The sequence below is a fragment of the Sorex fumeus genome, unplaced genomic scaffold (assembly GCF_029834395.1).
Source record: "Sorex fumeus unplaced genomic scaffold, SorFum_2.1 ptg000046l, whole genome shotgun sequence".
NCBI classification, from domain to species: domain Eukaryota; kingdom Metazoa; phylum Chordata; class Mammalia; order Eulipotyphla; family Soricidae; genus Sorex; species Sorex fumeus.
This window is the reverse complement of record NW_026606103.1, coordinates 7,890,933-8,035,111: the sequence shown is the minus strand read 5'-3', so window position 1 is coordinate 8,035,111 and position 144,179 is coordinate 7,890,933. Positions and strand designations below refer to the sequence as shown.

General features: G+C 40.6%; 1 protein-coding gene across 1 annotated transcript; it reads left to right on the top strand.

Moving 5' to 3' along the window:
• The first annotated feature begins 40,281 nt into the window (after positions 1 to 40,281).
• On the top strand, positions 40,282 to 40,761 carry LOC130031267 (40S ribosomal protein S25-like). Its single transcript, XM_056122531.1, has one exon. It carries the CDS (start codon positions 40,334 to 40,336, stop codon positions 40,706 to 40,708), a length of 375 nt encoding a protein of 124 aa, XP_055978506.1. The 5' UTR covers positions 40,282 to 40,333; the 3' UTR covers positions 40,709 to 40,761.
• Positions 40,762 to 144,179: the final 103,418 nt, after the last annotated feature.

Sequence of the window (144,179 nt, the reverse complement as noted above, 5' to 3'; positions counted from 1 at the left end):
CTTCATTCTATGATTTCAGTCACTTGAAAATTAAGAACTTCAGAAAACTTCTAATATAGTGCTTCTTTCTCAGTTAAAATTATTACCAGAAATAATATTTTCATATTTATAAAATATATTAGAAACTTGCTATTGCACCATGTGGTCCTCTGCATCTAGGACAGGGTGTAAAATCCTCATATCACTTACCCCAGGTTGATACTTCAGTAATGTCTGTCTATTCTCTGAGCTATTATGTCAGCAATCACGTGACCTAGCCCCTCAAGAAACTCATGTGAAAAATTATTGCAATGACATAACCAGGCACTTTATTTAATTTGGGGGAGTTTGGGGACCTACCAGGCAGTGCTCAGGGCTTACTTCTGGCTCTGCACTCAGGGATCACTCCTACTTGCCTAGAGGATCAGATGGAGTGCTGGGCAAGGCATGTAAGGCAAATGCCCTACCTGCTGTACCCTGAAAAGGCACTTTAAACTCCAATTTTGAGTCATCATGTCTCAGTAAATAGTACATATCTTAGAACTGGATGAAGTCCCTAAGAATTCTTAATGAGGGACACTGTTCAATATCAATCCTGACTGAACCTCTTTGAGCTCTGGTTTTAGCTAGAAATTCTTCCAGTTTAATACTTCTCAGTCCTACTCCGAATTATTTGACTTCATTCTTAGAAATTCTTCCAGTTTAATACTTCTCAGTCCTACTCCGAATTATTTGACTTCATTCTTACTGCAGTGAGATTGAAGGGCTTCCTTTTAGTGACAACCTTGCTGATGATCAGTCTGATTCTGGTTCACACACACAGATATGGTGCTCTGTACAAAAGCAAAGAAAGAACATTTAATCATCATCCTATCATAGTACAACCTAATCATGCTTTGAATGAACAGAAAATATTCAAAAGCAAACCCACATCTGAACTTCCTGGTCCAAAAGGTCTTAATAATGTTCTGAAATAACTGCTCCCTCACTAACACATGCTCCTGAATCCCAGGAGCAGCCTATGCATCTTAGTTTCAAAAAAAGGGGTTATCTGTTGTTGATTCACTGAGTACATGGTTGATTTTCAGTGACACAAGTAGGTATTGGCAAAATTTTATTGTTTAACACTAAGGGTCTCAAAAACAAAAAGTTCAATTCTTTATGTTACTTTATTAATCTATATTTATTGTATATCAGTGTTTTGGTCATTGTCTACCATGAATGAGAAATTCTTTTAGTTAACCAGGCAAACAGTTTCTGTGTTTGTGGAGTCTCTGTGCTTCTGGAGTCTCTGTGTTTCTAGGAATCACAGTAAAGACAGACATAGAAAGCGACGACCTTACACAGATGAACATACACCATGACGTTAATATGCAAAGGAAAAATAACAGTGCCATGAAAAATCATGTGCACTATTGCCTAGGGATTGAAAGTCCCCTGAGGTAGAGAGAAGTGATGAAGATAAAAAGGAGAATGAAGATAAGATGTAAATGCCATAATAGTATTTGACAGAACCAGGTAGAGAAAAGGATATCTGAGATTGCCCAGGGAAAAGGAGAATGAATAGTGAGCTTATCTTGAGTTAAGAAACATACTTTTCAAAAACACTTACGCACATTGATTAGAGCTAACTGTGATGGTGAAGGGCAGAATACCAACTGTAAACAGCAAATATTGTGCACAGGAAACTCTTGGAGTAGGAATGCAGTTGGTTGATTTGTTTCTTCCATCTCTCAGGAAACTTTAATAGTGACACACGATGACAAAATAATGATTTCTTTCAAATAGCTTATGTGTATAAAATATTCAGTACTCCTATAGTGATCTAGTGATTATCTTTCTAAAATAAGGAAACTTGTATTACTTATTCAAAACAATTTCAGAAATGACAAATAGGTGTGACAAAGATGGACAAGATAAACACTAATATTCCAGCTGCATTACTTTTTAAAGCACCAAACTAACCCAAAAAGGGGGGTTATATTTTCAATTTCAAGTGAGTCTAGGAAGCTAGTATTAAAGTCAATTACTGTGGTCTTAGCAATAGTGACGCAGGTAGGGCACTTGCATTGCACTCAGCTGATCCAGGTTCAATTCTCAACACCCCATATGATGCCTGAGTATGACATGGAGTGATACCTGAGTTCAGAGCTAGGAGTAATTTCTGAACACTGCCAGCCTTTTCTCCCTACCACACACACAAAAGAGATGTCAATTTCACTGTGATCACTTGATCACTTGACATCCCATTACTCATTGATTTGCTTGTGCGGGTGCCAGTAACATCTCCATTCATCCCTATTGCATGATAGTGTAACCCAATGACATCTGCTCACTCCAGGAAAATGAAGGACCTCAAACCATTCGTTCAGGGTCTTAATGAAGAAGTCTGACCATCTAGTAGGTTGGGGGCCATGCGATCCTTTGACATCCCATGGAATCCAGTTGGTAACAGCTCTGGTCCAGCAGTTGTCTCCAAATCGCATTATGTGTCCAGCCCATCTAATTTTCGATGCCTTGACAAACGAGACAGCATCTCTGATTCTTGATCGTCAACGAAGGTCAGAACTCCAGATTCCCTCTCTCACTTGAGTGAAGCGTGATACTCCAAGCATAGCTCTTTCGATTCCTCTTTGGAAGACCTGAATACTGTTCTCGTCCTGTTTTCATAGGGCCCATGTCTCTGAGGCATATGTTAATGCAGAAAGAATGGTGGAGTGGACAAGATGTGCCCAGAGCCAGAGGTTCTTCATCCTCTTAGCTAATTATTTGACGCCGTTGAAGGCATTGCATGCTGCTCTCTTTCTCCTGCGCAATTCAGGTAACAAGTCATTCGTTATGTTGAGTTCGTGCTGAATTCTTTTTGGAAGCCGGCTTGCTTGCATATTTATCCTTCACCTAGAGTTCTGCTAATCCTATTCAGGATGACTCATGTGAACAGCTTGTAGATGACAGAAAACAGACAGATCAGGCGATAGTTGCCAATGTTGTGGATGTCTCCCTTCTTTTACTACAGAACAGTCCTGGGACAGGACTGTTTCCACTGGGACAGAACCATGCTTTCAGACAGGAAGCATATGAAGAGCTGAGCCAGTGTATTGATGAGTACCGATGGCAGGTTCTTCAGGTGTTCAGTTCTGACTTTATCTGGGCTGGGTTCTGTTTGCTTCTTTACAGATGAAATGTCTTGTCGGATTTCAGAAGGGAGAAGGTTGGGAATGACATATTCATTCTGCGGAATTTGGTATGTGGGCAGGTGTATGTGGCTATATAAGATATCCAAATAGAAGTCATGGATAATCTTCTCCATTGCCCTTTTGGAAGATGTGATTAGATCCATCAGGACATCAGAGGACAGTCATCTTGGTCTTGTAGTTGGCGAAGGACAGGTGGGTCATTTTAGTCCTTCGTTTGGGCAGCCTAGTTCAGTCCTCTGATTTTATCAGCCTCTTCTTATTCTTCTTAACGCTGCCATATTGGGGGCTCTTTCAGGGTCTAGGAATGAGACCCATTGTTTTTACTGTTTTGGGCATATCAAATATGCCACAGATAGCTTGCCAGACTCTGCCATCCGAGCGGGATACTTACTCTCGCTAGATTGCCAGGCTCTCCGAGAGGGATAGAGGCTTCTGCTGCATTAGCCAACACTGCTGCTCCTCTCTCTTTAAGGTCTTCCTTTATCTCTTCTCTGCACTGCTTTGTGAGCTCCAACATTAGCTTGTGGTTGCCTGAGACTCCCGCTCAGCCATGTTGACGAATGAGCTCGAGAGTTTTCAAAGACAGGTATCTTTTTGTAGTTTTCTCTCCCTCAACATTCCTCGCATAATCATGGAGGTGCTGAACCAGTTGTTCATATTCTTCATTAATGTTACCAATGTCGGCATCTTCCCATGTTGCCACAATAGTGCCAAAGAGTTTCTAGTTGGTGTTTGTTCTGGGAGTTCTCTTCTTAAACTTTGCAGCCCTTTCTCCCTGTTCTGTGAAGTAGAATTTTTAACAAAGGAAACAGTAGAAGGAGATTCGTTTTGGAATTTTGGGACAACAGCGATGTCAATCAAGCAAAACCGTACTCCATAACCCACCCGCCATCACAATCCAGGCCACTTTATGGACCACTCGGGCCAAGCCTCACACATGAGAAAAGCCACACAGAACCAGGGAAACCAGAATTTTGTGACCTTGGTCTCCAGACTCAATGGGACAGGGAAACAAAGATCCTCTGCCTGCTTCCACCAATCTCCAGCAACCCAGGGATCACACCCAGAAGACCCACCCTGCTGGAGCCAGATAAATTCATCGGCCAACCTCCACTACCTCCAATACCCAGCCATTACCATGCTCCAGGCTGCTTTCCAGACTGGTTGGGCCAAGTATCACGCATGAGTGAAGCCCCACAGAATCAGGTAAAATAGAACTTTGTGATCTTGGACTCCAGACTCAATTGGACCCGGAAACTAAGATCCTCTGCCTGCTTCCACATTATAAGACACTTATTACCCATTGTTCATTTATTACTGCACCATATTTGATGGGGTTTAAATATGGTTTGAACCATGGGAATACCTGCAAGTGCAATTAGAGGCTGCCCTAAAGCCACTATCCCTCTCGGAGAGCCTGGTAATCTACCGAGAGTATCCCACTCGCATGGCAGAGCCTGACAAGCTATCTGTGGCATATTTGATATGCCAAAAACAGTAAATACAATGGGTCTCATTCCTAGACCCTGAAAGAGCCCCCAATATGGCAGCATTAAGAAGAATGAGAAAGAAGAGGCTGATAAAATCACAGGTCTGAACTAGGCTGCCAAAACGAAGGACTAAAATGACTGTCTGTACTTTCAATGCAAGTAAGCTGGCATTGGAAGCATCCATTGAGGACCTGATGGTGCAAGCACAGAAGATCAAGTACAACATCATTGGTCTGACTGAGAAGAGAAGGCATAAACCACATCATGCCATTTTCAACACTGGAGAAGAACTGGTACTTGGAACATGCTACAAAAGAGGCATTGGTGGTGTCGGTGTCCTTGTCAACATGAACTTGGCCATGAGCATTGATTCATTCAAATGCCTAATAACCCAAACCGGATGATTACACTTGAAAAGATGTGGCTCACTGCCAGCAGTTTCTATCTTCATTGTCTAACATCCAAATACAATGCAGAAGAAATTGAGAAGTTTTGCATGGAGCTGGAGAAGTTCTATAAAGAAGACCACACCTTCTACAAGATCATTGTCAGTTTTATGCCAAGATAAGACCAAGAATATTGGCCAAAGAACTCCACATCAGGGCCCATGGCCTAGAATGGAATTAACAGGGTGAGAGACTGTCTGAGTTCATCATGTTGACCAAGACCATCCATGGTAACTCACAATTCCAGAAGGCTGAAACTAATTGTTGGACATGGGAGTCTTCTGGAGAACAGTTCTACAACAAAATTTACCAAATCATATTCAATCAACGGTTTTGCCTGAGATTCACTGTGATATGCCAATAGAAATATATTGAACATAGAGGGCAATTATTCAGTTCTATAATAAAATAATAATTCCACACTTTTTTGGACAGATATATGTTCTTGAAATGAAGAGACAAATAATACTTTAGTTTAAATTGTTTTATTGTATTTCTACTAAACCATTTCAATAAGTATAAAATTAACAGTATTCTTTACGTTTATTATATTTTTATTTATTTAATTTTTTAAATTGTATTGAGGAAACATGATTTATAAAATTATTTATAATTGAGTTCCAGATATACATTTTCCCAACACCGTCATCCCATCACAAATGTCAACTTCCTTCCACCATTGTCCCCAGTTCTCATTAATACTTAACTTTGACACACATAATGGTAAAATAAAATGACCCTTCTAAATTGCCTTTCCACTTTGAAAATTATTTTAAATACATCACTTTATTAAACTTGGTATTAAATGATCTGACTTTTCTTTCAGTGGCAATGAAATTAGACTATGTCTTTCATTTACATTGGTGATACATATACCATGTACTCTGTTTTAAGTTTGATTGTGAACCCTATTCCATCACGTATGCCTATAAAAAGGTAGAAAGAGGTCCAGGATGGTATGTAAAGCATATTTCTCTCAATAGCAAGCATTGGAAGCTGGCATCAGGTCCTCAATGGATGCTTCCAATGCCAGCTTACAATAGAATGCAGTCAGACACAGTATGTATGTAATCTAAATTATTAATTTAATTTTTACACATAAAGCAAACCTAGTAAAGGTTTCAGGACTATTCATACTAATATTCCTTATCTGTAGAGAATCTATTCTAGGACCACCAGTAGATTTCTAAAACAAAAAATTACACTAAATTCTATATGTTGATATATATATATATATATATATATATATATATTTCCATGGGAGTCTTCCGGTGGACAGTTCCACAACAAAATTGACCACATCATATTCGATCAATGGTTTTGCCTGACCCATGTTACTGTTGTCCCAAAATGCCAATGGGATTGGATGACTGTCTCCTTCATGCAAAATTCTACTTCACGGAGCAGGGAGAAAGGGCTGAAAAAATTAAGAAATGAATTCCCAGAACGACCACCAACTGGGAGCTCTTTGGCACCTATTGTGGCAACATGGGAAGATACCGTTGTTGACAACATCGATCAGAATATGATTGACTGGTTCAGCACCTCCATGACTGCACAAGGAATGCTGATAGTGGGAAAGCCACTAACAGACACCTGTCTTTGGAAACTCTCGAGCTCATTAACCAGTGTGATTCAGCATAAGTCTGAGGCACTTACAAGCTAACATCCAAGCTTGCAAAGCTGTGAGGAGAAGTGATAAAGAAAGACCTCAAACAGAGAAGAGCAGCAGTGTTGGCCAGTGCTGCAGAAGCAGGGAAGAGCATTCGCAATGCACGCCTGTCCTTTGCCACCTGCAAGATCAAGATGACTGCCTTCCCACATCCTGATGGATCTATCACATCATCCAGAAGGGCAATGGAGAAGATTATACATGACTTCTATTCAGATCTCTTCGATAGCCACGTCCACCAAATTCTGCAGGATGGATATGTCATTCCCAGTGTTCTCTCTTCCGAAATCCAACACGCTATTTCACTGGTAAGGATGCATACAGTACCCAGTCCAGACAAGGACAAACTCGAACACCTGAATAATCTGCCGCCAGTACTTGTCAATACAGTGGCCCAGCTCTTCACATGCTACCTGTCTGAATACAAGGTTCCATCTCAATGGAAAACCAGCAGGAACGTTCTGTTGTACAAGAAGGGAGACATCCATGACATCAGCAACAATCGCCTGATTTGCCTGTTGTCTGTTGTCTACAAGTTGTTCACTCGAGTCATCCTAAATAGTATAGGCAGAACACTAAATGAAAGACAGCCATGTGAGCAAGCCAGGTTCTGAAAAGAATCAGCATGATGGACCATGTCCACAAGGTGACCAAGCTAATTAAGGTTTTGCAGGAGTTCAACTTGCCGCTCTGTCTAATGTTCATTGATTTAAAGAAGGCCTTTGATTCTGTTGAGACTGAAGCAGTCATTGAAGCCTAGCCAAATAGGGCATTCAAACTCAGTACATCAGAATCCTCGGTGAGCTGTTATGGATTCACCACCAATATCTCACCATTCTACAAGGAAACGATCATCGATGTCAAGAGAGGGGTATAGCAGGGGATACCATTTCACCAAAACTCTTCAGTGCGATCCTCAAGAATGTCATGCGATGATTGGGAACAAATGGGAGTGAAGATAGATAATCCACAACTACACCACCTCCGCTTCGCTGATGACATTGTTTTAATAACACCAAACATTAGCCAAGTGACATAAATGCTGGCCATCTTCAACCATGAGTGTGGAAAGCTCAGACTACAGAAGAATCTCACCAAGACAATGATCATGAAAAACGAACTAGTCTCTGACGTTCCATTTGCTCTCAACAGAATGAACGTCCCTGAATGCAGCAGCTATTTGTACCTGGGTCCAGAATTCAACATGAGGAATGACTTGGCACCAGAACTGCAGAAGAAAGCAGCGAGGAATGCCTTCAGGAGCATCAAAGAAGTTGTTAAGAGGACAAAGAACCTCCGGCTTTGGGCACATCTTTTTGACTCTACTGTTCTTCCTGCACTAACATACGCCAGAGACCTTGGTCATATGAACACAGGACGAGAATGCTACTTGGATCACCCAAAGAGGAATCAAAAACGCTATGCTTGGAATATCATGCTGGGTTCTGAAAGTTCTCAGGTGAGAGAAGGAATTCGGAATTCTGACCTCCGTCAATAATTGAAGATCAGGGATGCTGCCTCATTTGCCAAGGTGTCAAAAATCAGATGGGCTGGACATGTAATGCGATTTGGAGATGACCACTGGACTAGAGCCATTTCCTAAGGGATTCCACAGGATGTCAAAAGAACACCTGGTCTCCCACCTATGAGATGGTCGAACTTCTTCATCAAGATCTTGAACAAATGGTTTAATGTTCTTCGTGTTCCTGGAGTGAGCAAACACCATTGGGCTACATTAGCAAGAGACAGGGTTGAATGGAGATGTTACTGCGCCCACTCAAGCAAATCGAAAAAACAACAGGATGACAATTGATTACAAGAGATTTCAATAAAAATAAGAACATTTACAAGTATGAATATCGATTATAGTGCTAAGACATTTGATCCCTGCCAATCGTGATACCTAAGCACAGAGACAAGAGTAATTCCTGAGAGCCATTGATGTGACACATCCTTCTCCTTAAAAAAGAACAATTATAATATGAAGCTATAATAATTTTTTTGTAAATGAGACAATAAAATAATAAACTCTCTAGTACCTTATTTTCCTACACTTACCTTTCTTGTGTTGATATGATACAACTAATTTCCAGTGTGATTAGGTTGAAGTTAATGACACAGTCATAGTATGAAATAAATGGAAATAAATTGAAATAAATAGCTTGATTGTGCTTGTGAAAGGGATTATTCCCAGAACTGGTAAGAAGAGATTTTATTGTACTATTCCAAAAGCATTCAATTTAAAGCTGGGGTTTGTTTTCTTCTGGAAGATGTTATTCAATGTTTTACATCACAGGTGATTGTATCTGAAATTATAAAAAATAAAACAGTAGTTAGGGGGGGACTCCTGTACAACATTTATTTCATTGAAGGAAAAGCTGGATAACACTTTCAACTTAATATGAATCTTTTATTGTATGTTGAGACTCACAAAAAAGGCATTATTTGTATGCAACAGTCTACAGTGTCTTTTACTTCCAGCATAACTAAGATCTTTCCTGAAAAATCACCAGGAGCATGCAACAAGCAATGCTCTACAGGCCATTTACTTCTCCTCACCCTAAATTTTTATCAGGTCTTGGGTTCAGGGTAGAGTGCGTGCTTTCCCTCAGTTTCCAAATATCACTGCTCTGATAGATTCTTGTCTGCTTATACCTAAAACAAAAGCACAGAAATTTACTCTATTAATTTTCTAGAACTGATATAATGACATACCACAAACTGAGGGATGTAAAACACAGAAATGTATTTTTCCACAGCACTGGAGGTTAAAGATCTCAGAACAAAATGCTGTAAGAATTGGTTCCTTCTTCAGACTGTGAGGGAATCTCTTCCAGGCCTGCCCCCTGACTCCTAGTGTTCAGCAATCTTGTTATTCCTGGGCTTATAAAGCACATGCCAGTCTCTGGCTACATTTTTACCTGGAAATCTTCATGTATATGAATCTCTGTATATGAAATCATGTATATGAAATCTTCATGTATATGAATCTGCCAAAATTCTCATTTTTATAAGCAAACTACCCTACTCTAGCATGAGCTCATATTAATTAAATCTCTAGATACCCTAATTTATATAAGGTAACTTTCTTAGATATGGTACTAGGACTTCCTCATCAAAAAGAAAGTTTAGGCTTCTGTTTCTGGGAGTTATATAGATTACAGAGAAAATAAATTATAGATTAATATAAAGTAAAAAATAATAAAAGGGTGTTTAAACTCAGTATAACAGGATGCTTCGTGAGCTGTATTTTGGATTCTCTACCAGAATCTCACCATTATACAAGGAAGTGATCATCCATGTCAAGAGAGGGATTTGGCAGGGTGATACCATTTCACCGAAACTCTTCAATGCCACCCTTGAGATCATCATGTAACGACTGGGATGGGAAGGAATGGGAGTGAAGATAGATGGTCGGCAACTACACCACCTCCGCTTAGCTGATGACATCGTTCTAATAACACCAAACATTAGCCAAGTGGCACAAATGCGGGCCGACTTTGACTGTGAGTGTGGAAAGTTCAAACTACAACTGAATCTCATGAAGACAATTTTTATGAGAAGCAGTCTTGTTCCTGACGTTCCATTTGCTCAGTTATGTGTTCCTAGGTCCAGAAGTCAACATGATGAATAACCTGGCACCTGAGTTGCGCAGGAGGAAGAGAGCGGCATGGAATGCCTTCAAGAGTATTGAAGAAATAGCTAAGAGGATGAAGAACCTCTGGCTCTGGGTACATCTCTTTGACTCCACTGTTCTTCCTGCATTAACATGCACCTCAGAGACCTGGACCCTATGAAAACAGGATGAGAACGCTGTTCAGGTCTCCCAAAGAGGAATCGAAAGAGCTGTGCTTGGGGTATCATGCTTCACTCAAGTGAAAGAAGGAATCCAGAGTTCTGACCTCTGTAGATGATCAAGAATCAGGGATGCTGTCTTGTTTGCCAAGGTGTCGAAAATCAGATGGGCTGGACACATAATGCAGTTTGGAGACAACCTCTGGATTAGAGCCATTACTGATTGGATTCCAGGGAATGTGAAAAGATCACGTGGCTGCCCACCTACAAGATGGTCAGACTTCTTCATCAAGACCCCGAACGATTGGTTTGAGGCTCTTTGTGTTCCTGGAGCAGATGCCATTGGGCTACCCTAGCATGCGACACAGATGAATGGAGACTTTACTGGTGCCCTATCAAGCAAATCAATGAGTAATGGGATGTCAAGTGATCAATATGTTAATTGTAATGTACAATGAATCTTTCAATTACTTTCTTATAAATACTTAATTAGCACTATTCTCCCAACTCTCCCCCACCCCTCACCATTAGCTATGAATGTATAGAATAGTTTGCCAAAACCACTTATTAATAACTCAATTTTATTACTTTATTATGCTTTATTAGATTTTTAAAATGTATATATGAATGTATATTTTAGGATTATTCTCTTTCATTGATCTGATTTTTGCATTGCTGCCATAAGTAATAATTGCTTTGTATTATTAGAGTTTTAAAATATTCTCTGATGCGTGTTAATTTTTCCAAATTGTTGTATATGGGTGGTAACAGTGGGGGTGGTGTTGATGGTTGTATCAGTAGTTAACAGTTACTGAATGCCAACTATATGTCAGGTGCTGATTCATTTAAATCCCAGAAATACTATGAATATGTTTCTGTTTTTAGAGAGGAGATGGTGGCATAGAGCAGAATGTAACTTTCCTACAGACACAACTTTTAAGTATCATTTCTGGGATGAATTTTAGAATTGAGCCTTGATTATATTTTATTAAAAATTCTGATAAGGATGGAGCTAAGAAAAGAGTACACTGGATAGGACACTTGTCTTGTATGTGGCCAAACTGGATTTGATCCATGGTGCCCCATATGGTACCCCGAGCACCACCAGGGAGTAATTCCTTAATGCAGAATCAGGAGTAACCCTTGAGCATCACTGGGTGTGTCCCCAAAACAACAGCAACGAAAGTTCAAAAATTCTCATAAACAAGGAATGGAGGTGTACAAAACTGATTGTTTTGTTTGGGGGGCTACACTTAACTGTACTCAGGACTTACTCCTGGTTATGTGCTCAGGAATCACTCCAGGTGGTGCTCAGAGGGCAATATAAGGTACTAGGGATTGAAGTATGCATATACCTTACCCCTATATCATTTCTCTGGCCTAAGCCAATAATTATTTTGATATAGAGAATACCATAATTTTTCAGATAATTTATTCTCCAAGCCTAAAACTAAAGCATTTTCCTTTTTCTTTATTTAAAAAAATTGGTCATATTACTTATAATTTTTTATACTTTTTGATACTACTGATACTACTGTAATTAGGGGCTGAGCGATAGCACAGCTAGTAGGACGTTTTTCTTGCACGCAGCTGACCTGGGTTTAATTCCTCCGCCCCTCTTGGAGAGCCCGGCAAGCTACCGAGGGTATATCGCTCGCCCAGCAAAGCCTGGCAAGCTCCCCATGATGTATTCGATATGCCAAAAACAGTAACACAAGTAACAACAAGTTTTACAATGGAGTCTCACAATGCTACAGTGCTACAAAGTAAAATTTATAGAATGATACACATAAAATCATTGATCTGACTTTCTCTGCTAGTGAGGTTGAGGTAGGCAGAGATAAGAGAGAAAATCAAGGAAATTTTATTTTCCCAGTAATGTCTTTATGTTTTACAACGAAAGTGTGCATTATAGCACTGTAGCACTGTCCTCCCATTGTTCATCTATTTGCTTGAGTGGGCACCAATAATGTCTCCATTTTAAGACTTGTTGTTACTGTTTTTGGCAATATCAAATACGCCACGAGAAGCTTGCCAGTCTCTGCCATGTGGGCGGGATACTCTCGGTAGCTTGCCGGGCTCTCTGAGAAGGACAGAGGAATCAAACCCCGGTCAGCTACATGGAAGGCAAACCCTTACCCGCTGTGCTATTGCTCCAGCCTACTAGGAGTAGAGAAATGTCTGCCTGGTATGAACCAGTACTCCCTAGTAGACGGCTTTATACGGAGAATGGAAGTATTTTAAGGGGATGTTGATAGGAATTAAAAATGTAATTTGAGGGACCAGAGTGATAGTACAGCAAGTAGGTCACTTGCCTTACACATGACTGACTGAAATTTTATCCTCAGCATCCCCTGAGCACTGCCAGAAATAATTTCTGAATGCAGAGCCAGGAGTAATTCCTGAGCATCTAGTGGTGGGTGACTCAAAAGCAAAAACAAAAACCAATAGTGCAGTTTGAGAAATTTGGCAGTAAGAGACTATGATTCTTAAGAGCTCCTAATTCAATTGGGTATTGTTTCTTACATGGAAAGTTAGAGGGTTCTTTAGAAAGAATTTAATTGAGGCAGCTATGAGTGCTTGTCCTGGTAATCCATCAACCCAGATTTAAGCTCAAAAATAGAGAAATTGGAAAGGGTAAGTTTGAGATGCTGAGAAGTAAAAGGCATAAATCTTGAGAAGGTAAAGAAGTCCAAGTTTGCCTGACTCTTATTCTGGCCAAGATATTCCTACCCAGAGTGGGAAAGGGCATTCTGTGGCAACCAGAAATGAATGTGAGAACTTAAAAATCTTGCCATAAAATTTAAAATTTTAAAATTTTAAAATTTTTTTAAAAACTTAAAAATAGGTCAGAGATTATGTAAAAGGTTTAGTATTGAATTTATGCATAATCCCTGCAGTGCCGCAGGATGGTATTCTATTCTCCAGCCCTATACCCCAAGGCAAGATCTTCCCAACATCTCGCCAGGACCCACACCCTCATGCCAGCCGCCAGCCCTCCAGCAACGTACATCAATTATCCATCACTTGTGTTGAACCCTAGCATTTCCCCCTCCCAGATCTACTCACATGACATACCTTTTAAATCCCCAACTTCAAAACTGTGAGGGCATGGTAGCACTTCTGCATGAAGTTATTTTGTCTGTACCCGATATTTGAGGTACTAGTTAACCAAGCACTCACGTATACCTATCAATAAGTCACAGCAACACACAAACATAGCCCAATTAGAGGGCAAAACATACAGTAGCATTAGAAAAAAACTCCAAAACGCAAAGGTGAATATGGTAAAACAACGCAGAAACTCTCCAACCATAATGACTAGTCTAGGTGAATCAAACGGTAACAATGAACTCTATAGCCTCTCAGATAAGAAATTTAAAATGAAGCTTTAAGAATGTATAAGGAACTCAAAGAAGCAATTGGCCACACTGCTGATAAAATACAAGATGATATGAAAGCAAACAAAATGCAAACAAAATACAAGCAGGAATGACAGACCTAAAAAGCTTGGTAGGTGAAATGAAAAATTCAGTGGAAGGCCTCAGCAGCAGAGTAATTGCTGCTGAGGACAGAATCAGTGAGCTCCAAGATGAGGTCGAGAGACTCTCCAGACAACAGCAGAAAATGGAAAAGAGCCTCAAAATATACCAACAGATGTCAATAGAAAATTTGGAGGAAGCCAGAGAATAACGTAAGAATCACTGGAGTCCCAGAGGGACAGAAAGAAAACCCTGACTAAGAAACTGTCAAAGACATCATTGCTAAGACATTCCCAGAGCTGAAGAGCACATGCAATCAGATTCAGGAGGCCCGAAGGGTACCAGCTAGAAGAAATCCTGTCACTGTCACTGTCTTCCCATTGTTCATCCATTCATTCGAGCGGGCCCAGTAATGTCTCCATTGTGAGATTTGTTTTTACTGTTTTTGGCATATCAAATATGCCATGGGGAGCTTGTCAGGCTTTGCTGTGCAGGCGAGATACTCTTGGTAGTTTGCCGGGCTCTTCGAGAGGGGTGGAGGAATCGAACTTGCGTCAACCATGTTGGCCACTTGCAAGGCAAATGCCCTTCCCACTGTGCTATCACTCCAGCCAGTCGAGCTGAGTTCAATTCTTCTGCCCCTCTCGGAGAGCCCAGCAAGCTACCGAGAGTATTCAATATGCCAAACACGGTAACAAGAACTCTCACAATGGAGACATTACTTGGCCCACTCGAGCAAATCAGAAGAAATCCAAATAAAAATATTCCAAGACACATTCTGATCAGAAAGACGAAAACCATAGACAGAGATAAAATTTTGAAAACAGCAAGATCAGAGAAAGAAACTGCCTATAAAGGAGCATACTTAAGATTCACAGCCAACTATCCATTGAAATCTCAGGGCCCGAAGACAGTAGTGGGATATAATGAACAAACTCAATAAAATAAATGCCTCACCAAAAATACTTTACCTAGCTAGACTCTCATTCATATCAGAAGGAACAACCCACAGTTTCACAAACAACTCAGGAATTACATAGACTCAAAACCATGGCTACAAGAACAACTAAATGGGCTACTTTAAGACAAAACAAGCCCTTCAAATACACCAAACTTTGGCAGAAAGATGTGGGGGGGAACCCATAACAATGACCTCTCAATATCAATGAGATAAATTCACCAATTAAAAGACACAGAGTGGGACTGGAGTACTAGCACAGCGGGTAGGGTGTTTGCCTTGCACGCGGCCAACCCGGGTTCGATTCCCATCATCCCATATGGTCCTCCGAGCACCGCCAGGAGTGACTCCTGAGTTCAGAGCCAGGAGTAACCCCTGAGCATAGCTGGGTGGAACCCAGAAAGCAAAATAATAATAATAATAATAATAAAAGACACTGAGTGAAGGCTGGATCCAAAAATTGAACCCAACATTCAATGCCTTCAAGAAACACATCTGAACACTCAGAGCAAACACAGACTCAAAGTGAAAGGATAGAAAACAATTCTACAGGCAAACAACTCCCTCAAAAAAGATGGAGGGAACATGTTGGGACCGTCTGTGCACCCCCGTCCTGCCAGAGTTCCGCTGCTGCACACACAACCAACCTAGCATCGGCCTTTCTTCTGTACAGGTGGGACCTTCTGTGCATCCCCCACCCCATCCCACCCTTCCCTGCTACCTGATCGCCTGCCACCTGAGGGTACTCCCCAGAGTTTTGCCGCTGGCGTGTGTGTGCCCACCTAGCCCCCACCTTTCTTCTTCTGCACAAGCCCATGGACCCAGATACCAGCATCCAGACAGGCTGGGGGTGTAGTCTCCACATTAGAAGGCATGGCCTCCTCAAAAGTGGTTGTGGCCTTCTTGCGGCCGCAATATTTTTCCCTATTCCCAGCATTCTAAACTCATATCCTAACCTATATCACCTAATTCTGTGCAAAACGTCCTGGCCGCCTCAAACACAATACAACAACAATCCACTGGTCTACACCAACTCCATCAAAAGACCAGTGTATGCAAAAAGCTGTACAAAGCCCTATATAAAAGAGCACATCCTCCAGTCCTTCACTAAATGCTTATCATAAGTCACAGAATAAGAGGAAGGACGTATTCTAGAAGGGGAGAAGGGTGACCACCATTGACTTAGCTCATTCAGAACTCTTTCCCCCACTAAGAGGGAACAGTACTAGTGAACTTGAAAGTTTTACCTCTATACAACTACAACAACATGAAGAAACAGGGCAAATCTCCACTACAAGGAGAGGACGAAGAAAAGAGTCCCAAATCCTCAACAGGGGTTACCCACAAGTACAATCTCTCCGATAAAGAATTCTGAAATCAAATACTGAGGACGTTCAAGGAACTCACCCATCAACTGACGTGTAATTCCATAAACAGCCAGTCAGAGACTATAAAACCAAGCTCCCGGAAGAGAACAAGGCAGAGTCTCCTGCCCCCGTGCCTGGCTGTCCTCACCGGAGCCCTTAGAGGAGGGCAGGTTGAGTTTCCCTCTCCGCCCCGAGCAGAGCCCCGACAGCTGAAGACCTCTGAGACCCAGCCAAAGCCATGCTGAGACCTCTCTCCACATGCTTGGATAAGGAACCAGCAGAGGAGACCAGGTGTGCCAGACCCTGGGCTGAGATCTCCAAGCCTGCTCAGTTCGGGACTGGGCCTCCTCCACCCAGCTCCCCCACCTTCCAGTAGCTAGACAGTTACACCCAGCAACTGCCATGTAACCCCATCAACAGCTATCCAGAGACTATAAAACCAAGCTCCCAGAAGTGTGCGGCCACATTAGCAGCCGTGCGACCTCTTATTCTCTAGTTCTCACTCTCAGAGAACCCGGCAGGCTACTAAGAGTATCATACCCGCCTATATGCCTGGCTAGGAACACCTGTAAAGGTGATTAGAGGCTGCCCCAAAAGTCTCCATCCATCTCGGAGAGGGGGGCAAGCTACCGAGAGTATCCCGCCTGCACGGCAGAGCCTGACAAGCTACCCGTAGCATACTTGATATGTCAAAAACAGTAACAATGAATGATCCTCATTCCCCGACCCTGACGGAGCCCCCAATACGTCATCGGGCTACATTTGCACTTGACAGGGATGAATGGAGATGTTACTGGGCCCACTTGAGTGAATTGAAGAACAACGGGGTGAGAGTGAGAGTGATAGTATAGTTCAAGGAACTCAAAGAATCAATGGATCAGGCATCCAGAAAATTAAAAGAAGAAATGAAAGAAACAGTGAATCATATAGTCAAGAAAATATAGGAAGAAATGAGAGCAGAAATTAAAAAGCTACAAAAAGAAATGTCACAAATAAAGGATTCAGTAAGTGAAATTAAAAACTCAGTGGGTGCCCTCAATGGTAGAATGACTACAGTCAAAGACAGGATTAGTGAGCTTGAATTTGAGCAGCAGAAATTGTATAGGCAACAACAAAAATGGGAAAAAACCTCAAAATAGCATTAAGGCAAATCAGAGATGTAAGGGATAATGCCAAGAAAAATAACATTAGAATCATCGGAGTACCAGAAGGACAGGGAGGCAAACCCAGTGAAAAAGTCACATACATCTCCAGGACATATTCCCAGAAGTGGTATTGCTGCGTCATATGGCAACTCAATTTCTATTTTTTATGCAATTCCCATATTGTTTTCCAAAAAGGTTATACTGGTCAGCATTCCCATCAACAATGAATATGTGCCTGTCTCTGTGGTGTTAGATGAATTGTTAGATGAACTGTTTTGTTCTTATTGATAATGTGCCAGTCTCTGTGGTGTTAGATGATACCTCATTGTTGTTTTGATTTGCATATCCCTGATGTTAGATTGTTGATACAATTTCTATCCTCTTAATTTTACGGAGCTATGTTTTGTGGCTCAGTGTGTGGTCTATCTTGGAAAATTTCCCACATACACTTGAGAAGAATGTGTATTCAGATATTGGGGTATTAAGTGACATTTATATGTATATACATACAACTTTGTCTTCAATGTACCTTATGGTTTCTGGTCTGATGTTGAGGTCTTTAATCCATTTTGATCTTACTTTTGTACATGGTGTTAGGCAGAGTTCTAAGCCCATTTTTTTGCATGTAGCCATCCAGTTTTGCCAGCACAATTTGTTAAAGAGGATTTCCTTACTCCACTTCACATTTCTTGCACCTTTATCAAATATTAGATGATCATATGATTGAGGGTAGATGTCAGTGTATTCAACCCTGTTCCATTGGTCTGCAGCTCTGCATTTGTTCCAGTACCATCCTGTTTTAATTATTACTGCTTTGTAGTAGAGCTTGAAGTAAGGGAGATTGATTCCTCCCATTTTCTTTTTTCCAAGAATTGCTTTAGCTATTCGTGGGGACTTATTGTTCCATATAAATTTTAGGAGTGTTTGCTCCATTTCTTTGAAGCATGCCATGGGTATCGTACTAGGGATCACATTGAATTTGTACAATGCTTTGGGAAGTATTGCCATTTTGACAATGTTAAGTCTCCCGACCCATGAGCAGGGGATATCTTTCCATTTCCTCATGTACTCTTTTATTTTCTGAAGTAGCGTTTTGTAGTTTTCTTTGTACAGGTCCTTTACTTCCTTAGTTAAGCTGATTCCTAGGTACTTGATTTTCTGGGGCACAATTGTGAACGGGATTGTTTTTTTCATGTCGCTTTCTTCTCTCTCACTGTTTGCATATAGGAAAGCCATGGACCTTTGAGTATTGATTTTATAGCCTGCAACTTTACTATACAAGTCTATTGTTTCTAGGAATTTCTTGGTGGAGGTTATAGGGGTCTCTAAGTATAGTATCATATCATCTGTGAATAGTGAGAGCTTGATTTCTTCCTTTCCTACCTGAATGCCTTTAATATCTTTTTCTTGCCTAATTGCTATTGCAAGTACAACTTTGTTTATCTTTTTAAAGAAACATCGCTTGGTTTCATTGATCTTTTGGATAGTTTTTTGAGAATTCAGCTTGTTGGTTTCTGTTCTAAGTTTTATTATTTCTTTCCTCCTGCCTGGTTTGGGCTCCTTTTGTTGGTCTTTTCTAAGATCTTAAGCTGTGAAGTCAAGTTACATACGTGGACCCTTTCTTCCTTCCTGAGAATTGCTTGAAAAGCTAAAAATTTTCATCTTAACTCTGCTTTAGCTGTGTCTCACAAGTTCCGGTAGATCATGTCTTTATTCTCATTTGTTTTAGGAATCTTTTGATTTTTTTCCTTGATTTCCTCAATGACCCCCTCATTGTTTAACGTTGAGTCGTTTAATTTCTAGGTGTTTGATGTGATTCTCCATTTCTCTGTGTGATTAACTTCTATCTACTTGAATCGTGTCCTAAAAAGATAGTTGATACAATTTCTATCTTCCTGATTCTATGGAGGTATATTTTGTGACCGGGCACATGGTCTATCTTAGAAAATGTTCCAATGGCACTGGAAAAGAATGCATATTCTATTTGGGGGGATGAAAAACCTTGCATACATCTATTAGCCCTCTCTCTTTCATTTCTTTGTCCAGAGCCAGTACTTCCTTGCTGAATTTTAGTTTTGTGGATCTATCAATGGCTGGAGTGATAGCACAGTGGTAGGGCGTTTACTTTGCACGTGGCCAACCTGGCTGACCCAATTTCAATTCCTCTGCCCCTCTCGGAGAGCCCAGTGAGCTACTGAGAGCATCTCGACTGCACGGCAAAGCCTGGAAAGCTACCTGTGATGTAGCTTTGATTTGCCAAAATACAGTAACAAGAAGTCTCATAATGGAGATGTTACTGGGCCCACTTAAGCAAATTGATGAACAATGGGTGGACAGTGCTACAATGCTACAGTGGATCTATCAAGAGATAATAGATAAGTGTTGAAGTCTCTGACTACTTTTGTGTTGCTATTAATGTCCTTCTTGAAGTCTATTAGCAATTGTTTTAAGTATTTTGCTGGCCCCTCATTAACTGTGTATATGTTTAGGAGTGTGATATTTTTCCTGAGTTGCATATCCCTTGATTAATGAAAAATGGCCTTTGCTGTCCTTTCTAATATTTTTCAGCCTGAAATCTATGCTTTCAGATACTAGTATGGCCACCCAGGCTTTTTTGAAGAAGTTGTTTGCTTGAAGGATTGTTTTCCATCCTTTGACTTTGAGTCTGTGTTTGTTCTGACTGCTCAGATGTGTTTCTGGTAGGCAGTAGAAAGTTGGGTTTAGTTTTATAATCCATTTTGCCATTCTATGTCTCTTAATTGCTGCATTTAGACTATTGACATAGAGAGTGATTATTGCCATGTTTTTAATTGAGTCACCGTGAGATATAATTATGAAGCTGTCATGTTTGAGTTTCAGTCATACTGAACATGATTGAACACACATCCCTTCACCAGTGCACATTTTTATCACCAATGTCCCCAGTATGTCCCCTCCACCACCTCATTCTACCCCTCCACCTGTCTTGATGGAAGACAATGTCCCCCATACTCTCTCTCTACTTTGGGGAATTATGGGGTTTTGTGCCATATTTTTGTATAGGTTATTTTTGTATAGGTTTGTTGTGCTTGTAGGATTTTGTTTTGTCTTACAGTAGCCGCTTCAGTCCTTTTAAGTTTGGTTTTGAGTCAATGAAGTTCCTAAGCTGTTGTTTATCCATGAAATGCTGTATCATTCCTTCGAGTTTGAGTGAGAGCTTAGCAAGATATTCTTGGTGAGGTGTTCATTTCACTGAGTTTTTTTCACTTTATTCCACCACTGTCTTCGAGCTTGAATAGTTTCCTCTGATAGGTCTGCCGTAAATCTTTGTATGTGATTTCTTTCTTTAACCTTGCTGCTTCCAATATTGTGTACAGATCTGTGGTATTCATTATCCTGATTATTATATATCTTGGAGATTTTATTAGGGTCTCTTTTAGCTAGTATCCTTTGAGCTTCTTGCATCTGGATGCCTGCATTCTCCAGTTCTGGGAACTTCTCAGCAATGATATCTTTAACTGTTGCTACTTCATTGGGGTTGCCTCTCTTTCCTTATGGTTCTCCAATGATTCTTATGTTGTTCCTCTTGGATTCATCCCTCAGATCTCTTATTTGCCCTTGCACTATCTTGAGGTCTTTTTCTATTATATGTTGTTCCCTGTATACTTTCTGCAGCTCATCTTTAAGCTCACTAATTCTGTCTTCATCTCTTGTCATTCAACTGTTGAGGGTAGCCACCGAATTTTTAATTTCCTCTACTTTCGTCTTTATTAGTGACACTTCTATTTGCAGGTTTCTTATCTCTACTCTCATTTCTTCCTGTATTTTATTGACTGTCTGTTCCATTGCTTCTTTCATGTCCTCCTTTAATTTAAAGGATGTCTGTTCCACCATTTCCTTGACCTCATCCTCAATACTTCATCTCTGAATTCTTCATCAGAGAGATTGTATTTGTGGGCATTCCCTGTTGACACTTCTGGGATATTTTCTTCATCCACTCCTCATGGTGGGGATCTGCATTGTTTTTTCATGTTGCTGTGATAGTATGAAGGTGGATCCCTCTAGATTACTATCAGTGTCCCCCTCTTGCTGCAAGGGAGGATTCTGGATGGTTCAGTCAAACGTGTTCTCCTCTTTTCCCTTTAAGAATACTAACTTCCTCCTTGGTGCTCCTCTATGCCTTATGTGAGGCTCGAGTATAACTTCAGGGGACGTGATCTTTTATGTTAGGCTTGTTCAGATTCTTGTGTTAATCATTATTTTGGTGACTTTGGGGAATATTTTTATTGGAATAGGCTAGTGGACTATTGGCCAGGCTGTCCTCATCAAAATTAGGTAATGGAGATTGATCCAAAGCACTGGGAAAGGGAAAAGAGAAAACAATTGCAGGAAAATGAGTGCCCAAGATCATATGACTGGTTAAAGAAACTTGGTACATCTATACAATGGAATACTATGCAGCTCTTAGAAGAAAATAAAATCATGAAAATTGCATATAAGTGGATGGTCATGGAGAGTATCATGCTAAGTGAAATGAGTCAGAAAGAGAGGGACATACATAGAATAACTGCACTCATTTGTGGAATATAAAGTAACATAGTATGAGACTAATACCTAAGGACAGTAGAGGTGAGGGCCAGGAGGATCATTCCATGGTTCAAAAGCCAGCCTCACATGCTGGGGGAAAATGCAGTTGGGATGAAAAAGGGATGGTTGGAAGGATCGCCCGGGATGAGAGATGCATGCTAAAAGTAGATGAACAACCAAACATGATGGCCTCTTAGTATCTGTATTGTAAATCATAGCACTCAAAATTAGAGAGAGAGTAAGAAGGAAAATACCTGCCACAGAGGCAGGGGGTGGCATGTGGTGCAGGTAATGGGAGGGATACGGGAACAATGGTGGTGGAAAATGTGCACTGCTGGGGGGATCGATCATTATATGACTGCAACATAATCATGAAAGTTTGTTACTGTATCTCCTGGTAATCCAATAACATTTATTTAAAAAAAGAAAAAATTAAACTAATATGACTATCATCTTTCAGGTTGATAAGAAAAGTTATGTAAATGGCCAACAGGCATATGAAAAAGTACTCATTATCACTTTAAATCAGGAAAATTCAAATTGTAACAGCATTGAGACATCATCTCATAATAGTGAGAATGGCATACATCAACAAGTCTGGAAATAGCTTGTGTCAGCAAAGGAACTCTCACTCACCAGTAGTGGGAATGTTATTTGTGTCAACCCCTAGGAAAACCAATATAAAGATCTCCAGAGATCTCTCAAAAAATAAGAATAGATCTTACATATGATAGAGTGAAACCACTTCTTGATTTCTATCCCCAACACGCCAAAACATTAATTCAAAAAGATATGTGAAGGAGCAATGGTACAATAGATAGGGTGCTTGCCTTGCATGTGAGCAACCCATGTTCAGTTCCTGGCACTGCATCTGGTCCTCCAAGTCTTCCAGGGGTAATCCCTAGACAATTAGCCAGGAATAAACGCTGAAGATTTCTAGATGGGGCCCATAATTTTTTTTTAATTTTAAGGTTATATGTACACCTATGCTAATTGCAGTATAATAGCTAGGATATGGAAACCACTCAAATGCCCAACCATGGATAAATGGATTAAGGATTTGTATAAAATCTACTGATGAGTAAATAAAAATATAAATTGAAGGAGGAGAATGCTCAGTTCAATGTAGCCCCAGGCACCTGTGAGGCCAGAGTGTGAGGTCTATAAACCTGAAAGTTCGGACTCCTGGCAAAGTGAATTTGCAGTCAAATTACACAGGTCTAATGGCCCAGGTGATCACCTGGGGTTTTGTTGTTGTTCGTATCTCAGGATTCTTGTGTTGGCTAAGAGATTCTGAATTATCTGAACACACAACCTGGGTTGTGTGATTGTGTGAACATTGGAAATTGAGAGAAGCATAAGATAGGAGAAGGAGAGCCCATACCAAGACTGCCCACGAGTCCTGAAAGGCTTACAAAAGAGAAAGGCAGTACAGAGATTTGGCACTGTTAACTTTATCCCCCTGCCTAGTTTAAATTTGTCAAGATACAAAGTAACAAATAGCAACAGAAGAAACTCTGTATGACTTGTGTCACTTTTTTGTCTGTTACACAACCAGCACTGATTACCATATTTACTTATACTATATATTTGCAATATACACACTGGTCTTCCTCCCTCCTTTTTCTACCTAACCATTCTGTACAGTGGAAAACATTGCTGCCATGATTGGGCATTGCTAAGCCCAGATGTCATAATGGTCTATGGAAAAATTTTACTTGAATTCTCCTTAAATTTCTCAAGGCTCATCATTCTCTAGAAGGCATAGACATTATCTTTACCTGTTAAGAGGTGGATACTACAGTCAGAGAATAATTTTCAAAAGAGAATTGGAGACCTGTCACTAGTATGACAGGCAATCCTTCCTCCACCCAATTTTGGACAAAATTATATTAAAATGTATTGGGAAGTAAAATTCTTAAATATTCCATTTTGTCCAAATTCAGGAGAACTCTTAGAATCACATTCACATGTCCTGTGTTCTACACCAGCTGGGTAAGGACATCATCCTCTTAGAAACACTCCTTCTGGCTATATACCATGTTCCATTTGCCTGCAGTACTAGACACCATGGGATAGGAGTTCTGTCACTGAGGACATATCTGTGCTCACATAAACACTTTCACTAGCAGCCACATTCCCCAACACTGACACAGTTATCAGCCATTCAGGAGAAATTGATGGATGCTATCTGCTGCAAAGCATCAACCATTCACCTACGCAGGAAATGGACTCCAGATGTGTTCTCAGCAGAGCCTGTGAGGAGTTATCAGTTGGTCTCTAGTCATGGTCTCTAGCCCTTATCAATCACTCCAGACAATGGGTGAGGGGAAGTGAAAGCAAGAATAGTTCCTTATGGTGTACAGTTTCGGCCAAAAGATGACAACATATTCTGCCTTTCCAAGTCCTGGGTTTTTGTTTTGTATTTTTAAATGTAACATTGTATTTGTGTACGGGTGTGTGTATAAGAAAGGGGAACAAAGAATATAAAGGATGAGAAAGAAGACATTATAATTATATAAAGACTATTTGAAATCAAGTAAAATGTTACTGCAATGTCATGAAAATCCAATAAATTCAATTCAATAACAATATCATATATGTTATTACTCAATTCTATTTCATCTTTACTTTGAAAAATAGACAATCTAGAATAGCAGAAACAGAGCATATAACTTTTAAATTGTTACAGTAAGTAAATAATCAATTAAAAATATTTTCTTCTAAATAGCCACATTTTATAAGTTGTGAAACCTATTGAATCTTTATGCTATGATAACTTGATTTCTTAATTCACAGAAATAATGGTTTCAAAAATAACACTTAAGAGTAATTTTAATTGGCACAAGATCAAGAAAAATAAACATTAAGTCACTTTCAGATCCTTTATAAGGACACAATTTTAGCTGGGATCTCTGGATTTAAATAATCCCTTTTGGAAATTGATCATTCACCAGCTAATGCAGTGGACTCTAAATAAATTCCTCTGAAAATCAGTGCCAAGGAGTGCCTATGTTTGGAGAAAGAATGCAATCTGTGCTGAGATTCTGACCCTTTGTACCTCATGGAAGTTAGAATCTTCCTAACTTTCATGAACATTAACTTTCACTGCCAAGGTCACTCAGAGAAGTGTATAGATACTAAAAACCTCTGTATTGCTTTTTTAAAGGCTATTCTATAAAAATTAGTTTTGGACCTACTTCATGACGCATGTGATATTTATTGTCTCAAATAGATACCAAGAAAAGACATTTTTGAGTCAAATATATGTGGAACTTTAACCAATCATCTGTTTTCGGGCACTATGACAAAATAGTTGATAATGATCACTCTGGATTAGAACTGTGTGTTGAAAACAGGTAAAGAAACAAACATGATAAACTCTCAGCATTTATATTGCAAACCCCAAATTGGGGGGGAGAGAGAGACAGAGACAGAGACAGAGATAGAGACAGAGACAGAGAGTGCCTACCATAGAGACAGGCTGGTTGTGGGGGAGGGGGTGGTGGGAGGGAAATTGGGGACATTGCTGGTGGGAAATGTTCATTGGTTGGTGGAGGAATGGGCATGGGTATTGGAATATTGGTATTGTGTTACTGAAACAAAATCATGAACAGATTTTTTAAAAATTTATATTAGTGAAACACCATGAGGTCCAGTTGTAGACTTACAAATTTTTGTGCTTGGGTTTCAGTTATACAATGATCGAGTACCCATCCCTCCACAGTGCCCATTCTCCACCACCACTGATCCCAGTATCCCTCCCACCCCTTTAACTGTGTATCTTGCAGTGATTCAAACACACACACACACACACAAACACACACACACACACACGTGTGTGTATATATATATGTACATGGAACTTTAGAAAACTGCTTTAGAGAAAAGCAGCGACCAGGGTGAAAGTGTGGGGTTAAGGTGCTTGCCTTAAACACTACATCCCTGAGTCCTGGAACTGATTCTCCATGTACTAGATGAGACTCACAGGAAGGGGACCCTGAGACCCCTGAGCACTTCTCTTCCTTTGAGAGGTACAAAAGTTAAGAGTTAGTTAAAAAGACAGTATGAAATTTAGGCCTGGCCTAAACTTTAAAAAAAAAGCTAAAAGTTAAACTTAAATAAAAAGTCTAGGTCTTTTTTGAAGGAAGTTGCCTTTCCTCATCCCTCATCAACACACAATGCTATCTAATTTTGAAACATTTCCTAGATTGATAGGTGAAAAATAAGAACTCATTTTAATTTTAATTTTCTTGATTGCTGTTTATTTGCAAACGTTTGTTCGTTGTCTCTGTTTATTCTTCTGTTAATTTGCAATTTACTACTAAGTAATGATTTGCTATTCAGTGTTATTTACTGTTCAGAAACTTTTCTTGATGGGCTGTTATTTTCCTGCCAAATTATTGGCATACTTCATGTTTTATGATGGCAATATATTTCTTGCTAAACATGTGCAAACTATCTTTTCGTGGTTTGATGGCAATTATTTGACTTTGTTGACAGGTTCTTCTGGCAAAAGTAACTTATTTTTTCTTCCTTTGATAATCATTTCTGTATATATTGATACAAATATATACTCTCAGTGTTTTTTATTTCAAGCACTTCACTCATTTTAGTTCTTCCTCCTTCTGATCTTGACCTGTGTTAATCAAAATACATTGATTTAAACAAAAGACAACCTCAGGTCACCACAAAAATGGTGATTGATTAAATTCTTCAAGAAAATGTTCTAAATTTTTATGCATCAAGTAACAAAGTGCGGGGGTCACACCCACCACCTGGCCCCCTGGCGCCGTGTAATCCCATCAGCGGCCAAGACTCAGAGACTATAAAATCCAGATCCCGGACGAGAGCAGTGCAGTCTCTGCCCCCGCGCCTCGGTGTTCCTTCCCGGAGTCCCTTGGAGGGGAGCGGGTTGAGCTTTCCTCCCCGCCCTGGCCAGGGCTACGGCAGCCGGAGACCTCCAGGACCAGCCACCACCATGCTGAGACCACTCTCCGCACACCTGAAGATCCCGGACGAGAGCAGTGCAGTCTCTGCCCCCGCGCCTCGGTGTTCCTTCCCGGAGTCCCTTGGAGGGGAGCGGGTTGAGCTTTCCTCCCCGCCCCGGCCAGGGCTACGGCAGCCGGAGACCTCCAGGACCAGCCACCACCATGCTGAGACCACTCTCCGCACACCTGAAGTAGGCGGGGGTCACACCCACCACCTGGCCCCCTGGCGCCGTGTAATCCCATCAGCGGCCAAGACTCAGAGACTATAAAATCCAGATCCCGGACGAGAGCAGTGCAGTCTCTGCCCCCGCGCCTCGGTGTTCCTTCCCGGAGTCCCTTGGAGGGGAGCGGGTTGAGCTTTCCTCCCCGCCCCGGCCAGGGCTACGGCAGCCGGAGACCTCCAGGACCAGCCACCACCATGCTGAGACCACTCTCCGCACACCTGAAGATCCCGGACGAGAGCAGTGCAGTCTCTGCCCCCGCGCCTCGGTGTTCCTTCCCGGAGTCCCTTGGAGGGGAGCGGGTTGAGCTTTCCTCCCCGCCCCGGCCAGGGCTACGGCAGCCGGAGACCTCCAGGACCAGCCACCACCATGCTGAGACCACTCTCCGCACACCTGAAGGTACTGGCAGAGGGACAAAGCCACGCGGGTTCCGGGGCCGAGACCTCCAAGCCTACTTGATTTGGAGTCGAGCATCTTCCACCCAGATCCTCCAAATTCCAGTAGGCGGGGGTCACACCCACCACCTGGCCCCCTGGCGCCGTGTAATCCCATCAGCGGCCAAGACTCAGAGACTATAAAATCCAGATCCCGGACGAGAGCAGTGCAGTCTCTGCCCCCGCGCCTCGGTGTTCCTTCCCGGAGTCCCTTGGAGGGGAGCGGGTTGAGCTTTCCTCCCCGCCCCGGCCAGGGCTACGGCAGCCGGAGACCTCCAGGACCAGCCACCACCATGCTGAGACCACTCTCCGCACACCTGAAGGTACTGGCAGAGGGACAAAGCCACGCGGGTTCCGGGGCCGAGACCTCCAAGCCTACTTGATTTGGAGTCGAGCATCTTCCACCCAGATCCTCCAAATTCCAGTAGGCGGGGGTCACACCCACCACCTGGCCCCCTGGCGCCGTGTAATCCCATCAGCGGCCAAGACTCAGAGACTATAAAATCCAGATCCCGGACGAGAGCAGTGCAGTCTCTGCCCCCGCGCCTCGGTGTTCCTTCCCGGAGTCCCTTGGAGGGGAGCGGGTTGAGCTTTCCTCCCCGCCCCGGCCAGGGCTACGGCAGCCGGAGACCTCCAGGACCAGCCACCACCATGCTGAGACCACTCTCCGCACACCTGAAGGTACTGGCAGAGGGACAAAGCCACGCGGGTTCCGGGGCCGAGACCTCCAAGCCTACTTGATTTGGAGTCGAGCATCTTCCACCCAGATCCTCCAAATTCCAGTAGGCGGGGGTCACACCCACCACCTGGCCCCCTGGCGCCGTGTAATCCCATCAGCGGCCAAGACTCAGAGACTATAAAATCCAGATCCCGGACGAGAGCAGTGCAGTCTCTGCCCCCGCGCCTCGGTGTTCCTTCCCGGAGTCCCTTGGAGGGGAGCGGGTTGAGCTTTCCTCCCCGCCCCGGCCAGGGCTACGGCAGCCGGAGACCTCCAGGACCAGCCACCACCATGCTGAGACCACTCTCCGCACACCTGAAGGTACTGGCAGAGGGACAAAGCCACGCGGGTTCCGGGGCCGAGACCTCCAAGCCTACTTGATTTGGAGTCGAGCATCTTCCACCCAGATCCTCCAAATTCCAGTAGGCGGGGGTCACACCCACCACCTGGCCCCCTGGCGCCGTGTAATCCCATCAGCGGCCAAGACTCAGAGACTATAAAATCCAGATCCCGGACGAGAGCAGTGCAGTCTCTGCCCCCGCGCCTCGGTGTTCCTTCCCGGAGTCCCTTGGAGGGGAGCGGGTTGAGCTTTCCTCCCCGCCCCGGCCAGGGCTACGGCAGCCGGAGACCTCCAGGACCAGCCACCACCATGCTGAGACCACTCTCCGCACACCTGAAGGTACTGGCAGAGGGACAAAGCCACGCGGGTTCCGGGGCCGAGACCTCCAAGCCTACTTGATTTGGAGTCGAGCATCTTCCACCCAGATCCTCCAAATTCCAGTAGGCGGGGGTCACACCCACCACCTGGCCCCCTGGCGCCGTGTAATCCCATCAGCGGCCAAGACTCAGAGACTATAAAATCCAGATCCCGGAACCGCGCGGCCGCATTTGCGGCCGCGCGACATCTTCGTATCTCATTCCTACTTTGGACAAACTTGCAGGCTGTCGAATGTAGCCTGCCCACAGGGCAGAGTCTGGCAAACTCCCCGTGGCCTACCAAATATGCCAAATACCAGTAACAATGATGGGTCTCATTCTCCTAAAGAGCCCTGAATATAATCTCAGGGCTAGGATGAAAGAGACGTTACTGGGGCCTGCTCGAGGCAATCGACGATTAACAGGATGATGAAAAAATGAAGTAACAAAGTCTTATAATGCAAAGATAAGAACCTATTAAATTGAAAGGAAAAGTTTCTCTTTCTAGAATTATAGCTTTCTTTGTAGCACAGAATTGAAAGTTACTAAGTGGGAAAAGTGTACTGAAGATAAAAATTTGAAATATATGAGAAGAAAAGCAAGTGGCAAAAACATTTTTTTTGCTAAGAAAATAATGCTTTTTTGTGAGAATCAGTACAAAAAATTATTTGTTAATGGAAAAGTAAAAGAAATCAATATAGAATTTAGAGGGAAGATGCTTGAATGAAATGAGAAACCACTTTTAGGGCATATTCCCAAAAACTAAGTTCCCTAGGCTTGGCAGTTTGTGTATGTGTTGCTTTTAGTCATGAAGTGGAGTTTTTCAACACTTGAGTAGAAAAATCACTCATAATTGGGAATTTCTGACCACAGCTAGAAAGTCTTCCTTACTTCAAGGAGTTTGAGAATAAGACCTATTTGCCAGAAAGTTGTGATACTCATCAAATGCAGCACAGTCACATGATCAACAAAGTTACATACTTGTGCCTAAGAGATGTTTCAGTTAACAGATCCTGAGACTAAAATATATTTCAAAGCTGAAATGAAAGCAAGTAAATTCATAGTATAGAAACTGTCTTATGAAGAAACCCTTCATTTAAAGCCAATCTGCATATAACTTGTGGAAAGATAAAAATGCTTCATTTCTATTTCGGAGCAATAGCACAGCGGTAGGGTGTTTGCCTTGCACGCAGTCAACATGGCCGACCCAAGTTCGATTCCTCTACCCCTCTCGGAGAGCCTGGCAAGCTACCGAGAGTATCTCGCCCGCATGGCAGAGCCTGGCAAGCTCCCCATGACGTATTCGATATGCCAGACACAGTAACAACAAAGTCTCCAATGGAGACGTTACTGGGCCCGCTTGAGCAAATCGATGAACAACGGGAGGGCCTTTACCTTTTACCATCCCACACCAGAAATTTAAAAATGGTTCTTTGACATTCAGTTAGTGTCTCTAGCACCTTCCAATTCCAAATGTGTAGACTGTCCACACTCCCAAGAATTATCATCACAAGGAATTTTATTTGAGTAAAAAGACATTTAAAATGCATTTCAAGTTTTAAAAATTATTGGCAAATTTATTTGTAAATATATTTAATAAAAGAAATCGGTCATCTTAAAAAGTAATTTTTTGGTGCGATGGATATTACAGGGATAAAATTCTTGTTTTGCACATAGTAGACCCCAATTTAGTCTCTGGAATGCTATACAGTTCTGAGACCAACCAAGTGATTCCCTGAGCACACTTTTGTGTTGCCCAAAGGCCAATAAATGAATAAAAATTTTAAATAGCTTTCAAATTATAATAATTTTATTAGTGCCATCTATATTCCATAAGTGGGGTTACTGATAATTACTTATTAGGTTGTTGGGGATTATTTTACCATTATAAGTGTTTCACAAATTTGAGCTACATGATTATTAAAAGAAACTATAGAGAAATTTAGAAAAAGGTAATAAATGTAAAAATAAAAAAGATCACCAGTCCTGAAGGTGAGAAATATTTATGGTCACCTAATGCTCTGTATGGACTTTCTGGTTAAAAAAAGTTATAAGGCAAATTAGGAATTTATAAACACATACACAAGTAATTAAAAGGATATTATTACAGGTCACAATTCTAGAAGGCTTCTACACTTGTTTCGTATTTTGAGTTCACTTGTTGAATATTATTAAGACTTTTCAGAATCTTTGTTGTGATGATTTTAGCATATTAAATCATGATGAACTGAGCAACAGACTTTGAAAAGGAAAGTTCCCTAGAAAATCATTGGCATAAATCAGTGTGTAGAGAGGAGTAGTCAGGATTCACTATCACTGCCCTCCCATTGTTCATCAATTTGCTTGAGCAGGCCCAATAATGTCTCCATCGTGAGACTTGTTGTTACTGTAACTTGGCATGTGTTTGGCATACCAAGTTGTTACTATGTTTGGCATGTGTTTGGCATACCAAATACATCACGGGGAGCTTGCCAGGCTTTGGCGAGTGGGCAATATACTCTCAGTAGCTTGCTGGGCTCTCAAAGAGAGGCGGAGGAATCGAACCTGACTCAGTCAGGCCAGCTGTGCACAAGGCCACAAGGCAAACACCCTACCACTATGCTATCGCTCCAGTCAGGATACTTGGCTGTTATTTCCAGCCTATTTCTAAACAATACTGAGACTTCAGTACTTCCCTAGACCTGCAGGGGCCTCCATTACTCTATCCCAAAAATGAGATTTTGCTCTTTCCTAGGTAATCCCTATGGACTCCTCTCAAAGCAAAGCAATTATTTTTTTTAAATATCACTACTGTAGCCCTTTTTTCTACAGTAGTGGATATCCAGTATGCTGACTTAATTCTGATGCTTGTTCCCAAATAGTTTTTCTGTGGAAATTTTACTCCAACTTTGATCCATGAACTAAAACTAAATCCCTGGTTCTGTCTTAGTTTATTTATTTTTGCTTTTGGGGTCATACCCAGCAATGCTCAGGGGTTACTCCTGGCTCTGTACTCAGGAAATACTCCTGGTGATACTGGGGGGACCATATGGAATGATGGGAACTGAACCCGGGTCAGCCGCATGCAAGGCAAATGCCCTACCTGTTGTACTACCGCTCTGGCCCCTCTGTCTTAGTTTAATTATATTTCCTTGCAACATACCTTCCTCCTCCACTGTATTCCATGCTTATCATCAAGAGTTTATGAACACATACACAGGTAAATATATATATTTATCTGATCCATGTATATTATGGATCCAGAGAGGAAGAACAGCAGATAAGCGTTTGCTTGTAGGTTCCATCTGTGGCACCTCTGAGCTCTGCCAAGAGTAATTGTTCAGAACAGAGCCAGGAGTAAGTACTGATCACTGCTGGGTGTGGTCCAAAAACAAACCAAACCAAACAATTGTTATGCATCACAAATGATAAAGTAAATGCATGTGTAACAGGTACTAAATAACATATGTTATATACTAGATAATAGTTACAGGAGATATTATGATGATGTGTGTTACGACATTCATTATTTAGAAAGGTCAACTCTAACCTTCTTTAAACCAACTTCCTGGTTTAGAGAAAAGATAAAATATGTGTTCTTACAAATTGAGAAATATGAATTGACAGAGGGTGTTCATTCAAGAATGAAGTAGTGGAGGACTGTAAATGAGACATGGCCTCGCAGCCTTGCTCCCTCCCCATGCCCTGAACAGCCCCATGGCTGCTGCAGCCTGAAGTGCTCCAGCGCCCCTGCCTTGCCAGTGGAGAGCAGCAGTTGAACTCCTCAATTCTGAAGCTTCTGCTGATCAAATGTGCTGACAGGACCTGTGAACCCACATTCTCTGCCCTCCAACGCACTGGGACAGACCTCACCAGCCTCAGGGACCACACTGACACCAAGAACCACCTAAGGATGACTGTACTTATCTGCCTCACATACTCCAAGGTAGGTGGGAAACTGCAGAAACTTATTTCCATGTTAGGATACTACCATGGTGCTCTGGAGCAATAGCACAGAGGGTAGGGCGTTTGCCTTGCAGGCGACCGACCCTGCCAACCTGGGTTCGATTCCTCCACCCCTCTCAGAGAGGAGAGTATCTCACCTGCACGGCAAAGCCTGGCAAGCTATCCATGATGTATGCCAAAAATAGTAACAACAAGTCTCACAATGGAGACATTACTGGGATCACTCCAGCAAATTGATGAACCATGGGAGGACAGTGACAGTGACTGATACTACTACATGAAAGCTCCTTCAAGTTAAAGTGAGGAAGAGATCTACAGTTTCCTTTGTCACTGATGTATAGTTACATAGTAAATAAAAACAGAACAATAGAGGCAAAAGAAATAAAGTGTCAGTGTTAAGGAACAAATTAGGTCAGTAGTTAGATAATTAAGAGTCTCAAGCTCTGTAGTCAGCATCCACAAAACCAAACACAACAGAGAAACTAAGGAGTTCAGATGCAGTGGCAGGCTTGGAAAGAAGTCCATCCGAGTCTTCAAGTTCATTTAGCTCTCGAGCCTGGTCAAGGGGGACCTTAAAACCATACTACGTGCAGGGGTATGGTGCCACCAGCAGGTCAATCTGTACCTGTGAGGTGAGTGCATCAGCAGCCTGATGGCAACGTCAGACTTTCAGATACCCCAAAATCGCTGCTGTGCCTTTGGCCAGACCCCAAAAACTTGGGACAAAGTTTACCAAGAAAGTAAACAGCCAAAAGTTAGGTATGTGGGAGACACACCCACAAACCACCTCCGGTTCAGCTATATAATTGGAGGCATGGCCTCTCTGGCTACTGATCAAGCTGATTAATAGCTACGATACCGGAGACTCAGAAACAAATCTTGAAACCCAGCGGCTTTTGGCAGAAATGCATCTGGACTGCATTCAAGATGGTCGCTGCCTCAGAGCTTATTCGAAAGCCAGGTATGAGCCAGCAGTGATGGGGCAACTGCAGTCTCATAGGAAGGAGGGCAATACTGGCTCATCCTTCATGCCCTACCGAGGTCATGAGTTGCCCCCCACAAGTGGCTCTCTGGCACAGCCATGGCTCCAGAGGCAAAAGGACTTAATCCAGAACCCGGCAGCTTGTGGCAGAAAAGTGAATGGACCATGCATTAAACTACGGCGCCATGCCCAGGAGGAAAAGGGTGTTGCTCCCTTCTGCCTTTTCCCCCCTGGCAGCAAGGTGGTCACCACCTCAGAGCTTATAGGAAAGCCGGGTATGAACCGGCAGTGAAGGGGCAACTGCAATCTCATGGGAAGGGGGATGGTGCTGGCTCATCCTTCAGCCCTACTGAGTTGCCCCCCACAAGCGGCTCTCTGGCACCGCATGGCTCCAGAGGGAAAAAGGATTAGTCCAGAGCCCAGCAGCTTGCAGAAGAAAAGTGAATGGACCATGCGTTAAACTATGGCTCCATGCCTCCCCGGGAGGGAAAGGGTGTTGCTCCCTTCCGCCTTTTTCCCCTGGCAGCAAGGTGGCCGCCACCTGAGAGCTTATAGGAAAGCCAGGTACAAACCGGCGGTCACGGGACAACTGCAGTCTCATGAGAAGGTAGCGAGGTACCGGCACGTCCTTCATGCCCTACTGAGGTCATGAGTAACCCACCATGAGGGCTCTCCAGCACAGCCATAATGCCAAACACACAGAAACCAATCTCGTAATTATCTGGCACTTTGCAGAAATCCAAAATTGTGGCCACGTGACATTATATGATTCTCATAACCAGCTATAGAAAACAAAATATTTCACAATGCCTTTTCAACAATTCTGATTGTTTGGGGGAAAATTCTAAACAATAATGGTGCATCTTTTGTTGAAATAATGAATGTAATCAATGTAGAGAAGAGTTAAGTAGAAATCATATGCCTCACAGGCATTTGGGGGGGTGCGGGGGGCATACTGGGGTTCTTAGTGGTGAAAAATGAGTACTGGTGAAGGGAAAGGTGTTTGATCATTGTATGACCGAGACTTAAACCTGAAAGCTTAGTAACTTTTCCCACAGTGATTCAATAAATAAATATAAAAAGAAAAATAAATTAAAAAATTAAGGTGAATTTCATGCCCAATTCAATCAGCTAATCAGTGGCTGAATAAATAGCAGTACTCTTACAAAAAAAAATCATACTATGTGCAACAGCCACAGAAATCAAGAAATCACTTGAAAAGTAATTCACTTGATCACTTGATCACTTGACTTCCCATTAATCATTGATTTCCTTGAGCAGATGCCAGTAATTCTCCATTTGTCCCTGCCGCGTGCTAGTTTAGCCCAATGGTGTCTGTTCATTCTAGGAACACGAAGAGCCTCAAACCGATCGTTCAGGAACTTGATGAAGTCTGACAATCTGGTAGGTGGGCGGCCACGCGGTCTTTTGGTGTCCCGTGGAATCCAGTCAGTATCGGCTCTAGTCCAGAGGTCATCTCCAAATCTCATTACGTGTCCAGCCTATCTGATTTTTGACGCCTTGGCAAACAAGACAGCATCCCTGATTCTTGATCGTTGACGGAAGTCGGAATTCTGGATTCTTTCTCTCATTTGAGTGAAACGTGATACTCCAAGCATAGCTCTTTTGATTCCTCTTTGGGGGACCCGAATAGCGTATCATCCTGTTTACATAGGGCCCAGCTCTGAGGCGTATATTAATGCAGAAAGAACAGTGGAATCAAAGAGATGTGCCCGGAGCCGGAGGTTCTTCATCCTCATAGCTATTTCTTCAATGCCCTTGAAGGCGTTCCAAGCTGCTCTCTTTCTCCTGCGCAACTCAGGTGCCAGGTCATACATCATGTTGACTTCTCGACCTACGTACATGTAACTGTTGCATTCAGAGATGTTCATTCCATTGAGAGCGAATGAAGCATCAGGAACGAGGCTCTTTCTCATAAACATTGTCTTTGTAAGATTCAGCTGTCGTCCGACGTTTCCACACTCACGGTGGAAGTCAGCCAGCATTTATGCTGCTTGGCTAATGTTTGGTGTTATTAGAACAATGTCATCAGCAAAGCGCAGGTGATGTAGTTGCCGACCATCTATCTTCACTCCCATTCCTTCCTATTCCAGTCGTCACATGATGTTCTCGAGGGTGGCACTGAAGAGTTTTGATGAAATGATATCACCCTCCTGAACCCCTCTCTTGACATGGATGATTACTTCCTTGTAGAATGGTGAGATCCTGGTAGTGAATCTGTAATACAGCTCATGGAGGATCCTGATGTATTGAGTTTGAATGCCCTGATTGGGTAGGCTTCAATGACCCCTTCTGTCTCAACAGAATCAAAGGCCTTTAAATCAATGAATGTTAGACAGAGCGGCATCTTGAAATCTTGAGAAACCTCAATGAGCTTGGTTATTGTGTGGATATGGTCGATCGTGCTGAATCCTTTGCGGAACCCAGCTTACTTGCATGGTTGTCCGTCATCTCGTGTTCTGCCAATCCTATTCAGGATGACTTGAGTGAACAGCTTGTAGATGACAGACAATAGGCTGATTAGGTGATAGTTGCCAATGTCATGGATGTCTCCCTTCTTGTATAGTAGTACAGTCCTGCTGGTTTTCCATTGGCAAGAAACCTTGCATTCAGACAGGTAGCATGTGAATAGCCAAACCAGTGTATTTATTAGGTTCTTCAGGTATTCAGGTCTGACCTTACCTGAGCCAGGTGTTCTTTGTTTCTCTATCGACGAGATGGCATGTCAGATTTCCAAAGGGAGAACATTGGGAACGACATATCCATCCGGCGGAATTTGGTATGTGGGCAAGTAGATGTGGCTATTAAAGAGATCTAAGTAGAAGTCATGAATAATCTTCTCCATTGCCCTTCTGGAAGATGTGATAGATCCATCAGGATGTCGGAGGGCAGTCATCTTGGTCTTGTAGTTGGTGAAGGACAGGCAGGCATTAAGAATGCTTTCCCTGGCTTCTGCCACATCTACTAGCACTACTGCTCTTCTCTCTTTGAGATCTTCCTTGATCGCTTCTTTGCACTGCTTTGCAAGCTCGAACATTCGCTTGCTGAGGCATGCGACAAGCCACGTTGGTGAATAAGCTCAAGAGTTTTTGAAGACAGGCATTTTTTTGTGGTTATCTCTCTTGGTGTTCCTTGCACAATCATGGAGGTGCTGAACCAGTTGATCATATTCTTCATCAATGTTGTCAATGACGGCATCTTCCCATGTTGCTGCAACAGAGCCAAAGAGCTCCCAGTTGGTGCTCTTCTTAAACTTTGCATTCCTTTCTCCCCATTCTGTGAAGTAGAATTTTGCACGAAGGAGACGGTGGTCCAATCCCATTTGGAATTTTGGGATAACAGCAACATTACGCAAAACCGTCGATTGAATATGGTGTGGTCAATTTTGTTGTGGAACCATCCACTGGGATACTCCCATGTCCAACGTTTAGATTCTGCCTTCTGGAACTGTGAGTTACCATGGATGGTCTTGGTCGACATGATGAACTCAGACAGTTTGTCACCCTGTTCGTTACATTCTAGGCCATGGGTCCCGACGTGGAGTTCTTCTGCTGATCTTCTCGGTCCTATCTTGGCATTAAAATCACTTATAATGATCTTGTAGAAGGTGTGGTCTTCTTTATAAAACTTCTCCAGCTCTATGTAGAACTTCTCAATTTCTCCTTCACCATAATTGGATGTTGGTGCGTAGACAAGGAAGATAGAAACTGCTAGCATCTATTCAAGTATAATTGTTCAATTCGGATTGTTAGGCATTCGAATGAATCAATGCTCATGGCTAAGATTGTGTTGACAAGGACAACAACACCACCGACGCCTCTTTTGTCGCATGTTCCAAGGAATAGTTCTTTTCCAGTGTTGAAAATGGTGTTGAAAATGGTGTGATGTGATTGATGCCTTCTCGTCTCAGTCAGACCAATGATATCGTACTTGATCTTTCACGCTTATACCATCAGGTCCTCAATGGATGCATCAGATGCCAGCATACATGCATTGAAAGTACAGTCACTTTTGTCTTTCTTTGTTTTGGCAGCTTAGTTCAGCCTTGAGATTTTAACAGCCTCTCCTTCCACATCCTTCTCAATGCTGCCGTATTCATGGTCAGGGGAATGAGACCCATTGTATTTACTGGAAGTTAATTGATTTCAAAATAATATTTACTTCTGGGCATCCATATTTACTTGACTTGGGCTGGAGTGATAGCACAGCGGGTAAGGTGTTTGCCTTGCACGCAGCTGACCTGGGTCCAATTCCCAGCATCCCATATGGTCCCCCAAGCACTTTCAGGAGTAATTCCTGAGTGCAGGGCCAGTAGTAACCCTTGAGCATCACCAGGTGTGACCCAAAAAGCAAAAAAAAAAAATACAGCAACAACAAAACAAAACCATATTTACTTGACTTAAGCCTCAGTTGCCCTTAGTTCCTAGCACTCCAAGAGTAGGGTCCCAACAAGGGACTGATGCACCCAGGGCAAGCTGTGAGCTACCTTGGCATCAAAATGGGCCAGGCCAAGTGCCATGGTAAGTTAAGAGCATGGTCATGGACAAACTCTGTCATGACCCAAAAAGAGGTAACTGAATAAGGACCCTGCTGGGGTTAGGAAAGACTAACCTTGCCTGAGGACTATGGTCTGGAACATTAACTGAATAAGGACCCTGCTGGGGTTAGGAAGGACTAACCTGGTCTGAAGACTATGGTCTGGAACATATAACGAGATGTTCCCAAAATGAGCCAACCTTTAAGCTTGATATATCTCTTACTGCTCTCATACAAAATGACATTGCTAGAAATATTATGAGAAGTAAATTTAATATAACTGTTTAAATGGATTATTAGCTGAGGAAAGGAGAAAGTGATACATCCTGGATGGAATCCCACCCTTGGGCGGATCTCCTAGTAATCTGGAGTAATCTCTCCAGATGAGATTTTGTCCAAGAGTTAATCTCCTGAAGGAGAGGCCTTTAGCTTCCTTTGCTGTTATGACAATGTTCAACCCCACCTTTGTATCCCCACCCTACGTGATTCCCATTTAACTATGCCGTAAGGGGGGTGAGAAAGGACTGGAGGATAAAAAGTTGTGGCAACAACATGTGGTTGGCGAAGACGGGTGGCGGGCAGGAACTTGGAGGCGTAGATGGACTCTGGGAAGGAGGTGCAGGAAAGGAGACAGGGAAGATTCAACACTGAAGACTAGAAGTTGAGGACGAGAAGGTTGATGATGAAACACTGAAGATGAGAAGAACTGCGACTTTGGATACTTTGAGGTCTGTGAAGAGACTAAGATGACAGAACTCTGATGACTGTGACGATGGCCAAAATGACTCTGCCATAAAGGGACCCGGAAGACCAGTATGAGGTCGTATATGAGTAATGTATAAAGGATGTTTATGGTCTCTCAAAACTTGCTGTGAATCTTTAAATAAAAATATAAGTTCAGAGTCAAAGGCAAATCAACAGTAAGTATATGACTGACAGTCCAAGCTGTGTATTGAGAATCAGTTATAATATTAACTGGTTCAGAATAATCTTGTAGAAGAGATAATTGCAAACAATTCATTGTTTTGAACCGGATTAAATGGAGTCTGTAAAACTTTATCATTTTGCATATCAGTATAAGCAGTCTTTCCTTCTTTGCTAGCATCTGTAAAGAATGTAATGCTGATTCAATAGGTTCAGTTTTTATGATGCCAGGCCAAATCCAATTAGTAAATTTAAGAAATTGAAATATCTTTTGCTTTGGAAAGCTGTTATGGATTTTGTTCAAATAATTAGTGCAGGTAATTTGCCAATCTTCATCAAGTTTCCATAGTGGATTTGTTCATTTGTATATGGCACAATAATTTCAACAGGATCACTCACTATTGATTACCTAATTCTTTTTCTTCCTTTGAGAATTATCTGAGATATTTTATAACATAAGTGACCAATACTTTAGTGGGCTTGTTACATTAAAAACTCCATTCTACAGTATTAGTTCCTTGTGCCAGAATCTCAGTGGGAGAATGTGAAGTACACAACACTATCAGATTTAAATTTCCTAAAGAATCAATTCTATTTAGATGAGCTTTATTTACAATTTCCTCAGTTAGTTCCAATTCACATTCAACTGCCGGGCTGAGTTGCCTAGGACTATTAAGAATCACCTTCCAATGTAAGAAACAAATTTTGGCTTTTTGTCTGACATCTTAGCGTGGTTGCGGTGCTGGCTGCTGCCCTCCGAGCTTCGCGATGCCTCCCAAAGACGACAAGAAAAAGAAAGATGCTGGAAAGTCAGCCAAGAAAGACAAAGACCCCGTGAACAAATCTGGGGGCAAGGCGAAAAAGAAGTGGTCCAAAGGCAAAGTTCGGGACAAGCTCAATAACCTCCTCTTGTTTGACAAAGCCACCTACGACAAGCTCTGCAAGGAAGTCCAAATCTATAAACTTAACACCCCTGTTATTGTGTCTGAGAGGCTGAAGATTCGGGGGTCCTTGGCCAGAGCTGCCCTTCAGGAGCTCCTTAGTAAAGGACTTATTAAGCTGGTTTCAAAGCACAGAGCTCAAGTTCTTTACACCAGAAACACCAAGGGTGGGGACACCCCAGCTGCAGGGGAAGATGCGTGAGCAGGTCCCAACTGTACATTTTGAAAAATAAAAACTTTATTAAGTAAAAAAAACATTGTAGGGCATAAGTTGGAATGCCCAGAGAAGGCCATAGCCAATTTATATTTCCCAACAGTTTTTGAAAATCATTTAAAGTTTTTAACTTATGTCTCCAAATTTGAACCTTTCGAGGTGTAATCTTGCTTTCCCATATTATTTGTCCCCAAAATTCACAAGGAACCTGAAGTTGAATTTTATCCCGTGCAATTTTTGAACCCCGTGACTCTCATTCATAAGTTACAGCTTCATACACCTTCTGCAAATTGGTCTGAGGTGCAGCAGTGATTAGAATATCATCCATATAGTGAATAATTTTGACTTCAGGGTAGCACTGTAGCACTGTCCTCCCATTGTTCATTGATTTGCTCGAGCAGACCCAGTAACGTCTCTCTCCATTGTGAGACTTGTTGTTACTATGTTTGGCATGTGAGGGCAAGACACTCTCAGTAGCTTCCCAGGCTCTCCGAGAGGGGCGGGGAATCGACTTCAGGGTACTGTGCCTTTATGACATCCAATGGTTGATTAACAAACTATTGGCACATCATGGGACTATTCATCATCCCTTGTGGCAAAACAGTCCACTGATAGCTTTTAGTAAGAAGTTCATTATTTAAAGAAGGCACAGTAAAAGCAAATTTTTCTCCATCTTCTTCTCTTAAGAAACAATATTTTAAGTCAATTATAATAATATTTCAGTTTTGGGATTATGGCCAAATTAGGCAGGCCCGATTGTAAAGGGCCCATTGATTCCATATAGTCATTAACTTTTATTAGATCAGTTAACATTCTCCACTTACCCGTCTTTTTCTTAATAACAAGTACAGGTGAATTCCAAAGGCTAGAGCTAGGAACAATATGTCCCAAATCAAGCTGCTCTGTAGTCAATTCATGCAAAGCCTCAAGTTTTTCATTTGTCAAGGGCCACTGCTCAGCTCAAACAGGCTGAACCTGTTTCCATACTATTGGGAGAGCTGTTTTTCGAGCAGCGGAATTTTTGGAAAAATGCAACCAATACCCATTTGCTATGGGTCCTAGTCAAATCAAAAGAAGCATTATATTCTGTAGAGTTAGAATGTACAGTTTAACAACATCATGTCTAACTCATTTAGTTCCATGTTGAAAACTTTGATTTCCAAATTATCTAGGAACACTGTAACAGGAGTCTGGATTCTAAAACAATTCTGCAGATATAATTTAAAGATTTCTTAAGTAGCTTGCTAATCATTGCCTCATTTACCATTACTAAGTTGTACTCTGTAGTACTCTTTCAAAAGCATTACATTAGTCCTATATATCTTCAAAAAGTTTACAATGCTCATAATTAAAAATCTTATGATATAGAATTTCAACTGTAGGGAAAAAACGTATAAAAGAGGGTTAAAATGCTCACAAGATTCATAGATTTCAGTTACCTATAATATTTCTTCAGTCTTTGCCCACTTCATCACTTCCAGTGGACTGCATTTTGTGTTTTATTCTATTAAATAACTTTAACTTCTTTTTTATTTTCTCTCCAATATACAACTCAAATGGTCATATATGTAGTTTAAGATGTATTTTAAACAATTCTTGAAAATAGATAAAATAAAACACTTACAACCAATTTTATAACTCTAGAAACTCATGTTTTGAACCAAACCAGTACTTTGTGAACCTGTTTTGAGATACTTCAATTATTTCAACTCTCATTTTAACAATCCAACACAATTCACAGATCACAAATCACAGATCATCCTGTTATTCGTCGATTGCCGCGAGCAGGCCCCAGTAACGTCTCCTTCATCCTAGCCCTAAGATTATATTCAAGGCTCTTTAGGAGAATGAGACCCATCATTGTTACTGGTATTTGGCATATTGGGTATGCCACAGGGAGTTTGCCAGACTCTGCCGTGTGGGCAGGCTACATTCGGTAGCTTGCCAGTTTGTCAAAGTAGGAATGAGATGTCATAATAAGATGTCGCGTGGCCGCGCGTTCTCTTCCGTTCTCTTCCAGGAGCTGGTTTTTATAGTCTCTGAGTCTTTGACGCTGATGGGTTTACACGGCGCCAGGGGGCCAGTTGGTGGGTGTGACCCCCGCCTACTGGAATTTGGAGGACCTGGGTGGAGGATGCTCGACTCCAATCCAAGTAGGCTTGGAGTGGAGTGATAGCACAGTGGTGGAGTGGTAGCACAGTGGATAGGGCGTTTGCCTTGCACGTGGCTGACCTGGGTTCGATTCCTCCATCCCTCTCAAAGAGCCCAGCAAGCTACTGAGAGTATCCTGCCCGCATGGCAGAGCTTGGCAAGCTACCCGTGGTGTATTTGATTTTCCCAAAAACAGTAACATAATTCAGATGCAAACAAATATATACATATGTGTGTGTGTATTGACATAGCAGCAGAGGAAAAACTTGGAACCAAATTTTACGAAGCACGAGGAAAACCTCTTTGTAATTTCAATAGTTTTTACACCTTAGTTATTTCAAATCATGAACTTTCTACACCAGATATTTTAGAAATTTTTATTTTAGTTTCAGGTTCTAATTCTTCAGTTTTTCCTACATAGCAGCATATTCTAAAATTCAAAAGAATTTCAACTAGTTAATAACCATTAATGTTTTTCCAGTAAGAGATATTAGATTGATAATTTCAATTTCTCTGTAGATGCTACATTCTGATTAGTAATATTTTTTAAACCTTTGTCTAACAAGTTCCAGAAACACCTAAACTTTTCAAATTGCTGGATTGCATATCACTGACCTCTTGTGATAATGCTGCTTGCCCAGGTTTAAGGATTTTTACTTCTGTTTTTAATCTGACACTAACATTGGAGTACTCAACACAGACAGACAGACAGACAGACAGACAGACAGAAAGATAACAAACATCACATGTACATGTGCACAGACATATACTTGATTGATCAATCTGACCCTTCAAGAATGGCAGGGAAAAAACTGATGGGCTGAGAAAGGAAGGGGCAGTGCCCAGAGTAAAATTCCCCATCGGCCAATTGGGATTATTCCCCATTTCTCAGTATAAATAGCCTGTCTCCTGCTTGTTAAAATTTGGTCAAGAAAGTGCTTTTGTTACTATAACATCGGCAAAATAGATTCAGAGAGGACCCATCCTTGTGGATTCTGGACTTCTTATAGTACTCCTTTGGCTTAATTTTAAAAGTTCTTAATTACCTTAAATCATAAAATCTTCACACCAGACCCAGACACTTTAACAATTTCACGCTACAAACATGCTTTCATACACACACACACACACACACACACACACACACACACACACACACACAAAGCCATTGGTACTCACTAAACTTTTAAATAGCAGCATAGGAAAACACCTGAACTAATTTTATCTCTGCACTTTTTCACAAAGCTCTTGATTTTAACTAGGCAGGTTAAAAACCAGGAGTCCAGCTAACTACAGTCTGGCCAGGATGTCTTACCAAACAGTGTTCCATTCCCAAGGTGTCTGGGGGCAATGGGGACATCTCCCCACACTCCCCGACCAGCGCTCCTCTAGTGCACCATGCATTTTGCGGCACCATCACACTCACCACTCTCTGGGCGGGGCTGGGAATATCTATGTACTCTCTTAAGGAAGTGTCACACTATGTGTTCCTTTAAAGGCAGACCAGCTGCTTTGCCAGAATTCAGGACATCAATACAAGCATCCCGCTGAGATGTTACAGAATTACCCATCACCCTTTTTTCCCCCCTCAGGTCAGCTGAGAGGCTATGCAAGCTCAGTGCAATGTTATCCCTCTAAGTTTCTTCCATACTCAGTCCTTACCTTTGGGCATGCACTTTGGGCTCCAGATGTTGTGTGAATATTCGTTCAGTGGGAGGTGCTGAGACAAGGAATGCAAGAGAAATTATTTTTTTACAGAGAATCATGGGACTTGTTCAGGACCCTGTGACAAAGGTAGAGCATCCTGAGATCTCCTTTTATTACCATCCTACCATAAACACCTCTAAAGGACTCAACACAGTGACAACATCAATAAAGAAGTTACAAGAAAAATATTCAGGCATTAAGGCATACATTGATTCTTACGTCCCCAAGCCAGTTAGTTTCAACCCCCTGGAAAGAAACGAACAGTCAAGCATTCCTGCATGTAAGTTACAACCTAAAGCACCTAGGGTTTGCATATCAACAACAAGTTGGGTGTGGAATCTGTGAGAAGAGGATACCAACTCTTTTATTATACTAAGATTTAGGCTACTTACTGAGGGCAGATTACAGAAAGAGATGTCCAACCCTCTCCAAACCAATCTGGACACATGAGTCAAGCTTGCCCATTTTCATGAGTCCCTGTGATCCTGTCCATGTGAAGGTCAGTCTCCACCTGCTCATCCTGACGGCCTAGTTGGACCCCAACAAAGAACGAATGAAGTGATCATGTCCCAGAGCTTGGACTTGAAGTTGAGCCTTCTTACTCCCACTGACTAGAATTTTAGGTATTGATTCATTACTTCTTCTGATGTTCAAATACAAAACTGTAATCTTATGAGATGATTATTAATCTATACTCATTGTTGAAATGATACAATTCTTGGAATCTTTCTGGGAATATAAAAACATTTAAAAACTGTATTGTCATGATGATTGAACAACTCTATATTTAGTGAAAGTTGCTTAATTATGCTCTAAAGTTAAATGAATTTTACGGTGTGTAAAAAAATAGAATTAATACCTAACAAGGTGATTATAACCTTCTGAAATGGAGTTAAATATGTTTAGGGGGAAAGAAGAAATATCTTTAAATTGCACACCTGCTTATGAGGAAAATTGAAAAAATTTGCCTAGTATATTTTATGTTTCAGTTACAGAGCTAAGTTGAAAGTAGAGTTATATTGTACTTCAAATGCATAACAGTCTCTCTCTGCCAGTAATTTACTATTGTATGTTTAAAATCTATACTTATAAGTGAAGTCTGTAATATAAGCACTTGATCACTTGACTTGATCACTTAACATTCCGTTACTCTTCAATTTGCTCAAGCAGATGCCAGTAACATCTCCATTCATCCCTGTCGTGTGCTAGTGTAGCCCAATGGCATCTGCTCGTTCTAGGAATATGAAGAGCCTCAAACTGATCATTCAGGGTCTTGACAAAGAAGTCTGACCATCTCATAGGTGGGCGGCCATGCGATCTTTTGACATCCTGTGGAGTCCAGTCGGTAACTGCTCTAGTCCAGCAGTCATCTCCAAATCTCATTATGTGCCCAGCACATCTGATTTTTGACACCTTGGCAAACAAGACAGCATCCCTGATTCTTGACTGTCGATGGAGGTCGGAACTCTGGATTCTTTCTCTCATTTGAGTGAAGCGTGATACTCCAAGCACATCTCTTTCAATTCCTCTTTGGGAGACCTGAATAGCGTTCTGATCATATAAGCAGTTTCTTTAATCTAAGTAGGTATAATCTAAGCAAACTGTTCCAATTCCTATGATAATTTTGTTTGAAAATATCTACTGTAGCACTGTACTGTAGCACTGTCCTCTCGTTGTTCATCAATTTGCTCAAGCAGGCCCAGTAATGTCTCCATTGTGAGACTTGTTGCTACTGTGTTTGGCATATCGAATATGCCACAGGGAGCTTGCTAGGCTCTGCCACGTAGGCTGGATTCTCAGTAGTTTGCCAGGATCTCTGAGAGGAATGGAGGAATTGAACCCAGGTCAGCCACATATAAGGCAAATGCCCTACCCTCTGTGCTATAGCTCAGGAGTCTCAGAGCAAAAGTTTTGGATCAAAAGGACACAGAGTAGGGTTTCAGTTGTCACATCCTCCAAGGGTGCGAGAGCCTCTGACAAGGCCCTCAGCCTTCTCCCCTGGAAAATGGGCTAATGACCCGGATCAAGCACAAGACTTCATGGAACGTATAGAGGTGAGGGAAAGAGTGAGAGTCTTAAAGGGGCCACTCTGGGAGGGGGCAGGGGTTGGAGGACGGGAGTCCCACTGATCGGGATTATACCAGGCCTGCCCTCGGAATCCTCATTGCTAATGACCCAGAGAATGCTTTGACCCTTCTCTCCTTCGGCCTCAGATAGCACATCAGCAAGCACCACGGGTGAGTAGAGGAGCTGCCCAGGGAGGCCCAATCCACCTGTGGGGCCAACGCCTCCTCCCGAGGCCTGGCTCCTGCACAAAAATATCTACTATAGACATTATTTACAAACTGGATAACATTAATATTTTATGTGATGTGGTAACTACAGTTCTAGCATTTGCTATTTTCAGTGTTTTGGATTTTAGCCATTCTACTAGGTGTGTTGTATTCTGTCAGCATTGTTTGAATTGCAGTTACTCAGTGATAAATCATGCTGAATGTCGTTTCATATGCTTATTTGCCATCTATCTATTTCTTCTTGAGAAATTTCTGTTTGGATCTTTTGCCCCATTTCCTATTAATTATTTTTGTTTTGTTATTGTAGGGGCTGGAGCAATAGCACAGTGGTTAGGGCATTTGCCTTGCATATGGTTTGATTCCTCTGCCCCTCTCAGAGTATCTGGGATACTATCTCAGTATCTCAGCTACTGAGAGTATCTGGCCCGTTTGGCAAAGCCTGGCAAGCTACCCGTGACGTATCTGATATGCCAAAAACAGTAACAACAAGTCTCACAATTTGTTGTAAGATGTTACTGGTGCCCACTCGAGCAAATCGATGAACAACTGGAGGACAGTGTTACAGTGCTACAGTGATAACTATTCTGTTGTAATTGCACACTTGGAGAAATGTTTCAAGAACAGTACAAAGAACTCTAAGTGGCAGACTGAGGGTGACAGATGAGTAGAAGGAACCTAGTGGAGAGAAAAACACTGGTGGTGGGAGTGGTGTTGGAACACTTTATATTTAAAGCCCAACTAAACTTACTTTTGTGGAGCATGGCACCAGGCACCAGAGCAGATAAGATCTGTCCCTGCATAGCAGGTCAGACCTGTCCTTCCATAGCTCCCCCATAAGGAGTGTCTGGGAGCATTTTACAAGCACCATGTGTCTGACCTTGAATAACACCCAAACCCTCAAGAATTGTCACCTACGCTTATGGAGTTGTTCCTAACTGCTGCATCTAGCCCTAATTTGGATTGGGCCTGGGAAAAGGAGAGTTGGAAAAGTGATAGGTCAGTAATGCTAAACTTCATGTGACTGGACCATCCTTGTAAGCCAAGGCCCTGTATAAAATGTGTGTGTATCTGGCAATAAAGCAAGCAGTCATCAGCTGTTTCTCAGAGTGGTTTCTCTGTGCACCCATCTTCCTTCATCGCACACCTTCCTGGACCCGGTGTGCAATGTGTCTGGGCACGTTGGGTTAAAAACTATTCACCTGAACATGGGACACCTACTAAGGCAATCGGTGATGATTCAGACGGGTGAGCTCCCCTGACCAGATCCTGGGGAATAACGGACTTCTTCAGCCCCTCACTCATCTTTGCTTGTTTCATTTTCTTTCTGATTCTTTCTACCTTTCCCATGTACTCATGTACTTGCATGTAGTCCTGAGCTGTCTCTCTCTGTTCATTCACTGCTTGTGCCAGCACAAGGGCTGGAACAGCCTCTTCTCCTTCTGCCTCTGAATTCTGACCGTGTGACTGAAAGGGTGCCAAGTGAGTGATTGGAGATCAGTGAATAATGCCCCAAGGCTTCCGCTATGGGGTTTGAGTGGCCTACAACTTGCGCTTGCATGGATCCCATAATGGCTGAAGGAGACTTGCTCTGCAAGGAAGCAATCTGGCAGGGGGTTATACCTGCACTCCAATGCCAAGGGAACTTTAAGATCCTGCAAGGGGTCCTGCTGGTGAGCATCAGAGTGTTGCCCATCCCTTTCCTCCACCCCTGCTTCCCCTCTTTCTTCCTCTAACCACAATTATGGGGGCTACCATTTCCAAGGACCCTCTTATTTTAAACAACCTGTGGGAGATCTTACAACCTCACAGCATGAAACTTAGCTGGTATCAGGGTGAGGCTTTGGGGGGATATGGGTGTAAGATCACTCTCTGGATCACCAAATCCTCCTGGTCCCAAATCCAGTTCCAGGCTTCTAGGGCTCAGGTGAGAGATAATTAAGTATTTCCCCTGAAATGTTTGCCATTCTTTCAGCCCTTCGCCAGTGCCTTAGGTCTTTTGTGGAAGTGGGATCTCCACAGGAGACCTCAGATACATCCTCAGGAGGACAGACACCCCAGGCGCTCCTTTGTCCTGATCCTTTGTCCACTAATTCCCTTATTCAGCCCCTGCCATCAATTCCCACTCCCCAACCCTGTCCCCGTATCCAGTTCCTGAGCCGTCCAGTGTAAACTTTGCAGCCCTGCAGAATTCAACCTCTCTTTATCCAGTGCACATGTGGACCCCCTATTCTTCTAAGGAACTTAAGCATCTCCATATTGCCATTAAGAAGGATGTCATTAGGGCCCCTTGTACCAAATTGATCTGTATACCATTTCTCTATCGCTTAACACTCCTCATGATTGCCAGGATGTTGTGGGGTCTGTTCTGCCAGGCTCTCTTTTCCTTCAATGGGAAGCATTCCCTACAGCTCAGGCCACTGCTGAAAAGGTCATTACTCCCGCCCTAGGCTGGCACTCCTCCTACCTGGTCTGGGTTGAGTAGTGCCCTTCCCTTCAGAGAAATTTGAGGTCCTAAAAGAGCTAATTCAGGCCCAGCTTGCAGCAGGAGTCCATGGAATACTCCTATTTTTGTGATCTGAAAAAATGGAGACTGCTTCATGATTTAAGGGAAATAAACAAAACCATGATAATATGAGGAACACCTCAAAAGAGAACTTCCACTGTTAACCGCAATTCCAGTGGGTCTCCCAGTTTTGGCCATAGATATTAAGTACTGTTTCTTCTCCATTCCACTTCACCCTGATGATTACAAATGTTTTGCCTTTTCCATTCCAATTGTTAATAAGGTTCCAGCCCACAATTACATTCAAGGGGAGGGGGATTTATTTCTGTTCTACCTCAAGCCAGTTTGGGTTCCAGCTTGCTACACAGGGTTCCTCCCCTCAGATCAAGCGAAAGAGTCAACTCATGCTACAGGAATGCCACCTACTAAAGAAGAGGAAGGACATACTGAGGTGACATCACCTGGAGCAACCTCAAGTTCCCAGAAACAAAGGTGTAGCTTATTGGCCAAAAAGGCTTCCCTCCCCCTGCTATTCTCTGTCCCTAGTTTTACTCTGCCACGATTTGGCTTGCTGGCTTTATATTAACCAAAGCATTTTCTTATCCATTTTTCACAAGCAGGAAACAGGCTGGTCAGGCTGGGAAATGAGAGACAAGGTTTCTAATCTGCCAACAGGGCTAACTTTGTCCTGGGGACTGTCCCTTCCTTTCTCAGTCCATCAGTCTTTTCTCTGCCATTCTTGAAGGGTCAGATTGATCGATCAAGTATATATGTGTACACATGTACCTGTGGTGTTTGTAGTCAGTCTGTTATCCTTCTGTCTGTCTGTCTGTGTGGAACACTCAAATACTAGAGACAGGTTAAAATAAGAATTAGAAATCCTTAGACCTGGGCAATCAGTATCATCAGAAGAGGCCACAGTGATGTGCAACCCAGTGATTTAACTTTTTAGACAAGAATATTGAGATTACAGAGAAATTAAAATTCTCAATCTAAATGTCTTACTGGAAAAAACATAAAAACAGGATAATAGATAAAATAGTTTAGTTTAGAACACGATTTTCTAGAGTTACAATATTCGTTGCAAAACTTATCCTACCAGTATTTTATTTTATCTCTGAGGCTCTTGATAACTAAAATTTTTAGAGCAATTTAGCAAAGAATTGATAGTGGGTTAATCTCAGATGTCAGCCTGATTGTCTGACGCTATAACATTGTGCCCTGATAAATGCTGTAAAGATAGCAGGCTTTCCTGCTGGAATTCCAGACTAGCTTCAAAACAAAACAAAATAAAACAAAAATCGTGAGCCACTTTACAAATTCAATCAGCTGAAAAACAGCCCCTTTGACCCTATAACAGAACAGAGGCAGCTGTCCAGCCCTCCATTTTCTTTCTTTCCCTCTGCCTTTTCTCAGCTGTTCCACCTCCTTCAGTAAATCCCTGTTTTTTCCTTCCTTAACTACTATTGTCCCCCAGCTTACTCTCTACAGTTTAGGTGAACTCACCGACTCCTGGCTCCTGCCCAGACCCTGACAGAAGAGAGCAATTTTCCTGCCTCTCTGTCTGCCTTCGGACTACCTGTCCCAGTAGGACTACCCTCCAGTGCCCTCGCTGACAGTTCCTGACAGTCCAAGACTTCGCCAACCAACTTCAATGCCAGATTAATTTCCTGGCTGATGTTGTTCTTCAAAATTGGAAAGCACTGAACTTAATAACAGCAGACAAAAGAGGAGTGTCTGTGTGCTTCTTGAGAACAATTTTGTTATTTTATTAATGAACCTGGGATAGTTGAGGATAATATCAAGAATATGATCACAATTCATGATAATCTTAGGGAATGCTTCAATGACCACTCCCTCTTGTAGTCCTCTAGACTATTGCCTCTAGCCCACCTTGGATATTTGCCTTTCTTACACCTTTATTGTGGTCCTCTGTTTATTAGCCATGGCTCCTTGCTTACTTAGTCTTGTTCAAACATATCTCCGGGGAATGACTCGGGTATTGGTCCATCAATTTACAGTTCAGTAACATGAGCCCCTAAAAATCAATTTTCCTACACATGGCAACTCTCAACTGTAATATATGGGTGTCCATATATTGTTTTTCTCTTTCTCTTATGTCCTTTTGCATAGTTTACTTCAGAGCAGTGTCCTTTTGTATAGACACAGGAAGACAGTTGATGCTATGCTTTTGTGACTTGGGAGTTAATTGACTCCAGATGATATCCACTAGTGGGCATTCATTTACCTGACTTAAGCCTCCGTTGCCCTTAGTTTCTATCACCCAAAGGCAGGGTCCCGACGAAAGAAATGGATCAACCCAGGGCAAACTTCATGTACCCTGGCACTGAAATAGGAATAGTAAATTAAGAGCATGGTTATGGACGAGTTCTGTCATGACCCTAAGAGAAGTCAATGAACAAAGACCCTTAGGTTTGGGAAGGATTAATCTGGCCTGAGGACTGTGTTCTGATATAAAATGTCCCAAGAGGAGCCACCTTTAAGCTTAATATATCTCTTGCTGTGTTCAGTCAATTTAATATGATACTTTCAATAAATTACTAGCTAAGGGGATGAGGAAGTGAATGCACCTTTAATTGGGGTTAACTTTTTATGATCTCCCTATTATTAAGGCTTTGACTTTAAATAAAAAGGGCGAGATGTGAAGCATAGAAACAGGCACCAGATAAGATCTGTCCCTGCATAGCAGATAAGACCTGTCTTTGCATCTCGACCCGGCAGGGAGTTGTCTGGGCACATTTTACTAGCACCAGGTATCCAGTCTTAAGTCTCACCCAAGCCCCCAAGAATTGCCACCTATATTGTTCCTAACTGAAGCATCTAGCCCTAACTGGGATTGGGCCCCAGCAAAGCAGAGTTGGAAAGGTGATAGATCAGTAATGCTAAACTTTATGTGATTGAACCATTCTCTTAAGCCTAGACCCTCTATAAAATTTGTGTGTCTTTGGCAATAAAGTGAGCATCCATTAGCTGCCTCCCTTAGTGGTTTCTCCGTGTTTCTCTTTCATCCTTCACCCCACGTCTGTCTGGAGCTGGTACGCAACATGTCTGGGCAGGTTGGGGAAAAACTGTTCCCCAACAAACTTTGAAAATCATGGTGCTTTAATAAAACCTTTAAAAACATAAAAATTCCATAATTAATAAAATGGGTAAGTAAAATAACATTTTACCATCCCCCAAATAATGAGTTCCTGGGCCAGACAGCATAGCCAGGAGAGCGTTTGCTTTGCATGCAACTGAACTGGGTTTGATCCTCAGCATCCCACATGGTTCCCCAAGCCGACCCAGGAGTAATTCTTGAGTAATTCAAGGTATGGCAAAAAAACATAACAACAGCAACAAAAAAATATGAATGCTTAGTGCTATTAGCTAGATCTATCGCATACATTTTTTTCTATTTCATTCATCCTTTCCTCTTTGTCTATTTCTTAAATGTTTCCTTTTCAAAAACATATTTCATGTGTATTAGAAAGTTATTTATGTAAGAATAATTATGTAAATAAATTCAATTCCCCTCCATGAGAAAACTTTATTAGCATTTTAAAAAATATTCTTCATGGAATGTTTTTGAAGAGCAAATGTAATAATCTACAGTGTTTCCTTTTCCTGGTAAATGACTCAAAGATTGGGAGCACATGCTTTGAATGCTTAGTTTAGTCCTTGGTACCACTTGGTGTCTCAGCATCACAGGGAGAGACTTCTGAGCACTAAGGAAGGAGTAGAACCACTGCTAGCTGTGGTCCCAAAACAAAACATTATAATAATAAATAGAGTAGTGTTCTAAAATTTGTAAAATGCATATACAATTATTTGTATGTGACTTATTGTGAATAATTATGACTTATTGTGAATAATCAAAAGTAGTGAATTCTAGTTCCCTCTTGCAACTGAACTATATAGTGAACTCTTGTATTCATTGTATTCTCTCTCCCCATGTCCTTCTGCCTCTCTCTCCCCCAACATCTCTGTCTGTAGAGTAGCATTGCACTGTAGCACTGTGTAGTGTTCCATTGTTCATCGAATTGCTCAAGTGGGCCCAGTAATGTCTCCATTGTGAGACTTGTTGTTACTGTGTTTGGCATATGGAGTACATCATGGGTAGCTTGTCAGGCTTTGCCGTGCGGGCGAAATACTCTCAGTAGCTTGCCGGGCTCTCCAAGAGAGGCGGAGGAATCGAACCTGGCTCAGCCGGGCTGTCAGCTTGCAAGGCAAACGCCCTACCGCTGTGCTATCCCTCCAGCCCTTCTTCAGGATACAGTGTAGAGATCCATGTCCCACCATCACAGCCATGTAAGTTCATCTACCTTCCTTGTTCCAGAGAGTCATAAATAAATCTCAAAAAAAGATCAATTAGCTCCAAAAATTTATTGGATATGTGGTCCTGGCTGAGATCTAGAGGGCGATTTTGGGAAGGGTGCAAGCTAAGTTCCTGCTCAACCAAAGCTTTAGCAGCTGCACTCACACCCCAACAGCTGCCGCCAAGCCTTCAGCCTGAATGCCCAGTTAAATATTCTGGCTTTTCTAGAGGCAAACTCTACAATATTTTCATCCCAGTAGTAGCACACCAAATCGATGGAAATGTAAGAAACCAACTAATCTTGACTAACAAAAATATTAACAGAGAAGGCTTATCTTGCAACAACAGTAAGTTCCCAGACCAGGACTTAAAGTCTTCATGGTGAAATACAACAATCTTTACAAGTTTTCTTTTACTAAATTATTTTTTATCATTCCATTAGTCATTTAGTGGTAACAAGAAATATAAAATAAATTCCTGTGGGCTTTCATCAGGAGCAGGCTTGAGGGTGATTAAGAAATTAAAGACAATGGTGGAGAGAAGATGATGGTGGTGGTGGGATTGGCATTGGAATATTGATGCCTGTAAGAAATCACCATGAACTATTTTGTAAATCACGGTGGTGGAAAAATAGTATAGTATATACACTTGGATTATTTACTAGCAATTGAACTGAATGATGATTGGACATAAATAAATTCAAAAGCAAAGTAAAATATCCCAGCAGAAATTGAGAAAAGCACTCAAATAAAAGCACATGTCATCTTACAGATCCACATAAAAGAAATGAGTCAGCTTTGCTGGGTCTGTTTAGAATTTTTTTTCTGGTCACTTCTAAGCCTTTGGCATATCATCAGTTTGTGCTTGAATCACAACAGATGAAGCATGACTAAGCCAACAGTAATCAGAGATATTAGCAGAAGGAAATGCTGGCTGTAATGTTGCTGACAAGCAAGAGAGAAAAATCAAAGTAACAGAAAACCCAAAGGAGCTGCACCAACAGAGCATGCTTAAACAGTCACCTCAAGAAGGACGCTTTTTTCCATGCTGGCAATACATATCCTGGTCTTGTGGGACCTCAACAAGGATCTACAATGAGACATTATTGTTATTCAACTATTGTTTAAATTTTTCTTTAATACCTAGCCAATGGTTCACTTCTAATAACATAAAACCCAAATATTTTCCTTGTTATTTCAGAAAGAATGACCTGCCACACCAGTTAAATGAACAAGCTCAAACATGAAAAATGACTAATTTCTTTGCACATCTTCTTTTTTGATAGATAGATATTGATACATTCCTGCCTGTCCCATCTGAATTGCATCTGGGTCTTAATTGCATAAATTAAGTAACTAATTTATCAATCATCTCTCTTTTATTCATTATCTCTCATTGTTATTTTCTTTGAATTGTTTTTCCACTTGTCTTACAGAACAATACATCTGTAATTAGTAAATTGCAAACAGTTATTTTTGTAAGCTTCTACTCACCTACTGCAAACTTTCATTAAAACTTACTTTTAATGAAAGTTTACATTAAAAATTACTTTTCTCATTTCAAAGTATATGGTTTAATATTACTTTTATTGCTCAATATGTGATGCACATTTATCTCCTTCAACCACCAGTTATCTTGAGTTCTACTTTCCCCCACTCTGGGGTTGTCTTTTAGATTTGATTTGCCAGGTCTTACTTTGCTACATCATCATGGTCATAGCAAGAGTTCAGATTGGTAGAAAACCTCTAGTGTTGGCGAACTGTTATCCCCAAAACGCTTAGACATATTGCACACCGGATTTGGGCAGGATCTTGTTCGTGGGATGAAAGTGGGTGGATGCACGGAGCCGATTCATGTCACAGCTCAAATTTATTGCCAAGTACACACATTCTTATAGAGTCTTGGCTTGCAGGAGGTCCTATCACCTTAGAGTGTAACACTATTGGCCTCTCACTTTTTCTTCTTGCTTTTTCCTAGTCCAATCCCCTTCAAGGCTGTATTTTTCTTAAGGCAGACGTGATGGTTTCTGCATTTCAGTCTTAGTGACTAAGAGGTCAATTGAGGCACAAGGCCGAACACAGGATGCAAGCGCCCTGTTTTTATATCTCTTCCCCATTACTTCCCCTTGTGAGGTTTCCCTGCAGGACCATTTTGCAAGGTCGGGGTTTTCCTGCTCCAGTGCCCATCGCCCTGCTCCACACTCAAACAACGTCTTGAATAGTTGGAGGCATCATTTCCTGCTAGCAAAGCGGCCAGCATTCATGAGGAATTGGAAAGAGCCTGTGTTCCTCCAGGCACTCAGCAGAAACATATGCCTTCAGACAGCTTCAGGGAAAGTGATAAAGACAGTGGCAACATATTTCTCTTACTATAAAGACACAAGAAACTCCATAGATGCTCTTGACTAGCAGAAAATAGCTCAAACACACACTTTGAGATTACAGACCTCTGAAAACCTGGAGTCACTCAGATGTTCAAAGTCCTACACAGAGCAGAGTCCTGCACTTGGAAGAGTCTGACTTTCACACCTGCACACATACAAGTACAACAATTGAGAATTCAAAAACAGGTGTTAGCAGGATGAAACCACTCAAGTGTGTTATTTAGAGTATTGGTTGAGGACATGTGTTATTTAGAATAAGTTGATGCATTTTAAAGAAGGTGTGCCCAAATCAACCTTGGTCCCGTGGTATAGGGAGAAGGAAAGAAAGAATGGAGAGTACGGGGAGAAGAGACAGATGAGAGGAAATGGGAGGGCAGGATGGGGGAAATCAAGTACATTAGTGGTGTTAATGAAAGATTGAGCCAAAAATCCAAACCACAGAGTCAACAACACTGAAATCAAGAGACCTAAACTTTAACAACCTAACTTAGAAAAGTATCTTTTAAGATATCAGGATGAGAGGGTTGGGATATTGGAGGGAATCTGGGAACAACTGGTGGAGGAAAGCTGACACTGATGATGGGATCAGTGCTGCAATATTGTATGTCTAAAACTCAACTATGAATAACTCTGTAAATCACAATAACTCTGTAATTTAAAATTATAGAAAAAAACAGGTGTTAGGTGATTTGGTAACTACATAGGTATTAGGTATAGAAGGTATCAAAAGGGTCACTATCAAATTTACAGAATCTCCTTTCCTAGATGCTGTTTTAGAATATCTTAGAATTCTTTGCGATAAAATTTCATTGATAACTTACTTCCTTCAAAGAGTAGAATTTGTTCACATTATTTTAGTCCTAACTAACCCAAAAAGCCAGCTTGAGGATTTGCAGAAAAGATAACCTTTATAAACATGGTTTTGTTCTATTTCTGTGATAGTGTTGGGCACCCAGCCATTATCACAGTGTCTGGCTCTGTGACACTCACCTATGTTTGCAATTCAACAGCTAGAGAAAGAAGCAATGAGCCACAGGTATGTTTATTCCAGCCCCTACTAAGTGCTTGGATCACTATAAAGAGAGGAGTGAACAAAGCTAGCACCAAGTTAGGGGACCTGCTTGCTCCCTCCCCTCAGAGCATGCACATGTGCATGGCTATATACCCTACAATCCAGAGAAGGTACCTTACTATCACATGACCTCTGACTTTAGAGATGCTTCATTGATAAGTAGAATAGAGCACTGAAAACATTGCATTCGTAGGCTACAACAATAGTACACACTTCAATAACAACTAATGAAGACATCAACAACAGCTATTACCACTGTGAGACCCTTTTGCCAGGTGAAGAAGAGAAAGGCACCCCCACCCTACCCAAAGGATGTCCCCTGAAAGGGCATTATCCTTGTAGTTTTACTATTCACTACCAATAATCTTTGGGACACATTTTTGGGAGTCATGAGGACTATATACACAGCCCTTTGTACCCACCAGGGTATACACCCTTCTCTGGGAGACAGTGAACAGCTTTAAGGGCATCCTGTTCTATCATATAAGCTTTTTACAGCTTGAAAAGCTCATTGTTTCTAAACTCTAACTACTTGTGAGTAGTATTAAAGTTGGGAGCATCAACTTTACATGTATATATCCAGGACCAGAACGGAGATACATGGCCACCCAAGGTGAAGCACTCAGTCTAGCTATGGGGGAGGATTGGCCACCTGTAGCCTCTGATTACACCTACAGGTTGCTGATGCAACTGGAGAAGCTGGGGTGTGTCCTGCAAAGTAGGGGTTCAACCTATTCCTGTGCATGAGATGGTGCGCTTGTACAGGGCTTCCAGAATCAATTTTATGGTTCTGTTTCCCAGAACAAGAACAAGAACATGGAAAAGAAAACAAGAACAAGAAAAAGAAAAAGAACAAGGACAAGAAGAAGAACAAGAAAACCGAAGAGTTCTGGAAGCATTCTGATCTTTCCTAGATTCTAAAGTCCGGGCCAGAGAAAGTTATAGGGATTAAGATCTTTCCTTCAAGTTTACTGCTTGGTGTTCACCTGGTGTTGTCTCACTTAGAATTCAATACTGACTGTAAAATATAGAGACATTTTCACATACTTGTCTACATAACACAGAGAGACAGGCACACACAGTCATACACAGAGAAATAGAGCCAACAAAAGCACCATCCTTACTAATGAAGCCTGATTCCCTTGAATGAAAACAATTATTCTATTAAACAAAGTTCATACATCTGTAATTTTGTCCTTCTGTTAATGTACACCCTGTCTCTCCTGTGCAGAGTCTCAACTGCTGAAGCAGACATGTCTGTAAGAAGACCTTGGATCTGTCTGTCAACTATTACTGGGCAATCATTGTCAAGTTGCTTAACTTTTCATGGTATTTACTTTATTTTCTTGTAAAATGAATGTGCTATGCAGAGATAACGTGACAGTGGCTGTAAGTGATTTAATTGATGTAATAGTGCTATGCAGAGATAACTTAACAGTATCTGTAAGTGATTTGATTAATGTAATAAGTACAAGAAAATTAGGGTACAGGTGCCTAGGAAACACCAGTCTTATCTATGAGTAATGTTATTCTTCTTATTGTTGACCTCATAATTCAAATTACGGTAGAACTATTAATAAATACTTATATCAAGGCACAAGTTCATTGAAACTCATATGTAAATCACTATTTTTGTTTGTCCTTCATATCTAACTGTGAAATCAAAGGCTTTTTCCCCAGGTTTTATTTATTCAACAAATATTTACTGCGAATATGTAGCATCTGAGTATTATTAAATATTTCCAGTACAAAGGGGATGCACAGGAAATGGTTGATGATGAATAGGTGAATGAATGAATAACATCCCATAGACACTTTTGATTTCATAACAGCATCTACAGGAATGGAGATGCTAATCCGTCACATTCTCCCAGCTCTCACTCTCTACTCCTGCCCAGGACTACAGAGTCCTTGGGTAAGCCCTTCTGTTTCCATGCTTGGCTCCCTATCAAGAAGTCTGACAAAGAAGCAGTCACTAAAACACATCCTCTTTGTATCACTATAGCCAAAGTTATAAGAGATGTTCAAAAAAGAAGGTATCTCACATACATATGGAAAGTACTTTAACCATTTACTCATATTTCACACTGAATAACAAGATGAAGTGCTTAAAGAAAAGAAGACATTGTACAGAACTGGTCTGGACCATGATCATAGCAGGGCATCTGTGCTTCAATGGGCTCTGAGTATAGTCTAGTTGCACTTTCATTTTTCTCTGTGTAGTGGTTATCAATTGATTTGTGATTATCAATATCCAGATTCCATAGTTTGGGTGATTTGTATCATGCCACATACTCAGGAATTAGGCTTGTGTTTGTGTGGCCCCAGTTTCCAAAATGAAGTGAGTGACAAGAGCTTGAGCCTTCAAGGCACCCAGCCCACACAACCCCGGGGACAGGAAAACACATTGGTCTAATCGAAATAAATTTTGGGACCAAAATGAGTTAGACCTGGGGAAAGGGGTGACAAGGATATTCTCTCTTTCACATTTACAAGGGAAAAGTTCATCCTGGAGCTATGGAATCCAGAAGAAAATGCCTGGGAACAGAACAAGACAAAGGAAAAATAGATATAAGTCACAAGGGAAACATTGCCTGGATGATTTCATTTGCACCACCAAATCAACCCATGCTCAAGGACAAATACCCTCTGGATTGTTTTAATTCCATGAATAAATAAATTCTTTTGTCTCTGCTTAAGCCTGTCAAGGTTGGGTATTTATTTACAACCAAAAAAAAAAAGAGTTTTATGTTACCCATAGATCTTGTCACAATGCCTAAAGTTTCATGTTACTTATTCCTTTGCATTATTGCAGGAACTAAAACTGTAAAATAATCAATGTGGTTTCAGCCATTAGTGAAAAAGTGCTTTGTAGTTTGATGAGTATCATTTACTTGCTAATATTCACAATTATACTATATGTCCTCAAGGACAGAGTTCCAAATCACACTGAGCAAAAGTATGAAAGTCTCCCATGAAGTTACATAGTCTCTGTCATGGATTCTGTGAATCCCACCTTAGAGTTCTATGAACAGCAATAACATAGATATTTCAAAGTACTGAATCTTTGTACATATATGGACTTTTAATAAGCCTTGTAAATATCAGAAGATTCCTATACAAGCAGAAGAAAATGGGAATTTTTCTTTTGTTTGGCAAATCTTGTTTCCAGAAACTTCTGGAGACATCATAAAACATAGGAGAACATAAAATTTTCCTCATACTCTCTTCTAGATTGTTCATGAATCATATTTTTAATTTCTTTATCAAAATTGGCGGATCAGGGAAGAGGAAGAACTTGAGCCCATGCAGGCAATTATTCTTTAATTCACTCAATCAATATCAATTTGGGGGGTACACATCCAAATGTGCTCAGGGCTTACTCTTAGCTCTGCACTCAGGGATCAGTCCTGGCAGGTTTGAGGGCTATGGTATGCTGGGGATTGAACCAGGTTTACATTATTAAGCCAAGTGCTTTACCTGCTGTGCTATGACTCAGTCTTAAATGCCTCCAACATATCGAATCTTATACTCACTCATGGGCACGGAAGATTTAAAAATTAAGGTGCAGTTTTTTACCCCAGAGATTTTGAGTTTATGAATGATTAAGACAATTCCCCCACATCCGTAGGTAAGAGATGAACATATTATAATTATAAGGAAGAAACTTAAAACAAAGTAATTTTTAATTTTCTTTGTTTAAGTTTGTCTTGGGGCCACACTTGGTAGTGTTTAGCAGTCACTCTTGGTGGTTCTCAAGGGATCATATGAAATGCAGGGTATCAAACTAGGGTCAGTCAACTGCAAGGCCAGCATCCTTACCTCTGTACTATCTCTCTAATCCAGATAATGTGCTTTTGAGCAGCTTTTAATCAAGCATATTTTGGGAAAAGAGACATTAAAAGAAGGATCTAAGGTCGCTCCCTGATATAGAATTTTTGCTGATTAGAGATATCTTGCTCCTTATCTGAACTTCTCCAGGTCCAGGAGTTAAGAGAGCCACCAATAGCTCCTTACAAGTCCCATGCTCATCCCCCCAAACGGCCGACTTGGCTTAGAATCATTTTTCATTTTGTATAAAGTCATTTTAAACTGCCTGCTTTTAATTAGAAAGGTAATATAATAGTCCCTGCAGGGGATGGGTATGAGGCAAAAGCGAAACAGCCTTTCCTTTCAGACTACAGAGATTTCTTTCACAAATTCTTCTCCTAGGATAAGTTTTCTGAACAAGAGAAAACTCAAAACTTTATGCCTAAATTTTAGCCTCTGTGTGATTTATTTTGTTTTGCTGTTTGTGTATTTATTTTTGTCATGATAAGTAACTTTTCATAAACAGTCAAGTCTAGAAACATTGGCCCTTTTCCCACACGAGTATCTGTCACGGGTCAAATGTGCGCTAGGTGTGGCTTTGTCAACATTCAGTTTACATATGATTCTCATTAAAAGATCCCCGAGGGCTGTGAAAACATTTTCTTGAGCCGTTCCCAAATACCCACAACTTTGAGCTGGCAAATACCAATTGGAAAAGCACTATTTATTTTAAATCCACCATGGGCAGTGCCCCTACTTCCATGCCCACCCCAAGTCCATAAGCTTCATTGCTCTTCATTGCTGAATACATGTGCCTTAGATCTGCAATGTTCCTTTAGTCCTGCCATAAGTTTCCTGACTCTAAGACACAGAAGCTCCAAGAGCCCAAGAGCCTTGTGTGAGCAGGAACTGCTCTCAGGCCTTCTGATGTCTAACTTGCATTTTTTCCCTCACAGCGGTAGGACGTTTGCCTTGCACACAGCCAACATGGCCGACCTGAGTTCGATTCCTCCAGCCCTCTCAGAGAGCCCGGCAAGCTACCGAGAGTATCTCGCCCACACGGCAGAGCCTGGCCAGCCACCCATGATGTATTCGATATGCCAAACACAGTAACAACAAAATCTCCAATGGAGACGTTATTGGGCCCACTCGAGCAAATCGATGAACAATGGGAGGGCCTTTACCTTTACCTTTACCTTTAGCTCTTGCTTAAACTTGCAACATTAAGATGTTTATTTAGCATTTCAAAAATATTAAATTCCAGAAACAGCAGAGATACTTTTCTGGATTTCTGTTCCTGACTTTTTGTGATAGCTAATTTTATATTTTTTCCCATTGATCTTCAAAGTTTGTGGGTTGCTGATAATAAGTTCAGATTTTCTGAGGATCAGAGTGCTGACCAATTCATTATCTTATATTAACAGACTGATGTGTAATGCTTCTATTGCTTAGTGGTCTCAGTTCCCAAGTATTTCAGCAAAACATGGGTGGATCTAGTTCCTCTATTTTAGTTTTGAGGGCTTTTTTGGTGGTATTCTTGCCCCTAAGTTACCACAAGTCTTAGAGAGTTAGGGTGAGTGAAGTAGAGATGTTGGGTGGTCTCCTAAGATCAAATGTATGGATGGTGGTGTAGGGCCCCCAGAGGCATATGTCTACTGTGGTGAAGGGGCAATCTTAAGAAGGTGAAGTAACTAGAGAAATCCTGTGTCCCCCAGATGTACCTGCAGCAAAGTCGTGATGCCCATCTTGCCTATAGCCACTCAGGTTCCAAGGGCACAGCTACTCAGAGGTCTGAGTAGTATGGGATGACAATGGGTTGTGATAGGTCCTGTGACTTAAAGGGGGGGGGAAGTTGTTGGGATAAGCTCAGTCTTGTAGTGAGACCCCAAGTTTTTCCCAGAGATGTATGTTACTATAAGGTTGGTGGAAAATAAATGGCATTTTTGGAAAATTAGGAGAGGGTGTTCCAAAATGTCTCCAGTGAAAGCTCTGGGTCCATTTACTCACTCACATACCTAGATGGGATTTAGTGGGCTCAGTCTGGAACCAAGCTTCAGCTTGACTCCCCAGTCTCTGATACACACAGAGTACAGTGGAGAAAAAGGCCCTCCAAACTGTCTTGAAAAAACTCTTGAACTTTATGATTCTTATCTGAGATAACAAAAATAGAAGCCTTGGTGTGAAAATCAGAATATTTGGGAAGAGTTAGAATTTGAAGTCACGGATGTAAGAATTTGAACCCATTTATTGGAATTGACAGTAAGCACGGGGCTGACTGGAATTATTTTCTTGAAATGGATAAGTAATCAAGGGCTTCTAGAGACTTATCTCTGCACTCAATTGAAAATGCTGAAAGAATAGAACTGATAGACCCACCCTTAGCTAGACTGATGAGAAAAAAATAAGAAAAATTAAAAATAAATTAGATCAGAGATGAAAGGGGAGGAATCACAACAGACTCTTCAGAAATAGAAACAATCATGATATTTTATTATGAACAACTCTATGCTGTCAAGCTGAAAAACCTAGAAGAAAAGGATAAATTTCTAGAAGCATATAACCTCTGTAAACTGAGTGAAGAGAAAATAAAAAACTGGAACCAAATAATTACATGCAAAAGAATTGCTATGGCAATTAAACATATCACCAAAAACAAAATCTCTGGTCCAAATGTATTCATGTGTGTATTCCGTCAAGTCCTTAAGCTGGCCATGCTCCTCAAACTTTTTCAAAATATGAAGAAACAGGAACCCTCTCAAACAGCCTTTCTGAAGCCAATATCCAAATTAGGTAGAGATACTACCAAGGAAGAAACTTTTAGTCCAATTTCACAGATAGATAGATAGATAGATAGATGATAGAGAAATGCTCAATAGGATCTTAGCAAACTGAATCAAAAGGTTAATACACCATGATCAAGTTGTATTCACACAAGGGATGCAATGATAGTTTAACATATGCAAATGAATTAATGCAATATCAACAAAATTAAAGATAAAATGCTACAAACATAGTTGAATTAGTTGATACAGAGAAATTTTTTTTACAAAATACAACACCTGTTCATGGTTAGGAACAAACAAAAACACTCAACAAGAAAGAGATAAAGGAAAAGTTTCTCAAGAAAAAACATCCATTTATAACAAACTCACAACTAGTAGTATACTAAGTGGGGAAAAGATAAAGCCTCCTCTTTGAGATCAGGCACAAAGCAAAGATGCCCGGTTTCCCTGCTTTCAATTCACAATTTTATTGAAATACCCAGTGACTGAAATTAGTCAAGAAAAACAGATCCAAAAGATTCAACTGGGAAAGAAAGTTAAACTAGTACTATTTCAAATTACTTGATATTATCCATATAAGACTTAAAGATTCCACTAAGCCAGTACAGCAAAAGCAATAAGCCAGTACAGCAAAACAGCAAGGTACAGTACCAATACAGAAAATCATCAGAATTACTATATGAAAACAGTGATCAAGCAGAGACAAAATCAAAAACACAGCTCCATTAAGTATTAGGAATCAACAAAAGAAGTGGGACAAAATGTCTCTTTGGAAAGAAATAGGAGAGAAACGCAGGAAATTTGTATGGAACCATAAAAAATATAAAATAGCTATATGTTCAAAAATAATTGTGGTTCTCTCACCATGTGCATTTGGTGACCAACAAATGCATGAAGGAGGGAACAGGGTCACCAAGTTGGTAGGTGATCAGTTGCTGTTTGTTCCAATTTCCATCTTGTCATTTAGTTCATCCTCCCTACTAGCCTATTCCAATCTCACTGGGCGCCCCAATCCAATCTCACACTGCCCCTCATTCCTGACTCATACTTTCCCCCATTCTAGTCTCCCCATGCCTAGTCTCACAGCCTTAGTCAAGAGCCCAACCACCCAGGTTGGGGGTAGCAACTACACATAGGTCAGATAGCGCAATCAACATATGTAAAGCCCTTTCTTTAGGGGAAGCTTCTTCTAAGACAAAGATCTCATCCTGCTAGGACATCCACTTAAATGTTAAATATCATCTAAGGGCTCACTTCTCCTTCCCTTGGTCCATACCTACTTAAATGGACATCTTAAATTTACTTCTTAATAATCTTTCTAGTCATTTTGTATGGACACAGTAAGAGAGAGATTAAGCTTAAAGGGTAACTCTCCTTGGGACATCTCTCTATAGATCCCAGACTATAATCCTCAGACCAGATTAGTCCTTCCTAACCCCAGCAAGGTCCTTGTCCAGTCACTTCTCTTTGTGTCATGATAGAATTTGTCCACGATCATGATCTTAACTTTTTATAAGTTTTATGGCACTTGGCCTATCCTATTTCAATGCCAGGGTAGTTTACAGCTTGCTCTGGATCCATCCAGTTCCTTCATTGGGACCCTGCTTTTGGGGTGCTAGGAACTAAGGGTAACTGAGGCTTAAGTCAAGTAAATATGGCAGATGCACAAAAGTAAATATTACTTGGAGTCAATTGACTCCCAAGTTATAAAAGCATAGCAGTAACTGTCTTCCTGTGTCTATACATAAAGGACATTGCTTTAAAATAAATTATGCAAAGGACATAAGGGAAGGAGAGAAGCAATATTTCACTTACAAAAACAAAATTCATACTCCTTAGAAGGATCTGACTTTACAATTCACAGGGTCTGATTTGGGGATATAGGTGATTAACAGATGGGGAAGCAGAGCACAGAGAAGTTAAAGATAAACACAGAGGAATGGGAGTGCCTTGGGAGCACTGTTCTGGGCGTAATCCAATAAACCTAAGCTCCTTGAGGCAGAGGAGAAAGGGTGGAGAAGAAAGGACAAACCAATATTATTTTACTAATAGCCAAATTAGCGATAGCACAGCGGGTAGGGCGTTCGCCTTACACGCGGCCAACATGGCCGACCCGAGTTCGATTCCTCCGCCCCTCTCGGAGAGCCCGGCAAGCTACCGAGAGTATTCGATATGCCAGACACAGTAACAACAAAGTCTCCAATGGAGACGTTACTGGGCCCGCTCGAGCAAATCGACGATCAACGGGAGGGCCTTTTATTCTGAGAAATATAAAAATGGGATACTTTGAATTTCCTGAGTAGAATCTATACTATAAAGTGATAGTTATCAAAACAGCATGGTACTACAATACAGATAGGTAAAAATACAGATATATGGAGAGTTAATGTTAATTTAAAACAAAGAAATCAGATCGATGAAGTGGAGTAAGATAGCCTCTTCAAAAAATAAAGCTGAAATTGAATCTATATCTTACATCTTACATCCAGATCCCCCATCTTCCAGTAGCTAGACAGTTATACCCACCAACTGTCCCCAGTGCATGTAATCCCATCAATGGCCAACATCCAGAGACTATAAAACCAAGATTCCAGAAATGTGCAGCCACATTTGAAGCCGCACAACCTCTTATTGTCTAGTTTTCGTTCTCGGAGAACCCGGCAGGCTACCGAGTATCCTGCCCACATGGCAGAGTCTGGCAAGCTCCCTGTGGCATATTAGATATGCCAAAACCTACTAATAATGATGAGTCTCGTTCCCCTGACCCTGAAAGAGCCTCCAATGTGGTACTTGCTAAAATCTCAGGGCTAGGATGAATGGAGACATTACTGGTGCCTGCTCGAGGAAATTGATGAACAATGGGATGACAGTGATACAGTGATCTTACATAAAAGCTAATTCAAAATGGATCAAATTCATTGACTTTACACCATGTTTCATAAGCTATCTTGAGAAAACTATTGCCAGAACACTACAGAATTTAGACATCATAGATGTCTTCAAGCATATGATTCCATTGGAAAAGAAAACAGAAACAAGCAAGTGAGATGATATCAAATAAAAAAACATGTTTGCATGGCAAAAGAAGTGTGATAAAATTAAAATACTCCTACTGATTGGGAGAAAATATTTTCACATAATGTGTCAGATAAAGGATTGATATCTAAGATATACAAAGTGCTCAAAAAGATTGCCATCAATAAATTTAATAACTACATTAAAAAATGAGAAGAAGTGAATAAAAATTTTCCAGAAAAAGACAGAAAAATGGCAGTAGGCATATGAATAAATGTTAATTGTCATTTGGTATCAGGGAAACCCATATTAAGATGACCATTTGATAGCAACTCAACTCAGTAGGAAGGACATATATAAATAAGGCTAGAAACATCCTGTGTGGTGAAAAGCAACTCTCATACACTGTAGGTGGGAATACTGTGTACCCACAAGAAATGATGAAATCAAGCAAATCACTGTACCTTAGATGGAACTGAAGAATATCATGCTAACTTTAATGAATCAGAAGAAAAAGGACCAACTGGATATTCTCAGTAATGTGTTATGAGCACACACACACACACACACACACACACACACACACACTTGTGTATGTGCTTCTAGGGAATGTTTGAATTATTGGTAAAACATTGCCTCTATATAACAGTAACAAATATTCTATGGAAGAAAAGAAATGGAGGGAGAAGTAAAGAGAGCAGTCCTAGGAGTAGCATGGGGCCAAGGATCAGGGGCCTTGTATTCTCTGTGGTATAGAGGCAAGAGATCTGCTTATATTTAAATCAAGAGACCCAAACTACAATAACTAAATCTTAAAATGCATCTGCTGAGTCATTTTGTGGGTGGAGGTGTGGGGAAAGTGGTGGAGGTATGAAGACATGGTGTTGTGGGATTGGGAATGAGAACACTGTATGCCTAAAACCCATTGTAAATAACTATGTAAACCATGATGTCTTAAAAAAAACTTTTTAAAGAATATTTCCAAGCAACACCATATTATGTGGCTCTAGACTCACTCCAAACCAAGTAGAGTTAAAAAAAACATACAAATTACTCTACTGTTGTGTCTCAAGAGGATGCGAGACTGGGGGCAAAGGCAGTGAGATCAAGAAAGGACAGGTGACTACACGTCCAGCATGTAGCTCAACTGAGTTTTCTTACTCTGAATCACACATCACGATCTTACATTTTTCATGCAAAATACAGAAAGATACACACATTGGTTCAGAACTATCTTCTTTGACCTTTCCTTAGAGATCTGATTACCTTGACTGACAACCACAGGAGGTGCAAAAATGACCATGGATAACAAAAATCTCTTTTTGAAATAGATCTGTCTGCTGGATCCTGAACACTGAAACCCTGGAAAGAGAGGTCATTTATAGACCCACAGGAGGTTGCTCAATGGAGCAAGTAGGACAAAGCTTCCGGGATCAATGAGAGTTTTGTGCCCACGCTTTTCTGCACTCTATTAAAAATGTAGTGGACAGTTTCTTTACTCTGGGAGTAAACTCTTTTGTTGTTACCAAAGTATGTTCTCATCTCAGATTCAGCAAAAATATAAAAATTAAAAGCTGAAAGAAAAATATATAAAGAAGGAAAAAACAGAACCCATTTCTTTCATTATTTTTATGCCCACAATAGGATTGAGTACCTTCTCAGATACAATACACAGTACCAATCCAGTCCAGTTTCTGGTGCCAACAAGGCCCAAACATGTGAAATTCCACTTTAATTAAAATGCTAGAGTTTTATCCATGAACTCTGAGTCAGTCCTTGGCAGAGAGAGAGAGTTCTCTGCTGACTGTAAATTTCCATCTCAGATTGATCAATAGCTCAGGAAACTCTGACTTCAGAGTTAGAGCCCATGTGTAGCCCTTCCGTAGCACCAGGTCATACCATTCAAGCAGGGAAAGATGGAAGGAAGTAGACATCCAAACTCTTATCTCTAGAATTCATTCCCAGTAACCTGCCACTGCTTTAAAGATTACCACCAAAACAGAAACACATGGGCGGTGATTAAGGGAGGTATGCATCAAAATCAGCATTTGATCACTTGACATCCTGATACTCATCAATTTGCTCTAATGGGAGCCAGTAATGTCTCCATTCGTCCCTGTTGCATGCTAGTGTAGCCCTGTGGCATCTGCTCGCTCCAGGAACATGAAAAGCCTGAAACCTATCGTTCAGGGTCGTGATGAAGAAGTCTGATCATCTCATAGGTGGGTGGCCACTAGATCTTTTGACGTCCCGTGGAATCCAGTCGGTAACGGTTCTAGTCCAGCAGTCATCTCCTCTTTGGGAGACCCGAATAGCATTGTCATCCTGTTTTCATAGGGCCCAGGTCTCTGAGGCATAAGTTAATGCAGAAAGAACAGTGGAATCAAAGAGATGTGCCCGGAGGCAGAGGTTCTTCGTCCTCTTAACTATTTCTTGGAAGCTCTAGTAGGCGTTCCAAGCTGCTCTCTTCCTCCTGCGCAACTCAGGTCATTCATCATGTTGACTTTTCGACCTAGGTACACATAACTGTTGCATTCAGAGATGTTTGTTCCATAGAGAACAAATGGAATGTCAGGAACGAGTCCGTCTCTCATAAACATTGTCTTCATGAGATTCAGGTGTATTCTGACCTTTTGACACTCATGGTCAAAGTTGTCTAGCATTTGTGCCTCTCGGCTAATGTTTGGTGTTATTAGAATGATGTCATCAGTGAAGCGGAGGTGGTATAGTTGCTGACCGTCTATCTTCACTCCCATTTCTTCCCATTCCAGTCGTTGAATGATGTTCTCAAGGGTGACACTGAAAAGTTTCGTTGAAATGATATCACCCTGCTGAACCCCTCTTTTGGCATCCATGATCACTTCCTTGTAGAATGGTAGAATGGTGAGATCCTGGTGGTGAACCCATAATACAGCTCACTGAGGATCCTGATGTATTGAGTTTAAATATCCTGTTTGGCTCAGGCTTCGATGACCAATTCAGTCTTAACAGAAGCAAAGGCCTTCCTTAAATCCATGAATGTTAGACAGAGTGGCATCTTGAACTCCCAAGAAACCTCAATGAGGTTGGTTACTGTGTGGATATGGTCAACCATGCTCAATCCTTTTTGGAACCCGGTTTGCTCTGGTTGTCCTTTATCTAGTGTTCTGCCAATCTTGTTCATGATGACTCGAGTGAACAGCTTGTAGACACAGACAACAGGCAGATCGGGTAATAGTTGCCAATGTCGTGGATGTCTTTCTTCTTGTACAATTGAACAGTCCTGCTGGTTTTCGATTGGCATGGAAACTTGCATTCAGACAGGTAGCGTGTGAAGAGCCGAGCCAGTGTATTCATAAGTACTGATGGCAGGTTCTTCAGGTGTTCGGGTCTGACCTTGTCTGAGTCGGGTGCTGTTCACTTCTTTACAGACAAAATGGTGTGTGTGTTGGATTTTGGAAGAGAGAACGTTGGGAATGACATATCCATCCTGTGGAATTTGGTATGTGGGCAGGTGGATGTGGCTATTGAAGAGATTTGAGTAGAAGTCATGGATAATCTCCATTTCCTTTCTGGAAGATGTGATAGATCCATCAGGATGTCAGAGGGCAGTCATCTTGGTCTTGTAGTTGGCAAAGGATAGGCGGCCATTACAAATGCTTTTCCTGGCTTCTGCTGCATTGGCCAGCACTGCTGCTCTTCTCTCTTTGACGTGTTCTTTTTTTGCTTCTCTTTACTGCTTTATGAGTTTGGATGTTTGCGTGCAGTTGCTTGAGGCTCGTACCCAGCCATGTTGGCAAATGAGCTCGAGAGTTTTCGAAGACAGTTGTCATTTTGTGGCTATCTCTCTCTCTCGGCGTTCCTCACACAATCATGGAACTGCTGAACCAGTCAGTCTTATTCTTCATCAATGTTGTCAACAATGGCATCTTCCCATGTTACCTCAATAGTGCCAAAGAGCTCCCACTTGGTGGTCATTCTGGGAATTCTCTTAAACTTTGCAGCCCTTTCTCCCTGCTCTGTGAAGTGGAATTTTGCATGAAGGAGACGGTGGTTCTATCCTATTTGGAATTTTGGGACAACAATGACATTGGTCAGGCAAAACTGTCGATTAAATATGATGGGATCAATTTCATTGTAGAACCGTCCACTGGTAGACTCCTATGTTCAGCGTTTAGATTTGGCCTTCTTGAACTGTGAGTTACCATGGATGGTCTTGGTCGACATGATGAACTCAGACAGTCTCTCACCCTGTTTATTCTAGTCTGGGCCATGGGTCCTGATGTGGAGTTCTTCGGGTTACCTTCTTGGTCCTATCTTGGCATTAAAATCACTGACAATGTTCTTGTAGAAGGGGTGGTCTTCTTTATAGAACTTCTCCAGCTCCATGTAGAACTTCTCAATTTCTTCTTCATCGCAATTGGATGTTGGTGTGTAGACAACGAAGATAGAAACTACTGGCAGTGATCCACATCTATTCAAATGTAAATGTCTGATTCGGGTTGTTAGGCATTCGAATGAATCAATGCTCATGGCCAAGTTTGTGTTGACAAGGACACCGACACCACTGACACCTCTATTATCACATGTTCCGAGGAACAGTTCTTCTCCAGTGTTGAAAATGGTGTGATGTGGTTTATACCATCTTGTCTTGGTCAGACCAATGATGTGTACTTGATCTTCTGTGCTTGCACCATCAGGTCCTCAAAGGATGCATCTTTTGCCAGCATACGTGCACATTCAATTTAGTCCTTCTTTGTTTTGGCAGCCTAGTTCAGCCTTGAGATTTTATCAACCTCTCCTTCCTCATCCTTCTTAATGCTGCCTCCACTACCTCCACTACTCAGCCAATGCCATACTCCAGGCCGCTTTCTGGATGCTCCGACCAAGACTCACGCAGGAGCGAAGCCCCAGAGAAACAGGTAAGCAGAACTTTGTGACCTTGTACTCCAGGGTCAACAGGACCTGGAAATAGAGATCCTCTGTCTGCTCCCACAAATCTCCAGTGACCCAGGGATCACACCCAGAAGCCCCACCCTATTGGTACCAGATAAATACATCATCAGCAGACATCCACTACCTCCACTATCAAGCCACCGCCACACTCCAGGCTGCTCTCTAGACCACGAGGCTGTAAAGCGGCCATGCAACACATCATAAGACACTTAATACCCATCTTCCAAGATTACCACATCATATTTGATGGGGTTCATATATGGTTCGAACCATGGGAACACCTGCAAAGACAATTATAAGCCTCCCTAAAAGCCTCAATCCTTCTTGGAGAGCCTGGAAAGCTACCCAGAGTATCCTACCCTCATGGCAGAGCCTGGCAAGCTATCTGTGGCGTATTCAATATGCCGAAAAGAGTAATTACAATCTGTCTCATTCCCCTGACCCTGAAAGAGCCACCAATATGGCAGCATTATCAAAACCATAACTGCCAGTAATTATCTGATTTGCAACAGACATCAGCTAACTATGGATGACAGACCAAATCAAATGCACCATTTGTTTTTTCACAAATAAAGTTTTATTAGAACACAGCCACACTTAGTCATTCATGTATTATCTACAATTGATTTGCTGTTGCAAAACAGATTTCAGTTGTGGTTATGGGGGCCTTATATTCAATAATACTGGAAATATTTACCTGCCGATTTTTACAGAAAAAGTGATTGATACCTGATCTGGTATTTTCCACCAAAATCAGCATGTGACAGGGTCGAATGGAGATGTTACTGGCACCTGCTCAAGCAAATCAATGAATAACAGCATGACAAGTGATTGCCACTGAACACAGAGCATAACACACACACACACACACACACAAAGTGGGATTCATCCCAGGGATGAAAGTTTTATTTAATATATGCAAATCAATCAGTGCTACACACCATATCACTACAATGGAAGATAAAAATCATATGAAAATATAATAAATTGAAAAGTAAACTTACATAGCCTTAGGTGCAGATAAATCCTTTGAAAAAGCCAACACTCTTATGATTAAAACTCCCCACAAAGTGGGAATAGAAAAAACTACTCAATATAGTGAAATCCATTTACCACAAACCTATACACAGTGAAGAAAATATTATATCCTAGTTCGGCCTTGAGATTTTATCGACCTCTCCTTTCTCTTTCTCTTTTAGAGATGACTAAAAGTATATTAAAAGGTATTTCTCACACTTATCATTAGAGAAATGCAAATCTAAGTAATGAGATAATCACCTCACACCAGTGAGTCTGGCAGACAACAAAATGAGTAGAAACAGTCAGTGCTCTCAAAAGTGTAGGGAAAATAGAAACCTCATCCCCTGTACTAAGAGATGAAATCATTCAATTTGCTGCAATATGGATCAAATTTGAAAATCTCGAAGAAGAGGAAAAAGAAGAAGGAGGAGGAGGAGGAGGAGGAGGAGCAGCAGCAGGAGGAGGAGCAGCAGCAGCAGCAGCAGAAGCGGAAGAAGAAGAAGAAGAAGAAGAAGAAGAAGAAGAAGAAGAAGAAGAAGAAGAAGAAGAAGAAGAAGAAGAAGAAGAAGAAGAAGAAGAAGAAGAAGGAGCAGGAGGAGGAGGAGGAGGAGGAGGAGGAGGAGGAGGACGAGGAGGAGGAGGAGGAGGAAGAGGAGGAGGAGGAGGAGGAGGAAGAGGAGAAGGAGAAGGAGAAGGAGAAGGAGAAGAAGAAGAAGAAGAAGAAGAAGAAGAAGAAGAAGAAGAAGAAGAAGAAGAAGAAGAAGAAGAAGAAGAAGAAGAAGGCCTGCAAAATATGGCAGGCAGGGGCAGAGGTGAGGGATGATGGGAGGGAACCTGAGGACACATACACTGTGCTGAGAAACGTACATTGGTGGAGGGATGGGTATTGGAGTACTCTATGTACTGTATAACTGAAATACAATCATGAACAGTTTTGTAAGGTATATATTACAGTGATTCAATAAAAATGTTTAAAATATAAAGATAATCTCATTTATTTCTGGGCTGGAGCGATAGCACAGCAGTAGGGCATTTGCCTTGAACACAGCCAACATGGTCGACCCGAGTTCAATTCCTCTGCCCCTCTCAGAGAACCCTGCAAGCTACCAAGAGTATCTTGCCCACACGGCAAAGCCTGGCAAGCTACCCGTGATGTATTTGATATGCCAAACACAGTAACAAGTCTCACAATGTTACTGGGCCTGCTCAAGCAAATCGATGAACAACGGGAGGACAGTGACAGTGACATTTATCTCCAGATAGCAGTATAGAGACTTCTAAAAATGATAAGAATTGAGATTCTATACATTTCATTTCTTAGCATCTACCCCCCAAAAAATTTCAAAAAGACATGTGCACTTTTATGTTTATTGAAATGTTATTTCTTGGCATCTACCCCCCCAAAAATTTTCAAAAAGACATTTGCACTTTTATGTTTATTGAAATATTATTCACATAGCCAAGATATGGAAATAATTGGAGTGTTCAATTTAATGAGTCACTGTTACTGTCACTGTCCTCCCATTGTTCATCGATTTTCTCGAGTGGTCCCAGTAATGTCTCCATTGTGAGACTTTGTTGTTACTGTGTTTGGCATATCAAATACATCACGGTTAGCTTGCCAGGCTTTGCCATGTGGGCGAGATACTCTCGGTAGCTTGCAGGACTCTCTGAGAGGGGCGGAGGAATCGAACTCAGGTCGGCCATATTGGCTGCGTGCAAGGCAAATGCCCTACCCCTGTGCTATCACTCCAGCCCAATTTAATGAGTAAATTTTTGAAAACTTTGGTATATATGTAGCACTGTACTCCCGTTGTTCATCAATTTGCTCGACACCAGTAATGTCTCCACTATGAGACTTGTTGTCATTGTTTTTGGCATATCAAATATGCCATGGGGAGCTTGCCAGGCTTTGCCATGAGGGCAGGATACTCTCAGTAGCCTGTCTGGCTCTCTGAGAGGGACAGAGGAATCAAGCCCATGTCTTCCATAAGGTAAAGGTAAAGGCCCTCCCGTTGATCGTCGATTTGCTCTAGCGGGCCCAGTAACGTCTCCATTGGAGACTGTTGTTACTGTGTCTGGCATATCGAATACTCTCAGTAGCTTGCCGGGCTCTCCGAGAGGGGCGGAGGAATCAAACTCGGGTCGGCCATGTTGGCCGCTTGTAAGGCGAACGCCCTACCCGCTGTGCTATCGCTCCAACCTTTTGATATATATACACAATAAAATACTACTCAACTGTACTGAGATGAAATCATTAAATCAACTGCAACATGGATTTGAGGATCTCATGCTGTGTGAGATCTCCCCAAGTGAGAAAGACAAATATAGAATGATCTTTGCCATATTGTGAAGATGAAGAAACATTATAAGGGATATTGGACAGTGGTAATAGACTTTGAGAACTAAACTACAGTATATACTGAGCAGTGGATGTGTTGGGAGTGCTAAGAGGGCCTTGAGGAATTAGCTGAGGGATGGATGTGGTGACTGGTGTGGTCTTGGAATATTGTATACCTGAAATTTTATTAACAGTCTTATAAATAATGGTGTTTTTTTCCAATCCTGTTATTCCAGATCTTAAGATGCAGTATTTGAAGCCAAAAATAGAGCTCAAAGGGTTTTGATCCCGAGCACAACAAGACTTGAGCATTCAGTGGTCTTTCCTAGTGGAAAGAGCAAAGGTGGGAATGAACCCCAGACCTCCTGAACATTGTTGTGAGTTTATAATAAAGACACCATGGTATGCAATGTGACAAATAAAAGAACAATAGAAAATTATGAAAAAATGTCTTACAGGTTTATTAAGGGTCTCAGTAATTTGTTATATCTTAGAAATTAAGTTTAAATAAAAAAATACAAGAATCCTATGGATTTTTCATATAACTCTGCTTGTTTTACTTCTGGCTCCATCATCTAGTAGTCACTATTTTAGCATGACTTAAAATGAATTAGAAAAGATCACTCTGGCTATTAATCAGTCTGGAGCGCATGTGTGAAACCCTATCTCTGGATGCTGTCCCACATCTGGGAAAGCAATCAGGGGAAATTTAAACCACCGAGGACAAGCTGGCGCTGTGCACGCAGAGAAGGGAGGCAAGCTCTCCCTAGAGGCTGTGACTCAGAGGGAGGGGGCCTGTCCCGTCTCTGTCCCACACTCTCCATGCACACTCGACCTTGGAGTGGCTGGGCCAGTGGCTCTTCTTCCCTGCATGTGTCTTGAGGATGTGTGTGGGTGTAGATGTGTTCTCTTCTCTGCTCACTACATCAAATGCTGTGCCCGAGATTTCTGGCCTTTGTGGTTTAGAATGTCAGAGACACTTCCCTGGATAAGTCCCAGGAAAGGAAGGAAGCAAAACTAAAGTTTTGTCTCAGTGAAGTGACCTAATTCTTCAAAGTGACCATTTCCAAGCTATCCCATAACTGCCCCTACTAGGGCCTGGAGCAAATTCACAAAAGCAGCAGAGGCCTGCTCAGTGTCTGTTACTGTTCTAGAACATTCTGTCCTGGTTACCTTCTATTTTTCAAAGTAGTCTCTCAGGATTCTTATGTCTGCTATTCCCATTGACTGGAACACAATCTCCCAGTTTTCTATCAGTACCTTTTAAGTCTGTGCACAGCTTAGTGAAATGTGGTCTCAGAGACACACTTCAATTCTGTGCTCAAGTATCAAAGGACTCCTGCAAAATGCTCTCAGTTGCATCATCCAAAGAATTTGCTACATAACACCTGTCACTATCTAAACATCTTTTTCATTTTACTCATTTCTGCTTAGCTTCTCATATTTAATGTGGGCAAACAGTTCTGTTTTCCCTAGAGCCTTCCAGGTAGAAAGTACAAGCAGTACACTTGGTTGTCACCTATTGTCAACACTTAATACATGCTGGATGCATAGCAGGAACCCAGGAAACACAAGTGGACTAAATAAGAAAATAATTCATGTCTTTTTCTTTAAAAATATAAATATTTCAATCCAGTTTCAAGAGATCAACTATTCCTCTCATTTCTAACTTTAAAAACAGAGAGAACAATAGAAGCTACAACTTTATTGGAAAGTTGTTTCGCCTTTTGTCACTCATTTTATCATTCAAAGATGAAGGCATTAAGGCCATCAAACTCCTATGTCATCATCAAGGTTATCAGTCTACAGCAGAGATAAGATCTCTCCAAAGATGACTCACCTAAAATACTGTATGAACTGTATGTGAATATCTTTATGTAACATATATATATATATTTTCAGTCATGTTTGTGATTGCTTCATATCAGCAGGAATCCAGAACATTAGGATAAGAACACTGAAACTGACCATTGTGGCCTATAGAACAATAATAGGAAAAGGGAATGCCAGGTATTGGAAGGGGATACCCAGAGTTCCCTTAACCCCAGATTACAGAAATGGGAAGGAAAGAAACTGTGGGAGGGAGGAATAAGAAGAGATCGATAGAAGTTACTGGGGGTAGGACTCAAGGGTCTTGGGTTCATCAGAGGTAAAGAGTTGTGGTATTATGTATATATCTAAATTACAGAGTCAACAATACTGTCATGAGACCCAACCTGCAACAGCAAACTTAAAAATGTGCCTATCAAACAAGTACGCTGAGAGGTGGGAGTAACATTGGTGAGGGAAGTGGACACCAGTAGTAGAATTGGCATTATAACATTGCACACCTGAAATTAAACTATGGCTAACTCTCTAAATCTGTCACTGTCACTGTCCTCTGGTTGTTCATCGATTTGCTCGAGCAGGCCCAGTAACGTCTCCATTGTGACAATTGTTACTGTGTTTGGCATATTGAATACGTCACGGGTAGCTTGCCAGGCTTTGCTGTGTGGGCGAGATACTCTCATAGCTTGCTGGGTTCTCTGAGAAGGGCAGAGGGATCGAACTCGGGTTGGCCATGTTGGCTGCTTGCAAGGAAAACGCCCTACCTGCTGTGCCCACTCTCTAAAATCATGGCACCTCAATGTATTTCTTTAATTTTAATGTAGAAATAGAAATAAATTTTTGAAAAGACTGATCATTAATCCAGAGCTAAAATATTACCCATATCTAAATTTCAGTAACAATAATTGGTCTCATTTCCCTGACCCTAACAATAATTGGTCTCATTTCCCTGACCCTGAAAGAGCCTCCACTATGCCATTGGGCTATGCTAGCATGCAACAGGGACGAATGGAGACGTTACTGGTACCCACTCAAGCAAATTGCTGAACAGCAGGACAACAAGTGATACAAGTGACAAGTGATATCTAAATTTCTAATTAATTCAAATTATTAATTCTAATTAATTAAAATATTATATACTATAAACTTCTTTTTAATAAACTCAGCTATTAAGTGTCCTCAGATATTTCCGTCATTTCTGCATTTCATTACCAATTTCTAACTGCCACTTTTACTTTAGACAGAAAATAGAAGAAATGGAGGGGAAAGCCCTCAAAATAATGTATGATCTCTTTTGAGAAATACATACCCAACACAAATTAATTGAGAGGTATAATTTGTTACACAAATAAACAAACACTATTTAACTCATCTGTGGCTAAAATAGCTATTGAAAATCTAAAAACAACTGCCCTGGTTTAAACCATGAAATTATAAGGCAAGAAAGTGGATTTAGATAACTCTAAGAGCCTTAATTGTATGTTTATAAACACACAAGTTTTTACTCAAATTTAGCTCCAGCTCATATAGCACATGCAAAAGCACAATTTTTATGTCACCTATTCTTCTGTCTTGTGTATCTATGACCCCAGCATTTTTAAAAAATCCTTACATAATCATGTGTGTTGAAAGGGAAAAAAAGGGAGAGAAGAGAGAGAGCTTTGTCTGAAGCAAAGGAAAGCAGAGAGGGATAGAGCAATTCCAAATATGCCTTCCGTTTTCATCACATTTGCCTTATCAGAGAATTAATTCTACAGAGTTCTTAAGGGTCACCACTGCAGGGGACAGTGCAGTGTCTCACATTACAGAACCTCAGTGAGGCTAGTTAAAGTCTCCCAAAGGGTGAAATTCAAATGCAAACACCAGACCTGACTTCCCACTCTTCTCCATGGCACTGTGAGCATCTTCCAAGAGATGCTTCAACAGCAAGTTGTGGTGATCAGAACTTCTCTTTTGTTCTCCTCGGAGCACTTAGTTCTTCTCTGCTACTAAGAGAAAGTTAGCCATCACCCTGCTCTGCTTCTTTTCTCCTTCCAGTCCCCAATCCTAGTCAGTGTATCCAGAAATGAAGCAGTAGGGACAGGACAGAAGTCCTGATCCAGGAGCCCCACCACTGCAGACAGTCCTCCGTGGGTTGCAGGACACTGAAGCTAGGGGTGCATGATGGCAATATATTGGGCATACCTAAGGTAAGAAAAAAGTCCTGACTCATTAGAGATGCCATCTGACCATCACTTGAACGGTGAAAAGGAAAAGGACATTTTGGTGGGTAGAAACAACAAAATAAAAATGTAAGCAAAGGGGCCTGGAGTAATAGTACAGCAGAAAAGTCACCTGTGTTTTATTACCAGCACCCTAAATGGTCCCCAAACACCATCAGGAGTATTTCCTGAGCACAGAGCCAGGAGTAACCCCTGGGCATCACTGGATGTGATCAAACTTTAATTTTTTTTAAATTTTATAAAGTAGTTCACAGTATTTGATTACATTTAATATTCAAACACAAATCCCACCACCATTACACCTTCCCACCACCATAGTTTAGATGTTTCCATCCAGAACCCCAATCCCTGCTCCAAAGCAGAACTGAAATGATATATTTTGTCTTGTTTGTTATGAAAAATTGCTGAAAATGCTACGGAAAAGAATCCTTAGAGGAAAGAGTGTGAAGATGGTTGTATTTCAACCAGGGGCCATTAAGCCCTTCTATAAGAGATCAATAACATGTTGCTAAAGGTTGAACCCTGTATATACATCTGTAAAAAAAATAATTCCTTCGAAGATTGGTTGTCTCCTACTTTGAACCCATCAAATGTGGTGCGGTACTCTTGGAGTATGGGTAGAGGGTGTTGTACAAAATGTTTTGCAGCCACATTTGCTGCCGCACAGTCCAGGAATAGGTTGACTCATGGGTGAGGCTCAGCTCAAGCGTATAGAGAGTGGCCGTGAGCACGGCAGCAATTGAGTTCTAGAGGTTTCCGGCTGCCAGGGCTAGTTTGGGCAAGCCTCACCCATGAGTGAAATTCAAAAAACCCCGGGTATGCGGGACTTTGAGACTGAGAACCCTGGGCTCAACTGGACCAGGAAGGAGATCCTCTGCCTGTATCCCCCTGTCTCTGGCAACTCAGCAGTCACACCTATAAGCCACCTCTGACTGGCTCCAGATAATCTCATCGGGCACCATCCAGGTCACATGTCCTTCTCTCACAGAAAGGAGCATAATGTGACACTCACTGTAACCATTCAGCTGGACCTTGTACCAGGCTGTTTTGCTCGAGGTGCCCCAGAGAGTGGTGGGTGAGACCCCTCCCAAAACTTTTTTTAAGTGATTAAAATTTATCAAAAGCTCTTCATCTGCATAATTTAGGCTATGCACTATATTTTATTTATAGGAAGGTGGTTGGGGTTGATCCCCAGCAGGACTGTTCCTGGTTCTGTGCTCAAGAGTGAATCCTGGAGGTGCTCGAAGGACATTTTTAGTGCTCAGGATCCAACCAGTTTCAACTGCCTTACTCTCTGTACTATCTTTCTGACTTTAAACTGCATATTAAATGAATTAACTATACAGCATATGAATTATATCTCAGTAAGGCTGTTTGCAGGGGAAAACAGTATGGAGGTGCCAGACAGACAATACAAATGAGTTGGATGCTTGCTTTGCATGTAGCTGACTCGGGTTCAGTCTCTGAGCACCACCAGGAGTGAGCCCAGCCAGGTGTGGCCCCAAAACCAACTGCCTAGATAAAAAAATAAAATAGCGTGCAAATGGCTCAAAAATTTTCAGGTGCATTTTCCACAAACCCTATTAATACTTCTGTAGGACAACATAAGGTAACCCCAGTGTTCTGCTCCTTCACACAAAGGCCTCCCTAAACTGCCAAGGTGACCCACAAGGTGCTCTCCCAGGAAGATCATTATTAGCTGCTGATGACTTGCTGTACTGGATTTTCCCTCTCCAAACCATTTGCAAGATGAATATATTTAGACAAAAACCTAATTCTCAGTGATTTTTCAATATTCATGACTAAAAGACCTTAGTCTCAAGGAAAGAAGAGCATACAAAATGTTAGAATTGCTTAATTAACTTTCTGTGTATTTTTGCAATTTCATCTCACAGAAATGCACATGCCACAAGTAAGAGTAGATGATTTAAGGGTTAATGTATAGAAACCTTTCACATCAATGCTAAAAACATAAACACAGTTGTATTCATATTAGCTAAGCTATAATTCAAAAATTTAATGAAAAAGATTTTAAGTACCTCAGTAAGCCAGTATATCAGACACACTTTATTCAGGATAAATTTTCTGTTACTCAAACCAGAGAACAGTGCAGTCCCCTGCCCCCGCGCCTTGCTGTCCTCACCCGGGTCCCTTAGAGGGGAGCAGGTTGAGCTTTCCTCCCTGCCCCGACCAGGGCTCCGGCAGCCAAAGACCTCCAGGACCAGCCACCACCATGCTGAGACCACTCTCCGCACACATGAAGGTACTGGCAGAGGGACAAAGTCATGTGGGTTCCGGGGCCGAGATCTCCAAGCCTACTCGGATTTGGGCCGAGCATCCTCCAGCATCCTCCACCCAGATCTTCCAAATTCCAGTAGGTGGGGGTCACACCCACCAACTGGCCCCCTGGCGCCGTGTAATCCCATCAACAGCAAAGACTCAGAGACTATAAAAACCAGCTCCCAGAACCGCGCAGCCGCATTTGTGGCCGTGCGACATCTTATTATGACATCTTATTATCTCATTCCTACTTTGGACAAACTGGCACGCTACCGAATGTAGCCTGCCCACACGGCAGAGTCTGGCAAACTCCCCGTGGCGTATCCAATTTGCCAAATACCAGTAACAATGATCGGTCTCATTCTCCTAAAGAGCGTTGAATATAATCTCAGGGCTAGGATGAAGGAGACATTACTGGGGCCTGCTCGAGGCAATCGACGAATAACAGGATGATTTGTGATACTCAAACCAAACTAAGTAGGTAACTGCCTACTTTCTCTTGTACATATCAATAGACCAGGGTAGAATAAAGAGAAACTTATAGGTGTGTTTTACTTTTTTACCCATACTTCTTACATTGAGTCATAAAAGAGAAATGCTTGAAAATGTGCAAAAGACCTTCACATATCAAAAGAATAATGAAGATAAACATTGAAAACTATGTGGAGTGGAAATAGAGTCTGACAGTTTTTTTTAAAGAATTACTTTAACACAAATAGTGCTTAATTTAATTAACAACCTATCAATAAAACTCAACCACCTGGTATTCAAATAACAGGAATTCCTGAAAATTAGTCGATGGAGTACCAATAATTTGGCATAAATATTGATTCAAACAAAGCTAATGTCTTCACTTTTAGCTATTATACCTTTCTTCTTGGAGATACCAATAAGAACTTTCTCTTCTCTAAGTCTTTAGACCAGTTTCAAGTTGTTGGGGTGGGGGTGGGATGGTAAAAGGGAAAACAACCTATTTAGATGCAAGAAAAAAACAATGTCAGCAATAAGTTTCTGTGGTTCAGCTCCCATAAAATACGAATGTTGCCAAGGTTAATGAGACTCTAGGGGAATACAGAGATGTGAACTTAACACAAAACTATGTTGGTCCCAGCTTGATACATCTATAAAACTAATTGAAACAAAAAAGTATTTTTTTCTGATCATCCTGGGAATAGTTGCCATCAGACAACTGGTGTCTCCGAGCTCTGCAGCTGTGGGATTTCGGGACAGCTGCTTTGGATGAACTGTCTCATTTCTTTGCTTGCAAACTAAGTGGAGAAGGGACGGGATCAATGTGCAAAAATTCAGACATGATATTTTAGCCAGACAATATAGACAATGGTCATTTTCAAAACTCGGGGGGAGAGGAAAAGAGATGACATAGCAGGAAGGGTGCTTGCCTTGAATGCATTCAATCCAGCCCAGGTTCAATCCTCGAATGGTCCTTTGAGCCCACCCAGGAGAAGAGCCAGGAGTAAGAGTTGAGAACAGCTGGGTGTGGCACAAAAACAAAAATTTTAAAAGAGAAAAACAAAAGCAAAGATTTTTTCCTAAAAATATGATAGATCTAAAATTCATCAATAAAAGTCGTTTTAAACCAGGGAAAAGAATACTACTTAATTCATTCTTTTAACGTCTATGGCTTTAACAAAAACCAGAGTACTCAGATACTCTAGGGTTATCCTAGAATAAAGTAACAAAAAGAGAGAGAACTAAAGAGGACTCTTCTAAGAGATAAAATAAAATAACTTTAATTATAACTAAATCAGGAAAAGTTACTTCAGTTTAATTTACATTGTGATCCCCAAAGGGATTTTTAAATCAGCCACAAAACTATGTTTTACATTTAGCAAAATTCAATAAGCCTTATTGAATTTATAATAATACACTTATAATTATAATATACACTTATTTTTATAGCTCTTAAGTGAGAAATATCTTATTACATTGGAAATATTAGAGAAGCTAAGGATAATTCATTTTTTCCTTTACAGACTTTTCATTCCATACAACTCTGTAGATTGCAAAGGCTTTATAATATTATTTATTAGTCTTATATATGTTTCAGTGCTACAGGGCATTTAAAAATATCATTAATATAAGCCAAAGTGTTCTTTGAAAAAGGAACACTTTTTAGAGTCTAAAATAAATTGGTTTATGACCAATAATTATTTTTAATCAATAGATGCTGGGAGGGGAAAAGCAACACAAAATATAAATCAATTTATTTTTAGGTAATTGTTTTGTGAAGTCTCCTGTACATTTAGGGATTACAAAGTGCTTTAAAAATAAATCCTAATAAAGGCCCATTCCAGAAAAAAAATTTAAAAAAAATTTTAGTTGCAGAACTCAATAAAACCAATAATTTATAGTTGAAAAAATAAAAATAAATCCTGAGAGATGCCAGTCTGGAGACCCCACACCAGACTGCCTCAAAGGGGAAACCTGGAGGTGAATGGGTGGTTCCCTCCACCCACCCCAATAGAGCCCCAGCAGCAGAAAACCTCCAGAATTCAATCAATGCCATGCTCATGGTCAATTTCCACAAACCAGGAAGCTTATTAATGGTCATGATCCAGAGACTCACAAATAACTCTCAGAAGAGTGCCACAAGCTGCAGAGATGCCTCCAGACACCAAAGTCACCATTCAGTTAAAAATTTACTCCACCTGTATTACCCTATTTAAAACTTTAGAATTCCTTGAATGACATCTCATATTCTAGGCCACTGATGAAACAAGAATAGCACACCACATGATGGGGTATAAAGTAAAAGGCATCTGATCTCAATAATATATATACACATATGATACATATATGTGTGTGTATCACTTGTTTCACTTGTCATCCTGTTGATCTTTGATTTGCTTGAGCAGGCACCAGTAACCTCTCCATTCATCCATGTCTCATGCTAGTGTATCTGCTTGCTCCAGGAACAAGAAGAGCCTCAAACCATTTCTTCAGTGTTTTGACGAAGAAGTCTAACCAGGGCAGCACATGTCCTTTTGACGTCCCATGGAATGCAGTAGATAACAGCTGTAGTCCATCAGTCATCTCCAAATTTCATTACATGTCCAGCCCATCTGATTTTCAATGCCTTGGCAAACGAGACAGCATCCTTGATTCTTGATTGTTGATGGAAGTCGGAACTACGGATTCTTTCTCTCACTTGAGTGAAATGTGATATTCCAAGCACAGCTCTATTGAATCCTCTTTGGGATATCCGAATAGCATTCTCATCCTGTTTTCATAGGGCTCAGGTCTCTGAGGTGTATGTTAGTGCAGGAAGAACACTGGTGTCGAAAAGATGTACCTGGAGCTAGAGGTTCTTTGTCCTTTTAACTTCTTTGATGCTCTTGAAGGTGTTGCATGCCACTCTCTTCCTCCTGTGCAGTTCTGGCACCAAGTCATTCCTAATATGGAGTTCTCGACCCAGGTACACATAACTGTTGCACTCAGAGATGTTTTTTTCCATTGAGAGCAAATGGAATGTCATGGACTAGTTCATTTCTCATGAACATTGTCTCGGTGAGATTCAGTTGCAGTCCAAACTTTCCACACTCATGGTCAAAGTCAGCCAGTATTTGTGCCACTTGGCTAATGTTTGATGTTATTAGAATATTTCATCAGAGAAACAGAGATGGTATAATTGCCGACCATCTATCTCCACTCTCATTTCTCCCCATTCCAGTCATCGCGTGATATTCTCGAGGGTGGCACTGAAGAGTTTCGGTGAAATTGTATCACCCTGCCGAACCCCACTCTTGACATCGATGATCACTTCTTTGTAGAATGTTGAGATCCTGGTAGTGAATCTGGAATACAGCTCTCGGGGGATCCTGATGTACTGAGTTTGAACGCCCTGTTTGGCTAGGGCTTTGATGACTGCTTCAGTCTCAACAGAATCAAAGGCCTTCTTTAAATTGGTGAACTTTAAACAGAGCTGCATCTTGAACTCTCGTGAAACCTCAATGAGCTTGGTCACAGTGTGGATATGGTCGATCATGCTGAATCCTTTATGGAACCTGGCTTGCTCGCATAGTTGTCCTTCATCTAGTGTTCTTATTCTATTCAGGATGACTCCAGTGAATAACTTATAGACGATGGACAACAGGCATATCAGGCAATAGTTGCCTATGTTGTGGATGTCTCCCTTCTTGTACAGTATAACAGTCCTGCTGGTTTCCCAGTGGTATGGAACCTTGCATTCAGACAGCAGCATGTGAAGAGCTGAACTAGTGTACTGGTGAGTACTGATGGCAGGTTCATCAGGTGTTTGGGTTTGACCTTGTCTGGGCCAGGTGCTGCTCACTTCTTTACCGACGAAATGGTGTGTCGGATTTCGGAAGGGAGAATGTTGGGAATAACATATCTATCCTGTGGAATTTGGTATATGGGGAGGTGGACGTGGCTATCAAAGAGATCCAAGTAGAAGTCATGGATACTCTTCTCCATTGCTCTTCTGGAAGAAGTGATAGATCCAGCAGGACATTGGAGAGCAGTCATCTTGGTCTTGTTGTTGGCAAAGGACAGGCGGACATTGCGAATACTTTTCCCAGCTTCTGCCACATCAGCCAACACTGCTGCTCTTATCTCTTTGAGGTCATCCTTTATCACTTCTCTGCACTGCTTTGCAAACTCGCACATTTGCTTGCGGTTGCCTGAGGCTCTCACCAAGCCTCGTTGGCGAATGATCTTGAGAGTTTTCAAAGACAGTCCTCTTTTTGTGGCTATCTCTCTTTCAGCATTCCTTGCACAATAATGGAGGTGCTGAACCAGTCAATCATATTTCATCAATGTTGTCAATGGTGGCATCTTCCCAAGTTGTCGCAATAGTGCCTAAGAGATCCCAGTTGGTGGTCATTCTGGGAGTTCTTTTCTTAAACTTTGCAGTCCTTTCTCCACGCTCCATGAAGTAGAATTTTGCATGAATGAGACGGTGGTCCAAACCCATTTGGAATTTTGGGATAACAGAAACATTGGTCAGGCAAAATCGTGGATTGAATATGATGTGGTCAATTTCATTGTGGAATTGTCCACCAGAGACTCCCATGTCCAACGTTTAGATTCGGCCTTCTGGAACTGTGAGTTACCATGGATAGTCTTGGTCGACATGATGAAGTCAGTCTCTCACCCTGTTAGTTCCATTCTAGGCCATGGGTCCTGATGTAGAGCTGAGTTCTTCAGGCGACCTTCTTCGTCCTATATGGGCATTAAAATCACCGACAATGATCTTGTAGAAGGAGTGGTCTTCTTTATAGAACTTCTCCAGCTCCATGTAGAACTTCTCAATTTCTTCATCATTATAGTTGGATATTGGTGCGTAGCCAACAAAGATAGAAACTGCCATCAGTGAGCCACATCTATTCAAGCATAATCGTCCTATTCAGGTTGTTAGGCATTCGAATGAATCAATACTCATGGCCAAGGTTGTGTTAACAAGGACACCAACAACACTGATGCCTGTATTGGTCCATGTTCCGAGGAACAGTTTTTCTCCAGTGTTGAAAATGGCATAATGCGATCCATGCTTCTTGTCTCGGTCAGACCAATGATGTCGTACATGATTGAACCATCAGGTCTTCAATGGATGGTTCCGATGCCAGCGTACATGCATTGAAAGTCCGGACAGTCATTTTAGTCCTACTTCATTTTGGCATCCTAGTTTGGCCCTAAGATTTCATCAGCCTCTCCTTGCTCATTCTTCTTAACGCTGATGTACTGGGGGTTCTTTCAGGTCAGGAGAATGAGGTCCATTGTTTTTACTGTTTTTGGCATATCAAATATGCCACGGGTAGCTTGCTAGACTCTGCTGTGCAGGCGGGATACTCTCGGTAGCTTTCCGGGCTCTCTGAGATGGATGTAGGCTTTTAGGGCAGCTTCTAATCACCCTTGCAGGTGTTCCCATGGTTCACACCATATTTGAACTCCATCAAATATGGTGCAGTAATTATGGAAAATGTGTATTAAGTGTCTTAGGATGTGTCACGGTGCAGAAAGTGGCCTGAAGTGTGGTGATGGCTGGGTAGTGGAGGCAGTGGAGGTCGGCCAATTAGGTATTTATTTGGCAACGGCTAGGTGGGTCTTTTGGGTGTGATCCTTGAGTGGCCTGAGATTGGTGGAAAAGGCAGAGGATCTCTGTTTCCGGGTCCAATTGAGCCTCTAGTCCAAGGTCACGATGTTCCGCTTTACCTGGTTCTGTGGGGTTTCAGCTATGCGTGAGTCTCAGCCGAGGATCCGGAAGGCAGTCTGGAGACCTGGAGTGTGGCAGCAGTTGGGTAGTACATACATATATATATATATGTGAGCTGGAGCAATAGCACAGCAGTAGGGCATTTGCCTTGTAAGCGGCTAGCCCGGCTGACCCGGGTCTGATTCCTCTGCCCCTCTCAGAGAGCTTGGCGAGCTACTGAGAGTATCTCGCCCACACGGCAAAGCCTGGCAAGCTACCCATGATGTATTTTATATGCCAAACACAGTAACAACAAGTCTCACAATGGAGACGTTACTGGGCCCGCTCGAGCAAATTGACAAACAATGGGAGGATAGTGCTACAGTGATTTATATATATAAATATATATATTTATATATATATATATATATATCACAACAATAAGCCTTTAACAACATGTTGGTAATCTCTTATATAAGGTCTTAATGTCTCCAGAGTGAGATACAACAATTTTCACACACTTTTCTCTAAGGAAACTTTTCTGGATCATTTTTAGTGGATTATTCTTAACAAGCAATACAAAATAAATTATTCTAGGTCCTGTTTTGGGGCATGCTTTGGGAGTCAGGGTGGAAAAAGTTGAAATATGGTGGTTAGAAGGTGTAAAGGTGGTGGGATTGGTGTTGAAATATTTATTGCAATAAATTATAGTAAACAACTTTATACAAATAAAATTAAATAAATATAATATTAAATCCTGAAAGACCACAGCTTCACCTCAATTCCATTCCAACCAGGAGCACCATATAATGCTGGGGGACACAGAGTTTTGGTCCCAGAGCAAGTAGGAATGGATATTAGAATGGATTAGAATGGAGTATTTTCTAATCTCCTGAATGGTACCCCTCTGGGTTTCAGCTTTGTTGTCCATAGCATGAGATAGTTAACTTTGATGATCTTAAAGATCACCCACCCCACAGTTGTGTGGCAGCCAAAGAAAAGTGGAGTCAGCTAGGGTTCATTTACAGAATTGATATATATACACAAACACTTAGGGGTGGTAAGATGTTTGACTCAGCTCGAGGCAAGGTACTGTCACTGTCACTGTCCTCCTGTCATTCATCGATTTGCTCGGGCGGACCCAGTAACGTCTCCAGTGGAGACTTTGTTGTTACTGTGTTTGGCATATCAAATACATCACGGGTAGCTTGCCAGGCTCTGCCGTAAGGGCGAGATACTCTCGGTAGCTTGCCGGGCTCTCCGAGAGGGGCGGAGGAATCGAACTCGGATTGGTCATGTTGTCTGCGTGCAAGGCAAACGCCCTACCACTGTGCTATCGCTCCAGCCAAGGTACAATTGTACCAGGCAAGGTACAATGCTCATAAATGAAATGGAGAGATCCTGCAACTGATTTTCAGGTATGCCCTAAAAACTCAGTAAAACTGTTAGGGTTAATCCTCCTACCACCAACTTCCTGCTATCCCTAAGATTCTTATGGCTTATCTCTTTATCGTACTATCACTGGAATTTATTTTTTCTTTGATTTCTGATTTTGTTTATTATCTGACTTCAGCCACTAGACAATAACTCTGATAGAAAGAACCATCTCTTTCTCTTTCACCTTTGTCCTTCAAGCCTTGACCTGGCTAGAATGCAATAAAGAGTTCATGAATTAATGAATCTACTCTGGTTTTCTGAAACCTGTTCCATATACTGCAATAAGTGTGATCCTTTCCAGATGCTAATTTAACCTGTCATTTTTCAGTGATGATCTAACTAGAGACTAAGTCTTGTCTATATCTGGGCTTTTGTCCTTTTCATATTGCAATTGCTTCACACTCCCCTCTCATACTTAGTTATCCCAATCTTTTCTTTGTAGGTTCATCTCTTCTCATCTACCACTCTCTTTCTTACAGATGGAATTGTACACATCTTTATTAGGAGTGTAAATCTGCTCTTTAAACACATAATCAGATCTCCCTCCTGACCACAATACAATGAACTCTCTCAAATTTTTCATAAGTTCACAAGTCTCTTCTTGAGGAGAAAGTCTGTCACAGCCACAAAATGTACACACTAGTCTGTATATTGTGTGTCTTGGAAAGACTCTTGTTCTCTTCAGTACACTGTCTAGCTTATATTGTATAAATATATTTATATTGTATCAAACCACTGATACCTGTGTTATTTGTCACTCTTAATTTAGGAGAGAGGTCCTCACTAAAAGTGCTAAGAAAATGAAGGTCTTCACAGAAATACTTGACGCAAAATTATAGGCTCATCCAGTTTCCATGTTCAGGGGTCCAACAGTGCCAGAGGCCATCAGAACTATAGAGAGCAGTGCTCAGGGGCTATGGAAGTTCTGGGGATCAAGCACTTGGAGCCTTATGCTTGCTGGTACGAGCTCCAATCCTTTGATGTGTCTCCTTGATCTTGTCTCCCTCACTTCATTGTAAGATATGAGAAAGTAGGGCCTAACTTTTTCATCTCCCCTTAAATATACATGCATACGTAGAGCCTAGCAGTGTCTGATGCACAGTGGTTATTAAGTGAATACCTGCAGAACAAATGAATGAGCAAATAAGAGAATAACTTTCAGATTTGAATCATACAGAAACCTCTGCATTGTATCAAATATTCTAGTAAATATTTTAAGCACAACCGCTAAGAGTAAGAAAACAGACATCCTCCAAAAACCCATCTCTTCAAGTTGCAGAACCATGCTCCTTTCAGCTGACTAGTCATATCAGACCAGCAAGGAAGACCTCCCCCCGACATAATCCTTCTGTACAACCAGAGTTCCCTGCTACCCTGTCCCTTCCTACTCACTCATTCCAACCAGAGCGTTTTAATTTGCAGAAAATAATGAACCTCAAGAGGAAAAGGAAAAGGGGAGGGCCACTGTGGGGCCATGGAATTGGAGTTAGTATCTGGTTACCATTTAGGGCCTGAAAGGAAGCAACAAGAGCCAAGGAACTGGCAGTTGCAACTGCTCTTTGTTCTGTGTTTAAAAAGAAAATTCCACAAAATGCAGTCAGTTCTGCGACTTCAAGCAAAAAAAGAAAAAAAAAATGTTTTCTGTGTTACAGAGACTTCTCCAGAACTGTTCCTTAAAACTGATCAAATTCAAAACTTTAGAAAATCATTTGCTAACAGAAAAGACTGGCTGAGAACTGGATTGAAAGCCTGGAAAAGAGGTGTTTTCCTCAAAGAAAAAAGAAATAAAGATCACAGACCGTAATTCTCCACTAGGAACAAATATTTCTTATTTAATCTTTGAACTCAACTGAAAACATAGACTGAGAATTACCCCGGCCAGTCAGGCAGAAGATAGGGTAACTGAAAACAAAGAAAAGGGCAGAGAGAGTGAAGGAAAGGTGAAAAAAAATGTGTATGGATGTTGGAAAGAGTCAAAAGAATCAAAAAACAAAACTGATCCCTGGAGCAGAGCAGAGAGCTGTAGACCAAAATGATGCTTCCTGAGGCAAGGGGAAAATGTAAATAAAATTTGATGATCTACCAGTAGTTGTTATAGGCCAAAATAAATCAACCATAAATCTTTTAGAAATGTGATATATTGAGAACCAGGAGAAGGGAACAAATCCTGAACATTCAGATCAAAAATATCTGAAATGAAGATAAAATGTTGGTGCATTTTCTTTCTTGTATGCCCTTTATATGCCCTCTTGTAGAGGCTGTCATATGGGCTGGAGTTTTGATTCAGGCACTAACCAAATCATACCCACTCACTCTCTAGAAATGTCTTCTTCCTCACTTTCTCTTGTATTATAAAAAGGGTGTTTCTGCTCCTCCAAAATTATATGGTCCCGGGGCTGGCGCAATAGCACAGAGGGTAGGGCGTTTGCCTTGCACGCGGCCAACCCGGATTCGATTCCCAGCATCCCATATGGTCCCCTGAGCACCGCCAGGGCTAATTCCTGAGCGCAGAGCCAGGAGTAACTCCTGTGCATTGCCGGGTGTGACCCAAAAAGCAAAAAAAAAAAAAAAAAAAAAAATTATATGGTCCCTAATATCTGTTAAGTCATGGTCACAGTCCTCCCATTGTTTATCAATTTGCTTGAGTGGGCCCAGTAACCTCTCCATCGTGAGACTTATTATTACTGTGTTTGGCATATTGAATACATCACAGAGAGCTTGCCAGGCTTTGCCGTGCAGGCGAGATACTCTCGGTAGCTTGCCGGGCTCTCCGAGAGGGGCGGAGGAATCGAATCCAGCTCAACCTGGTTGGCTGCCTGCAAGGCAAACGCCCTACTGCTGCACTATCGCTCCAGCCCATCTGATAAGTATGATTGCAAAATGTAGGATAACATTGGTTTGTCCTTTATGCCTTGCTGCAGGGAGCTTAGGTTTATTGGTTTACTCCCATCACAGTGCTCCCATTCCTCTGTGTTTATTTGTAACTTCTTTCTTTGTGCTCTATTGATTTGTAAATATTGTTTTTCTCTTCTCCTTAAGTCCTTTCCTTAGTTAATTCAGAGCATTATCCTTTTTGTATGGACAGAAGAAGACAGTTAATGCTATGCTTTTGTAACTTGGGAGTGAATTGACTCTGAATGGTATTATTCTCTCTGTTCTCTCAACTTAAGCCACAGTTGCCCTTACTTCCTAGCACCCCAAAATCAGGGTCCCAACGAGGGACTGGATGGACCCAGGGCAAGCTTTGAGCTATGTGCCCTGGCATCGAAATGAGCCTGCCAAAACACCATAATACTTAACTATAAGTTAAGAGCATAGACAAATTCTGTCATGATCTAAAAAGTAATAACTAGATTTGGACCCTGCTAGGGTTAAGAAAGGTTAATCTGGCCTGAGCACTGTAGCCTGAATCTGTGACAAGATGTCCCCAGGGAGTCACCCTACAATCCTCAATGTATCTCTTACTGTGCCCATGCAAAATAACTTATATTAAGAAGTATAATTAAGATGTAAATTAAGATGTTAATTAAGTTATTGGACTAAGGAGAAGAGCAACTTCTCTGTTAATTAAGTTATTGGACTAAGGCAGAAAGAGAAGGATAGACATAGAAGGACTGCACTCATTTGTGGAGTATAAAAAAACATAACATGAGGCTGACACCTAAGGACAGTAGATACATGGGACAGAGAGATTGCTCCATAGCTGGAAGCCTGCGTCATGAGCAAAATGGAGAAGGCAGCTGTAATAGAGAAGGGATCGCTAAGAAACAGATGGCTGGAGGAATCGGTCGGGATGGGAGATATGTGCAGAAAGTGGATAAAGGACCAAACATGATAACCTCTCAGTGTCTGTATTGCAAACCATAATGCCCAAAAGCAGAGAGGGATTATGGGGAATCATGTCTGCCATGGAGGCAGAAGGCGGGTGGGAAAGGGGAAATATACCGGGGATTTTGGTGGTGGGGAATGTACACTGGTGGAGGGATGGGTGTTTGATCATTGTGTGATTGGAATCCAAACATGAAAGCTTGTAACTATCTCATGGTGATTCAATGAAATTAAAAAAAAAAGTTATTGGACCAAGAGAAGGTGGTGTTTCTGCCCTTGAGCCTGATGGGCAATCAGGAAGGACTTTCTTATATTGATTTTGCTACCAGACTGAATGTAGAATCTAACCCCCAGGGCTGGGGAGTTGGAGAGAGATGAGAGAGAGAGCAGGACAGCAACATGGAGCATGGAGAGACTAGCATGGGGGATAGAGAGAGAAAAATGTAGAAGAAGAATACAGGAGAAGGCATGGAGAGAGAGAGCCCAGGCTGTGAGATGGAGCATGGAAAGATGCACAGCAGAGACAGGAGGAGACGGAGATGAGGGGCAATGTGAGACTAGAATGGGGGGCTTAGAGAAACTAGAACAGGTGCGTGGGGAGAATAGAATAAATAGCAACTGATCAATCAACTTGACTTGGCCCTCATTTCCTCCTCCGTGTGCCCCATGACACTGGCCACCCAGCCTGGGGGAGTGACCCGAGATTACGATACCTGGGCAGCGAGGGGGAAAACTGCTGGGGCTTCCCTAGCCACCTTGAGATTATACATTAAAGCATAGATTTTCTCTGAATAAAAAAATAATGCCTCTTTGTACTTTTTTCTCTCTCGTGCCAGACATCAACCCCAGATTTCATGCATGTAAGGCTAATTGCTGCTAACCCAAGTCATCTGGTTCAGCCTGTTTGGAAAATAGTATAGAAACTCCTGAAAAACATTAAAATAGAATTTTGATCAGTGATTCTATGCCAAGATAGAATTCATCTCGAGAACACATTAAAAATAAAACTCCCATTCATTTGAAAAGATATGTGCACAGGCAGTTTTGTTGCAACATTATGTAGAAAGCCAGGGGATATGGAAACAACCCAATGTCCAGATGGGTGCAAAAGTTGTGATGTATACATACACAGCTATAAGAAGAAAAGATGAAATCTTCCTGTTGACTGCAACCTGAATGGAAGTGGAGAACATCATGTTAAGTGAAATAAGTCAGAGGGAGAAGGAAAAACATGTTGACCCACCAGTAGCACACAGAGAAACAAAACAAGGGAATGGGCAGCACAATGATAAATTCTCAGTCTTTGATTACAGATCTGAGATTAACAAGCAGTGGAGTCCAGTCGAGGAAGAGGCAAACTAGAAATGACTTAAGGACTATAGTAGAGATTCTGAGGCATTTGGATTGTAGAGTAGGCACAGTAACTTCCAATATCAAAACCATAACTATTAATATTATTGTATTCATGTTACCTAATTACGTTAGAATTTTTTAATTAGATTAAAAGTACCTCACGGTGATTCACTAATTAAAAAAATAATAATAGAAAGATATTTTAAAGACCACACCTCTATCAACTGCTTGTATGACCAGAGACAGGTGACCCAACTCTGCTCGAAATTATTTTACTCACTTGAAAAGTGGGGGAAATGGTGAGAGACTTTCCATAATGAACACAAGTATTGTAAAAGTATTTGCAATATTCCAAATACTTGTGCAAATATTGTTCAAGTATTCCAAAGTTTCTTGGTTCAGCCTTGGGAGGTTATAGGAATCCAGGAATTTATGGCATGTTACATGACAGAAACCCAATCATGAAAAGCTTTGTAATGCTCTATCTCACAATGATTCAATACTAAATAAAGAAATAAATTTAAAAAAAAGATATATAATTCAGCATTTGGACTCAAGTCCTACTGCTGCCAATGACACAATTCTTTAAAAAAAATTGAATCACTGTGAGATACAGTTACAAAGCTTCCATGATTGAGTTTCAGTTATATAATGATAAAACACTCATACCTCCACCAATGTAACTTTCCCACCACCACTGTCCCCACTATCTGTCCCACCACCCCACTCCAGCCCACAACTTGCCTCTGTCAAAGGCAGTTTCCTTCTTATTTTATCTCTATTTTGGGGGACTATGGTTTACAATACAGATACTGAGAGGCCATCAAGGTTGCAATTCTTTGAGCTATTGTTTTAAACTTGCATTTATATCAAATTGATATTTTTGAATGGCAGCTATTTATAGTTAACACCAAATATAAGTCACATAAAGTCCTGCTGTTCGACAAATGTTGAGGAAATATGAGATATTAGAGATGGGCTTTTTATAATTACAAACTCACCAAATCAGAATCCTAAGTAAAAGAAATAATAAGTATTCATCATAAAATAATTTTTCTGTATTTTCTACCTCTTTCTACCTAAAGTGTTTCTTCTAATTTATTTAATTTCATGATCCATAAATAATATCCATAAAACAGCCTCAAATTTGCTGGCATTTAAGAGTTTGCACAGTTCCTTGAGAGGTAATCAACAAAAGATAAACTAAAAAGGCTCATGTCCTGACTTGGGTAAAATATGGATTTTCTTTTTTTTTTTAAGTAATCTATTGACTTTAAATATTTTTAACTGCTAAGTCTCACATAAGTAGGACATACAAAATTAGGAACTGAGAATTTAATAAAAATGAAATGAGTTCCATTTAATTTCAAAATTTAGGGTCTCTCCAACAAAATACATTCTTTGTCCTGGAGAAGTACAACGTTTTCCAGATTAAATTTAAAAATCTTTATAATTTCCAATGCTGGCTGTGTCAACCAGACCATCTCTAGTCCTTATATCGGGTTTGGGGAGGGTAATCACCAAACCACACTAAACAACCCAAAGTAGCAGCATGGGGTTTCATTTGTTTTGCCATGCCACAATATTTTAGTTTGTTTTCCTAATTGAACCTTTGTGATGAAGCTCTAAAATCCATTCTACACTGGTTCAGTCAAAGAGCTAATGGGATCAAATGACAGTCCTTCTGACATAGCCTGACACCATATTTCTACATGGCACATACTCAAAGAACTGAATGTCTAACACATCCTAACAAATAATAGATATTCAATATCTGTTGAGTAAAAAAAAAAAAGAGAGAGGGAAAAGACACAAATGTAATTTATTTCTTCTCATAAAACTTAGGCTGGGGAAAACACAATAGTGGGTTTAAAACTGCACTAGAATTTACACCCCCTTTGATCTGTAAGAGATTTGTGATGAAGGTTCATCTTTTCTAGCTACTTCTTAGAGGCAAAGGATATGGAACTGTCTATGTGAGCATATAATGCTTATGCTAGCTTAGTTTAATACTAATTAATTAGAGCCCAGGAAATAGTTTACTAGGGTTCAATATTGTCAGTCTAAAGAAAAATTAGGCAGCAAGATAGGGCAATTGATAGATAGATAAATAGATGGGTATAGAGGTAGAAAACTACAGATCGTAGATAGATGATATATACATAGAAGAGAAATCAGAGAGCTAGATAGATGGGTAGATAAATAGATGATAGATAAGATAGAGGGATAGTTAAAGATAGAGCCCTAGAGGAGGAAAAAAAGCTCTCTCTGCCCAAGGAGTACAGAGTGTTTAAGAAAATAATGGCTTTAGCATAAGATTTTGCTTCTCTTTTTTTTTGCATACTGATGAATTTGCTATGAAAAAAGTTCTAATTCTTGTTTCTGCTGGCTTTGTATAAAAGAACATGTTCTAATAAAAAATATGAATTACTGGGGCTGGAGCAATAGCACAGTGGGTAGGTCATTTGCCTTGCATGTGGCCAACCTGGGTTTGATTCCCAGCATCCCATATGGTCCCCTGAACACCGCCAGGGGTGATTCCTGAGTGCAGAGCCAGGAGTAACCTCTGAGCATCACTGGGTGTGACCCAAAAAGAAAAAAAAAAACACAAAAAAACATATTACTTAGCATTTAGAAGAGAAGAATAAGCTCTACTTCTTTTTTAAAAGAGGTTTTAAGTCACCATCATTTTCAAAACTCATAAGCAGATCTCCCTATCTGCCAAAAAACTTCTGAGATGTGGTTCTCACTTTTGCCAACAGCCCTTCTCAGGTACGGATTGTTCCTAGGCCAAACTTCAGCATATATACACAGAAGAGAAATCAGAGAGCAAGATAGATGGGTTCACAGAAATAAGTCAACTCCTCTTGTATCAAAGTCCAGTAATTCATTGAGGTAGATGCAATTAATTTTATCCTGGAAAGATAAACTTAACCAGAAGTTCCACCAAGTGAGGATGCTTAGGATATCTTGCTAAAGTCTCTTTCACTTAGGCATAATTGATGCAAAGGGGATGTACTTTTTTCAGGCTTTTATTAAGACAGAATTATCAGATTGAATTTTAGTAAGAGATTGTTCTCCATTTGGATGCAACAAAATAGCATTTTCATAATCTTGAATTGTTTGCTTTATCTGTTCTAGATTAATAACATGCTGAGTGGATTTTAGATTTTCTCAGTCAAATAAGAAATCTATGATTTCAAAGGGCCTACCATGTGGTAGCTCAAAGAGAATAAATTGAAGTTTGGCCTAGAAACAATCTGTACCTGAGAAGAGCTGTTGGCAAAAGTGAGAACCACACCTCAGAGGTTTTTTGGCAGATAGGGAGATCTGCTTATGAGTTTTGAAAATGATAAAAGAAAGAAAAGGAGCCAGAGGTATTTGCATTACATGGAGCAGATCAGCATCACATATGGTCCCTTAGTCTTGCCAGGAGTGATCCCTCAGGGAAAATCCAGAAGCCTTGAGTACTGCTAGGTGTGGCCCCAAAACCAAATCCAAAAACTAAGAAGAAATTGCTTGCTCCTGATGTAGCCCCAAGGTGGGAGGATCACATTCCTTTGAAATGCAAATCCTGAGCTCTTTAGAGAAATCCTGAGTTCTTTAGAAAAAATTTAGAAGAAAATTAAGCACCAACAGATGCTTTCTGAGGGTGGACCTACTTAGAAAAGGAGAAGCCTTAAGAGAATCCAAAGATCCTGATAAAAATATGTCCACAGAAACCCCCAATAGCCACCATGCTGACTTCATTCGGGGTCTGGGAGGCGGCAGTTGAGTCCCTCTGCCTGCCAGAAAACTCCAGAACCCAATGGCAGCTATGCTCACAGCCAATTTTCACAGACTCCAGATGAGCCCCTCACGCACAAGAATGAATCCACTAAAAAAAAAAAAAAAAAAAAAAAAAAAAAAGTACACCAGGTATGCAGTTTTTGTAACTGAAATCTCCAGGTTTACACGGAGTTGGGAATGGGTGCCTGTGCTTCCTAGTCCCTGGCATTCATGAACACAAACTGCCCCTGGGCACCAAATAAGCTTATTAATGGCCATGATCCATAAATTCATAAATAAATCTCAGAAGACAGCAGCACACTGCAGAGATGTCTCCTCAAGCCCAAATCACCATACAGTTAAAAATTTAACTCCAGTTCTATTATCTATTTAAAATTTTAGAATTTCTAGAGTGACATCTCATATATTATGTCACTGATTTTACTAAGAGTAGTATACCACATTTGATGAGGTGTAAAGTAGAAAGAAGGCAACTGATGTTGATTAAAATATATATAAATACATACATACGTACACACACACACACATATATATATTTATGTATATATATATATGTTAGCACACACATACAAGGCTCAAGGATATCTCATACAGGGGTTAATGACTCCAAGGTGAGATACAATTTTCACACACTTTCCTCTAAGCATAACTTTTGGATCATTTTAAGTGAATTTTCATAACAAGCAATACAAAATTAACTAGCAACTAGCATCTGCCTTTGGGGCAGGCTTGGATGGTTGTGGTAAATTTTGAAATAATGGTTGTGGGAAAAGGTAATGGTAGTGAGATTGGTGTTGAAATATCCAATATAATAAATTGTGAACAACTATAAAAATAAAATTTTAAAAATATTTAAAACTAAAAAAAAGAATCTGTCCATACATATTAATTTTTCTGTATATGGAGAGCTCCAGGCCAAGCAAGGAACTCTGGAAGAAACTGTACAAGAAAACAACTTTATAAAGCTATGTAAGGGCTCATTTTTCACCCTGGCAAGTCTTTTATTAAAAAAAAAATGTATATTCTTGTTTTGGGTCTTTTTTCCACTCTAAAGAATCCCATATTTTCTCTTTCTTCCCCCACTAAGTAAATTTCTTTTTATTATTACTGTTTTTTTAAACACTGTCATTTATAAAAGTTATTCTTTTTTTTCTTTTTTAAAAATTTTTATTAGTGAGACATCATGAGGTATAGTTGTAGACTTACAAATTTTTGTGTTTGGGTTTCAATTATACAATGATCAAACACCCATCTCTTCACCAGTGCCCATTTCCCACCACCAGGGATCCCAGTATCCCTCCCACCCCCCATCCCCCCATCCCACCCTGCTTCTGTGACAGGGCATTCCCTTTTGTTCTCCCTCTCTTATTGGGTGTTGTGGTTTGCAAAAGAGGCAATGGGTGACAATCATGTTTGGTCTATAGTCCACTTTCAGCATGCTTCTCCCATCCTGGGAGGATCTTCCCAACACCCTTTATTTGGTGCTCCCTTCTCTATCTGAGCTCCCTTTTCCCCTAGCATGTGTGGTTGGCCTCCAAGCCATTGAGTAAAATTACTGGTACTAATCTCGGCCATTCTTGGGTGTTGGTCTCCTATTTTGTTACTTTATGTTCCCCAGATGAATGCAATCTTTCTATGTCTATCCCTTTCTTTCTGAGTCATTATGCTTGACATGATACTTTCCATGTAGTACCGCTTGTATGTAAATTTCATGACTTCGTCTTTTCTAACAGCTACATAGTACTCCATTGTGTAAATGTACCAAAGTTTCTTTAACCAGTCATCTGCTCTTGGGCACTCAGGTTTTTTCCAGATTTTGGCTATTGTAAAGAGTGCTGCAATGAACAAACAAGTGCAGATGTCACTTCGACTATACTTTTTTGCCTCTCTGGGATATATTCCCAGGAGTGGTATTGCTGGATCAAATGGGAGCTCAATTTCTAATTTTTTGAGAATTGTCTATACTGTTTTCCAAAAGGGCTGAACCAGTCAGCATTCCCACCAGCAGTGAAGGAGTGTCCCTTTCTCACCACATCCGTGCCAGCACCGGTTGTTTTTGTTCTTTTGGATATGGGCCAGTCTCTGTGGTGTGAAATGATATCTCATTGTGGTTTTGATGTGCATCTCCCTGATGATCAATGATATGGAGCATTTTCTCATATGCCTTTTAGCCATTCAGATTTCTTCTTTGTGAAAGTTTCTATTCATTTAATCTCCCCATTTTTTGATGGGATTGGATGTTATAAAAGTTATTCTTCATTGAGTTTCAGGATGCAATGTTCTAACACCAATCCCAGAAGTTAAAAGTTATCCAGCATACTTTTAAACAATTTAAATAAAAAGAAAAGAATCCAGGCATTTTCAAGAATATCAGTAAGCTATTAAACTCCATGGCTTCAACATCTCTTAAGTATTAATATATTAAGTTTACACTTTGGTTTTAATAATTAAAATAAGCCTATAAGGAATGCCACTTGATCTCATGGCTAACTAGAGGAAGAACAAGATGACAGAAAAAACAAAAAATTTTCTCTATTCTTACCACATGGTCCATCTTTAGTTGTTACTGGGAAGTTCCCTTTGCCCAGTGTAAGAGAAGCTCAGAACCAGACCCCTTTAATAGACAGCAAGAGTGCTGAATTAGACAGAGAGAACAGTAACAGAGAAGAGGAAGGACTCTCTCTTGCTCTCACTTCACCCACTCACCTATGCCTAGGCAGTAGAACCAGGCAAGGCTCATATGCCCAGATGGCAACAGACCATTGGGTTGTCACCCATGAGCATGAGGTCTTGACTTTGGGTGGAGCCCAAGAGAAGCCAGGAATGGGAATGAATAGTCCAAGCAAAGCCGAACAATAGGTTACAAAGCAGCAAGCTCCAGCAAGTGGATACAGGTGACAGGGTTCTCTTAGCTGGACAGATTATAGATTATAAACACATAGGTTAGAGGTGACAAGATATAATAAATAGTTATATATTAAAAATCACCACTAGAAAAAAAAGTCACCACCAGGATGTGGTAATACAGACCAGAGAGAGATAGGATGAGATGAGATGAATGACATCCTACACAAGGAACTGGGACCCATCTATGTATAATAAACTTGATCTTCTTAAGCAATTAAAGAAAAAACAGAATTCTCAGCTCTCCCTGTTGAAATTGTCCTTCAAAAAAGCAAAAATGCCCCAGTCCAATGCCTCCTGACTCATTTGTATACTCCATAGTGAATGAGGAGAGGCTATGTCCACCAGGCTAACCAATATATATATATATATATATATATATATATATATATGTGTGTGTGTGTGTGTGTGTGTGTGTGTGTGTGTGTGTAAGGCACTAGCAGAACTTTAGAAAAAGAAAAATAATCCAACCCCATCAATAAATGACCACACGGCAGAGTCTGGCAAACTCCCCGTGGTATACCCAATATGCCAAATACCAGTAACAATGATGGGTCTAATTCTCCTAACCCTGAAAAAGCCTTGAATATGGCACTTTAAAAAAAAAAATCTCAGGGCTAGGACGAAGAAGACGTTACTGGCACCTGCTCGAGGCAATCGACGAACAACAGGGTGGTCGTGATCGTGATCGTGATCAATAAATGAGGAAAAATGAATATAAACTTTCTCAAAGAAGAAATATAAATGGCCAAAAGACATATGAAAAAATGCTCTACATCACTAATTTTCAGAGAGATGCAAATCAAAACAACAATGAGATATCATCTCACACCACAGATACTGACTTACATCAAAAATTACAAGAGCAACCAGTGCTGGCATGGATACAGGGAGAAAGAGGCTCTTCTTTATTGTTGGTGGGAATGCTGTCTTATTCACCCTTTTTGGAAAACAATAGGGCCATTCGTCAAAGAGCTAGAAATTGAGCTTCCATATGATCCAGCAATACCACTTATGGAAATATGCCCCAGGGCTCCAAAAACACACTGCAGAAAAGACATCTGAACTTCTGTGTCCATTGCAGCACTATTCACATTAGCCAGAATCTAGAAACAACTCAAGCATACAAGAACAGATGACCTGATAAAGAAAAGTTGGTACATCTACACAAGGAATATTATGCAGTCACTGGGAAAAATGAAGTCATTAAATTTGCATAAAAATGGATGGACATGGAGATTATCATGTTGAGTGAAATGTGTCAGAGGAAGAGAGACAGACATAGAATGATTGTACTCTTTTGTGGAATACAAAAAAGAACATAGTACGAGACTACTAACCCTATGACAGTTGAAACAACAGTCATGACGTTGGAAGCTTGCCACTAGTGTTTCAGGGGTTTGGGGGGAGAGAACAGCTAGGATAGACAAAGGACCACTGTGCCAATGATAATTGGAAATGATCACTTTGGGCAAACACTGAGAGCTGAGAGAGAGAGAGACAGAGAGACAGAGAGACAGAGAGAGACAGAGAGAGAGAGAGAGACAGAGACAGAGACAGAGACAGAAACAGAGAGACAGAGAAGAAAAGTGCCTGAAAAGAGGCAGGCTGGTGGGAGGAGGGTGGGAGGGAAACTGGGAACATTGGTTGTGGAAAGTGACACTGTGAAGGAATGGGTGATGGAATATTGTATGCCTGAAACCCAATCATGAACATCTTTGAAAATGTTTATCTCATGCTGATTCAATAATAAATAAATAAAATGTGTTTAAAAGATTTTAATAAATGTTTTAATAAATAATAATGCACTCTCTGAACCTTGTCACCTAAATAGGCTTTCTACAAATATATTTTTAAGAGTGCTTGGAACAAAATTCTGTGTTACTGCCATTTACAGAAAAACCATCTTAAAGAAATCTTAATTCCTGGTCTTGGATGAGTGAGCAATAAGACATCATAATTTACAAAAAGGACAAGGCATAAGTTCCTAGTTTATATAATTTATATACACTTCACTGAATATAATAAAGTGTTGTTAAAGAAAAATAAGGGTGTGGAATAGAAAGAGAATGGAAACGATTTGGTTCCTTTGTCTTTAGAAACAAGAGGCTGTATGCTCTGTATATTCTGATCATTTGCATCTTCTCCCAACAGTTGTCTCCCACATCACCAAAATGAAAATCCCTATAAAACCATATGTCATCAAAGTCATCTAGAGATTTTGCAAAGAGTCATGCCTGGTGCAGGGTCCCCAGATCAACTTGCTTCACATGAGGGGAAATTCCTACATAGGAATTAATATAGGGGTTAAAGCACCCACCACATACAATTAAATAACTGGTCCTACATCAGTCCGTGGCATGGCATTTGGTTCCCTGAGTATTGCCTGACAATAGTGACCCTTGAGCACAGAGCTAAGAGTAGCCTCTCGGCCCTGCCAGGTATGGCGCCTCCTCTACCCAAAAATATGTATCTAGATAGATGTCTGTATAATAGCGATAGATAGATAGATAGATAGATAGATAGATAGATAGATAGATAGAGAAATAACATTTAACTAGGGCTTGTCTTCCACCACATTTTTCTTGTTATAAAAAACTTATGAAAACAGGAAAAGAACAATGAAGACATTAAACCCAAAAATCAAAAGTAGACTACAATGCAAATTAAGGCATCTTATTCTCATAAGAAATGCAGAAGATGCATTTTAAGTTCTAAAATTGTGCCGGTCAAAACTCAGGAGAGAAGGAAATGAGAATGCTGGGATGGAAAAATAATCAAAGACAAGGGAAACAAAACATTCACAGCATTCTGTATGCAGGAGAAGAAGAATCAGTTTGCTTGTTAACTTGCAGCTGGCAAGCAGTGAAATGGGGTTTAATGACTTTCAAGGCTTAGGCCTTATACAGGAACAGGAATTCAGTCACAGTTAGATGTAGAAGTCTATTAAATTACAGGAGCATATTTTATTCAGCCACATTTAGGATTGAAGGTTTAAGCTTTGGTGTGATAGAAAAAAAAAATCACCAATCTGTTAATAAACCTTGTGTTTTCCTCAAATGGCTAATGAGATCTTAATGTTGCTAGCTATTTGTACAATGTACAATTTTCAGTAGCTACTTTTGGAAAATGCTTATAAAATAATACCTATAAAACAAGAATAAATAATGTATGTTGCACAATTAATTATGCTAATTATAATATTTGACTTGATTAATGTTTGCTAGCATGATTGAAAATTTACTTTTTCTAACTTAATATTTTAGATATTCTAAATTTACACTGTTGGAAACCTAAAGATTTACCATGATTGCATTTCCTTTGTAGACTATAAATTTTGTCAAATACAAATGATAATTCTTTTTCTCATTAAATCTGAGAAAAGCGAAAAAATTGATCAATTATTCATATCCTTGTTCTTGGGTTTTCCTTAACTCAGAACTTACCCATTCTATATTTTTAATATTCTTAAGATGTTTTGATATATTTCTCTAAAATGGCACATAATTATATTTTGATGGTCGTATTGATAGACTTTTGTCTGGCTCACTTGAGTTTTATGCTCTGTTGGGTTGGAGAGAGACCCTCTACACTTTGGTAGCTTCCTTTAACCCATTCTGAATCTGCTCCACCTCTAAATCTTCCATATAATATTCTCCTGTTTCTCACCCTACTGACCATTCCTAGATCCGATCTTTAACTATTCCTCTGCCTGCCAGTGTGGAGTCCCTTACAATTAAACATAACCTTATATATTTCCCATCCCTTTCAACCTGGATTCCAATCTGTGTCTCTCATCATTCCATGTGCTGTTTTCTCTCTACACAGATTGTTGCTACATTCTCTGTTCCTTTCTGTCTTCTCATATCAAGCCTGATTAAACACCATTTATTCAATTACCTAAGATAAAACGTGTAGCATCACTAAAATAATGTTTATTTCTACAGTTTTTTTCTACTATGATTGCTTTGTATTTCTATTACCTACCGTCTTATTTCTCTTGAAATACACTCACATATTCCATTATAATCCAAGAACACAATCTATTGCTCACTGGTGTTGAAATATTCTCTGGTGTCAAAGGACCTCTTTTCAGAAACTTTCTGATCACTGAGAGAGAGAGAGAGAGAGAGAGAGAGAGAAATGAGAGAGAGAGAGAGAGAGAGAGAGAGAGAGAGAGAGAGAGAGAATGAAAGTGTAGGCCAGGGTGGGAAGTAGGAGGGAAACTGGGAACATTGGTGGAAAGGTGGAAAATGTACTTTAGTGAAGGAACAGGTGATGGAATATTGTATGACTGAAACCAAATCACAAAAAAATTTTGTTATCTGTTTCTTTCAATAAAAATTTAAAAAAATTTTTTTAAAAATTTGTAGAGATCTTTGCCTCATATGTATTCCTAAAATGTATATAAAGACAAATGCTCTACATTTAAATAGAAAGTATTTTAATATTTTAAGTAAGCAGATTTGTGTTCTTGATTTTTATGACATAAAATAAAATTAATTATAATAAAAGTAGAAGGGTGGTAGACAGGGATCATCAATGCACTCTAAATCCAGTGTTCTATCAAGTCGTATGGCTCTTATTAATACACTTGGAACAATCCTTTTCATTTTAGATAAAGAGGGGAGGATAAATATAAGCCGGCATGGTTAAACCAGACAATGAGGGCTGGCTAAGGAGTTTATTTCATCCTGGCCATTTGGGGAAAACAATAAGATACAAATTTAGAGGAAAAATAAAATCAGCAACATCTATTACGTATTCCCATGAGGCAACATACTATTAATAGTCAAAAGTGTACTCTGACCCCAGGGAAAAGAGAAAGATTTTTCTTTCTAGGTCTCTAAAGAAAAATAGAGCAAAAAAACCCAATCGCGCAAACAGGCTAAGAATACTTCTTTTTTAAATGATCAGTTCCAAGAATAAACATTAAACTTATTTATTTAGCATTTGGGGTCACACCCAACAGTGCACAGGATTTACTCCTCCTTCTACACTCAGGAATTACTCCTGGCAGTGGTCAGGAGACCATATGGGATGCTGGGAATCGAACCTGGGTCAGCCACGTGCAAGGCAAATGACCTACCACTGTTCTATCACTTCAGCCCAGATTTAAAAGGCCTTTACTTGGTTTCAGTAAATAGTAAAATTTTCCTTGTAAAAAGACTGGTTTCATCTTTTGCTGTAGGCCTAATAAAATTTTAGCATAAAAAATGTGATCTACTTTTAATTCTTACCTTATAAAGCTTCTTATCTATCAGAAGTCTTATCAGGCATAGAAGATCATTAAAGTTACAGGAACTTCTGCAACCAGACTTGGAAAGTGACTAACCTCAATTTAAAAAATAAAAATGATGCGAACTTCACAGATCCTGGAGAATGCTCCAGGTCCCAAACAGAGCTGAGATACCGGGAAGTCCCAGATGGGGTAGGTGCCGTATCCCACCTTCTCCAGATGGAACCCCAGTGACCATGAGCCTCTACAAGCATAGCTCGGGCATGCAGGAACCAGGATTTTTACTCCAAACTGCTGGGACTGCCCCCCCTCCCAGATAACCTCTGATTCCAGAAGTCACGCCCACAACCCATCCCCCAGCGCCACCTTTATAGCACACAGCAACAGAAAGAAAGGCCGCTGGGAGGCTCCACATCTCCCGGAGAATGCTCTAGGTCCCAAATAGAGCCGAGATCACCTGGAAGTGCCAGATGGGGTAGGTGCTGCATCCCGCCTGCTCCAGATGGAACCCTGGGGACCATGAGCCTCTATAAGCATAGCTCGGGCATGTGGGAACCAGGACCTTTACTCCAAACTGCCTGGACTGCCCCGGCTCCCAGGTAACCTCTGATTCTGGAAGTCACATCCACAACTTGCCCCCCCAGCGCCATCTTTACAGCACACAGCAACAAAGAAAGGCTGCTGGGAGACACCACAGCTCCCGGAGAATGCTCCAGGTCCCAAACAGAGCCAAAATGACCGGGAAGTCCCAGATGGGGTAAGTGCTGCATCCCACATTCTCCAGATGGAACCCCGGTGACCATGAGCCTCTACAAGCATAGCTCAGGCATGTGGGAACCAGGACTTTTACTCCAAACCTCGCGGCCGCTTATGCAGCCACGCGACATCTTCTTATATACGTTTCTCCCTGAAAATCAGGCTTAACTCTTTTACAAACCACAACACCCAATAGGAGAGAGAGAACAAAAGGGAATGCCCTGCCAGAGAGGCAGGGTGGGATGGGGGAGATGGATGGTGGGAGGGATACTGGGATCCGTGGTGGTGGGAAATGGGCACTGGCGGAGGGATGGGTATTCAAAATAAATAAATAAATAAATAAAAAATTTTAAAAAATAAATAAAATTAAAATGATGTCCAGTGTTTTACAAACTGACTCCAAGATTCTCATTGCATTGACCTCTAATTTTTCAGAAGTCTTTTTAAACCTGCATTTTTTTCTTTTTTATTTATTTTTTTTATTAGTGAGACATCATGAGGTACAGTTGTAGACTTACAGATTTTTGTGCTTGGGTTTCAATTGTACAATGATCAAATACCCATCCCTCCACCAGTGCCCATTTCCCACCACCACGGATCCCAGTATCCCTCCCACCATCCATCCCCCCATCCCACCCTGCCTCTCTGTCAGGGCATTCCCTTTTGTTCTCTCTCTCTTCTTGGGTGTTGTGTAAACCTGCATTTTTAATTCATAGTTGGAGAAGTCAAAACCCATTCCCAATGAACAATTTTTAGCAGCAAAAGAGGAAAAATGATTACCAAGGCCCCAGGTGAAGATAGTAAAGACTTTGAGAGAGTTGGTCAAATTATGCCTCTACACAGTGAAGCATGCCAGAGCATCTCTCTACCACCACAATCCTTCAGGGAGTGGGAATAAGTTTGGTGTGAAATGTTGTAGCACTGCACTGTAGCACTGACCTTCCATTGTTCATAGATTTGCTCAAGCAGGCACCAGTGAGACTCCACAAGTCTCCATTATGAGACTTCTTGTTACTGTGTTTGACATATTGAATATGTCATGGGAAGCTTGCCAGGCTTTGCCATGGAGGCGAGATACTCTCGGTAGCTTGCTGGGCTCTCCGAGAGGGGCAGAGGAATCGAATCAAGGTCGGCTGCACGCAAGGCCCTGCCACTTTGCTATTGCTCCAGCTCTTGATATGTTGTATTACGGAAAATCATCCCCTAACAACAACAACAACAAAAAAACTTAGTTGGGGAAAGTCCCCTGAACCAAACAGTCTAGGTCTTAGAGAATAATGAGACAAAAACCTGAGTGCTTAGGAAGAAACAGAATAGATATAAGGCATCAAAGGTGCACCAACAGGCAGCAAATATTCATCGAGGAAAGGAGAGAACAAAAACAGTTTAAAACCTGAGAATACTAGGTAGAATTTAAGGTTTAACCTTCCTTTCCTACAAAAACCTCCCTCACTTCACTCTGAGGCTAAGGCTAACCCAAAACTCAGGTAGTGGAGACCAAGTCCCACCATGTGCAGTCAAAAAAGCCTTAGGTTCAGCTTACTGACCTCTTTGGGGAGCTGGTGAGACTTCGGCATCCTTGTGTGTAGGTGTATGTGCATGGTGGACTTTACCAGTCCTAGCAGTCTTTCCCAGATTCTCCCCCTGTAATACAGAACTGGGTCAAGCAAGCAAGCAGTAACATTATCTTTTGAAGTCACTGCCTCTTCGGCTCTCCTCTGCTTGAACCAATATCATTTGGGAAACCATTCTATACTCAAGAAAGCAACTTCATTTGTTGAAACATTAAGGAAAAAACTGAAGAAACTGCATCAAATCTCCAGAAAAGAGGTAAATCTGTAAAATTCTGTCATGTAGATATGTCGAATAGTCTTGTTTGGTCAGGATACAAATTTAGCTAGTGCCAGCAAGCTGTTATCTTATATAAAACGCCAACCTCGGGGGAGAAGGTGCTGAACCTAATGGATTTACAGGACTTTAACTTCATACCAGCACTTGCTGAGTAACAAAAAGGACTGCTCTGTCCACCAGGCAGCAGAAGCTCAGGCAGAAGCTGTGGGCAGCCATTCCTGAAATCAGCCCCAGCCCACAGGGCTTCCCATTCACATCCATGCTGACCCTCTCACTACCTGTGAAGATGTGGCTCTACCAAGCAGGTTTCTGCCAGAATGAATGCAAAAGTTTTTGGTTCTGTTTTTTTTTTTTTAACAGTTTTGTTTTGTACCTGAATTCACTGAGGCAAAAAAGAGTCTCTAGCACAGGCTTGGAGCAGCTGTTCATGAGATGAGCCTGCCCAACAGGATTTTAGCTTCAGTTCTGCCACACTTTATCCCAACATTCAAGTTCTTATCTCCTATAGAAATGAACAGGTTTGGAGTCATGAAACTAGATTTAATCTCCAAATTAATATGGAGAACACTGAACACGAAGACTCCACAGAGATTCATTTTTGTGCCTGCAGATACTGTGTAAGAACGGGAACTGGCAGTACACAACACTTAGAGTATGCAGTTGTCCCAAGGCTGCAACTGGAAGGAACTGTTCCCTAGGTGACAACAGAGAATTGACATCCCATAACATGTGGACATCCTGAAGGTGAATCCCACCCATCAGAATGTGGTTCAAATCAGCCTTCCTCAAACTGGTACTGGCACATTCAAAAATCCCCCTTAGTTTTAAGAGCAGTTCACACAACAGCTGCTACAGGACACACATGATCACTATCTCATCTCGTCACTGTCCAAGTCAGTTGGACTGCAATGTCCTAGCAGCTGCCAGACCCCCAAGTGGAAACTCTGAGCATGAGCCTAGACCAGCTAAACATCAGCTCTACAAGCAGCTACTAACCACAAATTCACTGTTTGTTATTCAGGTGCACACAAGCACTGTTATAGTTCAGGTGTACCTGAATTGAGAGTCACAGTCATCAGTGAACATTAAGAAATACTCACAGACATTTACGGCTGTCAAAACTCAGGCGCCAGTCTGAGACTGTGAACAGGCACTCAGTATTACGCTCAGGCCAGCTAGAATGTGGGACTCAACACTTTGCATCCAAGAAACATAAGGTATCATTTAAAAAAATTAAAAAATTCACTGAATCTACAGATCAGAACAGAAGCTCAGGAAAGTCCTCAAGTACAGCAAAACAATCTGAACTGCCTGAAGATGATTTCAGAGAAACAACTCTCTCAATGATCACCAAGCTGAGGAAATCATTAAAAGAATCAATTAAAGATTGATGGGAAAGATTAAAGATCTCACTCAAACAGCAATGTGGGGTTTAACATTGTCATAATTGCAGTAAAGGGCTTAAGGATCGGATTTCTTTAATCCAAAATTAAATCAGTGACCAAGAAGACAGGTTCATGATACTATTGATTAAAACAGAAATATAAAAGGTAATTTTATATCTTTTGAGGGTTTTTTTCTGAAAATTTTATTAAGGCACTGTGATTGACCAAGTTTAATGTACACAGTGCTCTAATGCCACAAGCCCCTCCACAGAGTGTCAGCTTCCCTGCACCCATGGACCCATACCACTTTTTAAAATAAAGATTGTAGAGAGGTACATTTGATGGTTAGTTACGTGTCTTGCATGTGGTCAATCCTGGTTTGATCCTGGGAACCACATAGTCTGCCAAATATTGACAGGTGCAGCCTGTCACTAAACACTACCAATTGTGGCCATGAGGCCCTGGGCACTGCCAGGATTACCCAGCTAATCCTTGGCAAAGCAGAGCCTGAGTAGTTCATCTTTGGGCTTTCCCATTAAACAATTAGCGCAGTCAACTGAATATAGTCAGAAGGAGCTTTCAGACTTTCTAAGCACTTCGTAAGAGTGCTTACTCTACTCCAAAGCCTCACCACAAAAATTTAAAAAGAAATAAAAAGAGGGTACAAGCAAATGGAAAACATCCCCTTTTCAGAATTGGTGGTTTCAACGTTGCCAAAGTGGCAATCTTACCACTATACAGATTCAATGGAATCTCTATAAAAATACCCATGACATTTTTAAAGACATGGATCAAACACTCCTGAAATTCATACGAAGTAATAGCACCCTCAAATAGCAAATAATCCTAGTTAAAAGAAGATGAGAGCCATCTCTTTCCTCAACTTCAAACTCTACTATAAAGCTACAGTTATCAAAACAGTGTGAGATTGGAATAAGGACAGACCGTCCAACCAACAGAATAGAATTGGAAGTTTAGAAACAGATCCTTAGGTATTTGGACAGTTGATCTTCAATAAAGAAGTAAAAAAAATCATGAAGTGGAGAAACTTGTCGGTCACGTGCAAAGAAAAATTTGAATGTAGACCTTACCTAACACTGTGCACAAGTCAAAGCAAAATGGATTAAAGACTCTGACATCAGACCTGAATCCATAAATTATATTAAGGAAAACTAGGTAGAACACTTCATGGCATTGAAGAAAGACTTATCTTTAGTGTCACAACAGCACTGGGCAAGCAAATAGAATCAAAGAAAGCACATGCACATGGGACTGCATCAAAGAAGCTTCAACATCATAAGAAAGAAAGAAAGAAAGAAAGAAAGAAAGAAAGAAAGAAAGAAAGAAAGAAAGAAAGAAAGAGAGAGAGAGAGAAAGAAAGAAAGAAAGAAAGAAAGAAAGAAAGAAAGAAAGAAAGAAAGAAAGAAAGAAAGGAAGAGAGAATAAAAAAAACACTCCACAGACCAGTAAGGATATTTGCAAGCCATTCATTGGGTAAAGGGTTAATAGCCAAGATATAAAAAGCATATGTAAATGAAGATAGAAATAAGTGTAAACAAATTTAAGATTTTAGCTTGAAATGGGTTTTTCATGACCTGACCATGATCATTTTAAGCAAAGAATAAATTTCATTTCACCCGTTTTTTGAACCCCTGTTCCCCTCTATCCAATTCCCACATGAAGTCATCAGTATTTTGTGACTTCACGGGGAGATTTCTAGAGATGCTAATGCTTAGGAGCAAACTCCAGAGCACAGCCTTCTGCATATGAAGACTATTAGCAGGGTGCTGGGTCTTACTGAGAAGACTACTGGGTCTCTGAATATCAGGTGTCTGGTCCTGGCCTCCTGCTGAGCCCAGCACTCCAATTTGGCAGTTTGGGATACCATGAGGGGCTTGAAATCTGGGTGAGCTGAACCAGTTTACTTAAGAAGACAGATGATGGAAAACTAAATAAAGGAAGACATTAAAAGAATTAAGTAGTAAAAATAAGTTGAGATGTCCTACTCATTTTAATATTCTCTTAATGTTGACAAATCATAATAAGTACTCTTTATTACCCTTTTATCCCATGAAAAATACCTCAGATTCTTTAAATTTGATACTTTGGAGATATTATTTCCAAGGAGTTACAAGATATTGAGTTTGAATATCTGTGCAGGCAGCTAAATATAATTAAAAAATTACTTTTGCTAGTGACCTTATGTTCTTACTCATTGCCAACAGAACCAAACAAGCATTAAGAACTACCAATCAAAAATAAGTGGATAATTAGTAAAAGTAACAAAAGATTTCCAATACCCACCTGAGGCTTCTATAAAAGGCCAGTATTTCTTTTTGTAAGTTTATTGTGTCTCATTTAAGGAATATTAATGTACTGACAAGATTCAAACCTCTCAAAATGAAAGCATTTTTATTGTTCATGTAAATATGTTTACTAAATTAAAAATGAAGAAAGAAAATATAAAAATTTTAAGTTTTGATTAAATTAAGGTATTGAAAATAAATAGCTCTTATCCAAACACCACTTTGCTGACTTATATAACTCAGCAAACATATTTTTCAAGAACTACATGTATGGAATTTCACCAAGTCTCAAAATTAGCCTTTTCTTAAAAACTTAAATTTTTTTCCTAAAATATCTAGATGCCCTGAGGATAATAATTTCCCCTGCCAACAGTGACTAAAATGAGAGAAACGGGGAAGCCAAACCACCTCCTTTACCAAATCTGGATCCATTTACTCTGAAATTTTTCACTAACCTTATTTAAACTAGTTAACTCATTTGCTTATAAATGTAATGCTTTCAAAGATGAAAGGTTTCTTTTATGAACTAATACCAAAAATAAGTGAACACAAAAAGATCACATAAATTTCTTTTCTGGATAAGAGAAGAAAATTTTCATTTAAAATTGAGTGGAGAACATCTGTTCTCTCTTTGGTCAATACTCAATTTAACTATGCTCCTCAAAAATTCCTTTAATTTCAGTCATAGAAGCTCATGCCTGAACATAAACACAATCTAGTCTGTTCTGCCAAAATGCATATTTCTATAATATTAACATTTTAATATGAGATTAATAATGGAACAATATAAGCAGAAATTACATGAACTCATACATGATTGGTCCCAGTATGTCTAAGTTGAACATAACTTAATGCCAAGTACTTTAACAAGGCTGAAAGCTGCAAACCACAAAGGAGTACAGCACTATACACGATTATTATCCACTTCCTCTTGGCTCAGTTTGCCTCTGTCTTCTATGAATACAGGTATATTGTTTGATTCTCCCCAAATTTTATGCACTACGTGATGGTCTCAACAACACAGGAGACTTTCCTTGTTTCACCTTTTCAATCAAGCTACCTTCGTTCTTGTTTAAAAGTCAAAGTCCTATATTATATACATATACATATATATTAATCTGGGGGCCACACCAGGGGCGTGCTAGCATATTGTCTGGTGGTGCTTTAGGGACCATACGCGGTGCCTGTAATAGAATCAAAGTCAGCTCCAGGTAAGGGAAACACCCAACTCGCTGTGCTATATCTCTCCTATCCCTACATCTTCATTGTATAGAAACTTAATATATCTTTTCAAGTGTATTAGTATTTTTGTGGTAATTACATTTCCTGGTCACAAAGGTATTCTTTATAGTGCTTGTTTTTATAGAACTATATGGATTTTTGTATACACATATGACAGAAGAAAAACCAATGTTTTTGAAATGAAATGATTGGTTGTTCGCTTATATAGGATGGTAAATAATATTGATGATAGTTATGGTTTTCAGTGGCTTGTTCCAAAAATGCAGTCGTCCTGTAGACATTAAAAGATTGATAACCATTGATATAAAGAATTCTTATATTTGTTGCCATGTTTAGCATGACACAGAAACACTTTACACTATATACAGAAACAAGATTATGCCTTCCCTCAAGTTTATTTCCAAAGGCACATAATGTTAAAAAATGAGAAGGGAAAATAAAAATCATTGCCCTTCTCCTTTATTCTGCCAAAAGAATTGGTAAAGTGTTAAGAAAGAAAGAATATCTCTGAAGAAAAAAAAATAGTTCTCTATGCTACAAGATATACTAACAGATTTGAAATTCAATGCGAACTCTAAGTGCAATACCTAGAATACCAAGATTTTTGCATCTAAACCTCTTTATTGGATTCAGTTATTAAAATCACTGGCAAGTTTTACCCATGATTTTAGTCTAGTTCCAGTGATTTGGAATTTTGCCTAGCTGAGGGAAGTAACTACTGCATTCAGTTCTTTCATTAATAACCCAAAGTGAACCTGAGTTTTTCAGCAACTGTGGTACAGAACAGAACAGAAAGGGTACAAATATCTGACCTCCAACCCTCACAGCCTCTTTTTGTTTCAATTTATTGCTGAATCCCAGCTAAACTTTGAACCTTGGGAATAAAAGATAAAATTAACACACAGAACCCTCAGCACTTGAGGTCATAAAGTTATTTTATTCAACAGCCTAAGTCATGGGGGAAGTTAGATAGCAGAGAAGTGTGCCTTGAACACAGCTAACAGGTTCAGTCCTCAGCATTCCATGTGGTTCTTGAGCAACACCACAAGTAATTTTTTGAGTCCAGAGCCAGGACTAGGCCCTGGGCAATACCAATGGGTTCCCTCAAAAAAAAGCAAAAAATATAAGTTATAAAACTAGCCTAAAGTGAGTGGGCCTCTGCTGCTGCATACATGGGTACAAGTTCAGGTCTCTCCCCATTTAGGGTATGATCTCTGTAGGCCACTGGTGCCTGCAGCTGGCTTCTCGCTGCTAGTTCTTACTCTCCGGTGTGAGCTGCTGTTTACTTCTGCCATCCTACTGCATGTGGGAGGGGACCAGAAAAGGGCAGAGCTAGAGAGAAACTAGCCCTTAACTGTTTCCACTGACTGTCTGACTGCCCCCATGCAGGTGAGATTTAAAATGGACAGTTGGAGGAACTGGATTACCTGAAGCTCTTCCCAACCTCCAACTCCACCATAACAATCACTGCAGTAGTGAAGAAACTGGAGGCCACTGGCTACATTCATTTCTAAAGAATTGGTGGCCGTGCATGACGTAGGGGTATACAGTCTGACCCAAAAAGCTGAGGGAGCCTCGACACTGGTAGATTGGGAGGAGATTTTTTACTCAATAGTATTATGACAGCACAGATATTTTAAAAAGGTGACTTGCTGTTTCCTACTCCTTTTCTCTTTCACTAAAGAAATAAAGCAAACACACACACACACACACACACACACACACACACATACACTGCAAATTTTCAACTGATTGAAACCTACATTCATTCTGACAGGTGCAGTAAGACAACTATTGGAAACAACAATGAAAACCATGATTTTCCGTGGTAGATGCTCTTGGAAAGACCCTTCAGGTTCCTAGGCCTCTGTTTCCTCATTTGTCAGAGTGAGTAATGGGTTCATGCCATTGCTTCTCAGAGACTTCCTCTTGGACCTTTGGAATAGTTGAGACAGTAGCCCCAGAGGTGTCAGGCCTCATACCCTACCTGAGCTACTTCTGCCTGAAGTGTCCCTTCCATAAGCTTTCCCTGCTGCGCTTCTGTGCCACATTGCTTTGGAACAAAACTCTCCATGGCTAAACTGAAGTTCGTAAACCACTAAACTCACCATCCCTAAGGTTATGGCTCCTAGTCTTCAAACCTCTGTGACTTCACAGTCTACACTGAATCCGAAGCAACAAATTCCTCACTGCTATTAGCCGAGAGATTGGGACTCAGCAACAAAATCAAGTGGGTTTTCCAAGGAGTCAGAAAGCACTTAGAAGCATGCAAGTCACTCTGCCTCAGTGCTCTGTGCCCCCAGTACTTAAAAGTTCCTGGGCCACAGCTGTTTTACCACAAAAATGTTCTCAGCTAGTCCTCACCAGTGGCACTTTAATGATGTGAGACGTTGTTTTGAGAATCACAGTCTTACTTACCACTTCTGCTGGCACTACTGCACTGACACACAGCCTTTCTACAGAAAATACAGTGAAGCTAGACAGCAAACAGCTCACAGCTGGAGAACAGTAGTAATCATCAACCTTCTTAACTCAAAGAGAAGCTGTTCAGATTTCTTATTATGTTACAGAGTCTGACAGATACATGGTCATTCTTAGCAAACTCAGACACTTGGGAGAAATTTATGATTAAAAAGCTATCAATCATAAAAAAAGCTATCCATGTATTGTGAAAACATATTGGGCAGACCATAATTTTGTGGGCTTTGAGGGCAAGTAATAAAAAGTAGGAGTTAACAGGTGTGCCAGTTAATGTTTTTGGATAATTGATTAAGTATGGTAACCCCAAATAATCCACCTCTATTCTGCTCACACAGCTTAAACTGTAGAAAGAAGGAAATGCAAAATAAGCACACTTTTATAAGTACTTTTAAAAAGACTTATTATACATACCCACCTGGGTCATGATGAAGTAATCATTATTGCAGCAACAATAACACTATTGTTTTCCTTTTATTACTAATAACCATAATTAATTTTTTAAAAAATTGAGGGCTGTAAGCAAGGAAGGCTATTTGGCATGCCCAAGGCCACAAAGTGGCAGAGCCAGAAGCCTAACAAAAAACTGCAAATTTTCATTACCGTAATTGCTCTAATACGTGCACAAGGTATCATTCACTTTCCTTGGAGCTCAAAAGAGTTTGGGTTTTGAGTTATTCTAGCAAGCAATGCTGAAAATATGTGTGGTAAAGCGTACAATCTGATAGACTCAAATATATGATCACTTAAGTTTTTATAAACGAGCAAGGAATGTGAAGTGGAGCAAAGAAAACCTTTTCAATAAGTGGTGCTGGGAAAACTGGATAGCTACATGCAAAAAAAAATTATTTCAGACCTCTGTCTAAAACCAGGAACAAAAATCAGATCAAAATGGATTAAAAACTTCAACATCAGACCTTAATCTATAAGGCACCTGGGGGAAAATGTAGGCAGCACTCTTCACAATAGGTAAAATCTGGAAACAACCTGAGTGCCTGAAAACAGACAACTGGTAAAATTAACTATGGTACATCTACATAATCATAATGGGATACTATGTGGCTGTTAGAAAATATGAAGTCATAAAATTGCTTATAAGTGGATGGTAATGCTGAGTAAAATGAATCAGAAGGAAAGGAAAAGACATAGAATTATTGCATTCATTTGTGGAATACAAAATAACATAGCGTGAGACTAACACCCAAACACAGTAGAGAAAAGGACCAGGACTGCTCCGTGGCTGGAAGCCTGCTTCATGTATTGGAGGAGAAGACAGTTGGGATGGAGAAGGGATCACTAAGTCAATGATGGTTGAAGAGTTCACTTGGGACAGGACGTGTGCTCTTGATGTAGACAAAGGACCAAATACATATACAAATATTTCTTGATATATGTATTGCAAAAAGTAAAATACCTTCAATAGAAGCAGGGGTTGAAATGGGGTGGGGGAGGTGGGAGGGATATTGGGGACATAAGTGGTGGAAAACATACAGTGGTGGAAAATATAAATGGATAAATGGTGGTGATTTACTGAATCTCACAGCAATTCAATAAAAAATAAAATATTTTTAAAATACAGTCTATAATAACCTGCGTAATGCAGAGAAACAATCTCCATACCAGAGAGAAGGAGAGAAAGAGAGAGAGATGGAGAGGGAGAACAAGAGCATGCAAAAGGATTTGTAGGATAGAGACAGACGGAGGAAGGAGTTTAAGAAATAGACTCAAAATTGTTCATCTTTAGCAAGCTCAAAATTTTTTATTGAATCACTGTAAGATACAGGTACAAAGCTTTCATGCTCGAGTTTCAGTCAAACAATGATTGAACACCCATCTCTCCACCAGTGCACATCTCCACCACCAATGTCCCAAGTATCCCGCCCCCCATCCCAATCCTGCCCCTGCTCTGTGGCAGGCAAGTTCCACCATACTCTTTTTCTCTATTTTGGAGCAATATGGTTTGCAGTACAGATACAGAGAGGCTATCACGTTTGGTCCTTTATCTACTTTCAGCACATATCTCCCAACCGGATCTATCCTGCCAAACATCATTAACTTAGTGATCCCTACTCTATTCCATCTGGCTTCTCCCCCGGCTCATGGAGAAAGCTGCCAACTGTGGACCAATATTAGTGGCCCTGTCCATACTTTCTTTGGATGTCAGTCACATATTATATAACTTTATATTCCACAAATGAGTACAGTCATTCTATTTCTGTCCCTCTCTTTCTGACTCACTTCACTTAGCATGATACTCTCCATGACCATCCACTTATAAGCAAATTTCATGACTTCATCTTTCCTAACAGCTGCATAGTATTCCATTGTGTAGATGTAACAGAATTTCTTTAACTAGTTTTCTGTTCTTGGGCACTGGGGTTGTTTCCAGATTCTGTCTATTGTGAACAGTGCTGCAATGAACATAGAAGTGTAGAGGTCATTTCTACTGTGCTTTTTTGCATCCTAGAGATATATTCCCAGAAGTGGTATTGCTGGATCATATGGAAGCTCAATTTCTAGTCTTTGAAGGAATATCCATATTGTTTTCTCTAAAAGCTGGACTAGTTGGCATTCCCACCAACAATAAAAGACAGTCCTTTCTCTCCACACCCACCCCAGCACTAGTTGTTCTTCTTCTTTTTGAATTGTGTGAGTCTCTGTGGTGAGAAATAATATCACATTGTTGTTGTTATTTGCGTCTCCCTGATGGTTAGTGATGAGAGCATGTTTCATGTGCCTTTTGGTCATTTGTATTTCTTTTTTTATAAAGCATCTATTCATTTCTTCTTCCCATGTTTTGATGTGGTTGGAGGTTTATTCCTTGTACAATTCTACTAATGTCTTGTATATCCTGCATATGAACCCCGTTTCAGATGAGTATTTGGTAAATATACTTTTCCATGCTATGGGCTCTCTCTGAATTTTGGTCACTGTTTCCTATGAGATATAGAAGATTCTTAGTTTAATGTTGTCCCATTTATTTATGTTTTTTTCCACTTGATTGGTCAGTGGTGTTTCATCCTTAAAGATGCTTTTAGCTTGTAAGTAATGGAGCGTTCTGCCTACATTTTCCTCCAAGTACCTTCTGGATTCAGGTTTAATATTGAGCTCTTTCATCCACTTTGATCTGACTTTTATGCCTGGCATTAGATAGAGGTCAGAGTTTATTTTCTGAAGGTAGCTGCCCAGTTTTCCTAGCACCACTTGTTGAAGAGGCTTTCCTTGTTCTGTTTCACATTTCTTGTTCCTTTGTCAAAGATTAAGTGATCACCTATTTGAGTGTCTGTGAAAGAATATTTAATTCAGTTCCACTGTTCTGAAACTCTGTTTCTTGCCCAATACCATGCTGTTTTAATTACTACTGCTTTGTAGTACACTTTCAAGGTGGGGAAAGTGATGCCACCCGTCCTTTTTTCCCCAAAGATTTCTTTAGCACTTTGTGAGGGTTTATTGTTCCATGTGAAGTTCAGGAGCATTTTGCCTATTGCTTTAAAGAATGTCATGGGTGTCCTGATAGGGACCACATTAAATCTTTGGAGAGTTTTGCCCCAAAGTGCTTTGGGGAGCATTGCCATTTTGATAATGTTAATCCTCCCTATCCACGAACAGGGGATGTGTCTCCATTTCCTAGTGTCATCGCTTATTTCTTTAAGTAGTGTTTTGTAATTTTCACTGTATAGGTTCTTCATCTCCTTAGATAAACTGATTCCTAAGTACTTGATTTTCTTTTTTTATATTTTATTGAATCAACGTTGAGATAGTTACAAGCTTTCACGTTTGGGTTACAATCACACAATGTTCAAACACCCATCCCTCCACCAGTGCACATTCCCCACCACCAATATCCCCAGTATACCCCCCCTTTCCCAACTTCCCCCCTGCCTCCATGGCAGAAAATATTCCCCATACTCTTTCTCTTCTTTTGAGCATTATGGTTTGCAATGCAGATACTGAGAGGTTATTATGTTTGGTCCATTATCTACTTTCAGCACACATCTCCCATCCCGACTGATTCATCCAGCCATTTTTTTCTTAGTGATCCCTTCTCTATTCCAGCTGCCTTCACCCCTTTGCTCATGAGGCAGAATTTCAGCTATGGAGCAATCTTCCTGTTCCGTGTATCTACTATCCTTAGGGGTCAGCCTCATGTTATGTTGTTTTATACTCCACAAATGAGTGAAGTCCTTCTATGTCTGTCCCTCTCTTTCTGACTCATTTCACTTAGCATGATAATCTCCATGTCTATCCATTTATAAGCAAAGTTCAGGACTTCATCTCTCCTAACAGCTGCATAGTATTCCATTGTATAGATGTACCAAAGTTTCTTTAACCAGTCATCTGTTCTAGGGCACTTGGGTTGTTTCCAGATTTTGATTATTGTGAACAGTGATGCAATGAACTTATAGGTACAGATGTCATTTCTACTGTGCTTTTTTGCATCCTCGGGATATATTTCCAGAAGTGTTATTGTGGGGTTGTACAGAAGCTCAGTTTCTAGTTTTTGAAGGACTGTTTATATTGTTTTCCAGAAAGACTGGACCAGTGGGAATTCCCACCAACAGTGAAAGAGCGACCCTTTTACCCCAAATCCACACCAGCACTGGTTGCTTTTGTTCTTTTGAATGTATGCCACACTCTGTGGTGTAAGAAATCTCATTGTTTTGATTTGCATCTCCCTGATGACTAGTGATGTGGAGCATTTTTTCATGTGCCTTTTATATTTTTTTTAGGAAACTCCTGATTATTTCTTCTCCCATTTTTTGATGGGGTTGGAGGTTTTATTCTTATACAATTCTACTAGTGTCTTGTTATGTCCTGGATATTAATACTTCATCAGATGGGTATTGGGTAAATATTCTTTCCCATTCTGTGGGCTCTTTCTGTATTTTGGTCACTGGTTCTTTTAAAATGCAGAAACTTCTTAATTTGATGTAGTCCCATTTGTTTAAGTTTGCTTCCACTTGTATGGTCCGTGCTTTTTTATCCTTAAAGGTGCTTTTAGCTTCATTGTCATGGAGAGTTCTGGCTACATTTTCCTCTATGGACATTATGGATTCATGTCTGATATTGAGGTCTTTAATCCACCTTGATCTAACTTTTCTGCCTGGCATTAGACAGAGGTCAGAGTTCATTTTTTGGGGGTATCTATCCAGTTTTTTCAGCACCACTTGTTGAAGAGGCTTTCCTTGTTCCACTTCACATTTCTTGCTCCTTTATCAAAGATTAAGCTGTCATAGGGATTACTTTGAGAAGCTTTATACCACGAAACAAGAAAACCTTGAGTAAATGGATAAATTCTTGGATTCCTATAGACTCCCAAAGCTGAACCAAGAAGACCTGGAATACCTGAACAGACCTATCACCATCAATAAAATTGAAATGGTAATAAATAGCCTCCCAAAGCACAAAATTCCTGGCCCAGATGGATTCACTAGTGAATTCTTTCAAATCTTTAAAGAGGACTTACTCCCAATCCTCTTAAAGCTTTTCCAGGAAATTGAAGTAACAGAAACATTTTAAAACAGTTTCTATGAAGCAAATATAATCCTGATACCAAAAGCAGACAGAGATACCACAAAGAAAGAGAATTACAGACCGATATCCCTAATGAATGTGGTACTTCTCAGGCACTATTGTGAATGATATTGTTTTTAATATATATTTCTTCTCTTTCATTATTTGTATATAGGAAAGCTACGGAATTATGAGTGTTGATTTTGTAGACTGCCACTTTACTATACCTGGGAGGTATAGAATACTTTACCTGGGAGGATTTTTTTGCAGAGTCTTTAGGATTTTCTAAGTATAATATCATGTCATCTTCAAATAGTGATAGCTTGACCTCTTCCTTTCCTATCTGTATGATCTTGGTATCTTGGTATCTTTCTCTTGCTTAATTGCTATGTCAAGTGCTGCCAGTACTATATTGACAAGAGTGGGCAAACTTGTCTTGTCTCTGATATTAGAGGGAAGGGTATTAGTTTCTCCCCACTGACAATGATGCTTGCCATGGGCTTCTGGTAGATGGCTTTGGCATTCACTTTTCTTCTGCAAGCTGCTGGGCTCAGGACTAAGTCCTTTTGCCTCTGGAGGCATGGCCATGCCAGAGAGCCTCTTGTGGGGGGCAACTCATGACCTTGATTTTCTTGGTAAACTTTGCTCCAAGGGAGAGTCAGAGAAGGTGAAGAAAGACTGAAGAAACAGAGAAAGGAGAGAAAGAGAGAAGAGAGGGAGATAGAGGAAGGGAGAGCAAGTGAAGGGGGAGAGAGAGAGTAAATAGAGAAAGATAGTAAAGAGGGAGGGGATAGAAGAGGGATAAATGGAGAGAAAGGGAGAGTGGGGAAAGAGAGGCATATACAGAGGTGGGAGATATATATATATATATATATATATATATATAGAGAGAGAGAGAGAGAGAGAGAGAGAGAGAAAGGAGAGGAAGGGAGAAAGTCACCTGTGATTGGGAAAACATGGGTGAGATGTCACAACCCAAAACTACTACTTTATCTAGGTCCTTTCACTCACAAACCAGGAATCAAGCAGGTGGGTTGGGGGGAGTGTTTTCATTTTCTCTTAAAATGCCATATATCAACCTTTCTAAACCTATGCTGCCAGGGGAGAGAAAACCTCCACATCTGGTTCCACTGAAGACCTCCAGTAACCTCACTCACACGCCCTGGCCTAAGTAAAGCCATGAAGACCCATTTATATCAGAGATGATAACACACATGCAAAACTACTGTAATTAATGCACCTCATGAATTCTAAAGGTAAGAGAGAAACCACAGAGGCTATTCAGTGCCTGGATACTTCCTAGTAACTAAAAAGGAGGAACTACACCTCTATGTCCAACTGAAAACTTATACAGGATAAAGGAAATTGTCCAAATAACAGAAACATAAAGAGCAGACTCTTAGAATCAAATAATGCCTCAAGTTACTCAGATAACCAAAAATTTAAACTTCACTGTTATCATGCACAATTCTATAAGAACATTTGAAATCACAAAGACTTTTTTGCATGGTAGACAGAGCAAGAGCCCCAGTATGTCCTCAAATTTCATGTGACTGGATGAGGAGGACCTCAGAGCAATACTCCAAACAATGGCAATGGAAAGTAAGCAACCACTGGGGGAGGAATTGATCATCTCAAAGAATAATTGATTTGGAATATGAAAGAATTCATACAAATAAAATTGAAGGAGCTTAAGTTGTACATAATCACAGTATCACTGTCATCCCGTTGTTCATCAATTTACTCAAGCGAGCGCCAGTAACATTTCCATTTATCCCAGTCCTGAGATTTTAGCAGCCTCTTCTTACTCATCTTTCCCAACGGTATTGGAGGCGAGGCTCTTTCAGGATCAGGGGAATGAGACCCTTTATTGTTACTGTTTTTGGCGTATCAAACACGCCACAGGTAGCTTGCAAGGCTCTGCATAATATTCAATTATGTATACATGCAACTTCTTGATCCATTTATCTGCTAGGCATTTGGGTTGTTTCTATATCTTGACTATTCTATTGTAAGCCTCAGTTTAAAAATAAAATAAATTTTAAAAGTGAGAGTTCAACAGGAAGCCAAAGCAACAGAATCCAGGACATAGAGAACCTTACCACTGATCTTGAAGAAACAAATGAAACTCAGCAACCACAATGAAGTGACAAAAACAAGTAAAACAATGTAAGAGAATATAATACCCAATAGATAATAGAGAGCAAAGGGAATACTTTCTTAGTTATTGAATACCAGAAGGAGAGGGAAAAGAGTATCGGGAAGAACGACTCATGGAAGAAATAATAGCTGAGAATACTTCCAGTCTTTGGAGGGAGGCTTCTATACAGATTCCAAGAGCATAGACAAAATAACTTCAAAGAAAACAACACAAAGACACATTGTAATAAAAACCAAAGAGAGATACTACTTAAATCAATAAAAAAAAAAACAGTCAAATACATGGCAAATAATAGAAGAATCACAAGAGATACCTCATATAAAACTGTACAAGCAAAAAACCAAAGAGTAGAATGACATAGTCAAAATACTGAACAACAAAAATAAATAAACTAACAAAAATACATTCAACCCAGAGTCTACTATTCTGTAAAGCTATATTCAGATTTGAGGAAGAAATAAAGTCATTTTCAGATAAAGTGTTGATAATATTTGCTGCAAGGAAAATGACCCACCTGAATGAATTCTAAAAAGGCTCCCTATTTAAAAAATGTCAATAACAAAAACCAGCTAAACTCCACACACAGGAAAATCACAGCAAAGGCCCTTGTAGGAAAAATCTCTTTTTTGGACTGAAAGAAAAAGGGTTCATGAACTAAACTCTCCCATTAAAAGGCACTCTCTTCCTTTATAGTGCAGGAAACAAACCCACCTATTTAGTGCTTACAGGAAAAACATCTTCACTTACAGAATAAACACAGACTCAGAGTGAAAGAGTAGAAAGCTATCATACAAACCAATAGTAGACAAAAAAAAAAGAAAAAATTTAAAAAAAAGGTGTGACAACCATACTTATCTGACCAAATAACATTTAATCTAAAGAAAGTAATTTAAATTAGAGACAAACACTATTTTTTTGGTTAAGGATGACAGTAGATCAAGAATATTAACTCTTATCAACACTCCAATATTTGGGCATCAAATGTTTTGTAATGATATGGCTCAATTGCCAAAGGCAACAGAAACAAAAACAAAGAAACTTCATCAAACTAGAAGGTTTCTGCATGGCTAAAGAAACTCAGACTAAAACTAAAGGACACCCAACTGAATAGAAAAAAAATATGTTTGCACTCAACACATAAAATAAAGGATTAATATCCAAGATATATAAAATACTCATGTGCCAGCATGCTAACACAGCATGTTGGGCTCCTGCCTTGCTTGCAGCTGACATAGATTTGATCCCTACCACACCATATGGTTCCCTGAGCAACACCAGTTGTGATCCCTGAGCACAGAGCATGGAGTAAGCCCTGAGTACTACTGGGTGTTTTCCAAAAAATGAAACAGAAACAAAGCACTTACAAAGATCAACAAAATACAGTTTATATTTTGCCCTATTCAAAACAATGGGAAGAGAAAATTAATAGAAGAAGACAAAGACCATCAAAAATGGGCACATGAAAAAAATGCCCATTATCAAGGAAATTCAAATCAAGATGACAATGAAATAAAATCCCACACCTGTAAGAATGACACACATTAAAAAAAATAAAAAACAGACTGGGTACAATCTAAATTGGCATGGAAGTGGTGAAATAGGGACTTTCATCCACTGATGGTGGGACTGTTCCTGGTTCAACAGCTAATGATATTGAAGATACTCAGAAAACTAAAAACAGAGCTACCATCTGACCCAACAATTTAACTTCTTACTATCTATCCTCAAGACACAAAACATCTGTCAAAAGACACATGCACACCATTATTCATTGCAGCAATCAGCACAATAGTTAGGATACAGCATCAACTAGGTAGCCAACACAGATGAACAGATAAGGAAAGTATGGTTTATATACAAAGCGAAATACAAGACTGAATGGTGAAATCATTTCATTGCATCCTGGGTGATGTTGGAGCATATTATATTAAGTGAAGTGAGGCAGGGGCTGGAACGATAGCACAGTGGGTAGGCCATCTGCCTTGCAGGCGGTTGACCCAGGTTCAATTACTTCGCTCCTCTTGGAGAGCCTGGCAAGCTATCAAGAGTATCCCACCTGCACAGCAAAGCCTGGCAAGCTCCCTGTGATGTATTCATTATGCCAAACACAGTAACAACAAGTCTCACAATGGAGACGTTACTGGTGCCCGCTTGAGCAAATCGATGAACAATGGGATGACAGTGCTACAGTGCTACAGGAGTCAGAAAATGGACAAATGCTAGATTATCTCACTAATCTGTGGAATATAGAAGAGGAGCAGGGGCAGGGAATACATGGTATTAAAGAGTGTATGCCCATTTTACCGTTGACTCTATATTACGAAAACAAGTAGCACAGAAAGGAAAGAAAACACTGGGAGCAAAGGGAAGTAAGAAGAAATGTGGGAGGTAACAAGAAAGGGTTTAGGGGTCTCAAGCACATCAGTAGGGTTGAGGTGTGATAAATACATAAACCAGACTACAGACCTAAAAATATTATAAGCATAAAATCCAAACTACTAAAACCAAACTTAGATACATGCCTGTCAAGAAGGTATGCTGGGGAATGAAAAGTAACCTGGGGACATTGGCCAAGGGAGGTCAACACTGGAGGTGGGATTGGTATTAAAATATTGTATGCCTGAAACTCAGCTATGAATAACTGTCAATCAAGGTGACCTAATATTCAATAAAAATATATACTTAAAATTTCCTGTATCAGGAAGATTTTTTAACACAAATATTTTATTAACTTTTATTACTTTTCTTTTCTTCAGGTTTTTAGACAAACTGTACTTGAATGACTTTGAAGGAATCAGGACCAACAATAAGCAGTTACGTAGACTTTCAAATGTCTATTGTGTCCTTGTAGTGCAGATGCCTTGTCCTGGTGGTTTCTCCCACTGCCACAGGTCCCTATTCCTTTGAAATTTACTGATAGATGTGAGCCCTCTCATTGTGTCTCAGCATTGTATGGCTGAACTCCTAATTCCTCTGGGGCATAACTCAACTCTGATCCCCCCCTCTCCTAGGTTCATATTTCCAATTGGATTCTGCAGCCTTTGGTGAGCTTAATTTAAATCTCATTAAAAAACAGGCTACTATCCCTGCACCATTCAATCAGAAGGCTGAGTAGCTGAGCATGACTGCTTTTCTTTCTCTCTTTTTCAAATTTTTTTTAAAAAATTTTTAATGAATCACCATAAGATACAGTTACAAACTTACAAATTTTTGTGATTACCTTTCAGTCATACAATGATTGAGCATCCATCCCTCCAACAGTGCCCATTCTCCACCACCACTGATTACAGTATCCCTCCCACCATCCCCACCACACCCCTCCCCCACCTCTGGGGTAGACACATTTCCTCTCTCTATTTATTTATTCATTGCTTTTTGGGTCACACCTGGCGATGCTTAGGGGTTACTCCTGGCTCTGCACTCAGGAATTACTTTGGAGGTGCTTTGGGGACCATATGGGATTCCTGGAATCAAACCTGAGTTGTCTCATGCAAGGTAAATGCCCTACCTGCTGTACTGTTGCTACAGCCTGGCACATTCCCTCTGACTCTCTCTCTTCTTTCAGGTGTTATGGTTTACAATACAGGTACTAAGTGGCCATCGTGTTTGGTCCATATTCTACTTTCGGCGTGCATCTCCCATCCTAAGAGAGTCATCTGAGCATCATTTACTTAATGGTCCCTTCTCTATCTGCGCTACCTTTTCCTCCAGCATGTGAGGCCGGCATCCAAGCCATGGATCCTCCTGGTCATTATCTCTACTATCCTTGGGTGTTAGTCTCCCATTATGTTACTTTATATTTCACAAATGAATGCATTCATTCTATGTCTCTCCCTCTCTTTCTGACTCATTTCACTTAGCATGATACTTTTCATGTTGATCCACTTATATGCATGTTTCATGACTTCATCTTTTCTAACAGCTGCATAGAATTCCATTTTGTAGATGTTTCTTTAACCAGTCATCTGTTTTTCCATATTCTGGCTATTGTAGGGCTGCAATAAACATACAAGTACAGATGTCATACCTACTTTTTTTTTTTTTTTTTTTTTTTTGCATCTCCTGGTTATATTCCCAGAAGTGGTACTGCTGGGTCAAATGGGAGCTCAATTTCTAGTTTTTTGAGAAACATACATATTCTTTTCCAAAAAGTCTGAACCAGTCAGCATTCCCACCAGCAGTGAAGGAGAGTCCCCTTTTCCCCGCATCTACACCAGCACTGGTTGCTTTTGTTCTTTTGGATGTGTGCCAGTCTCTGTGGTGTGAGATAATATCTGATTGTTGTTTTGATCTGCCTCTCCCTGATGATTACTGATGTAGAGCATTTTCTCATGTATCTTTAACCATTCTGATTTCTTCTTTGGAAAAGTTTCTGTTCATTTCATTGCCCCATTTTCTGATGGGATTGGATGTTCTTCTTGTAGAGGTCAACCATTGATTTGTATGTGCTTGATATTAACCCCTTATCAAAAGGGGTTGGGTGTATTGGGTGAATATCCTTTCCCATTCTGCAGACTGTCTTTGTATTCTGGTCACTGTTTCTTTTGATTTACAGAAACTTCTTAGTTTAAGATAGTCTGATTTGTTTATCTCTGTTTCTACTTGCTTGGTCTGTGACGTTTAATCTTTGAAGATAACATTAGCTTCAATGTCATGGATGGTTTTGTCGACCTTTTCTTCAATGTACCTTATGGATTCTGGTCTGATGTTGAGGACTTTAATCCTTTTTGATCTGACTTTTGTGCATGGTGTTAGGTAGAGATCTGAGCACATTTTTTTTTCGCATGTAGCTGTCCAGTTTTTCCAGCATCATTTGTTAAAGCGGCTTTCTTTACTCCATTTTCTTTCTCCATTACCAAAGATTAGATGATAATATATTTGAGGGTGTGTGTAAGGGTATTCAACCCTATTCCATTGGTCTTCGGATCTGTCTTTATTCCAATAACATGCTGTTTTAATTAATTCCACTTTGTAGTACAGTTTGAAGTTGGAGAGAGTGATGCCTCCAATCTATTTTTCCTCAAGAATTGCTTTAGGTATTCATGGGGGCTTTTGTTCCATATGAGTTTCAGGAGTGTTTGATCAATTACTTAAAGTATGTCATGGGTACCCTTGTAGGGATCACATTGAATCTATATAATGCTTCAGGGAGTATTGCCATTTTTTTATAATGTAGGAGCACTGCAATTTATTCAGCCATTGATTAAGCTGATTGAATTGGGCATGAACTCCACATTACTTTTTTTTAAATTTTTTAAATTTTATAAGTTAATTCACAATGTTTGAATACATTCAATATTCAAACACCTTTCTACCACCAAATTCTGGATGTTTCCATCCCAAACCTCAATCCCTGTCCCAAAACTTGTACAATGAAATAATATCTTGTATTGTCTGTTATGAAGAACTGCTGAACACGTTTCCAAAAAAGTGTTTATATAGGAAACAATGTGATGATTGTTCTATTTTGGCAGGAGCCATTAAGACATTCTATAGTATATCACTAACATGTTGTTAAAGTTTGGGTGATGTGAGCGTGAACTTATATATATATATATATATATATATATATATATATCTGAAAACATGTACATATATGTACATATATTTCCCTTTATGATTTGTTGCCTACTATCTGTACCCCATCAACTGTGATATGGTAATTATGGAGAATAGGTAGGGAGGGCTTTATGTGCCGCAGAAGTGACCACACAGTCCAGGAATTTGTTTACTCATATGTGAGACTCAGCCAGAGCATGTGGGGAGTGGCTTTGAACTTGGCAGCGTTTGGGTTGTAGAGGTTTTGGGCTGCTGGAGCTGGGTCCCTTGGGGCTGGGAGGGCTCTCACCCGCCCTCCTCTGGGGCGTCCCATGTGAAACAGCCTGGTGTGGAGTCCAGTGTCATGGTTATGGGAGACTCATGTTATGCTCCCTTTTGGGAGAAGCAGCCATGTGATCTGGATAGTGGCCAATGGAGAGATTATCTGGCGCCGTAGGAGGTGGCTTATGGGCATGACCCCTGGGTCCCTGGAGACTGGGGAAAGAGAGCAGAGAATCTCCACTCCTGTTCTGTTGAGCCCAGAGTCCAAGGTCACAAAGTTCCTCATTACCCGGGTTCCATAGAATTTCACTCATGCGTGAGGCTTGGCCCAAGCGCATGGGGAGCAGCCTTGAGTGTGGCGGCAGTTGGTTTGTGGAGGCTTTTAGCTGCCAGAGCTGGGTCCCTTAGGGCAGGAAGGGCTCTCACTCAAGCCATCATCTGAGGTGCCTCAATGAAGACAGCCTGGCATGGGGTCAGGACATTCTGTGGCACTCTGTTTTGGAAGCTTTATTTTATAAACCCTGGGTCTTGGCTGTTGATGAGATTACATGGCACTGGGAGAAGTTTGTGGGTGTGACTGCCAAGCTACTGGAAAAATAGGGATCTAGGGAGAGGTCCAGTCCTGACCCAAGTGGGTCTGGAGCTCTCAGTCACAGGTTCCCGCCTACCTCTGCACTACAGGCCCTAAGTGTGTCTTTTAATCTCTTTTGAGATTTATGGGTCTCTGAAATCACTTGAACACTTGATCACTTGACATCCCATTACTCATCTATTTGCTTGAGCAAGCACCAGTAAAGTCTCCATTTGTCCCTGTCACCCAAGTGTAGCCCAAATGAGTCTCCTCACTCCAAGAACACGAAGAGCCTCAAATTGATCGTTCAGAGTCTTGATAAAGAAGTCTGACCACCTCATAGATGGGTGGCCATGCAATCTTTTGACATACCGTGAAATCCAGTTGATAACAGCTCTAGTCAAGCAGTTATCTCAAATCGCATTATGTGTCTAGTCCATCTGATTTTCAGCGCCTTGGAAAACAAGACAGTGTCCTTGTTTCTCGATCGTCAACAGAGGTTGAATTCCAGATTCTTTCTCTCACTTGAGTGAAGTGTGATACTCCAAACATAGCTCTTTCAATTCCTCTTTGGGAGACCCGAATAGCGTTCTCATCCTGTTTGCGTAGGACCCAGGTCTCTGAGGCATATGTTAATGCAGGAAGAACAGTGGAATCAAAGAAATGTGCCCAGAGCCAGAGGTTCTTTGTCCTCTTAGCTATTTCTTCAATGCTCTTGAAGGCATTCTAAGCCTCTCTCTTCCTCCTGCACAACTCAGGTGCCAGGTCATTCATCATGTTGAGTTCTCAACCTAGGTACATATAACTGTTGTATTCAGAGATGTTCGTTCTGTTGAGAGTGAATGGAACATACGAGGACCGAGTTTAGAGTGAATGGAACATATGAGGAATGAGTTTGTATCTCATAAACATTGTCTTTGTGAGATTCAGCTGTAGTCCGATGTTTCCACACTCACAGTCGAAGTCGACCAGCATTTGTGCCACTTGGCTAATGTTCATTGTTATTAGAATGATGTCATCAGTAAAGCGGAGGTGGTGTAATTGCCAACCATCTATCTTCACTCTCATTCCTTCCCATTCCAGTAATTGCATGAAGTTCTCAAGGGTGGCACTGAAGAGTTTTGGTGAAATAGTATCACCTTGCCGAACCCCTCTCTAGACATCGATGGTCATTTCCTTGTAGAATGGTGAAATCCTGGTAGTGACTCCTTAATACAGATCACAGAGGATCCTGATGTATTGAGTTTGAACACCCTGTTTGGCTAGGGCTTCAATGACTGCTTCAGTCTCAACAGAATTAAAGAGCTTCTTTAAATCAGTGAACATTAGATAGAGCAACATCTTGAACTCCTGCGAAAGCTCAATGAGCTTGATTACCATGTGGATATGGTCAATTGTGCTGAATCATTTTCAGAACCCAGCTTGCTCACATGGTTGTCTTTCATCTAGTTTTCTGCCAATCCTATTCAGGATCACTCAAGTGAACAGCTTATAGACGACAGACAACAGGCAGATTGGGCAATAGTTGCCAATGTCATGGATGTCTCCCTTCTTGTATAGTGATACAGTTCTGCTGGTTTTCCATTGGGATGGAACCTTGCATTCAGAGAGGTAGCATGTGAAGAGCTGAGCCTGTGTATTGATGAGTGCTGAGGGCAGGTTCTTCAGGTGTTCGGGTCTGACCTTGTCTGGGCCTGGTGCTGTTTGCTTCTTTACCGATGAAATGGCATGTTGGATTTCAGAAGGGAGAACATTGGGAACGACATATCCATTCTGAGGCATTTGGTATGTGGGCAGATGAACTTGGCTATTGAAGAAATCCGAGTGAAAGTCATGGATAATCTTCTCCATTTCTCTTCTGGAAGATGTGCTAGATCCATCAGGACGTCGGAGAGCAGTCATCTTGGTCTTATAGTTGGCGAAGGTTAGACAGGTATTGCGAATGCTTTTCTCAGCTTCTGCTGCATTGGCCAGCACTGCTGTTCTTCTCTCTTTGAGGTGTTCCTTTATCGTTTTTCTGCACTGCTTTGTGAGCTCAGATGTTCACTTGTGGTTGCCTGAGGTTCGTGAGATAGCCACACAAAGAAACATCTCTGAAATAAGGCCAATAAATTGGCTTAAATAGCTGAGCTGGTGTTTTGTGGGTGTGGCTCCCACATACCTAACTTTTGGCCATTTAATTTCTTAATAAACTTGGCCCCAAGTGGTTGGGATCTGGCCAAAGGCACAGCAGCAATTTTGGGGTATCTAGAAGTCTCAAGACACCATCAGGCTGCTGATGCACTCACCCCACAGGTATAGGTTGACCTGCTGACGACAACATACCCCCAGAGTATTGGCATTTTGACAATGTTAGTTCTCCCAATTTCCTTGTGTCCTCTTTTATTTCTTGAAATAGTGTTTTGTAGTTTTTTTTGTACCAGTATTTACCTCCTTAGTTAAGCTGATTCCAAGGTACCTGATTTTCTGAGGCCTGATTGTGAACGGGATTGCTTTTTTCATGACTTTCTTCTCTCTCACTATTTGCTTATAGGAAATTGATTGGGTGTTGATTTTATAGCCTGCAAGTTTACTATACAAATCTATTTTTTCTATGAGCTTCTTGGTAGAGGCTCTGGGGTTCTCTAAATACAGTATCAACTGCAAATAGTGAGAGCTTTACTTCTTCCTTTTCTATCTGGATGCATATATTTTTCTTGCCTAACCACTATTGCAAGCACTTCTAGTACTATATTGAAAAGGAGTAGTGAGAGTGGGCATCCTTGTCTTGTCCCTGACCTTAGAGAGAAGGCTTTTAGTTTTTCTCCATTGAGAATAATGTTTGCCATGGGCTTGTGGTAGATGGCTTTGATTGTATTGAGGAAAGTTCCTTCAATGCCCATTTTGCTGAGAGTTTTCATCATAAACAGGTGCTGGATCTTGTCAAATGCTTTCTCTTTGTCTATTGACATGATGATATGTATTTTTACTTTTTTCTTTTATTGATATGATGAATAATGTTGATTGACTTGTGAATGTTAAACCATCCTTGCAACCTCGGGATGAATCCCACTGTGTGATAGAGCATTACAAAATTATTCATGATTGTGTTTCAGTCATACAGTTTTCCAACACCCACCCCTCCACCAGTGTAATTTCCCTGTACCAATGTCCCGAGTTCCTCTCCCACCCCTTCAGGCCATCCCCCACCCCACCCTGCCTCTATGGCGGCTATGGCAGGCACCTCTCTCTTTTCTCTCTCTCCCTCTCTCTCATTTTAGGCATATGATTTGTGATAAATGCTTAAAGATTATCATCTGTGTCCTGTTACCTGCTTTCAATGCTCACTTCTTGTCCAGAGTGATCATTTCTAATGATAATACTAGTAATCAATGAGCACACCCTGGCTGTATTTCTCATTACAAAGTAAATAAAGGGCACTATGGAGTCAACAGAGACTTTTATGTAACTGATATAAAAAAAATAGGCATTAAAAATGAGTTTTTAACAGTACCTGGGGGTTAAAATTGAATATAAATATGTGAATTAGTTTCAGTATTGTAAGTGGAAAAAAGCATTGGTTTATTCCTAAGTAATATTTGATGAGTTTTATACCAATCTTTTTATAGAAACAAAGAAAAAAATGACTCACAAAAATAATAAAATTGAATTATTTTACTTCCCTTGGCAAAATAACCTCCCTAAGTTATTTTTAAAAAAATTTATGTGTGCCTTAAAAGCCAAGAAACTAATCTAGTGGGGGACTGTGCTCCAGTGTTGAGGGTATTTGCCTTACACATAGCCAACCTGGAATTCTATCCCTGGCATCCCCTATGGTCCATTGAACCTGCCAGGAATGTTCCCTGAACCCCATAATCTGTGGCTCCAAAACCTTAAATTAAAAGAAAAGAAAAAAGAAAATAATCTGTGAGCACAGCTATGGGTCAGGAGGGCTTCCTAAGTACCTGGAGCACATCTTTAAGACTCCGCTTTACTTTTTTTTTCCTCCAAAATAGGTTTTTCAGAAATATAAATCTATAATATATTTTTCTTATATCTTGGCCATAAGTGCCACATTTGCTTTTTTATCTTTGATATTTCATATTTTAAATACAGTGTGGCCAAAATCATCTGAAAGTTAGTGAAAAATGGCTTGGCTGTTTATCTTTTGGTATTTCTGTGGGAGGCTTCGTTAATCACCTGAAAAATTGGGTTTATACTAGCCAAAGAAATATGGCAAAGTCAGAGTATTTAAAATATTTAAGATAATTAGAGGGCCAGAGAGATAATGTAATGGTTAAGGTGCTTGCCTTGCTTGTGATCAACCCTGATTTGATCCTGGTACTACACGTAGTTCCCAGAACACCATCATCCCTGAGCACAAAGACAGGAGTAAGCCCTGAGCACAGCTGACTGTGGCTCTAACAGTGCAAAAACAAAAGTGAAAGAAGGAAGAACAACCTGTTAGGAAAAAGATAAAGATGAGGCTAGTTTGGAAATATTAATAACAGAGAAATGAAGTCAAGTGCAATCATGACAAAGTTCAATTTTGTACAAGATCATTTTTTGACCAACTCTTGTGCTCATGTTTGTTTCATCTGGGTAAAAACTCCTGCTACTATCCCAAACATCACTATCTTTAAGGACTTTTGACAAAGCTGCTATATTACAATCTATTTAAAGCAAAATCAAAATCTGGGGAAAACCCGAGTGCCCAAGAACAGATGACTGGTTAAAGACACTTTGGTACATCTTTGGTACACAATGGAATGCAATGCAGCTGTTAGAAAAGATGGAGTCATGAAATTTGCATACAAGTGGTTCTACATGGGAAGTATAATACTAAATGAAATTAGTCAGAAACAGAGGGACAGACATAGAAAGACTTCACTCACCTGGGTAATATAAAGTAACAATGGGAGACAAATACCCAAGAATAGTTGAGATAAGTACCAGGAGGTCTGCTCCACTACTTGGAAGCCAGCAGCAGATGCTGGGGGGAAAGGCAGCTCAGAGAGAGAAAGGAACACCAAGTAAAGGGTGTTTGGAGTATTCACTTGGGATGCGAGATGCGTGCTGAAAGTAGATTATAGACTGAACACAATGGTCACTCAATACCTATATTGCAAACCACAACACCCTAAAGGAAAGAGAGCAAAAGGGAATGCCCTGCCACAGAGGTGGGGCGAGGGGGGGGATGGGTTGGGGGGTGGGAGAGCTACTGGGTTCATTGGTGGTGAAGAATGGGCACTGGTGGAGGGATGGCTACTTAATCATTGTATAACTGAAATCCAAGCACGAAAGTTTGTAAGTCTACAACTGTACCTCATGGTATTTCACTAATTTAAAAAAATTTTTAAATAAATAAAGCAAGTTCATTTTCATTCTCTTGACTTTAATACTGCACTCACACAACTACGCAAACATCTCCACTAAGTCTTTTTCACTCTGTGTCTCATGGGGAAATACTTCTGATACTGATCACTGAGACTATTGCCTAAATTCCTTAATTTTACTGTCTCACTCTCATTGTCTCCTTCCTTTACTCATGATCCCTTCAATTAAGGCTTGTGGACTTTGTGACTGAAAGTTGACATAGATCGAAGCAGGACAGTGACTTCCTGACCAGATTGCCTGATTTTCACTAGCTCTGTGGCCTTAAGCAGAGCTTAACTCCCTGAGGCACCTTTTCCCAGCTATGCAATGGAAGTGATAACAATGTTCAACAATGTTCAAATAAAGGACCATTATGAGAATTAAGTGATTGCTTATGATAGATTAAACATATGTATAGGAACTCTCAATATCTATTGCCATTGTTACCTACAATTAACTTTTATTTAAAAAGGCCCTCCCATTGATCATCGATTTGCTCGAGCGGACCCAGTAACGTCTCCATTGGAGACTTTGTTGTTACTGTGTCTGGCATATCGAATACGTCACGGGGAGCTTGCCAGGCTCTGCCGTGTGGGCGAGATACTCTCGGTAGCTTGCTGGGCTCTCCAAGAGGGGCGGAGGAATCTAACTCCGGTCGGCCATGTTGGCTGCGTGCAAGGCAAATGCCCTACCGCTGTGCTATCGCTCCAGCCCTAACTTTTATTTAGTGCTGAATTTATCTGAAGAGAATTCAAAGAGGGAAAAATTATTCTTATCTGTCTCTGGTGAGATGTATCATTACTTAAGCTCAACGGGCTTTTATTTTAAATTAGTGCAGCAAAATGTTTGTATTGACATATTAAGCATGTTTCTGTCTGATAAGAACTAAAATTATGAATTCTCAGAACCTAAAGATTTGTGCAATAACAATGTTATCTTTTTTTAATTGACTCCTCATGAGATACAGTTTACAAAGATGTTCATCGATGTCGGGTTTCAGTCAGATAGTGTTACAACACCCATCCTTCTATTGGTCTATGTTTCGGACCATCAATGTTATCTTTATGTCCTAAAAGTGGATATTTGCTCCCAAACACAATTTCAATTTTGCCTCTATGCTATCTTCACTGTGAAAATGGCTCCTCTCAATGGAATCATTGGGTAATTGCACATCTACCTCCTTAACATTTAGCAACAGAAATCCTGGGAGGGGAAACCAGTAAGAGACCAATTGTATGGTGAGATGAACTTTCAGTGGTGGATATATTGTATCACGCAGAGAAGTGTACTTATAATAATGGGCTTAATATCTAAATCTTATAATGTAATATTAAACTTCAATTTTTAAAAATAAGTAATAACTTGATTAGAAAAAAATAAAGAGGTGTCTAGCTTGGTCTGGTGATTAATGATAACTGATTTTAATTTTATCAGGTTAAATAAAACTGTGTTTGAATTTATTTGTCAAATATCATTCCATTAATATCATCCCCATTATAGTCGCATAACATCACCATGTCCTAAGAGATGTCAGTACTGAGGTATATTAAGAAATGGCAAAGATACATACACATCTATCCATTCACTTAGCATTATTTTGGTGGTGCAAATCAATTTAAAATTTGTTTGATTCTAAGAATATTTTAAAGTTGATTTGGGCTATTTCAGAATTATTTGACATCTGGTCCACTAATTACTATAAAATATGAAAAAAACTATGGGAGATTATACTTTCCCAAGTACTAAAGTAGTACTGAAAATTATTAACATTTTCCAAAGTTCAGATGGCTTTCCACACTTTATTTGTGCCATATTAAGGGCTCCACAACACAACTTGTACTGCTTTCTATTCCACCATTCCAGCTTCTGGCTGATGTGACTGTGATACTCCAGCATGGAAGGCAGATCTTCTCTTTTCTAGATGGGTCCTTGCAGCCTGCACACCCAGCCTGTGCCATATTGAAGACCCACACCACAGTGGGCTCCAAAAATTACACACTGCTCACAGTTGTGCTTCCTGACATTCCTTGAAGATAGGCAGAGAAATAACTGAACAATTCCCCACTGAACCCCTCAGCACATCCCAAGGGCTCTAACTACTAAAAGTCACCTCCAGCACAACAAGAACAGTAGAAAAACAATGGAGAAAACAGTGGACGCCCACCAAGTTCAATGAGTGTAAACAACACTGAACACATAAACACCAAACAACCTGAGTTGCCACCCATGAACGAGCTCTCTGGCTACTCAACAAGCTGCTTAAGCCATGATCCCAGAGACTCAGAAATAAATCTCGGAACCCAGTGGCTTTTGGTAGAAATGCGTCTGGACTCCACATTAGGTTAGCAGCCCTGGGTCACCCCAGGTGGGAAAAGGTGCCAATCTACCACTGGTTTACCCAGGGGGCTCAGGGTCTGCCATATTCCAGAGGCCAATGGACAGCCAGGTAGGGGTCCACAGTGACAAGACACATGGGGCCTCATGGAATGGGGTTGGAACCGGCCCTTTTCTCCCCCGCCCCCATGGACCCCAAGTCGCTGCCCACGAATGGGCCCTCTAGCTACTCAACAAGCTGCTTAAGCCATGATCCCAGAGACTCAGAAACAAATCTTGGAACCCAGCAGCTTTTGGCAGAATCCCTCCAGATTTAATTATTAAGATTTCAGAATTCCAAAATTGCCTGGTCGCGGCAACGATATAATATGCTATTCATAATCAGCAATAGAAAACAAATTGTCTGATGTTGCCTTTTCGGAGATGTGATTGTTGGGGTAAAATCTCAAGTAATAATGATGGGTCTGGTGTCGAAATATTGAATGCAATCAAAGTAGAGAGAGAGTAAGTGTAAATCATCTGCCACACAGGTAGGGGGAGGGTGTAGGATGGGAGTATGCTGGGGTTTTGGGTGGTGGAAAATGTGCACTGGTGAAGCGACAGATGTTTCATCATTGTATGACCAAGACTTAAACCCTAAAGCTTCTAACTGCTCTCACAGTGATTCAATAAATAAATTTATAAAAAAAATAAAAAACACCAACCAGATTAGTAAATTCTCAGAAAATGTCTTCAGTAACACCGTTTGAGGATGTCCAATTTATTCAAAGAAATGATAAAAGAGGTAATCAGCAAAGCACAAGAAAATATAAGAGTCAAAATAAAAAATCTATTACAATCAGAAATAACAGAAATAAAGATCATGGTAGGTGATTTAAAAAAATTTCAATAGGAACTCTGAATTGAGCAGAATAACAGAAGCTGAGCATAAGATAGAGAAGTTCCAAGATGATAATGTGGAAACAGCAGAAGGTATAGTCTGAAAAGAAATGAATAGCAGAGAAGTATGGGATGAGTTCAAGAAGAACCATGTAAGAATCACTGAAGTACCTAAAAACTGGAACGCAAATACAATGAAGAGACAATACTTAAAGAAAAGGTAATAATTTGCCAGAATCCAGGAATACATGCACTCAGATCCAAGAGGCCTGACAGGTCCCAATGAAAATAGATACAAATTGGAAAATTTCAAGATACTTTTTACACAGTATGACAAAATCCAAAGATAGATACAGAATATTGAAATCAGCAAAATCAAAAAAGGAATTTACATACAAAGGAAAAACAATGAGAGTCATAGCAGATCTATCAAATGAGACTTTACAAGCCAGAAAAGAATGAATTACAAAAAGTCAACAATATTAACACCACATCAAGAATACTCTACTCAACTTGGCAATCATTTAGATCTGAAGGAACCATACAGACTTTATTGACAGGCAATAGCTTAGGGAATTCATAGCCTTGAAACCATTTTCTTTAAGAAGCATTAAAAGAGATTTTAATTGATAGGACAAACTTTCCAACATGTAGCATTGAGTATGGCATTCACTAATGATGCATAGGGTTGCCTGCTAGTAGATTAAGAAAGTTATGCTTACTCCTGACTTAATAATAGCTTTTATACATTAAAAAAACAAATTAACATCTCATTTATATTGATTGTTCTAGAATTTATTGTTCTGGTTAGATTTTACATACAGAACTTTTTTACTATCCATTATGTATTAAACAAATATTTAAGCAGTATCTACAATATAATATTTTCTAATATTAAATTAATAATCCCTTTCTTAGAATATACCACTTTGTACTATTGTAGGCATATTTCTATTTACTTATTTAAATTTTCTTAGTTCTCTTTACTCCTACTAAATTTCACCTTTGGAGGTTTTACCTATGTCATGGAAACTCTAAAATATACTAGCACAGAATTACTTAAAGCTTTACTTATGACAGAAGTACACTTGATCACTTGACATCCCATTACTCATTGATTTGCTCGACTGGGCACCACTAATGTCTTCATTCATCCTTATTGCATGCTAGTGTAACCCAATGGCATCTGTTCGCTCCAGGAACACAAAGAGCCTCAACAGAGTTCAGAGTGTTGACGAAGAAGTCTGACCACCTTGTAGGTGGGCAGCCACGCGTTCTTTTGATGTCCCATGGAATCCAGTTGGTAATGGCTTTAGTCCAGCGGTCATCTCAAAATAGCATTATGTGTCCAACCCATCTGATTTTCAACACCTTGGCAAATGAGACAGCATCCCTGACTCTTGATCGATGACAGAGGTCGGAACTCTGGATTCCTTCTCTCACTTGAGTGAAGCATGATACTCCAAGCATATCTCTTTTGATTCCTTTTTGGGAGACCCAAAGAGCGTTCTCATCCTGTTTTCGTAGGGCCCAGGTATCTGAGGCATATGTTAGTGCAGGAATAATGGTGGAGTCAAAGAGATGTGCCAGGAGCAGTAGGTTCTTTGTTATCTTAGCTATTTCTTTGACACTCTTGACGGCGTTCCAAGCCACTCTCTTCCTCCTGTGCAGCTCAGATGCCAAGTCATTCATTATGATGAGTTCTTGACCTGGGTACACATAACTGTTGCATTCGGAGATGTTCATTCCATTGAAAGCAAATGGAACGTCAGGAACAAGTCGGTTTTTCATGAACATAGTCTTTGTGAGATTCAGCTGCAGTTCTACATTTCCACACTCACAGTCAAAGTCAGCCAGCAATTGTGCCACTTGGCTAATGCTTGGTTTTATTAGAACGATGTCATCAGCAAAGTGGAGGTGGTGTAGTTGCTGACCATCTATCTTCACCCCCATTCCTTCCCATTCCAATCATTGTATGATATTCTCAAGGGTGGCACTGAAGAGTTTCAGTTTGGGAGCTGGAGATGTTCTATAAAGAAAACCACACCTTCTACAAGATCACTGTCTGTGATTTTAATACCAAGATAGGACTGAGAAGATCACCCGAAGAACTTCACATCAGAACCCATGGACTAGAATGGAATGAACAGGGTGAGAGACTGTCTGAGTTCATCATTTCGGCCAGGACTATCCACGGTAACTCACAGTTCCAGAAGGCCGAATCTAAACTTTGGATGTGGGAGTCTCCCGGTGGACAGTTCCAGAACAAAATTGACTACATCATATTCAATTGATGGTTTCACCTGACCGATGTCACTGTTGTCCCAAAATTTCATACGGGATCAGACCACCATCTCCTTCTGCAAAATTCTACTTCATGGAGCAGGGAGAAAGGGCTATAAAGTTTAAGGAAAGAACTCCCAGAACGACCACCAACTGGGAGCTCTTTGGCACTATTGCAGCAACATGGGGAGATGCTGTCATTGACAACATCAATGAGGATTACGATTGACTGGTTCAGCACCTCCATGATTGTGCGAGAAATGCCGAGAGAGAGAAAGCCACAAAAAGACACTTGTCTTCGGAAACTCTCGAGCTCATTTGCCAACGAGGTTTGGCATGAGCTTCAGGAAACCACAAGCTAAATTCTGAGCTTGCAAAGAAGTGCAAAGAAGGAATAAAGGAAGACCTCAAAGAGAGAAGAGCAGCAGTGCTGGCCGATGAGGCAGAATCCAGGAAAAGTATTCGCAACATCTGCCTGTCCTTCGCCAACTACAAGATGAAGATGACTGCCCTCCGATGTCCTGATGGATCTAGTACATCTTCCAGAAGGGCAATGGAGAAGATTATCCATGACTTTCACTCGTATTTCTTCGATAACCTCAACCAACTGCCCACATACCAAACTCTGAGAGGTGGATATGTTGTTCCCAAAGTTCTCCCTTTCGAAATCCCATATGCCATTTCATTGATAAAAAAGCGAACAGCACCCAGCCCAGACAAGGTCAGACCTGAACACCTGAAGAATCTGCCATCAGTATTCAGCAATACACTGACTCAGCTCTTCACACACTTCCTGTCTGAATGCAAAGTTCCATTCCAATGGAAAACCAGCAGGACTGTTCTACTGTATAAGAAGGGAGACATCCACGACATTGGCAACTATCGTCCCATCTGCCTGTTGTCCATCGTCTACAAGCTGTTCACTCGAGTTATCCTGAATATAATAGGCAGGACACTAGATGAAGGACAACCATGTGAGCAAGCCAGTTTCCAAAAATTCATTCAGCATGATCGACCAAGTTCATTGAGGTTTCTCAGGAGTTCAAGATGCCACTCTGTCTAACATTCATTGATTTAAAGAAGGTCTTTATTCTGTTGAGACTGAAGTGGTCATTGAAGCCCCAGCCAAACAGAGAGTTCAAACTCAGTACATCAGGATCCTCTGTGAGCTGTATTACGGATTCACCACCAGGATCTTACCATTCTACACTAAATGATCATTGACGTAAAAAGAGGGGTTCAGCAGGGTGATACCATTTCCCCGAAACTCTTCAGTGCCACCCTTGAGAGAGAAGTACAAAATAGTAAAAAAATAAAAAATAAAATAAAGCACTATATTTTAAGTGCCAGAGTTTTAAACTTAGTTATGAAGATGAGAATAGGCAGTATACCATATTATATTAAATGACTTTCATTTCTTTTTATAGGTTAAATCATATAGCAATCCATCATCACAAATAACCTGTATTTATTTATTTTCTTATAGTTTCATTTTCTATTTCTTTAAGAGTTTTTTTTTGAAGCAAGTGATATAAACTAAATGTGTTATGCCTGCCAAAAGGGTGGGTTGGGTAGAGAGATCGTGGGCACATTGATAGAGGATAGGTGACTAAAGTGATGGGTTTGGTGTTAGGACATTTATGGCTTAAACTCTATTGTAAAATACTTTTAAAATTATGGTGTTTTAATAAAACTTAAATGAAAAATGTTTTCCATACAATCTTCACAGGATCTTCCAGTTGCCTGCTACATGTGCTATGTGGTCTAGAGGTGCTCTTCTTGTCTTCTTTTGTACTATTTGGATATTACACTGGATATTTTATAATTTATAAAAATAAATTTTTATAAATTTAACTCTGAAAGAGCCTTGAATGTGGCACTTTTTAAAAAAATCTCAGGGCTAGGACAAAGGAGACGGTACTGGGGCCTGCTAGAGGCAATCAACGAATAACAGGATGGTCGTAATCAACGTGATCATGATAAAAATAAAATTTGAAATATATTTTACTAGTGGACATATGCACTTGAGAAATTAAGTGATTTACCAGATAATGATAATATATACAATCATTAAAATAATGACAATGAGCTACAATGGTTGTAGCTAACAGTTATACAGCACTTTAATGACAAACTTTATTTTACATATATCACTTTAAAAAATTACAGTATTCTTCCCATAACTCTTTATGAAGTTCTTCACTTTATAGATAAGAATCCCAAAGCTTCCCAATAATTTATGGGGATAGGGTGTAGGGTTAGGCCTCACCTAGTGGTGTTCAGGTCTTACTCTTGGCCCCGTGCTCAGGGATCAATCCTGGATACGCTGGAGATTGAAACCCAGTCTTTTGCATCCAAAGAAAGCACCTATCGTCCTGTACTCTCTGCAGCTCCACAAAAACTTGTCTGAGAGCACAGCCTAGAAAGCAACATCTGAGATTTGAACCCTTGTGCTCCTGTGATATCATGCTTTCTCCATCATGATGAATACAAATAAAAGATCAATCATACATAAAGCAGGAAACAAATGAAAGTAAGCACTTAGATCCTCAAATCAAAACAGGTTGCCATGGTGTGTGAGAGAAAGAAGATGGAAGAAACAGACAAGAAAGATCCAAGACCACTAGTGGTGTAAGATCAGCACCTGGTGGTGAATGTGGTAGCAAGAGCACAAAGAATAACTACCACTGACAGAAAATTCAGTTCTATGTAACATCCACTGAAATCACTGTCACTGTCACTGTCCTCCCATTGTTCATCGATATGCTCGAGCAGGTCCAGTAGCATCTCCATCGTGAGACTTGTTCCTGTGTTTGGCATATTGAATACATCACAGGTAGCTTGCCAGGCTTTGCTGTGTGGGCGAGATACTCTCGGTGGCTTGCCTGGCTCTCCAAGAGGGGTGGAGGAATCAAACAGAGGTCGGCCATGTTGGCTGTGTGCAAGGCAAACTCCCTACCCACTGTGCTATCGCTCCAGCTCCGAAATAGTTATAGTTAATTCTATTTATTAATAAGTTAGTGAAGATCACCGGGGCTCTCTCTAGGCACCCAGGAACCTTCCAGGTGTCCATCTGGAGTAGCTGTAACAGTCTCTGACCACCTCTGGCTGTCAGGTCAGAGGGTTTTCCTCCAAGTTGAT

Excerpts from the sequence above, each read along its gene's own strand:
- LOC130031267 (XM_056122531.1), top strand. The coding sequence starts at position 40,334 with ATGCCTCCCAAAGACGACAAGAAAAAGAAAGATGCTGGAAAGTCAGCC.